Here is a 138,534-nt window from a genome sequence, read left to right on the forward strand (position 1 = left end):
CAAAGACTAAGGAAAATGAAGCAATGGAGGGGGGAGCTGTGCTCTGTAGGTTCCAGTGTTATTAATACTATTTCCTCAGTGAGGCTTTCATTGGAAAAGTAGGTCTCCAGAGTCACTTTCCCACCACCCAGTTTTCTTTTCTTCACAGCACTTATCAGTGTCCGAAATAATCTTGGTTATTCAATGATCTTATTTTATGCAGCCATTATTTATTGTGCGCCTACTGTGTGCCAAGCACGCTTTGTAATTTCCATCCGATTGTACGGCGCGTAAAGGCAAGGTTTCCGCCAGACCCGTTCACCTGTGTTCACCCAGCACCGTGGCCAGCACACAGTAGGCACTTCGCACGTCGGGGAGTGCCCGGCCCGCCCCTCCCCCGCTCCAGGAAGTGCGGGGGCTCCAGTCGCCCGGCCGGCCGCGATGCATTCTGGGGAAGTAGCAGCACCAGATCCAAGATGGCGGCCAGCAGGAGGCTGATGAAGGTAAAAGCCATTCTCCGGCGCCGGCCGGGCAGGGAGGTGCGGCGTCCCTGGCCCGGGGTCCCCGCGGCGGGCTGGGACTCCTTGGGGAGCCGCTGCTCGGTCTCCCGCTTCTACGTGGTCCCACCGCCCCTCCGGACCGCACGCGGGCTGGGGGAGCTAACGGGGCCGCCTAGGCCGCAGCTTGGGCGGGAGCGTCAGGCCGCGCTGGGAGCTGCCGCTGGCCCTGGCCCGGGGCGTCCACACCGTCCTCCGCCCGGAACCGGGCAGGGTCCTCCTAGTGGCGGCGGCCTCCCGGACCCAGAGCGGTGTTGATGTGGGGGCCCGGCCGGGAGGTCCCGAACCGGGCGCCCGCGGGGAAGGCCTGAGCGCCGGAGCTCCGGCCGGGAGCCCGCGCCGCGGAGCCGCCCCGCCCTGGGCCGCAGCGCACTGGGTTTGGTGCCCCTTTCGGCCGGGTCGCAGCTCCGGAGGCCGGGAGGCTCGGGCTGGGGAAGGAAGGAGGAGGTCGGGCGACAAAAGTTAGGTCAGTTTGTTGGTGGGTCGTTTGAAATTGTGCTGGGTCCTAGCAAACTGTCGCCTTGTGACTGCAGAGTCACACAGCGGGTAATTTCCAACTCCAGGAAGGCGTAGGGTCGGCCGCATTTGCAGCGCGGTTCTCCTTCCCCGTCTCCTTTTCAACCTACCACTTCTAGTCATCCGGATCTCCTTTCCTTGCTGAAGCAAAAGTGCCATTTTGGGGGGTGGGGGTTGGCTTCAATCGTTCGAACTCAAACCGGCCAAAGTTTATAAAAATAACTTGGTACTTTGTATCTTGAATGCAGCGGGTGCCTTCTTGTTAAGTGGCTCCTTTGGTGAGGATTACAGATGCTAAACTGGCTTAGTTCTTTCCCGAGTATGTTTGCCGGCGCCCTCCGGAGCCGACCTCGCCAAGATTTGTGAGCTGGCGCCCCGGTAGTGCTGCCGGGTTGCATCGAGCCGGAAATAAAGAGCAGGAGCTGATTTCCTGAGAGGAGATAAAGAGCTAGGATTCCTCTTGGGCAGAGCGGTGCTTGTTGGAACTAGACGTTGAACTTGGAGTCACAGCTTCTGGGCCCTCCCTCCCTGGGAACATTTCTTTTGTTCAGTAAGGGCTGGAGACGACGTTTAACTTCATAAAACTGGGTTAGAAGTGGGCACAAAAGAACAGTCAGCAGATTCCAAACTTCTCATCTCTTTTCTGCGGTGACACCACCATTCACCCAGTCATCCAGATGAGAGGACTGTTATTCACTTATTTCTGTACTCTTCTCCCCAAATGCAGTCACCCATTAAGCCTTGTGGATTTTACTTTAGAGAGAGTTGAGTGTGTGCCTTCCTTCCTAATCTTACCGAAATTACCTGAATCCATACCCTCATCTCTCAGATGCTTTTCCAAGTACATACTGAGTTTTTCTGACTCCCCTTCTTGGACACCAAAGTTCTTTTTCTAAAGCAAGTTTTTAATCCTTTCATTCCTATTGAAAACCTCTCTGATTTTATAGTCCTCAGCAGTTAATCCTAACTTCTTATTTGGCATGCAAGACCCTTCCTAGGCTGGCTGAAAGTAATCTGTTTAGCCTCACCTCCTGCCCCTTGTTTTCCCACTACCCTTGCAAATCATAATAGCTACCTTTTTTTTTAAAGCTTTTACTTTGTGCTGCCCTGTACTTCACATTCATGATCATGTTTAATCCTCCCTGAAAGTAGACATTATTATTCCCATTTTGTAGGTGAAAAAAATGGAATGCTGAGGGATTCGTTGGGTTGCCCCAATTTTCCTAGCTAGGGAGGGTGAGCTGTGACCTCACTCAAGTTCTGACTCCAGAGCCCCCTGCTCTTCTTACTTACTTGCTATGTGGTGTCCTTTGCACATGCTGTTTGATCTACCTGAGAAAGGCTACCTTCCCCTTGCCTCTCCTCCCTTTCATGGAAGTCCTAGGTCCAATTCCAAGGCTAGTTACTCTGTGAGGCCTTCTCCCCCAAACCCCTTCAGAATAAGTTGTTTCCTCCTTTGTGTGACCACAGTGCTTTCTTTTTTTTTTTTTTTCCAACGTTTATTTATTTTTGGGACAGAGAGAGACAGAGCATGAACAGGGGAGGGGCAGAGAGAGAGGGAGACACAGAATCGGAAACAGGCTCCAGGCTCTGAGCCATCAGCCCAGAGCCTGACGCGGGGCTCGAACTCCCGGACCGCGAGATCGTGACCTGGCTGAAGTCAGACGCTTAACCGACTGCGCCACCCAGGCACCCCAACACAGTGCTTTCTTTATGTTTCTCTTTGAGCACTTGTCCCAATCACATTTGTGTTAGACTTGCCTTTCCTACAGAGTTCTGAGTTCCTTAAGGACAGGAATCTTGACCCAGTTCATCTTGGTATCCCCTAGTCTACCCAAGTTGACCTAATTTGGGGTTCCCAGGCTTCCAGAGCTCTGAGAGGGGAGTTCCTATGGTTTTTAAATTATTTTTATGTTTCCAAAAATTGGAGCTTAGAAAGAACATGTATGGAGCACCTGGGGTGGCTCAGTCAGTTAAGCATCCAACTTCAGCTCAGGTCATGATCTCACAGTTTGGGGATTCAAGCCCTGTATTGGGCTCTGTGCTGACAGCTCAGAGCCTGGAGCCTGCTTCAGATTCTGTGTCTCCCTCTCTCTCTGTCCCTCCCCAACTCGTGCTCTGTCTCTCGCTCTCAAAATATAAGCATTTTAAAAAATAAAAAAAAAAAAAAAACATGTAACATTAAGTACTTTATTTTATTTTATTTTTTATTTTATTTTTTATTTTTTTAGTGTTTATTTTTGAGAGGGAGAGTGAGAGAGAGAGAGGCAGAGAGAGGAGAGAGAATCTCAAGCAGGCTCTGCACCGTCAGCACAGAGCTGGATGCTGGGCTTGAACTCACAAACTGCAAGATCATGACCTGAGCAGAAATCAAAGAGTCTGGAAGCTTAGCCCAGGCGCCCCTAAGTACTTTTAAGTGCTAGATCATTTACATAAATTATTTTCCGTTAACACTTTAAGTTAGCATATTATCATCTTTATTTTACAAATGAGAGAATTATGAGGCTTAGATAGGTTGAGTGTTACCTGAGGTGGAGTAGCAAGCAGACCAGTGTGGGGAGAGAAGATGTTAAATCTCCCTAGTTTCAAATCCCAAAGTCCATGCCTCTTTTCTTACTCCAAGGACACATGGAGGACTGTGTAGTTTCTTGAGTTGTGGATGGAAACTCTTTCAATTCAGTAGAGGAATGCTGGTTAAATGACTTAGATCACTGGTTCTGGGAGTCAGTGTTTAAGCTGGTTAAAAACAACAACAAATTATTGGTGCATATTGATCAATACTTGGGGTGGAAATAAAGGGGTTTTTGATGATGAAAGAAACATGCTGAATAATCAAATGAATTACATCTTTTTTTTAAATTTTTTTTTTTCAACATTTATTTATTTTTCGGACAGAGAGAGACAGAGCATGAACGGGGGAGGGGCAGAGAGAGAGGGAGACACAGAATCGGAAACAGGCTCCAGGCTCTGAGCCATCAGCCCAGGGCCCGACGCGGGGCTCGAACTCACGGACCGCGAGATCGTGACCTGGCTGAAGTCGGACGCTCAACCGACTGCGCCACCCAGGCGCCCCTCAAATGAATTACATCTTAAAGAACTTTAAATTTCCTCAAAAACTATTTTCCAGGACACTCAGAGTCTGATTTCTTTGTAACCATGGACTGTATAAGATACATTATTGAAAGTAGAGTATTTGCATATATTGGCTAAGAAGTTATTTTAGGCAAAGTGAGTATGAGAAAGTCTTTATTTTTATTTTTTTAAATATGAAATGTATTGTCAGATTGGGTTCCATACAACACCCAGTGATCATCCCAAAAGGTGCCCTCCTCAATACCCATCACCCACCCTCCCCTCCCTCCCACTCCCCATTAACCCTCAGTTTGTTCTTAGTTTTTAAGAGTCTCTTATGCTTTGGCTCTCTCCCTCTCCAACCTTTTTTTTTTCTTCCCCTCCCCCATAGACTAAAGTCTTTAATTTAAAAAGCATTTGCTAAAAGGATTAGCCTTTTTCAGAACCCTTTTTAGGAAAGAATGTTAATAAAACATTAAATACATTTTAATTTGCAAGCAGCAAATTCAGCATTGATGGTAACAACCAGATTGTAACCATTGCTTCTATCAGGAAGGGAAATAGCTACAAAAGTGAAACCTGTAGGTGTAGCTAAGGAAATTGATTGCAGTCTGATCATTTCTTTTCAGCCTCTCAATTGCACACATCTCCCCTAGGGGCCCTCCAGCTAAGTATCTTCTCAGAAGGGCTTTTCTCAGTGGGGGAAGTTGTGGATTTAAGAAGGGGGTATGTGACATTTTGCCAGTCATTATGCTGTAACTGTTGAGATGAGGAATTGAGATTGTAGCAACCTTTTAATACTACTTAAATGATGTTCAGTTAGAACTCTGTAATGGTGTACTTTCAGTCCATAACTACACGTGAATAAGTAAGAGTCACTAATAATAGTTCTTTCCTTGGAATTCAAAAGCAATAAACCGGTTTGCTTTTGAATACAAGTTTATGTTCTCTGAAGTTGGGTAATTAACACGATAGAGCTGTGAACGTGTGTCTGGTAGGTGTGTGTCAGAGGGTGAGGGGAGTTTTTCAGATGATGTTATGCCGGTATAAATGTCCTGAATCCACTTGGTTTTAGGGAATTGAGAAAAACATTGTATTTTTTTGTTGTTGTTGTTGTTCTAAGTGTAAAATCCCAGTAAGTTCGGACTATTTCAGCTTCCCTTAATGATGCTCATTGTAAATGTTTCCCTATTAAAAGAAAATTGGGACAGGCCCTGCGAAAGAGAATGGACTTGTTTGTTGCAACATTTGGGACCTTTTCTTAGGGTATATACTAGAGCAAAAACATTTGTCTCAGGGTACTTGGTGGACCTATTCTGGCCTTTTTATAATTCTATAAAGAGTTTGTTAAATTAGCAGTATATTGTACCAAATCACTTGGAAAATTCTCATTCCATTGAAAAGTATCACTAAATGTTCAAGAGAGATTTCTATTTTCTTTACTGCAACAGGAAGTTAGGGATTAACGTTTAGAGGACCCCAAGATATCTCTCCTGAGCCCAGACTTTGTATCTAACAGCCTGGAGAAGTTCCCTTTGAATGGCATATAGACCTGTGGTTGTCCAAACTTGTGTCCCCACAGCCCCCACGCTTCTCTTGTCTTGCCTTTCTCAGTTAATGATCCACTTGTCTACTCAGCCACTCAAGGAAGAACCTGGAGAAGCCCACCTTGCCTCCTCATTCCACATCTAGCCACTTGCCAGATTCTGCTGAACTAGGCCTTTATCCTCTCTGGCCTCTGCCTGTCTTTCTCCACCCTCTCTACCACTCCCTTAGTTCAAGCCATCCATTTGTGGTGGGCCACTTGCACTAGACTCCTTGGTAGTTTCCTTTTATTCCTCACCAGTCTATCCTCAATTCGGGAGGTCAGAGATCTGTATTTAAAACCCCACATTCCTTAGCATGTTCTTTCAAAGTCTGATCTCGTGAGTCTTTTCTCTCTGCACTTGCCCGTGGGATCCCCTACACATGCTCTGCACCCCGGGGTCTCTTGATGGGTATCCCTGCCTTGGTATCCCTGCCCTTTCTCTACATCAGGGTAATTTCTTGTCCTTTAGGACTCAACTCACAGGCACCTCCTCTTAGCCCTGCACTTGAGGAGCTCAGTGAGGGAGAAAAATGGCGTACGCCTAGAACAAAGGAATTCTGGTCTGTCCACTGTATGCTGGATGTTTGCCAGCTGAATAATGGAGTATAAGGGGAAAGATCCTCTGACATTGAGAAGAAGGTGGAACTTGGTCTGGCCCTTGAAGCATAGGCAAGGGTTTGGGCTGTTGGAGAAGGGGGGGCCTGGCAGCCAGTAAGGTTTAGTAGCTCTCATCCCTCAAAATGGATGTGGGTGGTGGCTAGGAGAGATGCCCTGGGGAACCGCAGTGACAGTTCACTCCCCCCCCCCCCCCCCCCCCCAAACAGCTGCCTGCTTCTGACCTTGTGCAGTCCCTTCCTTTGGTTTCAGTTAGTCCAGCCCTGAGGCACTTTCCAGAAGCACTGGGTAAGTGGCCTGGTTAGTAAGTGGCCTAGGGTAACTAGGTTGGTATATCCAGTGCACCTGGCCCTCCAGAACTATGAGCTTTCCCTCTTTCCGTCTTCCCTGCAGGGCTACATTCTCTGGCCAGCCGCTGAAGACTTGTCTCTCCATGAAGGGGCATTGCAGAAGGTGATGCTGATGAGTTTAAGGACAGGTGGCATAGAGATGTCTGGGCCTTTCAGTTGAGGGGGTCAGATGTATCCTCAGCTGTAACATCCAGGAGAAGCAGCAGGCTGCTCACATGTGAGAGCCTTTGCCTCTGGGTTTCCTCTAGCCAGTCTCATTCTATCTGTCTGTTCTTGAGGGCATAGGTAAACCTAACCCTCACCCCAATAAAAAGTGGGGAGGAAAGGGTGTTTCATTCAAAGCTATTGGGAGAGAGAATATGGTATCCTGGTTAAGAGCTCAGGTTCTGGAGGTTGTGTACTGGGCCTGCCATATCTTAGTTGTGGGAACTTGGGCAAATTACTTAATCTCTGTGCTTTAGTTACTTCATCTGTGTGCGAAAGTGAAATGAGTTAGTATATGTCACATGCTCCAGAGAGTGCTTAGCATATCCTAAGTGTTAGATACACATAGATTGTTATTATCGGGAGTGAGCAAAACATATCCCAGGGCAATGACAGAGCAGCCTGGCAGGAGGGTAGGGGCTTGGAGATGGTACTGAAAAGGTGGGTTGGACCATGCCTGGACATGACCTCATTACCCAGGCAGAGCCCATTCTCTTTCCCACCCTGCTCTTCTGCCTTTTGAAATAACCTGTTCCTTAGGATTAGCAAGAAGTTTCTTGAGGCAGCTGTGTGAATGTGTCTTTGTTCAAAAAATGTTTACTTTTTCCAACAAAATTAAAAAGCTCTTGAATTCAAAATTTTGTCTTTCCGGTATCTCTGAATCTCACACTTACATTATCTCTTCGTGTCCTTCATGTATGTGCCGTGCAGTGACCGTCACTGTGTCCAAAGATGAGTCCAGGTGCTGTGGAAGGCACGGAAAGATGCTGAGCTGGCAGTAAGGGGTGGGAGTTTGCAAGAAATACTTTGAAGAAGTAGTTGCAGTCCCAGAAATAAAATTGTTGCTTTTTGTCTTCTCTTTCAGCCCTGAAGCAGAAAGTTAAGAAAGGTTGCTTCTGGTGGCTGATCCATTTTTGCTCCTGGCCCTCGCCACAGTCTCTTTAGAATTCCAGAGCTGAGAGGAACACCCTTAACAGACAAGAGGCTGAGGCTTGGGGCGGGGGTACCACCCACAGGCTGGCAGTGGCACTGGGCACACTCATTGCCCAGGCCTCCCTGTTCTCAGGGTTTTGCTCCTGCTCACATGACTGCTTTTGGTTTTTAAGGAGGAACAAGGTGGAGAGGAGGGGAATTCATTTCAGGTCAGGTGGTGGGTTTTTTGTTCAGTTTGCAATAATTCCAGGTCTGTATTGATTATAGTTTTCTTTACTTCATGATCTTATCAGATTTTGTTTCTGCTTTTTTGCCAACATAGTTCAGCAGCAGAGGAAAATGCTGTTTTCACAGTCCCTAGCCCAGCAGGCACATTTGCAAGCAAGTCAGTAACGTCAAATCTAGTGCTCATGGTGGTGGTCTGTCTTTCTGAGCGAGGATGGTGCCTGATTCTATCACAGGATCAGGGAGTGGGTACGACTCAGAAGTTGAACAGCCTCTGAGTGCTTTCTGACATGGTTTGTAAAATATGTCCTTTACACCAATGTACATCTTGTTAAGAAAGCTCAGCTCAGGAAAGCTAACCTTACAGAAGGAGATCTGCCATGTGTTTTACACACGTGGTTCCCATTCCAGTCACTTGTGCTGGGGTGCTGGACTCAAGAATGCCGTGTACAACCATGTTCATATGGAGACAGAAACATATTCCAGGAGCCAGGCTGACATCCGGAAGCTGACTGTGTGGAGCTGGCATCAGAGTCCACTCAGCTGGGCCATGCTTGCCCAGAGGTGTGTGGGCAGTGTATGCCTATAAGCTTGTATTGAGTGTTCTCTTCAGCCATACCCTCTTAGAATGACCTCTTGACAAGTGGCCCACCATCCTGGATCAGTGTGCTGTGGTCAAGTTCAGATCTTAACTTCTATCACGGACTCATTTGTGCCATTACCTTGAGCCTCAGTGTCCTGATTTCTGCAGTAGGATGATAAAACTACTTCATAGAGTTGTGATAGTAGTTAAATATGTTAGTTGTGAAAATAACTAAGTGTAAGATGGTATACTGTCGACCCGTGGAAGGGGTGATGTGTTTCTGTGGGTCCTGCCTCCTTTGCTAACTATTAATTGAAATAAGAGAATCATATTTGCGGGGCTCTGAAACCTATATATATCTAAACCTGTATATATCTAAACATATACAGTATTTTGATATAATTTTTTCTTAACTGTTCATTTTTGAGAGACAGAGCATGCGAGCAGGGGAGGGGCAGGGAGAGAGGGAGACACAGAATCCAAAGCAGGCTCCAGGCTCTGAGCTGTCAGCACAGAGCCTGATGCCAGGCTTAAACCCATGAGCCGCGAGATCATGACCTGAGTGGAAGTTGGACACTCAACCAACTTAGCCACCCAGGCACTCCTACAGTATTTTGAATTAAAGTCATGATTTAGTATCCTTGCCACTGATTGCTTTGTGTGAGCTTGGAAAGCACCTATCTGTCAAAATTAGCTACTTGGCTACCGTCACACAAAAAAGCAGGAAGAGGCTTTTTCAAATAACTAATGTCCTCCCAGTTGTGTAGCTGGTATTTGAGAGCTATACTGTACTTAGATTAAAAAAAAAAAAAGCTTATTTATTTATTTTGAGAGACAATGTGTGTGTGTGAGCAGGGGAAGGGGTAGAGAAAGAGAGAGGGAGGGAGAGAATCCCAAGCAGGCTCCACGCTTAGCACAGAACCTGACTTGGGGCTTGATCTCACGATCAAGCTGATATCAAGAGTTGGGCGCTTAACCAACTGAGCCACCCAGGCATCCCTGTACTTAGATTTAAGGCAGGTTTGTGTAACTTCCCCTTAGACATGCAGCTCCATCTGCCAGGTTTCACTTTGTCTGGACAAGACAAGTCTAGAAATGTTCCTTGCACGGCATAAACACTTAACGACCAGCTGTGAAGGGCTAGGGCAAATGCTATATATGTTCATGCTTTTGTCATTATAAATTTTGGGAAGCTAAGCTCTGCAAGTATCTTGTTGAAGAAATAAGAGCCCCTGCATTGCCTGTTTCTAGTGGAACCCCTTGCCACCCTCACCTATTGCTTTGTGTGGCTGAGAGAGATTCTAGGTTTGCTTCTGGTCCTGGCCCTGGCCCTGGTCCTACCCTATAAAGGGTCTGTGATTTGGGCTTCTCTGAACTTCAGCTTTACCATCTGTAAGAAGCTAATATGCCTGACTTGCCCATCTCTGAGTGTCTGTGAACTTCCAGTCTTATTCTGTGTGCTGTCTTGTTGTAAACACTGCAGAATGTTCTTGTGACCAACCACTTCTCACGCTTCTCTCTCAGAGTCTTGCTCCTGCTTTTCACATGGCTGCTTTTAGTGTATGCCTCCTACACCGAAGGTACGCACTTTCCCTAGCATCTTCATTTCTGGAGGTTGTCCCCAGAAATAACGCTCTTTCCTAGAAGATGACCTCTTCCCTGGCATCTCTCCATTTGTTTATTGTTGGGATTTTGTAAGTGGTGACACTAAGCTATTGCCCGCCTAAGGGGAGTGTGGTGGTGATGTGTTCTTAGCAACTCCTCTGCCTTATGTTTTTCTTTTTCTTTTTTTTTAAATTTATTTTTTATGTTTATTTTTGAGAGAGAAAGAGCATGAGTGGGAAGGGGCAGAGAGAGGGGGAGACACAGAATCGGAAGCAGGCCCCAGGCTCTGAGCTGTCAGCACAGAGTCCGACGTGGGGCTCCAACCCATGAACTGTGAGATCATGACCCAAGCCAAAGTTGGACACTTAACCAACTGAGCCACCCAGGTGCCCAGCATTCACTTTTTTAAAAAAAAGTTCAGGAAGATTTCTGGGTTTCTATTACACAAACTTGTTGCAGCTGGAAGGATTCCTTACGTTGCTTCTGTGTGCCTGGCTTAGTGGGAGGTGTTAGCTCTTTTAAGAGCTTATTTCTAGTCATGGAAATGACACTGAATTAATCAGGGCTTCAGGATCTTCCTTTCTAAAAGACAGCATTGGATGGGCATGGTAGTTCTTAAGCAGGAGTGCAGCTCACAGTCACTGGGGGATCCCCTGGCATAGGTGCCCAGCCTTACTCAGGAGACTGTTTCTGCAAGTCTAGAATGAGGCCTCAGCACAAGTCGGGTTTTCTCCCTCCACACTCCCTCTCTGCCCCATCTCTCTGCATGTGGTTGTTGAACAATTCCCCCTGGGCCTTTGGGTACACTCTTAATTGAGAGTCCCCTAATGTTAGTTAAGACTCCAGCCAAACTTGGCTCCCAGCTGCTTCCCAGACACATGGGGTGATTGCATACGTTTCTTGTTTTCTTATTATTTTTTTTAAAGCTTTTATTTATTTTGTGAGAGACAGAGTGCAAGTGGGGGAGGGGGGGAGAGAGAGAGAGAGTGAGTCTCAGGCTCCATGCTGCCAGCACAGAGCCCAACGTGGGGCTTGAACTCGTGAAACTGTGAGATCATGACCTGAGCCGAAATCAAGAGTGGGAGGGGCCCCTGGGTGGCTCAGTCGGTTGAGTGTCTGACTTCGGCTCAGGTCATGATCTCACACACTCTGTGAGTTCGAGCCCCACATCGGGCTCTGTGCTGACGGCTCGGAGACTGGAGTCTGCTTTAGATTCTGTGTCTCCCTCTCTCTCTGCCCCTAACCCACTCACATTCTGACTCTGTCTCTCAAAAATAAATAAACATTTAAAAAAAAAAGAAGAAATCAAGAGTGGGATACTTAATCTACTGAGCCACCCAGGCGCCCCCATCTGTCTGCTGAATGGATTTCTTAAAGAGGACCATGGCCACAGCTAGCTGAGAATTGCTGGCTCCTGAAGGGTTCTCCGTCAGTGCTGCGTGAGGGTTGCCCCGGGAGATTTTGAATGGTTGCTTTTCCAGGCACCAGCATAGATCTCCAGAGAAGGGGGGAGGGGGGGATTGTTAACTACTTTGCCTGAACTTGGATGCATACATTGGAGTTATGTGACCGAGAGCTCACTGTGTATAGTTGACTCCTGCTGTCTTCTCAGGGATAAGCCGAGGCTTCTGTGCAGGGCCAGGGCTGTCTCCTGTTAGTGCCTGCAGAATTGTTAGGCAGTAGTCTGTTTCTGGACTGTGCCACACTCCTGCCTGGCATGGGCATCAAGCTCTCTGGGCTATAGTCTGGGCAGTGGACTTTTCTCTTTTTGAAGAGCTGGGCAGCATACCCAGGCTCTTTCAAGTTCCCTCAATACACTGAGATCCACCTCTGGGCTCAGAAATGGACCTCATTTTGAGAAGCATTGCTGTCTTTCTCCCTCATCACTTGCTCTGGGTAGGAAGCCTGCTGTCTCCTACTGGGAGAAGGAATGAGCTCACTGGCTGGTTCTGCTTTCCCTCGCACTCTTCTCTTGGTTTGTCAGTACTGGCGCCATCAGCCTGGAGCAGCTGACCCAGGACAGCTTCTTGCTCCTAGTAGAACTGAAACAAACTTTTGTGGCCTTATTTTGTAAGCTCCTGTCTTTTTTGGTTTTGGTCTTCCTGACTCTGTTCTAGAGCCGGGCCACTCACAGTTTTCCTTTGTCAGGTCCCTTTTTTCGCATCATTTGTAATAATATCCTTTTGATTTGAACTTAAAATTTTTTTTTAATTTATTTATTTAGAGAGAGCATGAGCACATGGAGGAGGGGCAGAGAGAGGGAGAGAGAGAGAATCCCAAGCAGGCTCCGCACTGTCAGCATGGATCCTTACGCAGGGCTCAAACTCACAAACTTCAAGATCATGACCTAAGTCGAAATCAACAGTTGGATACTTAGCTGACCAAGCCACCCAGGCACCCCTTGAATTTGAACTTTGAATTTACATTGGTTTCTTTAAATTCCTTCCCCAGTTCTTCCATCTGAGGATTATTCTCAGTTATAGGGGTGCACTTTTGCTTGAGGGTTTGTTAAGCCTCTTGAGTCATCTTGCCTTTTCCAATCTCAGACCTTCAGATGAACCTGTCTTTTCTCTGAATGACTAGAATCCATCCTCTTCAAGTTGTTCCCCTTGGTGGGGTGTGATTGGCATTTTGGGTCAAGCAGTTCTTATCTGGAGGACCTGCTTGTGCAATGCAGGACTTTTAGCATCCTGGCTACCAATGATGCCAGTGGTTCTCAGCAGCTGGGGCTCTAGAGGATATTGGGAAACCAGGGTGGAGTGGTGTCACAATGCTTGGCATGTAATGGGCTGGGCTCAGGATGGTCAAGTGCAGAGTCCTGTCTGGATGCCTGTGCCACCCTGTTGAGAAACGCTGCCTAGCATTCCCTGGAGATTACAGGGCTTGCTTGCTTGCCTGTTTGTTTGTCTTGGTTTCTCTCACTTCTGCCTTACAATCATTTCTTCTTGTTGATTAGAATTATGCAAAGGAGGTTGTCTCTTCTGCTCTTTGGTGAGCTTAACTTGATAGCAAGTTGAGAGTTTATCTGATAACTAGTAATCAATAAACTGAGCTTTGGATTTCTTGAACCTCCCAGTTCAGCTGACATTAGTGTTGCCCATTCTTCTCTAGTAGGGGGTGAGAGGGATGGCATCTTCCCCCAGTTTTTGAAAAAAAAAATTTTTTTTAATGTTTATTTTTGAGAGATTGAGACAGAGCATGAGCAGGGAAGGGGCAGAGAGAGAGGGAGACACAGAATTCGAAGCAGGCTCCAGGCTCCGAGCTGTCAACACAGCCTGACACGGGGCTCGAACTCACGAACCATGAGATCATGACCCGAGCTGAAGTCAGACACTCAATGGACCGAGCCACCCAGGCGCCCCTCCCACAGTTTTTGTTTTATCTTTGTTCATGTATCTCTTGATATCAGAACACCAGTAGGTGCCCTCTCTGCACCCCCGCCCGCAGTTGAGTCTCATCTTGCTTCATTTTTGTAATTCTTTTGAAATTTACCTTCTTGTGTTTATTACTGATGCTTCCTATTGTTATTAGTACGTGAATTTCTGAAGCCATAGAGTAAATTTACAGATTATTTTAAAATTATTTTTCTTCCATGAAAATTGAATATAATCTCATTTGTTGTTTAGTTTCAATGTTCTATCTGAAATTGTTTTCCTACCTGTATGTGGTTTAAAACATTTCTGATAGCTTGGTAAGATTCAGCTCTTAAGTGACATGATATGTTCTGTCTCTAGCCAGGAATCTTACTCTGATATCTTATACCAGGGATCAGAAAATCAAAATACATGGAGAGCATTTCCCATCCCAGAGCCTTTTCTTCCTCAAGCCCCAGCTTCCTGTCCCTTCACTACCCTGATAATTAAGCAAGTGAACATGACCATGAGCTCCTGAGGCTTTTAGATCCGTGTCCTCAAGCTTACCCTCATGGAGCTTATATGCTCTTTGGGGAGTGGGGCAGAGTGTTAGAGTGAGATTTATTTATTCCCCATCCTGAAGGTTTCATTGTCCCCAGGGGAGCATTTCTGATGAGTCTTGGGCATTAGAAGGAAGACCAGATGGCAGTTGGCAAGTGAGTGGTCTCTCAGGTTCCATGCTTTCCTCCCTGCAGGCTCGGGAAGAGGAGCCAGACCACACCTTCCCCATCGCAGTGGCCACAACCATTGCAACCAGCTTCCTGATGGAAGCTGAGCATTGCTTAGAAGTGGAGCTTTCCTGTCACTGTGTGGCTTGTTAAAAATCCCTATTTCAGACTCCACCCCACAGTTTCTGGACCAGAATTTCCAGGGCTGGGGCCTAAGCCAGATGGTGGTAGTGGGCAGCTAGGGTTGACAAGCAGCAGCATCCTGTAGGAAGAAGCGTGGTCGGGTGTGTCGCCTGCCATGAAGCACCAGCACATCCCAACTGCCTGTTCTGTGCCTTCATTTGACACACTGTCCTTCTCTGCCTACTCCATACCACACATCCTCCAACTTAGAACCTGTAACACTGGCTCACTTCCTACTTTCTTTGGAATTGTTTGCTCATGGGGCCTTTTAAACTGTTGCCTATGTGATGGGAATGTAAGGTGCAGAGGATCTTTTGGGCTTATTCAGAGCCTCCGGTGCCATCGTGAGCCATAGCACCACACACAGAGGGGCTTCTAAGTTACAAAAGGGTGCGTGGGCTGGACCAACAAGGAGGAAGCCAGGGCCAGTGAGGAAGCTGTTCTGCCTGCTCAGCAGGAGAGGCAGAACTCAGCTAGGTGGTGCTCTGAGGATGCCGAAAAGAGTGTACCCAAGAGATGTTGAGGAGACTTGTACCAAGGACAAGAGACCAGGTTGAGACATTGGAGGGATTGTGTCACTCCAGGTGTCTGAGAATGGAGGAATATTGGGAATGTGGGCAGGCTAGTGCACAGTGGGTGGCTTGGGTCAAAATGCCTCTTGATGTTGACTTGAGTTGTTGGAGAAGCAGCAGTGCACAGTTGAGAAACAAGTAACAAGACAATTGTAGACTAAAGACTTCTCGGGTAGGGCCCTGAAGTAGTCATGGTGATTGTGCTTTCTGGATCAAATGGCATTTGTGGCATGAACTGTTTAATAATAATCCCTCATTTGCAAAGAGTTCTGTTGCATAGTCATTGCCCCTTTGTTGTGTTTGATTCTGGGTCTGTGTTGAAGCTGAGGAAGTGAAGGCTCAGTGAAAGGCACATGTCCCCCTCTCCACCCCAGAGTGGATAGTTGTTCTCTTCCCTGTGTGTCCGTGCTGAGGCAGAGTTGTGAAATCACACCTACAGCACTGGGTAGAAAACCTGGTAGGTATGTGTTTGGCTCTAGTCCCCAGTTTTGTTTATCTTTATATCCTCAACACCTGACTCATAGCTTAATAAATCTTGGTTGGAAGAAGTCAGGTCTGTAACACCTTTCTTGCGCCCCTGCCACGTGGCTGCCCTGTCTAGGGGTCCGAGGGTGTTTAAACAAAGGTCTGGTGACCAGCCCAAAGAGGAGGCAGTGTGTCTGCAGAAGACAGTTATGTGTCCCACCGAGTTCCATGGGGTCACCAAGGTGGGGGTTTGTCTTGGTCTGGGGCAAGGGTTGAGGGGACCGCTGTGGCTCTGGGCCTCTTAACCAGACTGGGCGCGGTCTAGTCCACACTTTAAAATTTTGTCATTGGTGGTGTTGACACTTGGTTTAATTTGAGGGAGTCAGGAGGGATCTTAATGTGTGGTGCTTTCCCCTGTTTGACACCCCTTTATGCTTTGTTAATCAACAGGAGCTTGAAGAAATCCGCAAATGTGGAATGAAAAACTTCCGTAACATCCAGGTTGATGAAGCTAATTTATTGACTTGGCAAGGGCTTATTGTTCCTGTGAGTATTGAACACTTCCACTTCTTATCAGATTATTCTTCAAGGTGATGTGTGTGCCGGGCTTACCTCCCTGCTCCCAAGTAGGCTCTTAGGTGAAGCAGCCAACAGAGGCACAGAGGCGGGCTGTCACTCTAGGGTATAATAAGGCAGGGACTCTAACTTCGGGTTCCTAAGTAGAATCCTGTCTTTGCAGTGGTTTTGTTAACATTCTGGGGGGCCCGAGTTTTCCACTTCTTTGGTTATCGGCCCAGGAAAGGAGCGTGTGTTTGTGCTCCTGTCTTCCCTGGCTTCTCTGTGTCTGGTCCCATTTGTCCAGACAGTGCTGCCTTCTCTGACCTCTCTTAGGAGATGGCGGACATTCCCATCTAGATCTTTTCTTTGCTTCCCCACCTGGTTTTGCATCTGGATGTCTAACCCTCTGGACCCTTGCGTTCCGGGCTTTATTCCTGGTCCCCTCCAATATGTGCCTGCCATTGGTCTCAAATCCCTTTGTCTAACAAGCCCACCTGGTCCCCTCACCCAGTGTCTTGTCTGGGGCCTCTGCTTCCACTGTCTGAACCCCACAGCTCATGCTCCCCCTGCCTCACGGACTTCTGCCTTCAGATAGGCTCAGGCTTGCTCCTGGCAAGGGCCTTCCTGTGGCCTTACTGTCCTCTCGATTTAGTGTCTGCTCTTTTTCCATCTTTTCATCTCCTCACCCCCCGAGTCTCCTTCTGTACTAACTCCAATTTGTAGTTCCAGTTTCTCCCACCCTCCTGGAACCACCTCACACTGAGCACATGGGCTCCCCTTTGTCCTCATGCCTCGGGCTCTACAGCCCTAGAGCCCACTTGCCTCCCCAGCCTTTGGAGCCCATGCGGTGTCCCAGCTCCTGTTTCTGTGACCTTGCGCCACTCACACCTGTCTTCCTGCTGCTTCCTCTGAGCTCTTAGGGACCTTGTTTAGTCTCTTGCCTATCTCTCATGCTGTTTCTTGGGGTCCCTGCATCTTCCAGCATCATAGCTTACTAGGTTATTACTGTACATGAAGGAGTCCTGTCCTTGCCTCTATTCTTGCCCTGTCTCCAGAGCCACACCATCTGTCTGTGACGTAGCCTACTTGGACACCGTGTGCCTTCTAGTCTCCCTGGCTCCCAACCGGGACTTCTGCATGAGTGCCCCCTTCCTTCCTGTTCTTCTACCTCTACTGCTTCCTCTTTTCATCCCCACTTTCCCTGTGAGCCTCAGGCCCTTCTCCTGTGCCTGTCCCTGCCCTACCCTATTGTATAGACTCTTTCCTTGTGGGCAGAGTGGCTACTTTGCCAAAGCAGAACATGGAACATGCTTACTGTAGATATTTTCTTCTTAATGCTGGTTACAGATCATGCCTTTTTAAAAGAGACACAACAGTAGATATTGGATTTCTGCTTTATTTTCATAACCATTTGGATAAGTAAGGAAAGATATGCTTTTGTAGCATTTCAGTACACACTCAAAAATTTTAAACCTGGGAGTATCCAGTCTGGCTTTGAGGATGAGTCCTTTAGATTTCTCCAGGCTTGGCGATGGTGGGGCTCAGGGCACAGTATATATAGATGGTGGAGGAGCCTCTGGCTGGGAAGGTTCAGCCGGTGACCTCTGGCCTTGTCTGCTGTAGAGAACTGTTAGGTGCTAAGTGGAAGGATGGCCAGGACCATATGACCTGTCTCTGGTGTCATGTTTGGTGGAGCCTGTGGAACGAGCTGTGGTCTCATAAGTCCCAAGGTGGAGAATGGCTGGTGGAATGTAGCGTGCTTGAGTCCAGGCTCTGGGGAGTGTCTAGGCCAAAGCCTTGCCTTTCATTTAGGGGAAGCTAGTGCCAGAGACAGTAGGCCATAGCTACTCTCTCCCCATTCCATTGCCTCTTCCCACCCCTCTCTTGTGTCCTTCAATTACTGCCCAGGGCTCCTGGCTTGGTGTGGGGAGCATTTCAAGGAAGCAGTTACGGTGCTCTTGGCAATTAACCCCTCCATGGCCCCCAGTCATACCCCACACCTGGGCCTCAGGTGTTCCTGCACCACAGGGGCTGGGGAGTCTTATACCTAGACTCACCTGGGGTCCACCCAACTGGGGTGAAAGCAGAGCCAGGCTGATAAAGACATAGTAGTCCAGAAGCATGCTTTGACCACAGGATCTGGTCCTACTTAGTTAAATAGTCCCTAGCTATAGCTCAGAGCAAGGACAGACTTGGACCCCCCAGAGAGGGAAAGTGAGCCGGGTGTGGTGCTACCTCGAGACACTTCATTGTTACCATGGCACTTCAGGCTTATTCCCCTTAAGTGCTTAATTTTATGTAGTTTTTTTTTTTTTTTCATTTGAAATTCAGAGGTAATGTCTAAGGAAGAAAAAAAATCCCATAAGCCTAACATAAAGAAATTCAGTAAGGTTTTGGGCACCTGCCCTTTAGAAACTGGAGGTATGGTGATGAGCCTTCTCGAATTTCTGACCCAATGAACATGTCCACTCTTAACCATTAGCAACTCCTCCCAACCTTTTTACATGCACTTTAAAAAAAAATTTTTTTTTTTTTAATATTTATTTTTGAGACAGAGAGACACAGAGCATGAGCGGGGAAGGGGCAGAGAGAGAGGGAGACACAGAATCCGAAGCAGGCTCCAGGCTTCAAGCTGTCAGCACAGAGCCCGATGCGGGGCTTGAACCCACGAACAGTGAGATCATGACCTGAGCCGAAGTCAGACACTTAACCGACTGAGCCACCCAGGCGCCCCGGCATGCAATTTTTAATGAACCATTTGGTAATTTCATAATTATTACATACTTTCATCATTTAGTCATTGCCTTGAAACTCTGTGAACATAATTTTTGATAACTGTACAAATCCCATAATATATTTATTCAATCATTCCTTTGATTTTGGCCATTTGGATTGTTGTTTTTCCAGTTTTAAAATAATTTATCCTTGAAAGGGGTGCCTGGCTGGCTCAGTCGGTGGAGCGTGTAACTCTTTTCTCAGGGTTGTGAGATTGAGCCCCACATTGGGTGTAGTTTTAAAAAGTTAATGGATTTTAAAAAATGTTTTTTAAGTGAAATAATTTGCCCAAGAACATCTTTATGTGAAAGTCTTAGTGTGCATCTTTATTTTATTTTTTATTTTCATTAATTAAAAAATTGTGTTTAGTGTTTATTTTTGAGAGAGAGAGAGAGAGAGAGAGAAGGAGCAGGGGAGGAGCAGAGAGAGAGAGAGACATAGAATCTGAAGCAGGCTCCAGGCTATGAGCTGTCAGCATAGAGCTGGACGAGGGGCTTGAAGTCATGAACCGTGAGATCATGACCTGAGCTGAAGTCACACGCTTAACCAGCCAAGCCACCCAGGTGCCCCTGTTTATTTTAGATTTGATTTTAAAATACAGCCTGACCAGAAGGAAGATTATATTATATATATCTATAAGCCTGTGTATCGTCAAGTTATCTCCTGGAAAGGTTGTGCCAATTTATATTCTCATGGCCACTGTCTGCAAAGTGCCTGCACATGTCCTTTGTATGTCATGAAGGTTGCTGGGTGTTATTAAAGGGGTTCTGAATGGCAGTACTTCAGCACCAGCCTGTGGGGTCCGATTGCCCCAGGTGAGAACCCCAGCCCTGCCCTAACTGGTTTGGGGATCTTTGGCAAGTTAGTTAATCAGTTTGTCCCAATATCCTTACATCTAAAAGGAGTACTTCATCTCACTGATTGTTGTAAAAGTTCAGTAAGTGCTTGTGCGTGAAGTGCTTAGTCTCTTCTATATTATTAAAGCCTTTGTGGGGTTGCCTGCAAAACTATTTGGCAGTTATGTAGTAAAGAGCCTGTGAAACAAGCATACAGAAAGAAATCATTGTTGCCAATTTGATAGGTGCAAAAGTACTCAATTGGATTTGTGTCTTGGTCCCATTCAGACTGTTACATAACCAGGAGCTGGTTAGTTTAGAACAACAGACAACAGAATTAAATATCTGAAAAAAATTAGTTTTCTGTATCTAGTTTATAACAACAGAAATTTATTTCTCATAGTTCTGAAGGCTGGGAGTTGGAGATCAGAGTGCCTGCCAGTCTGGTGAGAGCCTTGTTCCTGGTCACAGACTTGCCTTGCATCCTCACATGGCAGAAGGAGCAAGCTAGCTTTCTGGAGCCTCTCATAAGGCACTAATCCCATTCATGAGGGCTCTTCCCTAATGATCTAATAATTTCCTAAAGGCCCCACCTCCTAAGACCATCACCTTAGGCACTAGGTTTTCAATATATGAATTTTGGGCCGGCGCCTGGGTGGCTCAGTCGGTTAAGCATCCATTTTGGCTCAGGTCATGATCTCACGGGTCGTGAGTTTGGCCCTGCATCCAGTTGTGTGCTGACAGCTCAGAGCCTGGAGCCTACTTTGGATTCTGTCTCCCGCTCTCTGTGCCCCTCCCCTGCTTGCTCTGACTCTCTCTCAAAAACAAACATTAAAAAATTTTAAAAATATTATACACATGAATTTTGGGGCTATACAAACATTCAGACCATAGTAACATGCATTTATTTTTTTATTTTTTATTTTTTTAACGTTTATTTATTTTTGAGACAGAGAGAGACAGAGCATGAACGGGGGAGGGTCAGAGAGAGGGAGACACAGAATCTGAAACAGGCTCCAGGCTCTGAGCTGTCAGCACAGAGCCCGACGCGGGGCTCGAACTCACGGACTGCGAGATCATGACCTGAGCCGAAGTCGGCTGCTCAACCAACTGAGCCACCCAGGCGCCCCAATGCATTTTTAATTTTGTTATTGTAGTTGAAGGTTTTTCTTATTTATATTTCTGTAATCTGTTATCTTTTGGAGTTTTAGTGTGCTTCTTTGAATTGTACGAATTCTGTATATCAGTCCTTTGTTTCTGGGAAAAATACTGGGTTTTTTTGTTCATTCAAGAATTCTTGAAAGTTTCTTTTAAATTAAAAAAAAATGCTTCATTTTTTTAAATTGTAAAATATACAACATAAAATTTATCTTTTTGTTTGAGAGTGGGGGGAGGGGCAGAGAGAGAGGGAGAGAGAATCTCTAGCAGACTCCTCACTGTCAGTGCCTTAATCTCGGCGCCTGATGTGGGGCTCTGTCCCACAAACCATGAGATCATGACTTGAGAGGAGATCAAGAGTTGGATGCTTAAGTGACTGAGTCACCCAGGCGCCCCTCCATTGTGGTTTTGATTTGCTTTTTCCTCGTGACTATGAATGTTGAACATCTTTTCATGTGCTTATTGGCCATTTGTATATGTTCTTTGGGTAACATATTTATTTCTGTTAATTCAAGCAAGGCCTTTGTCCTCTTTCTTTTTTTAAAGAGCAATTTTAGCTTCACAGCAAAATTAAGAGAAGAGTATAGAGATTTCCTACATATCTCCCTGGCCCCATGCATGCATAGCCTCCCCCATTATGGACATTCCCTACCAGAATGGTACATTTGTTAAAATTGTACAACAGCCTACAACTGACATCGTCATCATCACCTAAAGCTCATAGTTTACATTAGTGTTCACTGTAGGTGCTGTATGTTCTGTGAGTTTGGGAAAATGTATGATGGCATGTATCCATTGTTACAGTATCATACAGAGTATTTTCACTGTCCTGAAATCCTCTGTGTTCTACTTACACATTCTTCCCTGCCCTTCTCCCCTCGCTACCACCCTACCCCAGCAACCACTAATTTTTTTCTTGTCTTCATACTTTTGCCTTTTCCAGAATGGCATTTGTTTGGAATCATACAGCGTGTAGTCTTTTTCAGACTGGCTTCTTTCAGTTATAGTAATATACAGTACATTTAAGTTTCCTCCTTGTCTTTTCATGGCTTGACAGCTCCTTTTTAGCATGGAGTAATATTTTGCTGTCTGGATGGACCACAGTTTGTCTGCTCACCTACTGAAGGGCATCTTGTCTGCTTCTAGGTTTTGGCAATTATGAATAAAGTGGCCATAAACATTTTTAGTTGGGTGTTGGTCTTCTCCTTGTTTTTGAGTTGTAGGAATTCTTTATACATTTTAGATATTAGACTGTTATCAGATACATGATTTACAAATATTTTCTCCCATTTTGTGGACTGTCATTTCACACTTTTAAAAAAATTTATATTTAGTTTTGAGAGAGAGAGACAGAGCACAAGTGGGAGAGGGGCAGAGAGAGAGGGAGACACAGAATCCAAAGCAGGCTCTAGGCTCCAAGCTGTCAGCACAGAGCCAGATGCCAGGCTTGAACTCATGAACCATGGGATCATGACCTGAGCCGAAGTTGGATGCTTAACCCACTGAGCCACCCAAGCGCCCTTCCTTTCACACTCTTGAGAGTGTCTTTCTCTCTCTCTCTCTCTCTCTTTTTTAATTCAACTGCTAGTTGATACACAGTGTTAACATTAGTTTCCGGTTGGATAGTGTCCTTTGAACAAAAGTTTTTAATTTTAATGAAGTCCATTTTATCTCTTTTTTTCTTTTGTTGCCTGTGCTTTGGGGCTCATATTTAAGAAATCCAAGTCATGTAGGTCTTCTTGGTCCCCCCCCCCCCCCAAAGTTTATCTATTTTTGAGAGAGAGAGTGAAAGAGCACCCACACTCGTGATGGGGGAGGGGCAGAGATAGAGGAAGAGAGAATTCCAAACAGGTCCTCAGCTATCAGCATGGAGCACAACGTGGGGCTTGAACCCACAAACCATGAGATCACGACCTGAGCCGAAACCAAGAGTTGGACACTTAACTGATTGAGTCATCCAGGTGCCCCTTTTGTTTGTTTGTTTGTTTGTTTGTTTAAGTAGGCTCTATACCCAATGTGGGGCTTGAACTCACAACCCTGAGATCAAGAGCCTCATGCTCTACCAACTGAACCAGCCAGCCCCCACCCCCTTTTGATCTTGGTTGGCATCTTTGTCAAAAATCAGTTGAACATACATGTGAGGGTTTATTCCTGAGCTCTCAGCTGTGTTCTGTTGGTCTGTATGTCTTTTTGCCAGACACTGTTTTGGTTACTGTAGCTTTGTCGTAAGTTTTGAAATAGGAAGTGTGAGTCCTCCATCCTCCAACTTTGGTCTTTTTTTTCCTTCCTTCCTTCCTTCCTTCCTTCCTTCCTTCCTTCCTTCCTTCCTTCCTTCCTTCCTTCCTCCCTCCCTCCCTCCCTCCCTCCCTCCCTCCCTCCCTCCCTCCCTCAACTCTACCCATAATGTGTAGCTCAAACTCACGACCTCAAGGTCAAGAGTCCCATGCTCTACCAACTGAGCCAGCCAGTCACCCCTTTGGTCTTCAAGATTTTTTTGGCTATTCAAGGTTCCTTGAGATCCCGTATGAATTTTAGGATGGGTTTTTCCATTTCGCAGAAATAAATCTTGGGATTTTGGTAGAGTTCACATTGAATCTTTGGGTGGTATTGTCATCTGAATATTAAGTATTCGAATCCGTAAACCCAGGATGTCTTTTCGTATATTTAGGCCTTTAATTTCTTTCAGCAGTGTTTTGTAATTTTCAGTGTGTAAGTCTTATGCTTCTGTATTAGCACAGACATGATCTTCCTTCCGACATATCTTTAGGTCAACAGTAGCCTAATGTTACATTATAATGCCTGTATCACTTACCTCACTTCATCTCATCATGTAGGTATTTTATTGTCTCACATCATCACCAGAAGAAGAGTACTGTACAGTAAGATATTTTGAGTGAGACCACATTCACATAACTCTTATTATAGTATATATGTAGTGTTATAATTGTTCTACTTTTTTATTGTCAGTCTCTTACTGTGCTTAATTTATAAATTAAACTTTATCATAGGTATGTATGTGTGGGAAAAACATAGTATATATAGGATTTGGTACTATCTGTGGTTTCAGATATCCATTGTGGGTCTTAGAAAGTATACCCTGCGAATAAAGGAGAGCTACTGTACGTTAACTCTATTGGATCAGGACTCCACCTTATGATCTCATGTAACTTTAATTGCTCGCTGACCCCAAATATAGTCACACTGGGGGTTAGGGCTTCAGTATATGAATTTAGAGGGAACACATTCAGTCTGTAACTAAGTCTCCTTGGTTAAATTTGTTTCTAGGTATTTTATTCTTTACAATGTTATTTTTGTTTTTGGTTTTTTTTTTTTGTTTGTTTTTTTTAAATTTTTTTTTCTCAACGTTTTTATTTATTTTTGGGACAGAGAGAGACAGAGCATGAACGGGGGAGGGGCAGAGAGAGAGGGAGACACAGAATCGGAAACAGGCTCCAGGCTCCGAGCCATCAGCCCAGAGCCTGACGCGGGGCTCGAACTCACGGACCGCGGGATCGTGACCTGGCTGAAGTCGGACGCTTAACCGACTGCGCCACCCAGGCGCCCTACAATGTTATTTTGAATGGTTTTGTTAGTTTCTTTTTTGGACTATTCATTGTATATAGAAATACAGCTGATATTTTTGTGTTGCTTTTGTATCTTCCAGTTTTGCTGAATTCATTTGTTAAAAATTTTTATTTATTTATTTTGAGAGAGTATGTGTGCATGTCAGTGAGCAGGGGAGGGGCAGAGAGAGGGAAGAAGGGAGAATTCCAAGCAGGCTCTGCATTAACTTCCAGTGGAAGCAGGGGTTGCTCCCACAAACCACAAGATCATGACCTGAGCTGAAATCAAGAGTCAGATGCTTAACCAACCGAGCCACCTAAGCAACCCTCATTTATTAGTTCTAATAGCTTGTGTGTGTATTTGTGGAATCTTTAGGGTTTTCTATGTATAAAATCAGGTCCTCTCTGAATAAAGGTAGTTTTATATCTTCCATTTCAATTTGGATATCTTTTGCTTCTTGCCTAATTGTCCTGGTTAGAGACCCCAATACTTTGTTGAATAGAAGTGATAAAAGCAAGCATCCATGTCTTATTTCTGATTTTAGGGGAGAAACTTTCAGACTTTCACCAATTGAGTATGATGTTGGCTGTAGCTTTTTTATATGTAGCTTTTGTTGAGTTCAAGACCTAGTTTATAAAGTGTTTTTATTATGAAAGTGTGTTTTGTCAAATGGTTTTTCTGCATCACTTGAGATGATTGTGATTTTTTTTTCCTTTATTCTATTAATGTGGTATATGACACTGATTGATTTTTGTATATTTAGGTATCCTTGCATTCCTAGGATAAATCCCAAATGGTCATGGTGAATAATCGTTTTAATATGCTACTGAATTCAGTTTGCTAGTGTTTTGTTGAGGAGTTTGGCTTAAAATTCGTAAGATTTTGTAAATTTCTTGTAGTGTCTTTGTCTGGCTTCACTGTTAGGCTGATGCTGGCCTTATAGAATGAGTTATGAAGTGTTCACTCCTCTTTGGGAGAGTTATAGAAGGATCTGTGCTAATTCTTTACACATTTGGTACAATTCATCAGTAAAACCATCTGATTCAGCACTCTTGAGGGGAGGTTTTTGGTTACTGATTCAATCTCTTTAGTCATTATAGATCTAGTTAGATTCTTCTTGGTTCAGTTTTAGCAGATTGATTATTTCTAGGAGTTTGTCCATCTCATCTAAGTTATCTAATTTGTTGGTGTACCCAATTGTTTATATTACTCTCATATAATCTTTGTTATTTCTGTAAAATTGGGAGTAATGTCTCCACTTTAATTTCTGATTTTAGTAATAGGAGTCTCCTCTCTTTTTCCTGAGTCTAGGCAAAGGTTTGTCAGTTTTTCATTGATCTTTTCAAAGAACCAACTTTTGCTTTCATTGATTTTTCTCTGTTGTTTTTCTACTTTTTAGAACATTTTTTTAAATGTTTATTTATTTTTGAGAGAGACAAAGAGAGTGTGAATGGCAGAGGGGCAAAGAGAGCCAGAGACACAGAATCCGAGGCAGGCTCCAGGTTCTGAGCTGGCATCACAAAGCCTGACGCAGGGCTCGAACTCAAGAGCTGTGAGATCATGCCCTGAGTCGAAGTCAGACACTTAACCAACTGAGCCTCCCAGGCGCCCCTCTATTCTGTTTTATTTATCTCTTCTATAATTGTTGTTATTAACTTCTTTCTGCTGGCTTTGGGTTTAGTTTGCTCTTCCTTTCTTTTCCTCATGTCTTATGATGTCAAGTTAGATTATTGATTTGAGATCTTTCTCTATTGTTCTTATAGCTGTAAATTTCCTTCTGAGCACTATTTTCACTGCATCCCGTAAGTTTTTACTTGTTGTGCTTTAAATTTCATTCATCTCAAGGTATTTTCTAATTTCCCTTGTGACTTTTTTTCTTTAACCGGGTCAAGAAAATAAACATATTTTTTTAATATGTTTAATTTCTGGGTGGCTCAGTCAGTTGAACGTCTGACTTCACCTCAGGTCATGATCTTGTGGTTCGGGAGTTTGAGCCCTATATCAGGCTTGCTTTTGTCAGTGCAGAGCCAGCTTCGGATCCTCTGTTCCCCTTTCTCTGCCCAACTCTTTCTCTGCCCTTCCCCCTCTTGTGCGCGCGTGCGCGCTCTCTCTCTCTCTCTCTCTCTCTCTCTCTCTCTCTCTCACACACACACACACACTCTCTCTCTCTCCCCCTCTCTCTCTCAATAAAAATTAGGGGCGCCTGGGTGGCGCAGTCGGTTGAGCGTCCGACTTCAGCCAGGTCACGATCTCGTGGTCCGTGAGTTCGAGCCCCGCGTCGGGCTCTGGGCTGATGGCTCAGAGCCTGGAGCCTGTTTCCGATTCTGTGTCTCCCTCTCTCTCTGCCCCTCGCCCGTTCATGCTCTGTCTCTCTCTGTCCCAAAAATAAATAAACGTTGAAAAAAAAAATTAAAAATTAAAAAAAAATTATGTTTAATTTCCAGGACACCTGGGTGGCTCAGTTGGTTGAGCATCTGACTTTGGCTCAGGTCATAATCTGCCGCCTTGTGGGTTTGAGCCTCACGTTGGGGTCTGCATTGATGGCTCTGAGCCTGCTTCAGAGCCTGCTTCAAATCCTCTGCTCCCCTCTCTGCCCCTCCCTCTGCTTGTGCTCTCTCTTCTTTCTCTCAAAAATAAACATTAAACATTTAAAAAAAAAATAACATATACACATATAAAATAATTTATATATACATATAAATATATATATATAAATATATATATATATATATATATATATATATATGTATGTTTAATTTTCTGGGTGTCTGGGTGGCTCAGTCAGTTAAGTGTCCAACTCTTGATTCAGCTTAGCTCATGATCTCACGGTTTGTGAGATCAAGCCCTGCATCCAGGCTCCTTGCTCACAGTGTTGGAGCCTGCTTGGGATTCTCTCTCCCTCCCTCCCTCTCTCTCTCCCTCTGCCCCTTCCCTGCTCATGAGCAGGTATGTGCTCTCTCTCTCTTTCTCAAAATAAATAAACATGTAAAGAAAAGAGTATGGGGGTGCCTGGGTGGCTCAGTTTGGTTAAGTGTCCAATTTTGGCTCAGGTCATGATCTTGTGGTTCATGAGTTCAAGCCCTGCATTGAGGTCTGTGCTGACAGCTCAGAGCCTGGAGCCTGCTTCAGATTCTGTGTGTGTGTGTGTGTGTGTGTCTCTCTCTCTCTCTCTCTCTGCACCTCCCTGCTCATGCTCTGTCTCTGTCTATCTCTGAAAAATAAACAAACATTAAAAAAATAAAGAGTATGTTTAATTTCCACATATTTGTGAGTTTTCTGGTTTTCCTTTCATTTTTGACTTCTAGTTGCATTCCATGCTGGCCAGAAAAGATACTTTGTGTGATTTCAATCTTTCAAAATTTATTTAAAGACTTATTTTGTGACCTAACGTGGATTATTGTGGAAGATGTTTCATAAGCACTTGAAGAATGTGTATTCTGCTATTATTAGATGGAGTGTTCTGTATATGTTAGGTCTAATTGGTTGTTCAAGTATTCCATTTCCTTGTTGATCTTTTCTGTTGTTCTGTTATTGAAAATGGGATACTGAAATCCCCAAATATTATTTAAAACTTGTATTTCTTCCTTCACTCTGTCAATTTTTGCTTCATGTATTTTGGTTTATGTTTGTTGTCTATAGGTTTATAATTTTTGTATCCTCTTGATGGATTGAGCCTTTATCAATATATAATATCCTTCGTTATAATCCTTTTTACTTAAAAAATCTGTCTTGTCTGATAATAATATAGTCATCTTTTGGTTATTAATTGCGTGGAATATCTTTTGCATCTTTTACTTTTAACTTTATGTCTTTGTATAGCAAGTGTCTTGTAGTCAGCATATAGATGAATTGCATTTTCTTATCCATTCTGTCAATCTCTTGTCTTTTATTTATTATTATTACTACTACTACTATTATTATTATTATTATTATTATTATTAAGAGAGTGCACAAACAGGGAAGGGGCAGAGAGCGAGGAAAAAAAGAATCCCAAGCAGGCACTGCACTGTCCACACAGAGCCCAGTGTGCAAGCTCAAACCTGCGGTCCAATTACTCTACTGAAGTTTTCATTTCATTATTGTGCTATTCAGCTTTAAAATTTGTTTTCCTTGAACCCACGAGCTGCAAGATCATGACCTGAGCTGAAATCAAGAGTCATATGCTTAACTGACTGAGCCACCCAGGTGTCCCAATCTCTTTTATTAAGTATTATATATATATATATATATATATATATATATATATATGTGTGTGTGTGTGTATATGGCAATATATATATGGCAATATATATATATGTGTATATATATATAGTTGATCTATAAATGTGTGTATATATATATATATATATATATATATATATATATATATATAGTTGATCTTTCATACTGTTTTGATTCCCTTCTTTCTTTATATATACTTACTATTTTCTTAGAGGTTACCTTGGGGATTGCAATTAACATCTTAATCTTTTAACAACTTAGTTTGAATAATATCAACTTAATTTCAGTAGTATTCAAGCACTTTGCTCCTATACATCTCCATTACCTCCCATTCTTATATTGTTATTGTCAGGAAGAGCAGCTACAAACCTAGAGTGCAATAATCTATAACATTAGCTTTTATATTTTTCTGTGTAGTTACATTTATTATTGTTCTTTATTTCTTCATATGGCTTTAAATTACTGTCCTTTCATTTAGCTTGAAGGGTGGGTTCTTGTTTGTATTTCTTTTAGGGAAAGTGATAATTCAGGGTTTTTTTCTTAAGTTTATTGACTGATTGATTGAAAGAGCACGAGAGAGAAAGAGAGGGAGAGAGACAATGCATGTGCGCGAGCAGGGGAAGAACAGAGAGGGAGAGAGAATCCCAAGCAGGGTCCGCACTGTCAGGGGCTCAGTCTCATAAACTCATGAGATCGTGACCTGAGCTGAAACCAAGAATCAGTTGCTTAATACACTGAGCCACCCAGGTGCCCCTCTCAATTTTTATTTGGGAATATTTTAATTTCTCGTTCATTTTTGGAGGATAGTTTTTGCTGATGGTCTTTTCATCCCCTTGAATATGTTATTCCACTGCCTTCTGGCCTCTGTGGTTTCTGGTGAGAAACCATTTGTTTGTCTTACTGAAGATCCAGACATATCACTTGTCTTTTATGGCTTTCAAGATTATCTCTTTGGTGATTTGACTATGTGTCTTGGTATGGATCTCTCTGAGTTGATTCTGCTTGGAGTTCATTAAGCTTCTTGGATGTGTAGATTAATCTTTCATGGAACTTGGGAAGTTTTTGCTCATTATTTTTTCAAATATTCTTTCTGCCCCTTTTTTCTTTCCTAGCCTGCTGGGGCTCCCATAATGTATATGTTAGTCTTCTTGATGGTGTCCCATATATCCCTAAGCTTTGTTCACTCTTCCTTATTCCTTTTTCTTTCTGGTCCACAGACTGGATAATTTCAGTTTTTCTAACTTTAGGTGATTCTTTCTTAGTCTTCCTTCTGCTTACTCAAACCTACTGTCCAATTACTCTACTGAAGTTTTCATTTCACTTATTGTGCTATTTAGCTTTAAAATTTGTTTCCCGGGGCGCCTGGGTGGCGCAGTCGGTTAAGCGTCCGACTTCACCCAGGTCACGATCTTGCGGTCCGTGAGTTCGAGCCCCGCGTCGGGCTCTGGGCTGATGGCTCAGAGCCTGGAGCCTGTTTCCGATTCTGTGTCTCCCTCTCTCTCTGCCCCTCCCCCGTTCATGCTCTGTCTCTCTCTGTCCCAAAAATAAATAAACGTTGAAAAAAAAAAATTAAAAAAAAAAATAAATAAAATTTGTTTCCCTTTTACAATTTCTGTCTATTGGCGTTCTCATTTTGTTCAGACATCATTTTCCTGGTTTTATTTAGCTCTTTGTCCGCTATTTCCTTTGCTTCTTTGAGCATGTTTTAGACTGTTGATTTTAATTCTTTGTCTAGTAAGCCCAGTGTTTAGACTTCCTCAGGAGTGGTTTCTGTTGATTTATTTTATTCCTTTAAATGGGTTATAATTGGGGCTCCTGGCTGGCTCAGTTGGTAGAGCATGCGACTCTTGATCTTGGGGTTGTAAGCTCAAGTTCCATGTTGAATATAAAGATTACTTAAAAATCTTAGGGTCGCCTGGGTGGCTTACCTCGCATCTGACTTCAGCTCAGGTCATGATCTCATGATTTGTGAGTTTGAGCCCCGCATTGGGCTATCTGCTCTCGGCACAGAGCCTGCTTCAGGTCCTCTGACCCTCTCTCTCTCTGCTCCTCCCCCACTTGCACGTGCTGTCTCTTTCAAAATAAATAAATGTTAAGGTTTTTTAAAGTTTATTTATTTTGTGAGAGAGGGCGTATGTGTGCGTGAAGGAGGGGGAGAGAGAATCCCAAACAGGCTCCGTGCTGTCAGCGCAGAGCCCACCGCGGTGCTCCATCCCACAAACTGAGAGATAATGACCTGAGCTGAAATGAGGATTTGGACACTTTACTGACTGAGCCACCCAGGAGTCCCTTTATTTATTTATGTTTAGAGTTTATTTATTTTGAGAGAGAGTGTGTGCGAGCATCCACAAGCAAGGGAGGGGCAGAGCGATAGGGAGAGAAAATCCCAGGCAGGCTCCATATTCGGCACAGAGCCCACCGTGGGTCTTCATCTCCTGATCATGAGGTCACAACCTGAGCAGATAACAAGAGTCAGACACTTAACCAACTGAGCCACCCTGGCGTGCCCCTAAAGATTTTATTTTTAAGTTATCTCTACACCCAACATGGGGCTTGAATTTACAACCCCAAGATCATGTGCTCTACTGACAGAGCCAGCCAGGCGCCCGTCTTTTTCTTTGTATACTTTGTGGTTGTTGTTGTTGTTATTGAAAACTGGACATTTGAATATTGTAATCTGGAATCAGATTCTCCCTCTTGCCCAAGGTTTGCTGGTTTGTTTGTTTGAAAAAAAGTTTTTATTTTTTTTTTTATTTTTTTTTTTTAATTTTTTTTTTCAACGTTTATTTATTTTTGGGACAGAGAGAGACAGAGCATGAACGGGCGAGGGGCAGAGAGAGGGAGACACAGAATCGGAAACAGGCTCCAGGCTCTGAGCCATCAGCCCAGAGCCCGACGCGGGGCTCGAACTCACGGACCATGAGATCGTGACCTGGTTGAAGTCGGACGCTTAACCGACTGCGCCACCCAGGCGCCCCGAAAAAAAAGTTTTTTTAATGTTTATTTTTGAGAGAGAGACAGAGAATGAACAGGGGAGGAGCAGAGAGAGAGGGAGACACAGAATCTGAAGCAGGCTCCAGGCTCTGAGCTGTCAGTACGGAGCCTGATGCAGGGCTCAAATCATGAACTGTGAGATCATGACCTGAGCTGAAGTCGGATGCTTAACTGACTGAGCCACCCAGGCACCCCTGTTTGTTTAATCTCTACACCCACCATGGGGATTGGACTCCTGACACCAGGATCAAGAGATGCGTGTTCTACTGACTGAGCGAGGCGCCCTGGGGTTTGCTATTCTTGATTGTTAAAGGTTTCACTTGTGTTCTACCAGTGTTTGAGCTGAAATTTCCTTGATGCCAGAAGCCTTAAAAAAAGAGTCTCGGTCTGTGCAGATTGGCTCTGTCTAGGGTAGTACTTCAACACAGAGCCAAGCCTTTACTTGTTGCTTGTGTTGAGGCTGTAGTTAGACAGTGGGTGAAAATTTCAGATCTTCTCAGGACTTTTCTGAGCATGTAGCCTGTTCGAGGCATGTGCATGGCTTTCTCAATTCCCCAGTATAGTTGAGCACTTTTGAATGTCCTAATTTCCCTAGATTTCTTCTTGGCTTTTCCTCCATTGCTTTAGGAAGTCTTAATCATTATCTTTTGCTCCAGGTGGCTTGTGTCTTACAATGTTTTTGAGCAGTGCCTATGATTTTTCACCCTGTGTGGATTCTGAGTTAGGCAAAACAGAGATGAGCACTGTGTGTCAGCGCCTCAGGTAGCCCCTGGACACGTTAGAACAGACAGACACAATAATTTGCAAGTAAGTTCTGCTCTGCTCCCTCTGGAGCCGGGGACCAGGGTCCCACACTGGAAACAGAGGCTGCCATCTGCAAGACTGTCTGTTGCCCAGCCTGGGAGGAGGTGGAGTAAGGGCAGGTAAAATTGCCACAAAAGCTTTCCCACCATTTTTCAGTTGCTTTTTTTCTTGATTCTTGGTTTATTTAGCTGCTGTAAACCTTGGACTGTTTTCCCAAGTTTTTACAAAATTGGTTCTGACAGTTTCTTGCATGCATTTTTTGTTTGGTTTTGTTTTGTTTTATGTTTCTGTGGAGGAATAGGAGTTTGGAGCTGCTTGCTTTGCCATTTTGTTGATGTTGCTCTCAAATCTTTTAATTTTAATCAGGAATGAGTGGATTTCATTAAAGGCCATATTACTTGTCAATTAAATTTTATGATATGGGTTTTCAAAGTGACCTGTTAATTAAATCTCTCTTCCCTTTCTGAATTAACCCCTCTTTCACTGTGGACTATTTTTTAAAATAATTCCATTGTATTAAGTTTACTAGTCTTTAGTGTTTTTTTTTATATGTGTTCATATGTGAGATTGGAATGTATTTTTTGTGTTCTAGTGGATTTGGGTAAGATGGTCATACTAGTTTTAGTATTATGAAGTAGACATTTCATTCTTTTTCTGTGTTGTGAATAGCTAATTTTTGCTTTCATGTTAATTTCTGTTTTTATGTTATGATGTCTTCTCTTTCCTTGGTGTTTGCTCTTTGTCCTTTTCTAATTTTGTGATTTGAGTGCTTAGTTCTTTAAGGCAGGAATTTATTCCATCTTGAGTTCCTTTCTTGCCTGGGCTACTCCTGTGCCATGTCATTGTCACCCTGAACTTATGGTGGTACTGCTGCTAGTTTTACCTTTTATTTAGAAGGTAAGATGTTCACAGGTGGAGACATTCCAGCAGTGACAGTAGTCTTCCTTCTAAGGGTCTGTGCCTCAGTTCCTCATCTGTAAAACTCATAAGTCCCTGCCTCTCACAGTGGGCAGGGGACTAAATAGGTTGATGGTGCTCCTGCAGGGCAGGCGCAGAACAAGTGTTTACTTCAGCCAATGTTGTGGTCAGTGCTCCAGTCAGCTGCCCTGAATGTCTTTGCCTCTGGGCTTCAGAACTGCAGACTTGTGAGTCATCTTTGTATCCCTGAGGCCTTGTATATCAAAGGCTGCCCCAAGAATTGTTTTTAAAATGAAATGAAGGCTCTCTGGAGAAGCCTTGTACTTCCTTGCTGTGCCCCCCCGCCAGCTGGTGGGAGAGGAAGTAGAGTCTCTCTGACATTGCAGTTTGTCCGGTCTCCGTGCTGGCTCCTGGGGCTCACTGCTGTCTCCTTTCAGTGCCCACACATACCAGGTTGTGGTGAACCCCTCCAGAATATTTTTGAGGATGGGCATCAGTTGCACTGATTAATGTCGTCTTTTGAAAACTGGAAGTACCTTTGTCTCTGTGCAAGCTTTTCCATTTCAGGAGTTCTTTGCAGAGCCTCACAGGCTTATCGTCAAATCTCCCTGACGTGTGCTGGATACCAGCCTCTTTTTTTTTTTTTTTTTAATGTTTATTTATTTTTGAGACAGTGAGAGACACGGCATGAGCAGGGAAGGGGCAGAGAGAGAGGGAGACACAGAATGTGAAGCAGGCTCCAGGCTCTGAGCTGTCAGCACAGAGCCCAACGCGGGGCTCGAACTCACGAACTGTGAGATCATGACCTGAGCCGAAGTCGGACGCTTAACTGACTGAGCCACCCAGGCGCCCCATATACCAGCCTCTTTTAAACAGCTTTGCTTCCTTGTTGTGTGGGCTACAGGTCAGTGCCCTCCACCAGTTGACCCTAAGTTGGGCTGTGGCTAGGGTACTCAAAACTAATTGTTGCATCAAATTCCTGTTAACTTTGAGAGAGAGACATCGCATTTTCTCAGGAACATGACCTCTATTCCTGCTTAGGAGGCTGCCCCTTCTGCTTAGGGTACTCATCTTCCTCCTCCTGAGTCTTCTCTGAAACTCCCCATCCCCTGGTCTTGGTGAATCTTACCCTTCTGTGTTCTCTTCAGTCACCATTTGTACTGGTGAGGTCACTTTTGACTCCCAAGTGAAGCCCCCAACTCAATTTAGCTTTGCAAAGGGAAAGTTACTGCACCTGACAAAATCTGATGGTGCATGCTCTGTGCTCTTAGCCGGTTAATCCAGCAACTCAGTGATGTGAGCAAGGACCTGAATTCTGCCTGTCCCTCTTCTCCTGACCTTGGTTCAATTCAGTCCAGCTTTTACCCAGCTGTCAGAAACTGCTGCAATACTGCAGACTCCTGCAGGGCCCCAGGGTCCAGGGTCGGAAGAGGACCTTCTCTTCCCTTCACTTCTCTGTCTCTTTGAACTGTTTATTTTGAGGTAATCATCGATTCTCATGTAATTATAATATAGAGAGATCGGCAGTACCCTTCACCTATTGCATAACCATAGCATCATATCATAACCAGAAAATTAAGTAATACAGTCCACTGACTTTATTCAGATTTCTCCAGTGTTAATATGTGTGTGTTTATGTCTGTGAAGTTTTATACCTGTAGTGTGATGTGACCAAGAGCAAAGACACCTATCCCAGAAGCTGCCCACAGGCCCCTCACATGTTATCCAGAACCAGGACACATGGCTTACCCCCACCCCACCCCATAGCAATCACTGGCTGAAGTAGGATAGTGCTGTCCAGTGGGGACATACTGTGAGCCACAGCTGTACTTTAAAATTTTCTAGTAGTCCCATTAAAATTTTTTAAAAATTCATTTGGGAGTTCATTTTGTAAATAGTTCATGTAATGCAATATATTTAAAATATCGTTCAACATATAATCAGCATCAATAATTATTACTGAAATATTTTGCATTCTTTTTTTTTTTTTTTTTTTTTTTAATACAAGATCTCAAGGGGGCACCTGGGTGGCTCAGTCGGTTGAGCATCCAACTTTGGCTGAGGTCATGATCTCGCGGTCTGTGAGTTTGAGCCCCGCGTCGGGCTCTGTGCTGACAGCTCAGAGCCTGGAGCCTGTTTCAGATTCTGTATCTCCCTCTTTCTCTCTCCTCCTCCGCTCATGCTCTGTCTCTCTCGTCTCAAAAATAAATAAACGTTAAAAAAAATTTTTTTTTAATAAAATAAACTAAATACAAGATCTCAGAAATCCAGGTGGTGTTTTGTACTCAGCACTTCTCAGCTCAGAAGAGTCACATTTCAAGTGCACAATAGCCACTAGCAGCTGGTGGCTACCTGTCGCACAGGTTTAGACCAGTCAGGATTTACCCCTGGGTCACAATGAGGGAGCAGTGTGACTGCATACAAAACCAGAAGTTTGCCAGCAAAGAAATGGGGGAATGCCTGTTGGCTGGACAGCCTGTTGGGGCCTGGTGTGACCCACCCATCATTGTGCCCCCTTCTATTTGGGCACTGCTCACAGTGTGACTTTTGCTGTATTGTGATATTGATATCTATCTCAGTGAGTTCTGATTCAGGTGGGAGCCTGAAATCTGTTTCCCTTCTACTTCCTGTGCCTAGCACCATGTGACACACATAGTAGGCACCTCACACACGGTTTGTAAATTCAATCTGTAATTATCCTAAAGCAGTATTTCTCAATGAGGTTGTGTTGTACGCTGCATTTTGGTATGTGTGTGTGGATTATCTGTGTCATATTGTCCCTGTTTCTTGTCCACTAGATGCCAGTGGCCAACTTTGTCATTGGGACGATGTAAGGACACCCTTAGGCATTTCTAAACCTGTCTGAGAGGGACAACATCGCCCTTAGTTGAGAACCACTGTTTCTGTGTTTGCTTTGATTTTGTTTTTTTTAAGTTTATTTATTTACTTTGAGAGAGAAAATTCCAAGCAGGCTCTGTGCTGTCAGTGCAGAGCCTAATGCAGGGCTTGAACTCAAGAACCGTGAGATCATGACCTGAGCTAAAATCAAGAGTTAGACACTTAACTGATTGAGCTACTCAGGTGCCCCTGATTTTTTTTTTTAAACAGTTTTATTGAGATTCATAAACCATACATGCCATCCTTTTAAAGTGTATGATTCAATGGATTTTAGCCTATTCACAGTTAGGCAACTATCACTACAATTTTAGAATATTTTTCATTACTCCCAAAAGAATCACCCCCACCCATAGTTCATCCCCCCAGGCTGAGGCAACCAAAAATCTACTTTGTCCCTGTAGATTTAGCTATTTTGTATATTTCATATAAATGGAATCATACCACATATGACCTTTTGTGTCTGGCTTCTTTCTTAGCATAATACTTTCATGTTCATCCCTGTTGTAGCATGTATCAGTACTTCATTCCTTTTATTGCCAAATATTCATTATAACGGATATAGCATGGTTTATTTACCCATTCATCAGGTGATGGACATTTGGATTGTTTCCACTTTTTGGCTGTTATGAATAATGCTGCTGTGAACATTCATGTACAGGTTTTTAGGTGGATGTGTGTTTTCATTTCTTTTGAGTATTTACATAGGAGTGGAATTGCTGGGTCATATGGTAACTTTATGTTTAACCATTTGAGGAATTGCCAGACTGTTAACGCAGTGGCTGTATCATTTACATTCCTACCAGCAATGTGTAAGGGTTCTAATTCCTCCATATCCTTGCCAACGTTTGATATTGTCTGTCCTTTCAATTACAGCCATCCTAGTGGGTACAGAGTGGTATCCCATTATGGTTTTGATTTGCATTTCCCTGTTGGCTAATAATTTGAAACATCTTTTCCTGTGCTTGTTGGCCATTTATATGTATTTTTTGGAGAAATGTCTGTTCATGTTACCTTGCTCATTTTTTTTTAATGTTTATTTATTTTTGAGAGAGACAGAGACAGAGCGTGAGTGGGGGAGGGGCAGAGAGGGAGATACAGAATCCAAAGCAGGCTCCAGGCTCTGAGCTGTCAGCACAGAGCCCGACGTGGGGCTTGAATTAATGAACGGTGAGATCGTGACCTGAGCTGAGGTCAGACACTTAACCAACTGAGCCCCTACCTTGCCCATTCTTAGAATTGGGTTATTTGGGTCTGTTTGGTTTTTGTTTTTAATTCAGTTGTAATTAGCTTTTTTTTTTAAATGTTTATTTTTGAGAGAGAATGTAAGCGTGTGAGTGGGGGAGGGGCAGAGAGTAGGGGACAGAGGATCCAACGTGGGCCCCACGTTAACAGCAGCAAGCCTGATGCAGGGCTCAAACTCACGAACCGTGAGATTATGACCTTAGCCAATGTCAGACACTCAGCTAGACTGAGCCACCCAGGCACCCCTAGCTTTGGTTTTTAAAAAAAAGCAGCAATAATCAGATTTTCTTTCCTAATAAGAGCTTGTGTTATTTCCATGTGAATGACCTAGAATTGACTCCCTACCACCTAGATTGACTGTGAGATTCTCATACTTCCTACTTTATTAGCAACTCTAAGCTGTGACTGGTGCCTAGGATATCCAGAGTTGTAGAAATGTTGTCTCTTCTGTGTACAAGCTCCAGGCTGGTTCTGACTTCTGGGGTCATTGTGTTTCAGGTATGTTAAACCATTATTCTGAGAGCTGACCCATTCCTGGCCATATTCAAAAGAATAACGTAAACACTGGCATTGATGATTTTATAATCGAGAAGAGAATCTGAGTTTAGCAAACATTTGAGGCGTGGTTCTAAGGCTGCCTTGGGTCCCTGCTGTCAGGCATCTCCTGGACTAATGGAAAAGACAGATGATCAAAATGCAGCAGCTATCAGAGTGCTGCGAGGAGCCCACCAGAACAGCAAGGCTTCCTTGCTACCACTTCCCTCTGTTTTAGATAAACCCAGGCTTCTTATATGAGAACATCACTGATCTTGTGGCTTCCCAGAGTGAGTGCTGCTACCATATCCTCATGGCTCCCTACAACCTTGCCTCCCGTGCTTTTCCTGTGGTGAAGAAGGGGCACTGGCCAATGATGCCTTGGGAATACATGGTAGCTTTGTTTTTTAATTAAAAAAAAAATGTAGGGTCTTTAATGCTTGCTCCCACAGGTACTCGTGATACTATTGATATCGTCTTTACAAATGAAACGGAGTTCAAACCCTGCAGTGGGGGTAGCAGTAAAGAAATTGTGGTATATCCAGACAGCAGAATATGCTGCAGCCATTAGGAAGATCAAGGAGATAAGTGTACATGGGTGATGAGGGTAATGTTGGTGGCAGCCTGTAAAGTAAATAAAGGTGTTATGGCACTGTGCGCACAGTTCCCCAGCATGTGAGAGAGAGCCTCATGTGCCTTCACCTAAAAGAAAAGGGGCAGGAATGCCATCTACTAGGGTTCTGGCCCCAGTCCTCTGTCAGGGAGGCTAGACTAGAGGAGCTTATTTTCTTCTCTGCCTGCCCACATCCCACATTTTCTACAACAAACGCGGATTTCTGTCTCTGTGTTAGTATTGAACGTTATTTTAACAACTTTAGGGCCAGATTGTAGAAAGCAGTGTGTGTTCTTGGCTTGCCTGCCTCCGCCTGAGGGTCCCTCCTTCAACCTTGAGCTTGTCTCCTCTCCCTCCTGGGAGAAGTTAGCCACCTCTGGCCAAGCCCCCTCAGCCTCTACTGAAGCAAAAATTTAATAAATTGAACAAAGTTTTATTGCCTCGATTTTCCATTTGTTAACGGATACAGAGTGTTTGAGGGCAAAGAAAGTCTTAAAATTAGAGGTGGTTGCACAACATTATGAATTCACTAAATACTACTGAATTGTGTGTGCCAAAATAGTTAATTGTGTGTTACGTGAATTTTACTTCAATTAAAAAACGTTTTTTCCCCACTTGTAACAAAACCTACTTTCTGAAGCTAGTAGGGTGTTCGGATGTCTGTGACATAAGCACCCTTTCCTTCCTTTTTTTCCTGTTGCCCTCTGGTGATTGGTGTGGTGTTCTTGATTAAAAGTATTTGGCACTCTCCCAGGCACAATATAAAAGCTCCTTTAGTGTTAGGTTATTTTTTGTCAAGGAAGAAGGAAGATTTCCCTCAGCTCCACCCTGGCCTCCAGGAGCGTGTGTGAAGCTTTGGTTTCCTTCTTTTACCTTTTTGTTGCTACATTTGTAGTTGTAATCTCTCACCTTCCTTTCTGGATCCTTATTCACTTTATAGCCCATTTCACCGGAAATCCTCACCCTCCAGATACCTTCCTTTTTTCTACATTGCCCTTTGGGACTGAGGAGGAGCCAAGTCCTGCCTGTCTCAGGGCCCAGCCTTGGTTTGTGTTTTCTGCTCTTCTCTGCTTTCCTGTTGATTGTCCTGGAGCTTCTTCCTTCTGCTTTTCTGTAGCTGTAATGGTTGAAACCAAATGAGGGGAGCCCTGGTTTCTGACCCAGAGCCATACATAAAAAATAATTTTGCCACCAACCTCAGATTGCACTGGGGATGTTCTTAGGGAGAAGAGCATCCCTCCATGTTGGTGGGAACTGTTGAGCTCCTGTCCAAACCAAGCACAGGCTTTGTGGACCGAAGCCACCAGGGGCACTGCCCTCCATGGTCTCTGTAACATTGAGTGTGGCTCCACCCGCAAGGTGTTGTGGCCTGACAGAAATGGGAAACATCTGGATTGCAGAGTGGAAGACAATGTATAGATAGCAACATGAACAGAAGTTATGAAAGATTATATAGACAGTATGACTTCAGTTTTATAACTACTTATAAGAAATATGTATAGATGGGATGCCTGGGTGGCACAGTCAGTTAAGTGTCTGGCTCTTGCTTTCAGCCGAGGTCATGATATCACGGTTTGTGAGATCGATCCCCACATCGGGCTCCATGCTGACAATGCAGAGCCTGCTTGGGAATCTTTCTCTCCCTCCCTCTCTGCCCCTCCCCTGCTCGCTAGCCCTCTCTCTCAAAAATAAACATTAAAAAAATTAAAAAATATATATGTATAGATGTCCAGAATAAAATGTCTTTGTTTATGCTACATATGCATAGAGAACATAGCAGGGCCATGCAGCAGGGACTAACAGCTATTACCTGGGGGATGGAATGTTTAATACTTTGTTGTTGTTGCTTTTGTTATATTTCTATGAAGAATAATAATAAGGCTACTTCATTCCTGGGGTAGTGGATTGTGTTGTGAGAAGTACATAGGAGTTCGGAGGAGAGAATATTCCTTATTGAATTCAGTTCATGGATATTGTGATTTTTAAAACATTAAAAAAATTTTTTTAATGTTTATTTATTTTTGAGAGAGGGAGAGAGACAGAGTGAGAGTGGGGGAGGGGCAGAGAGAGAAGGAGACACAGAATCTGAAGCAGGCTCCAGGCTCCGAGCTCTCAGCACAGATCCCGACGCAGGGCTCGAACTCACGGATGGCGATACCATGACCTGAGCCAAAGTTGGATGCTTAACTGACTGAGCCACCCAGGTGCCCCACTGAGCATGATTTTTAAATTTAGTTATAATTCATAGGGTAGTTTGGTCATGAGAGATTGGAAAACCAGTTCTAAGATTACTTCCACTATACTTTCAGTATGATGGAATTCTGTAGTGTGGGGTCTTCATTGACAACTATAGTGTGAAAAACCCTGTGAACCAAATTGTTGGAAATGGTACAAATAACTCATTCAGAAAGCAACATTGGTGCAAAATCAGCCTACTAATTGAGCAGATTTTGTGATTCAGGCAATCAGGAAGCTTATTTTCAGAATAGCTACAAAAGAATAAATACTTGACAGTTTACAAAGGGTAAAAAGACATCGTCTGTGTTCAGAAGACCCATGAGCTTATCTCAGCTTTTGAGAGGACTCTAAACATTTTTTTTAATTATTTATTCTTGAGAGAGAGAGAGAGGATGAGCAGGGGAGGGACAGAGAGAGTGGGTGGGCTGGGGGTGGACACAGAATCCAAACCAAGCTCCAGGCTCTGAGCTGTCAGCATAGAGCCCAATGCAGGGCTCCAACCCATGAACCATGAGATCATGACCTGAGCCAAAGATGGACGCTTAACTGAGCCACCCAGGAGCCCCAACTGACAAGATTCTAGAGTAGACCCTGAAGGCATGAGAGCATAGAAAGCTCCCCTTTAACAGCACAGCTCAGCTCAACTCTGGGGGGCGGGTAGCCAGCAGGTCAGGTCTGGGCTTGGCATCATTGTGAATCTCGGGCTTTGTTAGCTTGCTGGGTGAGGCATGGGGAAAGGATGGGATGCGACTGAGGGGTCGTCACCAAAATGGACAGAAGTGGATGCGATACACAGAGCCTTTAGTTCATCCTGGAGTGAAGAAGGGACAGCATGTTCGTTAGCTCTAAACCAGGATCCACCTGTGCGCATCAAGTCAGCCATGAGTCCTGCATGTGGTGTCAGACAGTTAGCTGTGTACATGCTGTGGGGACACACCATGTGGCAGCAGTCCACGTACGTCAGGGAGTGGGAGGATTGGACTGACTTCCTCTGTGGCTGCGAGAGAGCTGTGTGGTGTCCTTATTGCATCACAGAGAACGCAGTCACAGCAGCGACACAAACTGTGACTTCTGTGGGGAAACTGAAGGAATCAGGGTCAACATTCAAGAAAGGGAAGACGTGCAATGGGGTCTTGAGATTCTTGAAGGGTTGCCCTGGAAAGGAAAGATTAGGTTTGGCCACAGGGTTAGGAGTAGGACACATGGGTAAACGGCCCCAGATGGTCTGATGCCATGTGTGGAGGAGCTTCCTCTTGGTCTTAGTTGCCACAGAATGACTTTGTGCCTTACAAAGTTGATGTCGAGAACTGTGAAGGATCTGAAGTTTTTACCCTACTTGCAAGCTAACAAGGTAGCCTGCCACGGCTTATTGGACGCTGGCAGGAGACAAAAGACTTCTTGTACAGGGACAGAGGACAATTTGTGACTCATGATACAGCAAGCCACATGAGCATCAGCACATTCTCATCAGTGCCTCTTGCCCGCAGGCCCCACAGAGGTGACGAGGATGGGCCCAGAGGTATGCCTGCACATGCAGCAAGTTGTGTTGCAGGAGAGGAAGGGTGAGTTTAGGGTCTTAGGCTGATTACTCAACTTCCACCTCACTTGTTAAGTTTCCAGATGTGGGTGATGACAGCGTCTGCCTGAGGGTGCTGTTGGGGGAAGTGAATTGGAGATAAGACAGAAAAACAGCTAGCATGTAGTAAGTCTTTGGTAAAGAGTGGTCGAATCTTATTTACATGCATGTGTGTAATGACTAGAAGCAAATGCAGAAAAGGTTTTTTTTTTTAAAGTTTATTTCGAGACAGACAGGGAGCATGAGTGGGGGAGGGGTAGAGAGAAGAGAGACAGAGAGGGGGAGAGAAAAAATGAATGAATGAATGAATTCCTAAGCAGGCTCTGCACTGTCAGCGCAGAGCCCCCAAGATCATGACCTCAGCTAAAGTTGAACGCTCAACTGACTGAGCCATCCAGATGACCCAGAAAAGGGGATTCTTAGCACGAAAGCGATACCAAAGTTATTTTTCTTTTTCCTTTTTTCTCAACCATACTGTTGATAAAATATACTTATGTAAAGGGAGAGTGGATACATGTTTGGCTTATCACCTATAGCATCTTCAGGAGAGAGAGTAAAATTTAAAATCTGTGCAGTGGGGCGCCTGGGTGGCGCAGTCGGTTAAGCGTCCGACTTCAGCCAGGTCACGATCTCGCTGTCCATGAGTTCGAGCCCCGCGTCAGGCTCTGGGCTGATGGCTCGGAGCCTGGAGCCTGCTTCCGATTCTGTGTCTCCCTCTCTCTGACCCTCCCCCGTTCATGCTCTGTCTCTCTCTGTCCCAAAAATAAATTAAAAAACGTTGAAAAAAAAAAAAAATCTGTGCAGTAATTTATGACATGTTAAAATTGTCAGAAGAAAAAAATTATCGGAAGAAATTAATTTTACATCTAAAAACTTTCCTTGACACAGCAATGTGAGCTGAAGGGAGTGCAAGGCATGCATAAAGGTGGGAATGACAGAAAAACATTAGGGTCATGCATAATAAGTTTAGGTCTGAAATGTCAAAAGTTGTGGGGCTTTAGGCCTTTATCTGGAAGGTATATGCTTCTTCTGTGTTTTAATTTTTGCACACCTTCAGCGAAAGTCCCTGGGACCAGTGGACAGTCTGTGTGTCAGCACACATTCGAGCCACTCCTTTGGTCCTCCCCAGAGCTCCAGACAAGGACAGAGTCTCAGAGAAGTTAAGGTGAGCTTAGCCACACTCCCTGGGTTGTGGTGAGAGGCTCAGCCTGTCCTGCTTCTGGTAGCAAGAGAGCTGCTTTTCTTGAGCTTTTTCCCAGGTGCCAGACTCATTGGACTGTATGTGCTCATACTTCATCATCAGTGCAGACTGCTGTTACACTCCCATTTTACAGATGTTCAAGAATGTCCCAGGCTTATCCAGCAAGGAGGAGGTAGAACCGAGGTTAATACTGCTAACTGGGACCAGCTATCTCTTGCCTCTCAGCTCCTAGCACGGCGCCCAGCACAAGGCAAGGCACAAGGCTGGTGACTAGTCTGGGGCAGTGAATGAATAAATCTGGCAGAAATCACAGGCCAAACAAAAGTTATAAAGGAAAGCTCTTTTCACTTTGCTCAAGCAGTATAAGCGAACATGATTTTTACTTAGAAAATTTAAATCTCTCCTAAAAAACAAAAGCAGTATTCTCTGAGTTCCTTCCATTTGTAATTTGTACAAATGTGTATATTTGTAACAGTGAGTTGAGCTCTCTGTCCTAGGTAGTGACTCAGGGTGGGCAGACAGGGCAAGGTCTGGGAGGGGTCTGCTACCACTTTAACTTCTGGACAGTGTTCTAGAAAAATCTGTGTTCATGAAGAAGGGATTAGGGAAGGATTTGTTAGGATAAAAATGATTTCCCAATCGTGTCTTCTCCTAACATCCTTTCCCAGGTGTGTGCAGGTCAGTCTCCTCACACAGGCATACAACCCAGACTGTTAGTTAGCATCTCCACTTTCTTCCTGACCCTGAGTCTCCAACTTCCTTACAAGCTTCCCCACAGGTTAATCTGAGAGTATATCCCGCTGTTCAGGGGGAGTTCGGAGCCCTAAACGTGGCCCCAGGCTTTCCTTAGGAAGACCCTGTGTAACCCCTTGGCCACACTGTCTGCTCCCAGCCTCTTGTCTTCCCCAGACTGCCCCTTCCAGGCCCCACCATCATAGTCTTTAGTCATATCTGTCTGGAAGTCTTCTCTCGCCCCTCAGCCTTCCCCAACTTTACCTGTCCTCCAAAGCCCCTGCCCCATGCCTCCCTTCCTTGGGCAGGATTAGAACACAGGGCAGTATAGAGACCTGGTGCAAGCCAGCCTTGCTTCCCAGCAGAGGAGCCATGTTTTGCTGGAGGATGCCCAGATGGTTTGGGGCTTGGGGGGGGGGGGCGCTGCCAATAGCATTCCTGGGCGCTCTGTGAAGCTTAGCTTTCTTTGGGTTGGGTGTGACATGGCACACCTGGATGGCACGCAGGAGAGCCAGAGTATTGGGAAAAGGCAGTAGATGAAGGGTTTGCTCAACCCTGGAGGTAGAGGGAGGGTGGGAAGAGTCTGGGGCTCTTTTTCTTGGGGCATCTCTCAGAGGCTCCTGGGCCCATCAGGGCATCCAGGCCCTGAAGTCTAGATCTTTGAGGTGTCCTGAAGTCTAGATCTTTGAGCTGTCCTAGGGACAAGGATGTGGGGCATGGTTCTGGCCATGTGTGGATAGCAACTAGGGGCAAGCTCTGTTCCCCAGAGTTCAGCTGGAGTTCCGCCACCTCTTTGAACCGTTAGCACTCAGTGTGGTCTTGGTTGGGTTGTTATATGTTCATATTGTGTGTGACTTCATATTTTCAAAAAAGATATTTGCAAAAGACATATCTGATAAAGGGCTGCTATCCGAAAATATACAAAAAATTGTTAAAACTCTATAATAAGAGTCTGATTTTCAAATGGGCAAAAAGATACCTCACCAAAGAAGATATATAGATAACAATAAGCATATGAAAAGATAGTCAACATCATATTGTCATTAGGGAATTGCAAACTAAAGTAACATGATACCATACACACCTATTAGAATGGCAAAAGTCTAAAACACTAACACTAACAAATGCTGGGGAGGATGTCTTGGTGGCTTTCATTTGTTGCTGGTGGGAATATAAAATAGTGCAGCCGCTTTGGAAGACAGTTGGAGATTGTTTTTTTAATGTTTATTATTATTTTTTTTTATGAAAGAGAAAGTGTGAGTAGGAGAGAGGCTGAGAGAGAGGGAGACACAGAATCTGAAGCAGGCTCCAGGCTCTGAGCTATCAGCACAGAGCCTGATACATGGCTCAAACCCACAAACCTCAGGATCATGACCTAAGCCAAAGTTGGACGCTTAACTGACTGAGCCACTCAGGCACCCCAGTTGGTGATTTTTTTTTAAATGTTTAGTTTGGAGACACCTGGGTGGTTAAGTCAGTTAAGTGTCCAACTTCGGCTCAGGTCATGATCTCACTCAAGGTTCGTGGGTTCAAGCCCGGTGTCAGGCTCTGTGCAGAAAGCTCAGAGCCTGGAACCTGCTTCAGATTCTGTGTCTCCCTCTCTCTCTGCCCCTCCCCCGCTCATGCTTTGTCTGTCTGTCTGTCTGTCTCTCTCTCTCAAAAATAAATAACTATTAAAAAATGTAAATGTTTAGTTTATGAGAGAGAATGAGAGCACAAGTGGGCAGAGGGGGAGGGAGGGAGGGAGGGAGAGAGAATGAGAGAATGAGAGTATATCTCAAGCAGGCTCCATGCCCAGCACGGAGCCTGCTGGAAGACTCCATCCCATGACCTGAGCCAAAATCAAGAGTTGGTTGCTTAACCGACTGAGCCACCCAGGCACCCTGACTGGTGCTTTTTAACAAAACTAAACATAGTCTTAACCTACAATCTAGGAATCATGCTGCTCAGTGTTTACCCAAAGGAGTTAGGAATGCATATCCACACAAAAACTGACACACAGGTGTGTATAGCACCTTTATTCATAATTGCTAAACTTGGAAGCAACCAAGATGTCCCTCAGTGGATGAATGGAGTAAGTGGTGATAAATCCAGAAAACAAAATATTTAGTGCTAAGAAGAATGAGCTATCGTGCCATGAAAAAACATGGCAAAACCTTAAATGAATATAACTAAATGAAATATGCTAACCTGAATGATTCCATCTATAATGTATGATACCATACCAAACCAACAAAATGCATACCAAGATTAACCTTAGTATAACTGGACTATGGATAACAATGAGCTGTCAGTGTAGGTTCATCGATTGTAACCACTCTATGGGGGATGTTGATAGTGGAGGAGGGGACATATAGGAATTCAGTACAGCTTTCCCCTGCTATCGGGAGCATTCTGGGGCACCCAGCTGGCTCATTTGGTGGAGCATGCAACCCTTGACCTCAAGGTTGTGAGTTCAAGCCCCATGTTGGGTGTAGAGATTACTTAAAAATAAGTCTTAAAACACACACACTCACAAACACACACAACTGGAGCATTCCTAGGAGACCTTTTATAAGCCAAAATGGTGTAAAGCAAAGAAGCATTTAGTTACTATTAATTTATATGGAAAAAATTGTTAGTGTTTCCAGACCCCAAAATTAACCTCTCAGGCTTGTCTGATACCTTAGGGACACGTCTTGCTAACAGATAGACAAAAGAAGTCAAGGTAAAGCACAGATGTTTACAGATACAGTTCAAAGCTCTGACGGCTTGACTCTGAGATGCTGAGTGCAGTTCCTGAAGAAGGCACTTGTCGGCGCCACCACTCTGGCTGCTCCAGGTGCAGTGCTCTCTATAAATGATTGCTGCAAAACAGATGCTGAATGCTATTTTCATTTTTTGCCTTTTTTGGTAAAAGTGAAAATCCTCTTCAGATTTCTGTCTGTTGGCTAGCAAAACAGGTACTAACATAGGTCTTTCAAGAAAGCAAAGAGGCGTCACTCAAACTTCTGGAAAGTGGGGGATACCTGTACTTCCCTCTCAGTTTTGCTGTAAACCTAAACCTACTCAAACAAACAAAGTCTATTAAGGATACAAAGAGAAAGAGACCACACGGCCAGTTGCAGACCTTTATGCAGCTTTGCGGACATCCGCTCCGGAAACACTGATTGATGGTTGCCCTGAAGGTGACAAGGCTTCAGTTGGCATACTATTTGAAATAAGTTAATTTTTCAAGTAAACAGGACAGTCCTGTCTCAGCTACAGGGGTTTGAACTGTAGCGTGTTCATTTTGATTTTTTCTCATTCCCTGCAGGACAACCCTCCATATGATAAGGGGGCCTTCAGAATCGAAATCAACTTCCCAGCAGAGTACCCATTCAAACCACCGAAGATCACATTTAAAACAAAGATCTATCACCCGAACATCGATGAAAAGGGGCAGGTCTGTCTGCCGGTAATTAGTGCTGAAAACTGGAAGCCAGCAACCAAAACCGACCAAGGTAAGGCATGCTTCTTGTGTCTTTCTCAGGTGGTGCTCTTCTGGGGATGCTGTTGTGGGGCAGGGGCCCCTCAGTCCTTTCTAATGCCATGTTTCACAGATTCCAGAGAAATCTTACCTGACCCAACTCCAGTGCATGCACAAGTGCTGCTGAGGTTCCCGCCATTCCTCATGGGCAGGGCACATCTCAGTCAAACCATTGACCTGCACAGGTATTTGAGGAGGCCCTCCTGTGCTCGCAGACCAGTGGGGACACATGTAAATAGACCAGCCCAGCATTTGCTGCCTGTGCAGTTAGGGGGTGTAGGTACTGTCTCTGGAAGTTTTCATGAAGGATTGTGGGGCTGCTTTGAGTGGGAAAGGGCGAATGGTGTTTAAGGTAACCTCATACAGCAGTTAGCACATGAACTCAGACTTGAAGGAGGGAGGGAGGTTGAAGAGGCCCTGCCAGGCTAAAAGAAGGGTGCAAATCAAAGCTACCTGGCAGACAGCACAATGCCAATGGCTCAGAGTGGGTGGTGCTGGGGGGAAGGGGCATGGTCAAGGGCTGTGTGCCCAGATAAAAGCACAAAGTTGGCTTTAGTGGACCTGGAATTCCTTGCAATTGAATGTGGCCATGTGTCCAGGTACTTCTGTATGAACATACATGTGCTAATTTTTCTGGGAAAGGTACTTGATTCATTATTATGGTTGGCCTTCCTCTTGTCCCTTGGAAGTATCTAGATTTTGTTATGGACTGTGTCTAGTTTTTATTTCTTAACTTCAGAACTTTCTTTTGAACTTTCTTCAGAACTTTCTCATATTGTTGGTACGTAGCCACCTGAACCACTATACGGTCTTTTCAGCTTAAAGGGAGTGAATGAGGGTGGAAGGCCTCAGATGGTTTTTCAGACTGTTATAGTAATTTTTCATTGGAACCCCTGGAAGATGGAGTTGAAATCCTTTTGCATGGGAAGTTGAGCCTCTCTTGTTTGAAATAATCATCATGAAAGGTGTCCATCAGGCTTTCACAGCTCAGTAGTAGAAAGGAATGGGTCTAAATGTTGAGTCTGGGTAGAGAGATCTCCAGTGGACGTGACTTTCGATCATGGATGACGTGATGTTTATAAAAGCTGATGAAGTTGTTCTTAAGTGCACATACTTGGTTTTTGTTTTTGTTTTTCTATACAAATTCCTAGCTCTGTGTTGGAAGGCTGTAGCTGCATTTGTTCTGGAATGCCTTGTCAGCCTCTCACACAACTTCAGGAGCCCAAGTTGTGTGTATCTAACACCATGCCCTGGGAGGGAAAGCCCTTCCAGGCCTGGTTGCGCCACAGCTAAAACTGCCAGGCCTCAAAGTTATAAGATCTCCTCCCTTACCTGAGAAATGGAGTGGGACCAGGGGCATTGAGGCTTGTAGGAGATACAAACACAAGTAAAAGTGCTCCACACCTCTTCAGGGACTAGCTGCTCAGGATGGGCAGATGTAGGCGCATAGCCAAAATGCTGGGCTCCCCTCCACCCCTAAATTAGATACCTGTCAGATACCTGAGATAGGCTTTTCGTTCTTTTGGTACTTGCCGGTGGGCTTTTTTAAAAATTTTTTTTTTTTTTTTTTTAACATTTGTTTATTTTTGAGAGACAGACACAGCATGAGTGGGGGAGGGGCAGAGAGAGAGAAGGAGACACAGAATCTGAAGCAGGCTGCAGGCTCTGAGCAAGCTTTCAGTACAGAGCCTGATGCGGGGCTCGAACCCACAAACTGTGAGATCAGGACCTGAGCCGAAGTCGGATGCTCAGCTGACTGAGCCACCCAGGCGCCCTTGCCGGCAGGCTTTTTAAGATAAAAATTTTGGTACAGGGTACTATTGTGTGTGAAGTGATGGGCAGACTTGCTATTTTGTTATTTGGGACAGTTAGGGTTTCTTTCTGGAAAATCGTTCTGTAGCTTGTCCTCACATACATCAGGCATGTTGTCCCTGGCACTTGCTGATATGCTTCCTTGTTTCTGCTATCTATTATTATGTTACAAACCACCTTAAAACTTCATGACTTAAAATAACAGCAATTTGGTATTTCTCATTCTGTAGATTGGCTGGGCTCAGCTGGATGGTTCTGTAGCTGGTCATCCCTGAGGTAACTCATGGCTGAGTATCTCTGTAATTCAGCATTCACAGCAACTTTACAGTACATAACTACTGCAAAAAAAAAAAAACAAAAAAAAAAAAACCCAAAACACCCAAAAAAACAAAAAAACTAGAATCAGCTGTACCTGGAATGTCCAGAATAGGCAAATCTAGAGATAGAACATAGATTAGTGTTTGTCAGGGGTGGGATGAGGGGATTAGGAAGTGACTCTTTATAAGAGTGGGTGTTTTTGGAATGATGAATATGTTCTGGAATGAAATAGTAGTGGTATTACACGGTTTTGTGTTATCTGCTGAAAACAACTTAATTTGTATACTTTTAAGATTTTTTTTTAATGTTTGTATATTTTTGAGAGAGAGAGCATGAGCAGGGGAGGGGCAGAGAGAGAGAGAGGGAGACAGAAAATCGTGGGCCTTGAACTCACGAACCTTGAGATCATAACCTGAGCCGAAATTGGATGCTCAAACAGCTGAGCCACCCAGGTGCCCCTTGATTTTTAATTAGAAAGTAGAGAAGCATTAAAAATTGAGCAAAAGTATGAGGTGCCTGAGTGGTTCAGTTGGTTAAGTGTCTGACTTCAGCTCAGGTCATGAACTCGCAGTTTCATGAGTTCCAGCTCCGTGTCGGGCTCTGTGCTGACAGCTCGGAGCCTGGAGCCTGCTTTGGATTGTGTTTCTCTCTCTCTGCCCCTTCCCCACTTCCACCCTGTCTCTTCTAAAAATAAATAAACATTTTTAAAAATTGAGCAAAAGTAGCAGGAGAAAAGTCAAGAAACAAAGCAAAACTGTATCAAACAGAGAGGTAGTAGATGTTGACAATAAAAATACCAGAAAAAAGGAATGTGAAAACAAAGTTTTGCATAGCAGTGTATCTGGTTCTAGTAGATATCTTAGCAGTAGAGCAAGGGCTTAATGTGGTAGTTGAATAAGATTTGCCATATAAATTGGAGTCTGTAACAAAGCCAGCATAATATGGATTCTGTGTGTACCAAACAATAGTGACAGAAATATATAAAGAGAAAAATAATTCCTTAATTGAATGTTTCAGTTCCCCCTGCATTATTATCTTAAATCAAGTGGATAAAATTTAGAAAGAGGACTCAGTAAATATAATAAACAGTGTAAGATTAATTAGATTTTGTAGTACATTTTGTGGAAGGCATCAGACAGCCTTTAGGGATGGGGGAATGTACCATTCACATTTTACTCTGAGAATGGAGCCCCCGGATCTCCATGAAAAGGGGGGGGGGGGAAATGTCATGGATATTGTTTACATTCCCCATTACAAAGAAACTAAGAACAAAAACAAGGAAATTTTATAGCCTTTATTCTCTGACTGTATACATTGAGAGTGGGAGGTAAAATTTGATTTTGTTCTTTAGCCCCTACATTTTGGAGGAGAAAAAAATACTCCTGAGGAGCATTTGGGTCAAAGAAGAGATTTAAAAAAAAAAAAAAAAAATAGGGCTAGACCACTTGTAAAATACAATGAATGTGCTGTTTTATGTATGAAAAATGCTGGGATGGGGCCACAGTTGTAGTTTGAAAATCTGTTGTAGCTGTCAGTTTCCTTACTATCAAAGCAAGCTAAGCTCAGCTAGACTTTATTACAGTTTAGCCAAGGAGCCAGAAATGCACCCAGAGAAACAGAGAAAGAATGAAATACTCATCAGAACAAGTAAAAAAAATTGGAAAATATTTTGACTTGATCAAATAAGCAAAAGCAAGTTCCCAGACAAGAATTAAATAGATACAGAAATCTTACAAATTAGTCATCTTTTGAAAAAACAGTCTTGGGGTGCCTGGGTGGCACAGTTGGTTAAGCATCCGACTCTTGATCTTGGCTCAGGTCATGATCCCACAGTCTGTGGGTTTAAGCCCTGCATCAAGTCCTGCGCTGATGGTGTGGAGTCTGCTTGGGATTCTGCCCCTCCCCTGCTTCTGCTCGCTTGCTCTCTCAAAATAAATAAATAAACTTAAAAAAAAAAAAAAAGAAAGAAAAAGAAAAAATAGCCTTAATAGTTAACAAAATGGTTTTTATACCAATAGATTAGGTATTAAGATGGGCTAGTTGGGGTGCCTGGGTGGCTCAGTCAGTTAAGCGTCCGACTTCGGCTCAGGTCATGATCTCACAATTCGTGAGTTCGAGCCCTGCATCGGTCTTTGTGCTGACGGCTCAGAGCCTGGAGCCTGCTTCACATTCTGTGTCTCCCTCTCTCTCTGCCCCTTCCCTGCTCATGCTGTGTCTCTCTCTGTCTCAAAAATAAATAAACATTAAAAAAAAAAAAAAAAAGATGGGCTAGTGAACAGCAGAGAGCCTGAGTATCCATCACAGAGGGTGAACAGGAAAACTTGAAAACTCATCAGTACCTCCCACAAAGTACTTATCCAGGCAAGAACCCTCTGAGGTTCCTGAAATGCTAATGAAGCATCAGTTCTGCTACAGAACTGTTTCTGATCATGGAAGAAGACGGGAAGCCACCTTGTTGACACAGTGAGTCAGATGTGGTTCAGGTTTCTAGCCTGAAGTCAAGAGCAGCAAAAGAGTATGGGGAAGTCTATGGAGCAGTCTCACAGCTGAGCATGGGGTGGAGAAATCTGGGAGCTTGCTAAATTAGGGCCTGGCCTGCAAGCTGGGGTAGCATCTGGGAGAAGCTGTGAAAGATGTCCTCAGGAAGAGGGTTTGTCCATGTGCTTGCTTCCCCTGGCTGGACAGGAGGGAGCCTTAGGTGCTTATTTTAATGTTTGTTGATGCATGCCTTCTGTTTATGGTGAGTGAAAGTGATTTTCCATTGGAGTTACTAACATTTACTTTTCCTTTATAAAATATAAATATTTTTATTTTTAAATGTGATTTAGAGAAATATATTAGATAAGTAGTCACTTAGGTTATATGTGGAAACACGGCAAATAGTGGAATACCAATGGTTGAAGTTGGGGAAATAGGAACAAAATACCTTTATCATTGTTTCTGCTGTTACACAAGAATAAAATATAGAAAGGGTAAATCTTAAATACACAGATAGAAATATACTTCCAGAGCCTGCTTTCTCTTAAGAGATATTTACAGGTGGGAGGTGATAATGCCTGCCCCTGAAGGTGGTGTGGAGATAGGGAGAAACTGCCCTAACCTACAGAGCTGTTTCCAGGCCTTTCATTCCTGCTTGATCTCCCCAGTCCACCCTTTCTGCCCACCTCCTCCATACTCAGCCTGGACCCTGTCGGCCTCGCCTGTGCCCACCATGGTCACAGGAACCCTCAATTGCCCTGTCTCACTTGGTAACACTAATAGACAGAGGTGAGGGCAGGTGGTATTTGGATGCCTGGCCAGGAGTACTTTGTGCTGTTCCCCCCACTCAGAGTGGACCTATTGGCTGGTTATGTCTTTGTACCTGACCCAGCCAGTGGTAGCAGGTAATCCATAACTTGTAATGCTAGGGTGAAGAACATGGCTCCCAGGAAAGGAATCCATGGCTTCGGTAATCCAGAGAAGAGATGCCTTTTTTGCTAGGAACATGACAGTGGGAAGAAACGTGGAACTCTGGGGGTGCCAGTCCTAATCAGGGCGGGGTGAGGAGAAGCATGTGGGAGAAGGCAAAGTGGCTGCATGCACCCCACTTCTGAGGTGAGGAGGCTTGGGGTTCCTGAGCCTTCCGTGCTTCCCCCTTGATGTCTCTTTCCCATCTTCTGTTCCCTGGTGGCCCTTCCATCCCAGGGCTAGCCTTCCAGTACATCTAGGATTTACTGTACTTTGGGAAAGCATGTGGAACCCACCCTGAGCTGTGGGATTGAGAGCATAACAGTGCTGAAGGTTACCTGCCTTCCAGCAGTTCGGGTGTCAAGTGAACCTTTCTCAGCTGCTTCAGAAGCTCCTAGTGGTCTTCCAGGATGGGCTCATTATGTATTTACATTGTGCAGACCTGTCATGCACCCTTCATTGCCATGCTTTCTCAGTACACTTTTATGGAAACTCCCCTGAACCGATTGTAGTGAGGGACACGTCACCCAATCCCTACCCTGGAGAAACTCCACTCGTGCGTGCGAGTATGTGTATGTGCATGTGAGGAGGTGTTCTTGCTAGGCCTGAGAGCTCCGCAGTTTGGGAGAAGCAGGGAGAGGGTGACTGGCTCCCCAGGGTGTCAGTTCAGGAAGGTTCCTGGAGAGGTGGAGGTGTCATCTGACCAGTTAACTGCTGTTGTATTAGCTGCTTGTGGCTCAACACCTTCTCCCAGCTACAGAGAAAAGATGGGTTGCGCCCTGGTGGTTAGAATTTTGGATAAACGGGAGGCTGCTTTCTCGTAAAAGCACATCGATGTAAATCAGTGTTGCAGTCAAAGTTTTGCCCTTTCTGAGACTGTTCTAACCAGCGGTGCCTGGTCCTTTTCTTGGCAGTAATCCAGTCCCTCATAGCACTGGTGAACGACCCCCAGCCCGAGCACCCACTTCGGGCTGACCTAGCTGAAGAATACTCTAAGGACCGTAAAAAATTCTGTAAGAACGCTGAAGAGTTTACAAAGAAATATGGGGAGAAACGACCTGTGGACTAAACTCTGCCGCGACTGATTCCAGCGAGTGTGAGCGGAGATCCCGAGCAGCGCATTCAGACACCCCGCAAAGCAGGACTCTGTGGAAAATTGACACGTTCCGCCGCCTGGCGTTTGCTTGTGGCAGTTACTAACTTTCTACAGTTTTCTTAATCAAAAGTGGTCTAGGTAACCTGTAAAGAAAGGATTAAAAATTTAAGATGTTCTAGTTCTGCTTTCTTTGTTTTAAAAATCACTGCTTCAATCTACTTTAAAAGAATGGTATTTCTTTTCTTGTCCAAATTGATCCAAAATTTTCAATTTACATTTAGCCCTTAAGGTTAAGGAAAAAAAAAAGGAAAAAAAAAAAAAAAAGGTTGCAGTTCCCTTTCTTCCCCTGCCCCTGCAACTCCCACCTTCTTGCATTCGGTTTATTTTTCACTCATTCATTTCCCCAGACTCAGGCCCATCTCCTCTGCAAAGAGAAGAGACCACTCCTGATGATTCTGGTGGCTTCTCTACTCCCACGTTGCACTGCCCTGTGTGGGAGTTGGTTCAAATTCTCCTGGCCCCAATTTATAACATCCTTTAAAAAAATTTTTAAAACAAGCAAATTACCACTCACCACCCCACCACCTCCCCCTCATCACCCCCCAAAAAAAAAAATTCCGTGAAAAGGGAGGCCCAGTTCTTATGTAAAAATCCGGCTGGTGTTACCACAATAACGTTGATTAAATGGGCAAACCCTGATGTCTGTGTGCGTGATTGAACTTTGGCCTGGCCTGATTGGGGTAACCCATGTCTGTGGTGACCCCAGGGGAGGGCCTGCCCACCAGAAGATGCTGGCACTTGTGTGAGCTGGCACTTGTGTGAGGAATTTCTCGCCAGAGAGGCTCCTGAAGCCAAAGGTTGACACTCCTCCCTGCAGCCATTGTAGAAGATGTGTCAGTGCAGGCAACAACGCCAAAGCCAGAATGTCCATGTGAAATTCCACGCTCACCTGTCACCGAGCTCCATCTGAATGTGCCACGGAGCTCCCTCTCCCAGCTCCTCAGTGCAGCGCAGCCCCACTGCGACCCTCCCTTGGCACAGTTTGACCCTTTGCGGGGTTGGAATTGGCTGGAGTTGGCGGGACTCGGCTGTAGCCAGCACCAGTGTGGGGTTGCTGGCACCCTGCTGGCCCCTTTCTTCGGAGCAGCCGGCCAGCCCAGGAACAAGACGGCCTTCCCCCTCCCTCTGGACTCACAGCCTTTGCAGAGTCAAGCTCCACTTGAAGCTCACTCAATAATATCCTTTACATGTGTTTTATATTGTTTTGACTGCCTTTTTTTGTAGAAATAAAAATTGACCTTAGAATTTATCATCAGATGAACTTGTAAGGATTTGAATGTTAATGTCTTTTCAAAGCAAGTGGGACTGCCCCTGAAATAGAGAATACCTGTCACTGACACCCAGAGGAAGCTGATGGTCTAAACACCGTGTGTCACCAACTCCTCTTTTGCCACTGGTGGCTGCCCTTCTTGGCTCTTGGGTGGCGGGGGGCGGGGGGGGGAGGGACTAGATCCTGTGGGGAAGATAAAGAAACCTGGCTTTCTGTTTTTAGCTCTCTTACTTGAGATCTTTCTGGGCCTTACAGACCTGTAAGATGGTTTTACCTGTGCAGAGGTGGGTGTGATGGGTAGGTTAGGCAGCAGAACGTTGTTTAGTTGTCCAGGTGCATGGCCCCTGCAGTGTGGCAATGAACTTGGCTTCTTCAGTCCTAGGTACGCCAGGGCAGGTTCTGGAGACTCCTGTGGGCCCAGGAAGGCAGGAGCACCGGGCCAGTGTTTCCACATCTGTCTCTTCATTAGCAGAAAGGTGATAATGGACTTTATTTCACTCACACACAGATTTGTTAATAAAATGCCAAATTCTGTCAGAAGCTATCCAAATAAGCCACCATTTGTTCTCGTTGCTTCTCTGAATCCAGAAATATTGCCATTCTTGGAAACTGTCCCATTGCTTCATATCTCTACCAGCGTAGCTTTGCCTGCCTGTCGCCCTCTCACGTCTGTGCTCAGGAGGATACCTTTGTCAAAGCTGGCAGCCCCTCAGGGACTCTCAGCCCTGGCATGGCACCCCATGGTTTGCCCTGTCAGAGGCCTGGCCTTCAGAGAGCAAGGCAGGGGATGGTCCCTCCTTCAGGCCTGGGCAGCTTGCCCCCCTCCAGACTGGCAGTCCCCAGGGCAGGCTTTGAGCATGCTGGCGGACAGCCCTGGCTGCTCCACAACCAAACAGCTGGGTCCTCTGGAGAAGGGGAGAGCTGTCGAGCAGCCACCACTGACCCGAGCCTACTCAGGAATTCACAAGCACTGGGTTCCTCCAAGTGCGCCGGGTTCCCTCCCGCTCCCTGCCAACGGCAGAGAATAGGCTTTCTAAGATGCTGCGATCCCGTTCTGCTGCCCTTAATAAAAATGCTCTCTGACACTGGTTTGGTTTTGTGGGTTTCTTCCTTACTGGGGGTGGGCAGAGCCAGGGGCCTGTGTTCTTGGAGATGGGGAAGGGGTGGCCAGGACCTAGGCTCTTCTGCCTGCTCCTCTCTCCCCATGCCCAGCTTTTCCAGAAGAGGCACACACAGGTGTGTGGTCTTTCCACGAGGGAAGCAGAAAAGGCTGAAATCCAGGCCATCGGGGCCTGTGGAAGGACCCATTGGGTGTCAGGGGAAGGGACAGTGGCCTCTGTATATGCATCACTTCAGTTCATCTGTCAGTCCCAAGAGAGTGGTATTATGTACATTTAGCAGAGGAGCAGACTGAGGCCCCTAGAGGGTGGCTGTCTTGTTCAACCTCACTGAACTAAATGAGGGTGTACCTGAGGGTGAGGCTAGGCCATTTCCTTGAATGATTCCAGCCAGAAACTTGCCTCCAAGGCCTCCTAAGTCCCCTTGGGAATTTGACACAAGCTGATACCAGACCTGCCCTGTCAGCTACATCTGCAGGTGTCCAGGAGGAACCTTCCTGGAGTGTCATTTTACCTGCAAGCAAGGAGCTAGTCCTTTCCCTTGATCATCAACAGGGTGATCAACTCTGCTGCCTCTTAAGACTTTATCCTCTGTGACTCTTAAGACAACCCCATGGACACCATTATCCCTATTTTTACAGAGGAAGAAACCGAAGTTCAGTGACGGGCAAGGACACGTGGCCTGTGTTTTTACAGTTTGGCTCCAGAGCCTGTTACATTCCATCACTCAGGTTCTTGGACCCCAGACACAGCCACAGTCCTCACCCCTTTCCCAAAACCAGAGCTCTACAGGACCTTCTCTCAACTTCCTCAACTCTGGAGCCACCATTTTCTTGCCTTCCTCACTCCTGTATTAATTGTTCAGCTCAAAATATGCATCTACTTCATCACTCCTGTGCCCACTGCAGCCTGGCTTCTGTCAGCCCCTGGCCAGCCTCCTGAGGCTTCCCTGGCAAGAGCCCCAGGACTTCCTCATTGCACAATCCACAGGCTGTCAGCCTCTCAGCCTACTCTCTTCATTTGGTAGCATCTCTGTGCCCCACTCTGCAGGGCAGCCACCTGACCCCATCAAAGGCAAAGCCAGACTGGTCTTAGTTCTTCCTGCCCCATTTGCACTGGCTCTTCCTCTTCTCCCTGCCTCCCTCACGCAGTGTGGGGCAGTGGCACCAACCAGAGGAGCAGAGCTGAAGGTGGCCTGGCTCAGGTGGTACTTGCTAAATGGCTGTTTCCTGGGTGATTGGGACATGTTTTTGCAGGAGGGCTCCTGGGGACACCATACACGCCTCAGAGGATCAGAGTGGAAAGGACTGCCCAATGGTGGATGGAGGCCCATAACCAAGGCCCAAAGAAGAAAGTCACTTCCTCCAGAGAGCGTTTTCTGAGCAGGCCTGGCTGGGTTAGGAGCCCCCCTTTGGCCCCACACTCTACTTTGTGTTCCTCCCCCCTCTCTCCCACTGCAGTCCAGCCAGCTAAGCCCATGTATGTGCCAGACTGTGAGCTCCACACAGGCTAGGCAATCTGAGCACCAGTCCTGCCTGGCCCAGAGCAGACCTTCCATACATGACTGATGGGTAGAGAACAGTAAACCCCTTGTCCAAGCCACCCAGTGCACAGCAGGTTTGACATAAGGAATACCCCATCTCCCCAGTGGGGTGCTAGTGACCAGCCCCACAGTGGGCCTGATCTGCCTGCAGCCTTCTGCCTTATCACTTTCCCACCCCTTGTGAAGTAGACCTCTGTCTCCTGGCCACAGCCTCTCTCCTCTCCACTGTTAAACCCTCATGGCCCCTAGGGCTGATCTGGGCCCTCATCTCTGATCACCCCTCTCTCCCTCTCTGGGTGACTCCACAGCTTTAGCTGTGCAGATCCCAACTCTCTCTCCTGTCCACCCATACCTCTGTCCTCAGCCTCAGAGCCACACAGCTAACTGCCTCCTCTTCTCAAAATAGCAGAACCTCCCTCAAGGGAGCTTCTGTGCCAATAGGTTGCCTTCAGGCCACCCCTACCAGCTCTGGCCAGCAGCCTGCAGGAATGTGGCCAGACCCCAGTACACTGAGGCAAGGCAATTGGAGGGGCTAAGGGATTCCACTTCACAGCTACGGAGGAAAGGGCCTGTTGCTGGAAGAATCATGGTCAAGGGAAGGTTAGAGTAGAAGATGAAGCCAGGAAAGAAAAGCGTGAAGCCACAGTCAAGGGTTAGAGATGTAGGATCCGGACAGCAGAAAGGAGGAGCAAGATCCCACCCTCACCTCTCAAAGAAAGCTGTACATCCCTCAAGGCAGCCCAGGCCAAGAGAGAGCTCTTTAGGCACCTGATTGCTTGCCTGACACTGCATGGTGAAAAAATGTACAGGCAGCTTCAAAGCCCTGCCACTCCTAGGTCTGTAAAATGAGGACATTGGTCCTTGCACATAAGCACTATTACCTGAGATTAAATGAAACAGGATCATCGTTCCATCTGCCTTTCAACACTCTAGAGCCGGGCAGGGCAGGACTGTGCTCCCAAGAACTCCCTACCACCTTCCCCATCTGCTCCCTGCATCTCCTTGATCCGAGACACATGAACCCCAGTGACAGGGCATGCACACATCACCAGGTCCAGTGAAGAGTCCAGGATCCCATTTCCACAGACTGTTCCTCTTGGAGAATATTAAACAGGCTTGCAGGACCTCCTTTTATTTGCCCCTAGGATGGCAAAGGACTGCTTGTTGAGAACAAGTGACTTTTTAAGAGAGAGCACGCGTGCACACACTTGAGAGCAGGAGAGGGGCAGAGAGAGAGAGAGAGAGAATCTTAAGCAGGCTCCCACGCTAGGTGTTAACTTGGAGCTCAATCTTACAACCCTGAGATCATGACCTTAGCTGAAATGAAGAGTCAGATGCTTAACTGAGCCATCCAGGTGCCTGGAACAGGTGACTTTTTAAATAAAATTTGAGATTATAGTATCTCCCAAAAAGTAGGCAAGGAGTGAGACATTCTTCTCCCAAACCCCTTCCTCCCAAAATGTGGAGTATGTTTTGCATATCTACTCTGGAATAATGACCTGGTTTGGGCCCTGAGTTGCTTTTGCCTTAAGTGTCTGCAAACGTTTTCTGGGCACAGTTTATAAACCATCCAAGTTTACAAGACAAATATTTTATTAATACAGCGATCTCTACTACATCTGGACAAGGAAGATGCTAACTTACATGACAACTTGAAGGGCACCAAATGCTTGGCAGGCCCCAGGCCCAGATGTCATCTGTAGCCAAGATGGGTTGCCAAAGCTCTGGCCACCATTCTGAGCCATGAGGACATGGACACAGATGTGACAGGGTCCTGCCCAGGGAAGTATGTTACTGGACCCCGGCTCTCAGCCTGGTTCCAGGATGTCCCGGGGCTTGACACTGGCCCCCTTTTTGTGTACTAATGGGTGTTTATGTTTGGCTGGCTATCAGGGTCATGGCCGGGAGCGCTCCAGGAAGGTTTTCAGAGTGGCTTCCCCAGGCCTCTTGGAACCTAGGTCGTGGAGAGCGCAGAGCTGTACTCCGTCCTGTGCAAGCTGGGCCCGCAGTGTGGGTGCGGTGAGGACACGCAGCTCATGCAGCCGCTCCCATGAGCAGGAAAAGGCATCGGGACCCTTACCACAGCCGCCGGCAGGAGGCACACTGGGGTAGCCAGGGTGTGCCATCAGCTCAGCTGTCAGGGTATGGCCCGTGGGTATGCCTTCCAGGGCCCGTGCTAGTGCTCCTGATACGCGATGAACAGACATGTGCCGGCCGCAGGTGCTCAGGCCCACGAAGGCATCCGTCCACCTGTGGATGTCGGGGCATCAGGGGCAGGCAGGGTGCAGCAGGACTGTGTGATGGGCAGGGCTAGGCCTGTGACTGGACAGATCTGGGACGGGGGCAACGTAAGTCGACGCCTGACCGCCTTTAACGATGAGGAACGGACATAGCTGTCAGGTGAACTGCCGGCCGGGCTCACTAGGATACGGGATAGGGGGCTCACCATAGGCCGTAGCGGGAGAAGGGGGCCACGGCGGCCAGGGCGTCGCGCTCCACCGAGCAGGCGAAGGCACGCGCGGGGGCCTCGAGCCACGCGCGGTCGCCCACCCCACGTTCCACCGGCAGCCTTGTGAAGCGCACCCCATTGGCCTGCAGCACCTCTGCGAACACCTGGCACACGCCTGCGGGCGGGGTGGAGTCAGGAAGTAGCACCTCCTACTACCTGGGACCACCTCTCACCCGCAGCCCCCTTCCAAGGAACAATGCCCTCCACCTGGGAGCACGTGCACGTGCTGGTGCCCGTCCACGTGAGTGGGGTCCCCGCCCAGTAATTCTCGGAAGCGTATCAGCTGGGCCTCCAGCTCTTCCCGCACCTGGAGAGAGAGGATGACAGGCACCTTGAACGTCCCGGAGCAGCTACCAAGGAGGGTTCCCTCCAGGTGCCTCCGTGTGACTGCTCGTTTGAACTAGGGAAACATCCATCGCCAGCTCCTGCCACTAATGGCTTCACGGTACCCTCAGGGCGGAGCCTTGGGGATCCTTTCGAGCATCTTCCTGCAGCCGCACCTCCGCACCTGGGGCAAAGCTACGCCTCCGGTCGCCACCGCCTCCCGGAATCCCATCTTGCCGAGGAAGAAGCCTTCGGGGCTGAGCAGCGACGAGTCGCCTAGGCGGGCCGGGCCCACGGGGCGGCCCTCGGACAGGTTGGCGTGAAGGCCCGTAGGGATTTTGTGCCTGCAGGCGGAGCGCGAGCGGGAGAACTGGCTGCCGCGGGGCGGCGGCTTCCGAAGCCAGCCCCGACCCTGGAGGGGTCCGCCACTCACCTGCGGGACAGATCCGCCGCGCTCTCCGCAGCTGCGCCGTTGACCAGCAGGGACACGCTGGTCACAGCCCCCGCCAGGAAGGCCTCTACGATGCCCTCATCGCGCCGCGGGCAGTAACCAAAGTCGTCTGCGGTGACCACGAGGCGCACGCGCGGTCCAGCCATAGACACTTTCGCGGACTGCCCTGGACCCTAGAGGACTGGATCCAGGCCCCACCCCTAGACGCAGTCGCAGGCTCCGCCCTGAAGCGCACGCCCTCACGCAGCTGCACTTCGCCTTTGTTCTCGCCACCTACCGGTCTCAATGAGGCCCTGCAACGATCTTCTGGACCACACAGCGCGCTCCGCCGGATTTATTGCAACGCGGAACTTTCGGTAACTGCAAAAATTATATTTAATGTGAAAAATACAGGAAAAAAAACCCTATTAAAAAAAAAACCTCTTACTCTTCCCTAAAGTCACTAATGTTAACTTTCTAGATAGTGTCCCTCCAGCATTTTTCTAAGCAAATAAACCCAATTCCTTTTCTCCCCCACCCTAAAGTTTTTGTTTGTTTTGAGAAGATAATGATCACATCAGTGTCATCCCATTCTTGTAGTGTTTCATTTTTTTGATAGTGACTATGAACTTTTTCAAACTGCCTATTTGTCTTTGGTGATTTTTTTTTCTAAGAGGAGGTTTAAAAAAACATTCTAGAAAGAACGTTCTAAGTAAGAAAATGAAACAAAACGTGTATAACAATGGCTTCATTTGAGGAAGCATTAGTCCTTGATTGCCCCAATTGAGCTCTGTGCCAGGATACAACTTTTACATTCATAATCTCATTTTTTTCCTCAATGGTGCAGACAAGCTTTCTTTACTGATGACTATATAGTCACCATGGTTGACAGTGAGAGTTTTCATTGTGATGTGGCTGTTTCTTTTCCCAATGGAAAGTGCAACATTTGTCTCCAGCCCATGAGATTGGTAATGTTATTCCTGTTTTGCAGATGAGGAAGCTGAGGCTCAGAGGGGAAAAGTGGCTTGCCCAAAGTGACCCTGCCAGTAGTGGAGCTGCGACTTGACCTCCAAAGCTCTGGGTCTACCCTGGTCCTCTAGACCCTAGCAGCCCCCTGGGTCAGGGGCAGAGAAGGCAGAGCTGAATTTGAGAATAACAAATAATATGTTCCTTGTGGGACATTGTATGGATCAGAGGCCTCATAGAGCCCTTATCAACCTCTTGGCATAAGGGTTATTGTGTTCAGTTGTGATTATTGAATTGTTGGACTTAAACTATCTTTCTCCACTGGGAAGCTGATCCTGAAAAGACCACAGCCCTTGAGGGTAAGCAGATTGGAAAGAGGAAATTGACATTTATTGAGCACTTACTGGTATTAGAAATATTAGAGATTAGGGGTGTGTGCCTCTGTTCCTACCCCCAAGGAGCACCATATGGTAAATGAGTAACAATACCTTGTGGCAGAGCCTAGAATGGGTTTTTTGGTAATTCTGTTGAGGGTGGCAGGCCTTCTTGGAAGGTGACACCTGGGAGGGACATTAGGAGGAGTTTACTGGGCAGAGGGGGAAAGGAGGTAAAGATACACAGAGCTCTTATTGGGGTGTCAGGTGTGTTGTATGCAGATTTGATTTAATCTCTATATTCTCATATGGAAGAACATTCAACTGTTTACAGAGGAGGAGCAGATGACAAGAGGTTGAGTCACACTGGGAGGAAACAGTAGAGCTAGGAATTGAAGCTAGGTCTGTGACTTAGAGCCGGGACTCTTACCATTGTGCTCAGGGACACTGCAGAGGGAGAGGGCTGAAGACTCTCCTGGGGTCCCCCACACTGGGCAAGGAGAGGACCCTAGAAAGGATCAGGAGGCCCAGGAGGAAAGTGCTTGTGTCACCAGAGGAGACTGTGGCTTTGACCCTTAGGGCTTCCCTCAGGTGCCCAGTCTCCTACGTGGAACAGTCGGAAGCCACCCCTGAATCTCCCACAGTGAATGTGGGCAAGGCAAATTCAGACGAAGTGGGGGAGGGGCCAGCCTGGGTCCCGCCCTCAACCATTGTGGCAGAATTAGAAAGCATTGCGAGCCAATCAGGACGTAGCATGTAAATGAGCAAGCCGTGCTGACGTGGGCCAACTCCAGAGCTCCCTGGAGTGGGAGGCTATATTGCCTGGCACTGAGCGAGGCACGGACTCTGGTGAGCGGGTCGGCTCTGAGCCAGGGACAGACAACAGGGCTTCCGGGGTCTAGGAGGAGGGAGGGTCGGAAACATCCAGGCCCAGAGATGGTCAGAGACAGTATGCGGACATCCTTGGGGACCTCAGCCCCGACGACTCTGGACACGGACCGTGCGCAGACACCCAGGGAATTCCGAGCAGAGGAAGGGCCCGACATGTGAAGGACGTGGGGTGAGGGGAGCGAGGAACCTGCGGATCCCGGGATTGCTGACACAGGAGCTGACAGACGAAGGGAGAGTCGGACTCATGGAGGCCTAGGGAGACCCTCACACCATCTCCCCGCCCAGCGCAGAGAGGAATCCGTGGCTGTGCTGCGGAACCAGAGAGAGAGGAGGCCGACAGCGATTCACCCTCACCATGACCAGTTGCCGCCATCACTCAGGATACTTGGCAGACGATGAGGCCGGCCACACCACTTACGTGGCCCGGGTAAGTGTGTCTGGCAGGACCCTGACTTTAAGACCCCCAAAATGTTCCCCGCCAGCTCCAGCACCCCAGACCACAGCCCCCCTTTCTCCGTGCCTGTTGACCTCCTCTCTGGGCCTCTTAGTGACATCCTTATCACCTTGACCACTCCTCGCACCCCCTGCTGGGCCCTAGTCACCCTCAAACTTCATTCACTGTGTCCCCTGACCTCCAGCAGCTGGGGAGGAGCTTGGTAGACTGGTACTCCAGAGTGGAAGCATGGAGTCTACTCAGGGCCCAAGGCTCAAAGTTTCAGAAACAGCCATGGGGAGCCAAGGGTTCAGGACTACAGGTGGTCTGTGCAGTGGAGACAGGACTGGTCTGCTCTAAGGACAGGTGAGGAACCCAAGTAGGGTTCAAAGGGGTTTGTGATTGCCCATTTCTGTCCTGCCCTGTGTGAGGGCAGAAGTGGGCTTTCTGACTCCCTAGCCACATATTATATATGTGAAATGTATGTGTCAGGGAAGCGTTAGGATGACCTGAAATCAAGCCTCACTTTGCAGAAGAGGAAATTGGACCTCAAGAGGGGCCATCATGCCTATGGTGTCACAACCTGCAGTGGCAGAGCCAGGGTCCAGACCCAGAAACTTTCTGACTCTAAAACATAGTTCCTGACAATAAATTTTATAAAAAACAAAACACACACACACACAGTGCCTTCCACTGCCCACTCCCACCCAGCTCCTGGTGCCCTAGGAGGACCTCCAGGAAACCCCCTACTCCTTGTGGAGCATCCATGCCCTATATGACATGATGCCTGTCTGCTCTGGTGCAGCTGCCTAAGAAGCCACTGTTCCTGGAAATGGGACAAGTCTCCAAGCTGGGCCACATGCCACACCTACCATCGAGGTACACTCTCACAGACAGTTCAGGGCTCCATGGCCACCAACAAAACCCAAGGGACCCTCGGCCCTTTGGTAGCTTCCTGGATTTCCTTGTCAAAGGCCAGGTGCTGGACAGCCTACAGACGGTGGTGGAGGAGGCCACTGAGCGCATGACCACCATGAAGACAGAGGCTGGAGTGCCACTGGTGGAGGTGCAGGACCCAATAGAGGTACCAAGGGGTAGGCGGCGGGTACGTGCCCAGCCTAGCCTCAGTACCATGCACCGGCACCGTGTCCGGCCCAGCCTCTGCACTGGATGTCCCAACAACTACCCATCCTGCTCCAGCTCCATGTCTGACTCCCATAGCAGCCTCACAGCTGGCTGGCTGGGATCCCACAGCCAGGACAGTGACCTGGGCACCCGTGGCATGGGCTCACTGCCACCCATGAGGGACAAACTTTTGCTGGAGAAGAACCTCAAACGGCTGCTGAAGCTGGAGAACAGAGGGGTGAGATCCAGGGCCATGGCACAGGGTAGGCAGGATGGACCCCAGTCCAGAACCCAGGGCTAGGGTTAGGCCTGGCTTGGCTGCCCCTGAAAGTCCCCCTCTCTTTGCAGAAAGGCCTGGATCAGTCCTTCTTCCAGAGGGACTCCCTGCTGTGGGATTCACTGGACAGCCATGCCAGCAGCCAGTGGACCCGGGAGCCGCCTCTGTCCTCGTTCTCAGGCCAGCTGGGCTCAAGCTCAGGCACACCTCAAACATCAGAGCTGGGCCCTGGAGAACAGGAACTGATCTGCCTCAAGCAAGAGTTTAATAAGGAGATCAAGTCATTGTTGAGCCAGCCAGCATCCTTTGACCTGCCTGGCTACTGTTCATTCCGTGAGCCCCATCGGACTCTGGACTTTCTGGCTGAGCACCAGCTCTTCCCTGCCCTGCAGAGTGTGGTCAGCCAGGCTGTGGACAAGCTCCGTGGTGCCCGCCGCCATGATGGCTGCCCTCTCTTCCCATCAGAATGGGAGCCCGCAACAGAGTCCAACTCTGACTCCATGCCAGGCTCCAAGCTAGCCACACCCACTGATGAGGAGGAGCCCTATGATATGCTACCCACCAGAACCTCCAGCCCCAAGATGGCTTGCAGAAAGAGCACCAAGGGCAGAGGACAGGCCAAGCCCAAGGAAGGTGGTTCCCCCATGTCCAGTGCCCAAGTGGCCACCAGACTCAGGCTCAAGGTAACACCCACAGAAGAACCCAAGGTCCCCTCACCCCACCGCAGACAGGAGGTGCCTGGCCAGGACCCTGAAATACAGACACCATCCATACCTACTTCGGGGCCCCTGAGCTTCAGCCAGAAGGCCCAGCCCTGGCGGAGCCTGCACCTCACCCTGCCTGCCCCTGGGATCGTGGTTGAAGGGCCCTCCAGCCAGACCCAGCCCACCACCCAGGGCACAGTTCCTCTCATCTCCCTCTCCCCTCACATCTCCCACCACCTCCCCGTGTTCTCACCACTTGCCTCCTCAGTAAGAAGCTTCTCCCCATCTGCTTCACTGTATCCAGAGGTGACCTCAAGGGTGGGACAAGGGGGTTTAGGGAAGGGTTCCTTCAGCAACCACCCTTAGCCACCATCACAGGTATCTTGCCCTGCACTGTGGAAACCACCTGAGCTGGGGACGAACTGATGGGGGGCAGAAATCCTGGCCTGGTTACTGTCAGGTGTTGTTGAAGATGAATAAAGCCAAGATTTTATTCTGGGTCTTTTTGTAACGTTTGCCTGTGAATCTGAGGGGCCCTTCTTTGTGGGGAGGGTCCTGTCCCTTGTAGACAGCAGCTTAAACCCAGAGTGGGGCCCCACATCCTAGGCCCAGCTACCTGTGCTCCCACTAACCTAGGATCCTCCAGTGTGTCTGCTGAGAGGGAGTTGCTCAGAAAGAGTATAGAGAAGACATAGGTGGCTTCACCCTGGTAGACCCCCAGCACAGCCCCTGACCTTCATCTCACCCATCAAGGCCGAGGCAGGCTTCCTTCCTCTGAACCTTGGTCTGGGGGACAATCTACCAGAGCCCAGGTTATCCATGCTCCAGTTTGGGTGGCACTGTGACTGACATCACCAGCCTGGCCCCAGGCCTGACCGGTTTGGTCAAGTGTGGGAACAGTGTGGTAAGTGTGAGGGTGGGGCCCACATGCAGGACCAGGGCTCAGCTGCTGATTGAGACAGGATAGCAGATGTGGCAAGGCCATAACACTAGTGCAACAAGCGTGGCATCTGTGTGGGTGATGTGGATGAGGGTGCTCGGGTGTGAGGGGCATCCTGAGGCATCAGGAATGGCATGACGTGTCTCCTTTTCCCTCTCCGGCTATTGCACTAGAGCCCCAGTTACAAGTTCATGAAGAAGAAGCCACTGCCCTCCATCTCATCCAAGTCTACCATATCCCACCTCTCCAACCCCTTGTACCAGGAGCTCATCAACTACTTGGTGGAGCAGGCTGTGTCCTTGCTCATCTGCAAGTACAAATTCGAGAAGAACCTTTCCAAGCAGCTAGGCTTCATCTCATTCCCTGTCACCGAGACGCTCGTGGACCTCCTCCTGGGCTTCAAGAAAGTGAAGGGCTCCCACATCTGCCTGTCCTCAAAGATCAGCTGGAGCTGCCTGTTGCGCAAGCTGGAGGAGGCAGAGTGGGCCCGACAGCTGTCTAGACAAGGGTCCCAGCACGACTCCCACCGCGGCACCGCCCACCGCAGCACTGCCCACCAGGGGGCGCCCCGGAGCAACACGGAGTCCCCCTCCAAGCTGCCTGAGCCGTCCACCCAAAAGAATCAGGAGGAGGACACAGAGCCCACTCTCCACAGTGAGTTGCTGGACCCTCAGCTCCTCCCAGCTCAGGAGGATACTACACTCGAGGAGAAGGAGCCCAAGAGCCAGGAGGAGCCCAGGCCCTTCATGTTCACTGGCACAGACAGGGGCTCCGATCTGTGTCAGGAAGTTGTAGACATGGACAGTCAAGGTGACGAGGAGGAAGAGGACGAGGACAAGAATGATGACTTCTTTGGGGACAAGGGCAAACCCCAGAGCTCTCCCGAGTCTCAAGTGGAGGCCGATGTCAGCAGTGACTCCAGAGATGTGGGCCACAGTCACGCTCCGTGAGGCCTATGAGTTGCACCCAGTGCTTGATTCCCTGCTGCTCCTCTTGCTCCAATGGAGTGCTGCCACCCCCCCCCCCCCCCCGGCCCTTGCCCTGAGCAGAGGTCAGGGTGGTCTGAATGCCCACGAGGAGCTCTGCTGGCCTATCAGGAAAGCCAGAGGAGAAATAAAGTCTGTGTTGATGGAGCACAGTTTTCTTGTCTGGAGATTTCAGCCCCGCTTCCGTATGACTGAGCACCTGCACCTGAAGTAACACCTCCCGCAGGCCTGGACACAGCCAGCCATCATGACAGCTGGCCATGCCCTGACCCCCCCCCCTCCCCTTCACCTCACATGCATGCTTGAACACAAGTGTCTGCTTATGGTTCTTCTCTGCCCCAGTGTGCACCTTCCTGACTCTTCAAGCCTCTTAGGATTCATGGTGCATTTTCCTAATGGCTCCTGAGCATTGTGGTTCCTGCTTCCAGAGAGCTCCTCCTCTGCCAGGGCAGCAACCTGCTACCTTTGCTATGCCACACCCTCATGTTCCTATTGGGGAACCACGCATCCTCCCTTTCCTGATATTCCCATGCCTACCTGTCTTCCTAATTTGTATTTCCCAGCTCCCAGCTCCTGAATCTGGAGGATCCAAACTAGGTCCCATGGGGGCTCACGGTCTGTCAAGCTGTGGATTGGCTGCTCCAGGCTGGCCATGTGACTACCCTTTCAGTAGTGCCCCTGGCCAGACAGCTTTCTCTGGAAGGGTCTGTGGGCATGGCTGGTGCTGTGATTGGCAGGTCTCATCTCCAAGGTTCTTCTGGGGCTTCTGGCCATCCTGTGCTACCAGCTCAGAACCTGCCTTCTCTCTGCCTTCCCAGGGCAGCCATTTTGTTCCGCTGTTCAGGCATCTTCACCTAGGGAACCGCTCAACCTCTCTCCCCTCCACCCTGTCAAAAGAACATGTGAAGATGCTCCACTCTCACTTGCTGTGTGGGCTGCTGTTTCAGGGATATGGGGGAGGTGTGAGCCACCTGCTCACACAGATCACACAGGTCCCACCTGGGCGTATAGAGCCCAAGTCTGCTCAACCAAGCCTGACCACGCTCAGCGCTCCATGTGTGAAGACACAGTGACTGCAGAGCTTCTCTGGAGCCAGTCAGGGAGGAGCTTCCATACCACACCCATGCCCTGTGGTTCAAGGAGAAAGACCTGCTCTGCTGCCAGTCAGAGCAACCGGGGTCCTAAGTTGGTGGATCAGGGACCCATTTTTCCAGAGATCTCTTGTGGCAAGGATCTTTTAGGGCATATACTCAACTCATAAGGCCCATTCCCTGAGGCCACCCACGGTGTCGGGCCATAACATTTTTGTACCTTTTTGCCATATCACTTGGCCACAGTTGACTAGCCCTCTTGACACATCCCTATTCTAAGCTAGGCCAGTCAGGTGTTTGCCCCTAGGAGCCTGCAATTGGGGTGGACCGAGAGATTTTTATTTTTTAAGTTTATTGATTTTTAGTAAGCTCTACACCTAACCTGGGGCTCGAACTCACAACCCTGAGATCAAGAGTCACATGCTCTTCCAATTGAGCCTGCCAGGCATGCTGGCATAGACTGGGAAATTCTGGTGCAGTTTGCACTGAGTGCTAAAAACAAGGGTGGACAGTGTGGAGCATCTCCCCCCCCACCCACCCCCCTCTGGAGAGGCAAGAAATCCTGTCTGTAGGACAGAACCAGGAGGGGAGCCCTAGGGCTCTCAGAGACAGCAGCTGGCATGAAACCTGCCAGCTTTCCAGGTCTCTCTGCCAAGTCCTCAAGGGAAAAAGAACATACACCCACCCTGGCCTCAGAGGCACATGTCTAGGGAATGTCCCTGGAGTGGGAGCAGCCCCTTTGGGAACCACTGGTACACTGTGCTAAAGACATCTGACTTTAGCTCCTGTATCTGTATCAGGTATCTGTTGCTATGTAACCACTCCAAGGCTTAAGTGGCTTCAAACAAAGTCATCATTTTTCCTGATGCTGGTGGTTGGCAGGCTCAGCTGGCAGTGGTGGAGATAGTTTCTTGTGTGGCTGCTTTTAGCTGGGGACATGGCTGAGACCAGAACATCCCACATGGCCTCTCCCCCTCTAGGATCTCCCCAAGGCCCCTACCCATTCATTCAGTCCTCTGGCCTGCACTTCCTTACAGCACGGTGCAGCAGCTGGCTTCCTAGAGAGACAAATCGAGAACCACTGGTCCTCTTGCAGCTTTGCTCAGAAGCCCCAAAACAGCATTTCTGTGCCATTCTCTTGGTCAAAGCGAATGGCAATGCCTGCCCAGATTCAAGGGGAGGGAAAATGGAGTCCATGTGTTAATGAGAGAAGCAGCTTACACTTACAGGGATGGAAGGAACTGTTAGTAGCCATATTTGGAGACCAGCTACTACCCCTCCTCCCCATCCATAGCTGATTTCACCTTGAGCAGTCCCTGGAACCAAGTGGAGCAGATCAGATTCTTTTCTGAACCTGAAGACAAACTGTGGCTGGAAAGCAGAAGTCTGTGGAGACACCATAGTCAGCCCTGAGCATCTGCCAGCTGCGGAAGCCGGTATGCAGCGGGGAGCAGGGAAAGAGAACAGCTCCAGCCATGAAGCTCTGAGAAAGTTGATGGAGAGCCATGTTGGTTTCTCCTATTCCAGTTCTTGGGTCTCTGCTGTACTTGGAATTCTGCCTTTGCCTGTCGGGGAGATTGCTTGCTGTGTCCTCACCACCCTCTGGTCTTACATGCAGTGGGAAGCTGTTGGCAGCTTCAGCAGGTGCCTGGCATGATCTGATATATGCTTTTTTTTTTTTTTTTTTTTTTTTTCAGATTTTATTTTTAAGTAATCTCTACACCCAACCTGGGGCTCAAACTCACAACCCTGAGATCAAGTGTCACACACTCCACCTACTGAGCCAGCCAGGCGCCCCTGATTTTTTATTTTTATTATTTTTAAGTAGGCTCCATGTCCAACTGGGGCTTGAACTCATGACCCTGAGATCAAGAGTCATATGCTCTACTGCTGAGCCAGCCAGGTGCCCTATGATATATGCTTTTTAAGGTATAAAAAGGTATATATTCTCCCTGTTGGAGAATGACTTGGAGGGGCTGGAGCGATGGAAATACAGAAATCTGTTAAGAGGCAGTGGTCAATATCTGGAGGGGGGATGGGGTGGCTTGGATTAGGGTGGTGATAAGGAATGCAGGAGAGATGCTTCACAATCTGTTTTAGAGTTAGAGCCACCAATATGTGTTGGATGAGATGCTAGGTATGCGGTAAAGAGAGCAACTGAAGATAAGTCCCAAACGGTGGGGGGGGGGGGGGGGGGGGGCGGAGGTACCATTACTGAGACTCCCTCTAGGGAGAGGGAGCAGTTTGAGGGAAGAGACCAAGAATTCTGCTTTGGACATAATAAGTCTGAGATGCTTGTTGGTATCCAAGAGGATATTTTCATTGCTTCCCAGATTACACTCTAGCCCCTCCACCCTGGAGTGGAGGCCCCTCAAGGGCAGGGTCTGCCAATGCCAGGGCATACCTTTAGCAACTTAGACACCCTAAACCCTGAAAGAATCAAGTGTCTTATACCATATGTAATTCAAAATAGAAACAATATTAAACATGAAAACCCCAAAATAACATGTTTCTATAATTAAAATGGCTCTATTCTGGACTTTCTGAACGCAAAATTCTGAATGATTTAATTAAATATAAACTTTTATCCCTGCTTTGTTGCACCCCAAGTGCATGGGTAGTCAGCCCATTGAGCAATGCAGCCCAGAGCCAGTTCCCCAGTGGCCCCTAGCACAGGGAGTTAAGTCAAGATAAGAATGTTCCACGAATGAATAAATAAACAGTCATATAAGTTTTCCCCCTTGAAGACAGCTGACAGCCCTCTGAGAAGGCAGTGAGACTGGGACCCACTCGTGTCAGAAACCTGGGACACATGGTTATCTACACTTATTTCCCAAAGTCACTTGGTTGGCCAGGGCTCTGATTTCCTAAGAAACCTTGGGGTCTCCTGGTGAGAGAACCTATCATCTTCAACACCACAGATCTCTGCTGCCCTCTGCTGCCCGATAGTCGAATGACCATGTGATTCTGCCCTGGAAAAAGTGAGTGGTCAGAGGAATTAAAAACCCACAAAGTCCAGAGACTGAGGTGACCCATTGTCAGGAAGGCAATGACCGAGTAACTGGGGGATTAACTAATCCCGGGATCCAGGGACTGAAGAGCCAAGTGATCCAATATCTGAGATACATCGACCTTGTAACTACAAAATCTAGTAGTCCGGCAACCTCAAGACCCTGAAGCTGAGGACCAAGAGTCCGAGAGGAAAGATCGTGATTGAAGCCCCGAAGATCCAAGATCAAAGGGCTTTGTGAACACGTACCCGCAGGGTCTTGGATTCCCAGCCTGGTGTCCAGGGTCTCAGCGGCTGCTGGGTGGGGCGCCCTCACCTACAGCGCGACTCCGCAGCTTCTCTCCTACCACTTGGCGCCGCACCAGCCTTCCTTAGGCATCATTCATTGGTGGGTCCTCGGAAGCGTGGACCAATCAAAACCCTCCTCGTGTCTCCAGCCCCCTCCCCAGTTGCCTCTCTGGAAAGCTAGGGGCGAGTCCCTTCCATGCCGACCCAATGGCAGTGCAGGCGGAGAGCCGTGCTGGCTGGCGATTGGCTGCCTCCAGTGCCTCTCTCATTGGCCGATGGCGGAGACGGAAGCGGCCCCTGGGCCCGAGCTGCCGGAGCTCGGCCGGGGCGATGTGGAGCGCGGGCCGCGGCCGAGCTGCCGGACCGGCGTTTGTAGGGCTGCTGCTGACTCTCTTGGTGCCAGGCAGCGGTGCCGCCAAGACCGGCGCGGGACTCGTGACCTGCGGGTCGGTGCTGAAGCTGTTCAACACGCAGCACAGGGTGCGGCTGCACTCGCACGATATCAAATACGGATCCGGTGCGCAGAGGCCCGTGAATGGGGCATCGTCAGGGGGCGGAGCCCGGGGCTGGGAGTCTGAAGGCTGGGTGGTCGTGGGGAGTCTGCAGAGCCACGGGTCTGGGGGGTCACCAGGGAGCCTCACTGGCCACCTGGAGTTGTTGGGGGGCCCAGGGGGACAAGGACCGGCGGTTTTAAGGGGGTCGTTGGGATATTGGGAGCGAGGAGGGTCGTCCAGGAGCTGCAGGCTAAGGGACTTGAGAGTTCAGCCAGAGACCAAGGGCCAGGGATTGGGGCTGGGAGTGAGCCCTTGGGGTCCCAGGGTTGAGGTTGTCGGGAAAGTTTATGGTGTCCGAGTCAAGTATAGGGAGTTCAGAGGTTGACCGCGACCTCGCGGTGGGGTGGGGTGTCGCCCCACAGGCAGCGGCCAACAGTCGGTGACTGGCGTGGAGGCGTCTGACGACGCCAATAGCTACTGGCGGATCCGTGGCGGCTCGGAGGGCGGGTGTCCGCGTGGGTCCCCGGTGCGCTGCGGGCAGGCGGTTCGGCTCACGCACGTGCTCACCGGTAAGAACCTACACACGCACCACTTTCCGTCGCCGCTGTCCAATAACCAGGTGAGTGGCCGGCCGGGAGAGATTACTTGTGTTGGGGGCGGGGGGGGGGGGTGCAGGGACAGAATCTAGACTCCTCTCAGTGACTCTGAGCCTGAGCACTACCTCTGCCGGCGACTGACAGGAAGAGAGATCAGGCTGGATAACTTATTCTCCTGGGGGTGAGTTGGACCCAGGAAGAGGATCCATAAGGCCTTTGGGGTGGGGAACATGAAACCCAGCAGGGGATGAGGAACTCAGGCTGGGTCAGGAAGGATGAGTAGGAGTCCTCTAGGCCACAGAGGGGAGACTAGCGGCTTTGCAGGCCTGGGGAAGAGCTTGTGCTCCAATGGAGTTCACTGGAACTTGGGGAGGGAGAGGTAGAGGGGTGGAGTTGGGGTGGGAGGGGTTTGTGGGGTTAGGGCCTGAGTGCTTAGGGGACTTGTCAGAAGAAAAAGTATGAAATTAAGTGAGGGGTTGTTGGGCATCATGTTGAGTGAGTCTCAGAGAGGTTAGGAAGGAGAATATGGAGAGAGGAGGAGGCTTTAGCTATGTGGGGGTCTTTGATCACTGCGCAGACAGATGGGGTAGGGTGGACGTGTATTTGAAGAGCCCTTGCTGGGGAGAGCCTACTGGGTGCTGGGAGTGGCGGTTGTAGTGTCCCATTTTGCAGCTATGGAAGCTAAGGCTCAGAAAGGTACAGGGAAGGACCCAAGGCCCAGTGTTCTGGGTGTGAGTGTTGGTGCCAGACAAGTGACCACAGGGGACTCTGTGCCTTCTGTGGTGAACACTGTCCATCTACCCCCTGCACCCATAGGAGGTGAGCGCCTTTGGGGAAGACGGTGAGGGTGACGACCTGGACCTGTGGACCGTGCGCTGCTCAGGGCAGCACTGGGAGCGAGAGGCTGCCGTGCGCTTCCAGCACGTGGGCACCTCCGTGTTCCTGTCGGTTACCGGGGAGCAGTATGGGAGCCCCATCCGTGGGCAGCACGAAGTGCATGGTATGTCCAGTGCCAATACACACAATACGTGGAAGGCCATGGAAGGCATCTTCATCAAACCCAGTGTGGATCCCTCTGCAGGTCACGATGAACTCTGAGTGCCATGGATGGGTGGATGGAGGGCAGAAGGGTGGGGCATCTACAGGACCACTCTTGGTGGAGACTTTGGGTTTGTAGGGGTTTTCAAGTGCCTTTGTGATTAAAGAATGTTAGTCTGTGATTGTGTTTTGCTGTGAGCCTTGGGGTGGCCAGGAGGTACCCAGCTTCCCTGACTGGTTCACTATCTCTTCCTTAGTGCAAAACCCCTTGTCTCCAGCACAGAATGACAGCTAAACCTGTCCAAACCTTGATGCTCTTTCATGTATTCCAGCACGGAATGACAGCTAAACCTGTCCAAACCTTGATGCTCTTTCATGTACTCCAGCACTGCCCTGGGCCATCACAACACCCTTCTCTATCCTTAGATGCTCTAATAGCAAGTGACTCCAGTTTCCTAGCCCCTGAGCTTCATCAATCTTCTGTTAAGGGCTATGACCAGGGCCAGGGCCTCAGCAGGATGAACAGTAGGCCCACTGCCTGCCAGCTAGAATGAAGCACAAGTTCTCTAGTGCCCTCATCCCTTGAGGTGGGTCCCTGTTGTCCTGCCTGGCACGTCTCCTCTAGCATTTGTGGCAGTCTTGACATTTGTCTTCGATTCAGCACCAAACCAAGACTGCCCATCTGTTGGAAATTAACATCACAAGTTCCCTCACTCTTGGTGCAAATGGCACCCCTCACACCCTAGCCTGCCTGGGTATGTGGGCATCTCTAGCCCCCATTACAACCTTCCAGGGTCCCAAGGAGATTACAGAACTTCAAAAGATATTGCAAGGGAAAGTAACCACAAAGAACTGCTACCTGCAGATATCTGAGAAGGCTTCCTGGAAGGACAGTCACAATTTGGGCAAGCAAAACATTGCAACTTAAAGGCAGGAACAATAAATAGGAGGGCCCTAATGAAGGGAACAGTTAGTTTTGCTGGTGTGTAGGTGACCTCTAGAGGTTATGGTGGAGACTACAGGCTTCCTGGATTTGCTAAACTTGGCCCAGGTGTGGCTGTTTATATAGGAGGGGAGGGGTTTAAGGGAGCTGCTGGGGGTAGAGAGTGACACTTTTCCTGAATGAAAATACAAGAGCCCAAGGAGATGCTGGGGGTGGCAACTGGTTGGAAGAGGCTTGGAGGAATGTGGGCAGAGCACACTGCAGGTGAGAAATCTGTTGGCGTTATGTGGGTGGGAGAATAGCTCTAGCCAATTGTGAGACTTGAGGGGAGGTGGGTCACATGTAGGTGCTGAACCATTACTTCCCCACTCTCCCAACCCATGAGCTCCTGCTCTAGTCAAACACAGAGCTCCTGACCCCTCCACTGCCAAACCTCTCAGACACTGTCTACAAGTTTAACCTCCTCTCCCATCACTCACCTGACCTGTGACAGGATTGGAGTACAACTAGATTAATAGCAGAATCAAAAAGTGCACAGCACATAGGAATCCTTGGGGAACCAAGGCTGAAGCTGTGGGAGCATATAAGATAGCTGCAGACAGAATGCAGGACAAGACCAAAAATTAAATTGCGGTAGCAGTAGAGCACTCATTTATTGAACACTGTCAGGTGCTGGGCCAAGGATTTACACAGCATCTCATTTGCTCCTGGCAACAACCCTGAAGCAGGCTCAATTATCATCTTAATTTTGCAGAGGAGGCAGCAAGTTGGTAAAGATTCAAACCCAGCTCTGCCTGCCTCAAAAACATTTACTCTCAGCCATTGGACTGAGAATAAAATGGGGGGCAGGGGCGGTATGAGAAGGGACAGAAGCAATGTAGCCTAAGCATCGCCCCGCCTACACACACACACACACACACACACACTGCAGCTGTGTGAGGGCCAATGTATATCCTTTTGGGTCATCAGCCTCGGTTAGGCACTTAATGAATGCTTATCTACAAAATGGACCCAAGTCGACCCCCACTTCCCCATACCTCCCACAGATCCACAAGGCTCCCTGGGCTCCAGGACCGGATCTCTGAAGTTCAGACCTAACCGGCTTGCTTCAGGCAAACCCGTTCTGGTCAAGCAGGACGATTAGGTGGGGTTTGGTGGAGAGGGGAGCTACCCAGCCGGGAAACCCAATGCAGCTGAATATCAAATCCGGGAGACACAGGGAGGGATGTGAGCACGCAAAACGAAGCAGCCCTGCTCCACAGCAGGCTAGACACAGGTTTCAGGGTTTCAGAATTCTTAGGATCGCAGCCCTCTTCCCAGCGAGCTCAGCTGCGCGGACGCCACCCCTTCCCCCCCCCCCCCCCCCCCACCCGCCCCGGGCTTCTAAGCGCTCTCGCGGGCGCTGCTTCTAAACTCGCGGAGACTGGAGCCGAGAAAAGGCGGGTAAAATTCCTTTTGATAAGTTATGAATGAGGAGAAAGTGTTTGTAGTACTCATTGTTAAAACCACGGAGCCTGGGACTTGGCCCGCGCCCGGCCAATGCAGGCCCGGAGGCTATTTTGAAATCGCTCCGGTTTTAGCCAATAGGCGTGCGGGAAGAGAAGCCCCGCGTTGGCTCCGGCCAATGAGCGCGGCGTTATGCTAAGAAGCCGGGGGCCGGGCCCCGCCGACTGTCAGCGGGTTAAAGATGGAGCCGGTGAGCAAGAGGGCGCCACGAGGTGCGGGGTCGTTCTGATGGGTACGAGGGGAGCGAACAACCGCTAAGACCTTTCTCCTGCTAACCTTCCGCGTCCTGGCCTGGCCTGGTTCGAAAGGTGTGTCCCGCCGCGTGAGTAGCAGGGTCCGAGGTGGAGAGCACAGGCAGGGCGGCCCTACCCGGTGGGACTGTGCGGAGGGGCGCAGCCCGGATCCCTGGCGCCTTCTCCGCAGGGGACTCCAGCAGGGCGGGAAGCCCCCCCCCCCCCCGTTCTTTTGCTTCGCTCTGGGCCTCCAGGCAGAGAATCTTTAGGACTGAACACGGAGCGGAGTTGGGGACTAGGGGCCAGGGATGGGGGCGTAAGCCGACAGGGGCGCGTGGATCGGAATGGGGCCACCCTCCTTCTCTTGCAGCCCTGGGTCGAGTGAGGGAGTAGGGTCATCGGGGTGTACCCACCCTCGCTCCGTGCACGAGTGGGCTTCGGACTGCGGTGGAGCACGGGCCCCTCTCCTTTGTGTGTTTACCCCCTCCCCCGTCCTCTCCCGCTCCTGGGTTGGAGCTACCCCTCAGTCTGGGGTTTCTCCCGCACCGCAGTGTGGAGAGTGCCTGGAGAAAGTCCCAGACCTTCTGACTATCTCCAGGACAGCAGCCCTGTTGAAATCCTCTTCCCCTCCCTGTGGTCTTGAACAGGGATTCTAGCCCCACCCACCCACGGTTGAGCTTCCCGCTCTGCACTTACTGGGGACCATGCGGGTCTCCCCTGCTGGCCCCAGCTGCTCTGACGAGGTTGCACTACTGTGCTTTGAGAAGCAGTGCAATGATATTGTCAAAGCATCTGGGACCAGCCTTGGGGACCCCCCCTTCCCCACACCACAACCCTCCTCAGGCCGGGCCCCTTGGGCCTGCAGGCCCTCCCCTCCCCCCACCTCCCTCCCCAGCTCACTCCCTTCTCCATGGAAACTTGAGATCCTGGCCAGGCCTGGGCCTCTAGGGTCAGAGGGCACCCTTCCCCCAGGCCTCGGGGCCCCACCCCAGTGGGCCTGCATTCCAGATCTCAGATCCTCACTGACCACCACCAGGAGAGGCGCTGGCAGGCCTGCCTGACACTCTTTCCCTGTTGCACTACTGTGGGCCGCTGGGAAGCAGTGCAATGATGAAAGGGCATCGGTCAGGCCCAGCCCACCACCCACAGTGCCTGAGGGGAGGGAGTTTTGCTGCCTCGCTCCACTTCCTAGCAGGAGCAGGTGTAGAACTGGGCTGGACCCTCCATCAGAGGATTAGGTGAGTGCAGAACTGGGGGATCATCCCACAAATTCTCCTTCTGGGATACTGCTGGACAGGAGCACGGGCAGAGGCCCTGGGATCAGAAAAACTCTGGTTTGAAGAGGATCTTTCCACACCAACTCCCTGGGTAAGACTGGGGACTCCAGGTTTGGTCAGGGCTTTGTGGAGAAATGAAGATTCACTGTATTGCATGAAGGGTATGCCAGGGTCTGGCTCAGACCCAGCTCAACCTTGACCATGTGCAGATGAACTGCACCCAGGCCTCCCTGAGGGCTTGGGGAGGGTCAGGCTCTGGAGAGAACATTGTCCTGGGATCTTAGGAGCAGCACTATCTGGGCTGGGTAGGTGGACTTGGGATATGCAGACCACAGGTGATGCCCATCAACCATGTCAGCTTGTTTTCTTACAGGGACGTGTGCTGCCCTGAGACTGCAGAAGGGACCAAGAGATGCCTGGCATGCCCATCCTAACAGCTACAATTAAAGGGACTGCCAAAGAGCCAGGCCCCAGGCATGCTTGCAGGGCCGGCTCCACCATCAGGACCTGACACAATGCAAAAGGCTTTTCTGTGCCCAGCGACAGTTATTCAAGCCTGTCTCCTTTAAGAGGAGGCCCAGGTTTCCAGATGGGCCTTTGGGAATACCCCTCACTCCTGGCTGAGCACATCAAGATGCCAGCTTCACCCCACCCTGAGGGTAGAAGCCCGGGCATGCATGCTTGGAGGTGGCCATCCTTCTGTGTAGATTCTGTGCCCACTGCCTGGAGACTCTCATACATCTGTCTCTCGCCCTTGCTGGGGGATGTTTTTTGAACTCAGGGTTCTGCTCAAATGTTCCGTCCTAGGGGAAGCCTTTCCTGGGCTCCACAACATCCAATATTCCTCCAGCAGAGCATGTTAGATTGAAATTTCTCCTTGTGGCTGAAGTCCTCATTAGACCCTGAGGGCAGGGACAATATCCCTTTTTATATCTCTCTTGGCAGTGCCTGGCACAGAGGAGGGGACTGATACAACTAAAAAAAATACAAATAAGTACATAAAGTGTAAAGTATTATTAGCAGAACATGGGGGAAGATTAATTAGGGGTCTACTCTACCCCTCAGAGGATGCTTCTGCTGTTTATAAAAAGGCACATACTACATATTTCAAAGTAAAGTCTCATTTTAAGTTACACAGGGTCAGGAAGCAGGATGAAGATTTGAACCCAGGTGTATCTAAGTCTATTTGTCCTCCTAGGCTAGAACATTTTTCCTCCTTGGTTGTTTCCATCTTGCTCTCTGACCTCAAAGCAGGAGGAAGTGAGGGCCCGATGTTGGGGACAGCAGAGCCTAGAGGGTTGGTGGCTTGGTGGTGGGAGGTGAAAATTGTCTAGACTTATCAGGTACACTCCATGGATTGTTGGGGGTGAAGGGCGGTGGAGGTGATAGGAAGGAAGCAATCCAGGGTGCACCCCCCTGTTAGTGGTTGGGGTGGATGGTGGTGTCATCGCTGACCAAGTAGGAGAGGAGAAAAGAAGCAGGTTTGGGGTTGGGAGAGAAGAACCTATATGCCAATCTTATGTGTGCAGCATGAGATGCCCCCAAAACTTCCCCATCGGACACTTGGATGTGGTTCTGGAACTCAAGGAAGGTCAGCCTGAGATATAAGGGTTAGTTAAGTCAGCCCTGAGTTGGAACCTCAGAGTGGGCTAAATTGTCCAAGATGGTACCATGAAGATAGGACCTTCTTAAACCCATAAGGAGCAGCTAGATGCTGAAGAGGCAACATAAAGTATTGAGCAAAGTAACACAAAGTATTGAGTTATACAGGGGAAGAGAGAAGATAGAAGCTGGGGAGGGGTGGGTGGATTTGATGCTGGAGAGTAAATCAGGAGTGGAAGAGTGAAGTCTGGGGCAGATAAGTCAGGGGCTGAGTGAAGTCCTTAGGGTGTTGTCTACAGACCGCAAGGAGAGATGGTGAGCTGTCGGAGCAAGGAGGAGTGAGGGCCTAAAAAAGAGTTTGGGTGCGGACCATGTTCTCTGCGTGCCATGCCCGCTCCCTCATCAAGTCTTGCGGGACCCCATCAGGACCAGGGTTCCACCGCGCGCGCGCGCGCGTGTGAGTATTCGCCCCGTCGAAGGCGCCAGAGCGCATGCCCAGAGCAGCGGGCATTGTCACGTGCGTCCCCCTCGCGCGGATTGGCCCCCTGCTAGAGAGCTCCAGGGGGATTGGCTAGAACGGTCGGGACGGTGGCTGCGGCTCGCGGAGAGAGGCTGCGTAGGCTCGGCGGCTGTGGGAAAGAGAGCAGGTGGGTCCCGGCGGCCCCCGCCCCTACTGGCCCCGGCCCGCCCTCGGCGACCGATCCCGGGCCCTCGGGAGCTGCCCCTCTCTCCTGGCCCGAGGCGGGTGGGAGTCGGCGCGCCTGGAGCCTCGGTGGCCCCGCCCCGACGACCGCTCCGCCCCCAGGCCACCCGAGCCAGCCCGCAGCGCCTCTCGGATGGAGGTCCTTGACGAGTTCGACAGCGAGTTCTCCCAGAGCGTGACCTTCTGCCAGCTCATCTCCGAGGAGGACTTCGAGAGGCAGGCGGCCACCTACACGGAGCGCGCGCTGCGCCGCCTCTTTCGCAGCATCGACCGCAACCCCGCGCTGGCCGAGAGGGTGGTGCGCAAGGGCAAGCTGGCCGAGTACGAGGGGCGCGGGCTCCTCTCTTTCCTCTGGGTGCGAGTCCGCCGGCGGGGCTTCGGGGGATGGGGCGGAGCTCTGAAGACTGGAGGTTTGGAGCGGGTGTGGGGAGGGCCGTCGGGCGTAGGTGGAGCTACAGGGTAGGGTCTTCCAGGAGGCCCAGGAGGCCCAGCGTGGGGAGTACTGTAGGCAGCTGTGTCACCTCTCCCGCTTCTTCCTGCCCTGCCTCTCCCCTTGTTGTAGGCGAAGTTTTTCTGTGCAGTCCAGGGGGAGCTGAATTGTTGCAACAGCATGGGTGCCCTGGAAATGCACCAGCGCCTGGAACAGCTGAAGAGGAGCATCCACCGCGTGCACCTCTACTCCCAGGGTGAGGGTCAATCTCTGCCAGCACACCTGACTTAGGATCCCTGATCCCTGATCCTGTGCTTGGTACGTTTTCAATTGTTTGGTGTTTATTTTTTGAGTCTTTTTTATGAAAACGAACATAAACAAAACTGGAGACTGCAGTGAACACTCAGATACTGGTCTCCCTTCAGCTTCTGCAATTCTCCCCATCTTGCCATGCTTGCTTCATCCCCCCTTTTCTTTTTCTGGAGCATTTTAGGGGAAATCTCAGACATCATTGTATTCTTCAATACTTTAGAATGCTTTTTTAGATATTAAAGACATTTTGTGGGGCGCCTGGGTGGCTCAGTTGAGTGTGTCTTCCGCCCAGGTCATGATGTCATAGCTCGTGCGGTTGAGCCCCAAGTCAGGCTCTGTGCTGACAGCTCAGAGCCTGGAGCCTGCTCTGGATTGCGTGTCTCCCTCTCTCTCTGCCCCTCCCTGCTCATGCTTTGTCTCTCAAAAATGAGTAAACATTTAAAAAAAAAAAATTTTTTTATAAAAAATTTTTTTTCAACGTTTTTTATTTATTTTTGGGACAGAGAGAGACAGAGCATGAACGGGGGAGGGGCAGAGAGAGAGGGAGACACAGAATCGGAAACAGGCTCCAGGCTCCGAGCCATCAGCCCAGAGCCTGACGCGGGGCTCGAACTCACGGACCGCGAGATCGTGACCTGGCTGAAGTCGGACGCTCAACCGACTGCGCCACCCAGGCGCCCCCAAATTTTTTTTTAAAAAGATATTTTGTAATCACAGTGTTACCCCGGACATAATTGACAACAGTTCCATAATATTAGCTGATAATTAGGTTGGTGTTCAGCCTCTGATTTTCCATTACTAGGATGGCTATATACTTTGTGTCCACATTAGGACATTTGTAAGAGTGAAATGGAAGGGGCCACTTTAATGACCACACAGGGATGGCAAATGAGTATAGTGGCCACATCTGTTGAAACCTCTTGAGATGGGATGCCCTCACTTTTGTCCCCCCTGCCATCAACTTGAAGAACTGCATTGTCCTTTGGGGTAATCCACTTAATGGGTTTATATCTGTTGTTATGGCTCATTGGTGTTGTTTGTTTTATTCTCCTCTGCCTGTGTGTGTGTGTGTGTCTGTGTGTCTGTGTGTCTGTGTGTTTAAGTTTATTTATTTTGAGACAGAAACAGTGCACACAAGCAGGGAAGGGGCAGAGAGAAGGAGAGACAGACTCCTAAGCAGGCTCCCTGCTGTCAGCACAGAGCCCAATGCGGGGCTTGAACTCACAAACTGTGAGATATGACCTGAGCTGAGATCAAGAGTCTGACTCTTAACCGACTGTGCCACCCAGGCGGCCCATTCTGCCTGTATGTCTTGGACAGTCGTTCTAAAGCCTTGATTAGATTTGGGTTCAGTTCTTTCAGTGCATTTGTCTTCAGTGATAGACTACCTAGCGGTGGAGCTGCTTGCTTCATTATGTTAGGAAGCCTGGCTCACCTGGGGGTCCTACTTTCCATGATGGTAAGTGTGAGTGCTCCACGTCACCATTTCATCCCAACCCATGGCATATGTAGCTCCTACCATAGTCTCCCAAGGTAGTGTTGATCCTATTTATCCTCATTTTATGAAAGAGAGCATAGAAGCCCAGGGAGGGTAGCCAACTATGTGACAACAATGTCACATAGTAAGTAGAATCTGGAATTGAACTCAGGCTTGGGTTGCTCTGAGGCTCAGGCTCTTAGCTCTGGGTCAGTGCTCTTTGGTGGTGGTGATCATCATTCTAGATGAGCCGTTCTAATGGGTTGTATGAGGCACTTGTTCACACCCACTTTGCTGGTTTCCTATAACTCTGAACAGTAGAAATAGCCAGACTTGTTGAATATAGGAGGAAAACCTAATACAGAAAGAGGAGAGGGGGTAGGCCTGAGGGTCCTGCTTCTCAAAGATTCCCTCCCTGAGCCCACCTCTGTAAGACCTTGTACATATGGGTTTCCTTACAGAAAAAGGAGCCTTTGCACACCCTTAGGATGGCCCTGGGGCTGGGTGTAGTTGGTGAGCTTACTGTCCAGAGCCTGGATACCTCATGAAGGTGCTGGCAGACTCAGGAGCTTTCCACAGTGCTTGGGCATAGGTGGCAGACTGACTTGCTAGGGCAAGCCAAGCCCTCGTTGGTGGTGATACTCTGTCACTTCCCCTGAAATTCTGGCCTTGGAGTCAGACAGTTGGGGTATGGATCCTGCCTGTGCCTTGTACACTTGGAGCTTACAGTTGTATCTGTAAGAGAGACAAAAATACCTTTTCCCCATGGGATAGTTATGGGCTGATGAGATGGTACATGTTGGTGCCTGTCAACAGTGGCTCTAGGCATTATCATGTGGTCCCTTTTGGGGGAGGAACCTTGTGAAGACCCTATACTACTGTTGGGCTCCCACTCTATCCTGTTCTGGCTGTGGGGTAGGCACTCACTGGTCCCTTTTGTCACAGATGCCAAGAAGAAGAGAAGAAAGCCAAAACTGAAGAAACCAGAACCCATCCTTTTGCAAGACCGGTCCACCTCCCCATGCCTGCCACCAACCGTGCTGCCACCTCCACCACTGCCATCCACTGCTACTACCGTGGCCTCCATGGTGGCCTCATCACCCTCTGTCTACACTATGCCTAGGGTCTTTGGCCCCTTCCCTCCTCTGCCCAGCAAGTCGGTCAGTGAGCGCATCCCCCACTCATGTGGTCCCAGGAAGGGCAGCCTCTGCCCCTCGCTCAGAACCGCCCCAGTGGTTCTCCTGGGCCCACAGCAGTGGCTCTCAGAACTTTGTTTTTAAGTGGCAGAACTCTATCTGCAGGCACTATCTTGGGTGGAATGGTGACGGATAAAGCAGATGAAAAGGGGTCTGCTCTTGTTGAAGGGTTGGAGGCACAGAGTTTTACCTGCTGTGCTTCAGCTGAGTGAGGCAGTCCCCAAAACACTGGGCAGAATTCTGGGGTGCCCAAAGGACAGGTGGAGAACCATGGCTGCCCCCCAATGTCTCCAGCCCCACACCTGCCTCGCCTCATGGGTGGTATTCTTGCTACTCTCTAGGTGCCTCTGCAGTGTGCCTTCCTATCTGCCTGTTCCTGCTAATCTCCCCTTATCCCGCACTCTCACTCCAGGCAGACCCCCATCCTCTGTCAGTTCCCAGCCCCCATCACATTCTCTGTTACCCTAACACCAAGCTCGAGGTGGGCACTGAGGATGACCCTGACGTATTTGTCAAATGAAGGACAGTCATGTACTTCCCCTGGTTCCTGTATAAGGTGTTTTTTTTTCTCAGCGAGGCCCCCAAACTTGTCCTAAGATTTTGTTTCTATACCGCAGATAGAGAAGTTGGAAGTTACAAGGTCTGAAGTGAAATTAAACTGGGCTGGCCTGTCATCGAACCCAAAGAGGTGGAATTTAAACTTGGGACAAATGAAAAAGGAGTGTTTTGGGTAGCTTGTGTGCCAACACTCGGTTGCCATTTCTTCCCTACCTTGTTAATCCTCACAATAATCCTGAGGGGTTGTTATTCCCATTTAATAGGGAAGGAATCGAGGCTCGGGTCTGCTCTGTGTGCAATGAGGCTGGGAAGGGCCTGCCTGGGAGGAGCCCAGAGCTGATGTTACCCTCTCCGCTCTGTCTTGCAGCCACATGGTTGATCTGACCCCCTTGGTCCTCAACCCCAGAGGCTTCCATTTCTCGTACTTGGCTGGAAACAGTGCACGTCAGCTTCATTGCCCTGGCTACCCCTGGTAAGCATGCCTCTGACACCATCCTGGCTTGCCTGGCTTGATGGCATCATGGCAGTGTGCATGAGGGCCAGAAAAACGTTCTGTATGATAGTCCTTTGCGTTTCATGAAAAGACCCTAACGTAATAGGGTGCTGGAAAAGTCACTCCCCCTTCCTAGTGTTTGTAATGGCAAGAATCAGAAACAAGCAGCTCAGAGACCCACTAGAAACAATTCTGTCGACTGTGGGCAGCCCTAAGGTTTATAGACATGTGTCTTGCAAAGCAGGGATTTACTGAATATGGTTGTTGGTTAGTTTTTTAGTCGCCTGTTTTTTCCACTTAGGGTGTTGTTAAGTATTTCCCATGTCATTCCATGGAGTGTTATTTCAAAGTATATATTTAAACTGACCACTTCATTGCTTCAGATGACATAAAAAAAAAAAAAAATACTGTTTTTTAGAGGAGTTTTAGATTCACAGCAAACTGACAAAGTACTGAGAGCTCCCCTCTACCCCCTGTCCCTACACAGGCACCCCCACTATCAACATTCCCCACCTTAAATTGATGAACCTACCATGCCACATCATTATCACCCAGAAGTCATATGTTTGAGCTCACTCTTGGTGTTGTACATTCTGTGGGTTTGGACGAATGTATAATGACATGTGTCCACCATTATAGTATCATACAGAATAGTTTCATTGTCCTCAAAATGCTCTGTGCCCCTCCCTCTCCTGTAACCCCTGACAACCACTGATCTTTTTTTTTTTTTTTTTTTTAATTTTTTTTTTCAACGTTTATTTATTTTTGGGACAGAGAGAGACAGAGCATGAACGGGGGAGGGGCAGAGAGAGAGGGAGACACAGAATCGGAAACAGGCTCCAGGTTCTGAGCCATCAGCCCAGAGCCCGACGCGGGGCTCGAACTCACGGACCGCGAGATCGTGACCTGGCTGAAGTCGGACACCCAACCGACTGCGCCACCCAGGCGCCCCAACCACTGATCTTTTTATTGTCTCCACAGTTTTGCCTTTTCCAGAATGTCATATACTTGGAATCCTACAGTATGTGGCCTTTCCAGATTGGCTTCTTTCACTTAGTAATACTCACTTTTAAATTTCCTCCATGTCTTTTCATGGCTTGATAGCTCCTTTCTTTTTAGCACTGAATAACATTCTATTGTCTGGATGTACTGTGGTTTATTTATCCATTCATCTACTGAAAGACTGATTCCAAATTCTGGTAATTATGAGTAAAGCTGCTATACACATAGATGTGCAGGTTTTTTACAGACATAAGTTTTCAACTCTTTCACCAAGGAGCATGATTGCTGATCACATGGTGATAATATGTTCAGTTTTGAAGAAACTACCAGTGTAGCTATAGCATTGTGTATTCCCACTAGCAATGAGTGAGAATTCAGATGGCTTCTTTTGTAAGAAACCTACGCAGTTCTATAAAGCTGATTCTAAATTTAGTTGATGGAAAGTTTATCCAAGATGACACCCAAAGAGTAAGCAAACCTTTAAAAATATTTTTGGCATACTTAGTAATGAAAGATGTACACATTAAGGTTGCTAGCATGTATGTTATATACCTGTCAAAAAGCCCAAAGTAGAGAATCCTGTGCTATCGAGGCTGTAGGCAGAGACTCATTTTTGCTGTGAAAATAATATAAAATGGCTTTATTCTTTTTTTTTTAATTTTTTAAAATCTTTATTTATTTTTGAGAGAGAGAGAGAGACAGAGCAAGAGCGGGGGAGGGGCAGAGAGAGAGGGAGACACAGAATCTGAAGCAGGCTCCAGGCTCTGAGCTGTCAGCACAGAGCCCAATGCGGGGCTCGAACTCACGGACCATGAGATCATGACCTGAGACGAAGTCAGACGTTTAACCGACTAAGCCACCCAGGCGCCCCTATTCTTTTTTTTTTTTTTAAAGATTTTATTTTTAAATAATCTCTACACCTAATGTGGGGCTCGAGCTCACAACCCGGAGATCAAGAGTTGCATTCTCCACCGACAGAGCCAGCCAGGCACCCCTGTTTTAATTCTTTTAAAAATTATTTTTTTTGGGGGGGGGGGTGCCTGGGTGGCTCGGTTGAGCATCTGACTCTGGCTCAGGTCATGACCTCATGGTTCATGGACTCAAGCCCCACATTGGGCTCTCCACTGTCAGCATGGAGCCCACTTTGGATCCTCTGACCCCCTCTCTGTGCCTCCCTTGCTTACATTCTCTCTCACAAATAAATACTTAAATAAATTAAAAAAAATTTTTTTAAGTTTTTTTATTTTGAGGGAGAGAGTGTGGAGGAGGGGCAGAGAGAGAGAGAGAGGGAGTGAGAAAGAGAATCCCAAGCAGGTTCTGCACTATCAACCTAGAGCCCAATGTGGGGCTCGAACCCACAAACTCTGAGATCACGACCTTAGCCTAAATCAACGTTCGGATGCTTAACTGACAGCACCCAGGTGCTCCTAAAAATTCTTTTATTGAGATAACTTACATAGTATCATATAAATTCACCCAGTTACAGTGTCAACTTAAGTGGCTTTTTGTATGTTCACATTTGTGAAGCCATCACCATAATCCAATTTTAGAACATTTCCATCATGCCAAATAGGAGAGAGTGAAAAAACAACCCATAGGAGAAAATATTTGTAAATCATCAAAATCCCATTCTAAAAATTGGGCAGAGGACTTGAATAGACATTTCTTCTAAGAAGACCTACAACATGGCCAATAAACACAGGAAAAGATGCTCCACATCATTAGACATCAGGGAAATGCAAGTGAAAACCACAGTGAACTACTACTTCCCACCTACTTCCATCAAAAAGACAGACAAAAGGGGCACCTGGATGACTCAGTTGGTTAAGCTTCCAACTCTTGATTCGGCTCAGGTGATGATCCCACAGTTCTTGGGTTTGAACCCTGAGCTGGGCTCCGTGCTGACAGTGTGGAGCCTGCTTGGGATTCATCCTCTCTCTCTCCCTCCCTCCCTCTCTCTCTCTCTCTCTGCCCCTCCACCCCCTCAAAATAAATAAATAAATAAACTTTAAAAAATAAAATAAATTTAAAAAGACAATGACAAGTGTTGATGAGGATGTGGAGAGATTGGAATCTCTAGTGTGTGGCTGGTGGGAATGTAAAAGGGTGTAGCCACCATGGAAAAAGGGTATGGTGGTTCCTCAAAACACTAAACAGAATTACCATATGACCCAGTAATTCCACTTGTAGGTATATGCCTGAAAGAATTGCAGTGGAGACTCAAACAGATACTTGTATATGAGTGTTCATAGCTCCAGTATTGACAGTGGCTAAAAGGAGAAAATAAGCCAGGTGTACCCAAGATGAACAAAATGTGATCTATCCATATAATAGAATGTTGAAATAAGTGAGATAAGCCAGAACAAAAGGACAGGTTATTGTCTGGTTCCCATTACATGAAGTATCTAGAGTAGGCAGAATTCTAAAGACAAAGTAGGTGAGAAGTTACCAGGGCCTGGGAGAAGGAGATGAGTTGTTGCTTAATTGGTACAGTTTCTGTTTGGGATGATGAAAAAGTCCTGGAGATAGATAATGATGATGGTCACCACAACACTGTGAATGTGTATAATGCCACTGAATGGTACACATAGAAATGGTTAAAATGGTAAATTTTGTGCATATTTTACTACAATAAAAAAAAAGGAAAAACTCTAGCACCACTAAGCTGTCACCCCCAGTTCTTCTCTCCCCCATCCCGAGGCAACCACTAACATTTCACTGTGGATTTGCCTATTCTGGACATTTCATATAAATGAAACCATACAATAACATGGTCTCTGGTGACTGGCTGCTTTCACTTAGGATAACGTTTACAAGGTTCATCCATGTTCTAGCATGTGTCAGTTCTGAATTTCCTGCTTTTTAAATTTCTTTTTTAAGACTTAATTTTTTTAGAGCAGTTTTAGGTTTACAACAAAATTGAGAGGAAGGTACAGAAGTTTCCTCCATGTCCCCTGCCCCCACACATGAATACCCTCCCTTATTGTCAATATCCCCCACCAGAGTGGTGCGTTTATTAACAACTGATGAACCTATATTGACACTTCAGCGTCACCCAAAAGTCCATAGTTTATACTGGGGTTCCTTTTTGGTGGTGTACATTCTATGGGTTGACTTTTTTTTATGGTTGAACAATATTCTTCCACTGTGTAGATACGCCACATTTTATCTGTCAGTTCATCAGTTGATGGGCATTTGGGTTGTTTCCATTTTTGGCTCTTATGAATAATACTGTTATGAACATTTCTGTGCAAGTTTCTGTGAGGACATAGTTTTCAGTTTTCTTGGGCACACTCTTTATAAATATTTTTTTTATTTTTGAGAAAGATAAGAGTGTGAGCAGTGGAGGCACAGAGAGAGAGGGAGAGTCTCACGCAGGCTCCATGTAGAGTCCAAAGTGGGGCTTGAACTCACAAAACTGTGAGGTCATGACCTGAGCCGAAATCAAGAGTTAGACGTTTAACTGGCTGAGCCACCCAGGCACCCCTTCTTTGGTATAGTCTTAAAAGTGGAATTGCTGGGTCATATGGTAAATATATTTTGAAGGACTGCCAAAGACACAAGTCTGTTATCAGACGTAGGATCTGCAAAATATTTCCTCATATTATGTGGGTTATCTTCTCTCTTTCTCTGGTCTTTTTGGATCACCAAAGTTTAAGGTTAGTCTTTTGAGAGGCAGTTTATCAAAATATCAGGAGCCATAGACGTTCTCATATTCTTTGCTCTGGTATTTTCAATTCTGGGAGAGTTTCAATTCAAGGAGATGATTAAGGGAAAGAAAAAAGCGACTGTGTACAAAAGTGTTTATGGCAGTGTAAAAAGAGAAAAAATGGAAACAGCTTAAATGTGCATTCACAGAATTATGGAATGTTATGCAGACATAAAATTATGAACATGGTTAAACCTGATTATGTAGATTCATGAATTATGTGTAAGTGGAAACAATAAGCTATCCAATCAGATCATCCTACCTCCTGGTAGGATGGAAGAGTAGGAAGGTGACTGACTGCCGAGTGATGGAGAAGGGGTTGCCGGCAATCACTTGTGCAGTGTTGTTATGATGCAAAATGTAGAAGCAAGGCATTGTTGGCATCATCAGATCCTCACAGAATTGTGGGGCCATGCACCAGGGCTGGGCCATCATCAGAACTTAAACAGCTGCAGAATGGTCTGCTGCATGGTGTCCATGGTTCCTTTAGCCATTCTTTGATGGATGTTTGATTGTTTCCAGGCTTTCATAATCACCAACATTGCTGTGATGAACAGCTTGGAACAAAACATCCATGGGAGAGCATTATGGAAGTAGAAATGTATTGAAGGCCATCCCACAGCCTTAAGTTTTGTCATGCGTACTTCTGATGGCTCTGTGTGCCGGTATCCCACCTCATGGACATGTGTTGGCTGTCTCCTGCACAGGACCTTGGCCTGTAGTGGCTCCCCCAACACCAAGGAGACACCATCCCCTCCTGTGAAGACTTCCATCTTCACCCCGCCTGTCTTGCTCAAGTTCCAGCCTGTGCCAAGACCCAAAGATGACTCTGAGAATGACCCTAGCAGCACGGAGTCTGTGCCCCACAAGAGGGGTCCGTAACCTCTTTCCTACAGACCACGGCTAGATCAATGAATAAAGTTCCCATGGAGGTGCTTTACTTGTGCTGGGCTCCCTAAAGGCTGTGCAGTCCCTTGGGCTTCGTCCTGCTGGAAGAGTTTGTCAGAATAGTGCAAGCCAGAGGCCCTTTAGTCTGAGCCTGCATACAGTAATTGTTCAGGTCAGTGCTACTGTGAAGTCCCCTTGCTTGTTCTCTAACTTGGGAATTTAGCCATGGCACTTTGAAAGAGAAATGAGTGAGGAGACAGCACTGCCCTTCTCTACAGTGACTCTGTGGCCCCTTTGAGCTTCACTTGACCTCACTGAATTGCAGTTCCATCATTTTTTCCTACACCTGGGCTCTAAACTCAAGCCTTATCTGGGTGCAGGTTTAGAAACAGTGATCTGTTCCCTCCCTGGAGGAAAATAAGCTGGCATGTTAGTTTCCAACTTGGCACCTCCCTAAGGAATTTCAGAGATGTGACTCTTGTTGCTTCACACACCAGCCTTAGAGTCAAACCTGCATGTGAGACATGAGCCCTCACAAAATGCTTAATGACTGCTGGACATTAGCAGATACTTGTTGAACCCTTGTGTATGCTCCACACCTTGCTTGGGACTGGAGATAATAAACCAAGCAGTTGGTGTCCCTGCTCTTAAGGAGCTTACATCCTATCCTCCTGTGCGTGTGTGTGTGTGTGTGTGTGTGTGTGTGTGTGTGTGTGTGTGTGTGTGACTGTATGTGTAACTAGTGCATCCAATTAATAACAGGGTTATAAATTGTGATAAGCCCTAAGGAAGCTGAGTTGGACATGTATGCAGTGGGTGGTCAGGGAAGATCTCTCTGAGGAGGTGACATTTATGTTGAAACTTAGAAAAAGGGGCGCCTGGGTGGCGCAGTCGGTTAAGCGTCCGACTTCAGCCAGGTCACGATCTCGCGGTCCGTGAGTTCGAGCCCCGCGTCAGGCTCTAGGCTGATGGCTCAGAGCCTGGAGGCTGTTTCTGATTCTGTGTCTCCCTCTCTCTCTGCCCCTCCCCCATTCATGCTCTGTCTCTCTCTGTCCCAAAAATAAATAAACGTTGAAAAAAAAAATTAAAAAAAAAAAAAAAGAAACTTAGAAAAACATAAGGAGGCAGCCATGAAATGAGAAAGGGCAAGGACCACTGGCTCTGGGTGACTAGATAGCGGTACAGTTGTGGCAAGGGGAGCCTATGCGGAGGGGGAGGGAGGGTGGGGGGGGTGGAGAATTCTGTTTTGACCACACATGTTAAATTTGAGATCAATATAAAATATTGGTCAGATTCCTGACCTAAAATAGAGGTCAGGAATCTGGAGTGCTGGCCATTTAATGATGTGAGTCAAGAGATATGAGTGGTATTTAAAGCCACAAGCCTGGGAAAGATCACCAGGTGCTTGTGTGTAGACGGAGGCCCGGGGCTTAGGCTGGGGCACACAAACAGTGATCTGGCCGCGGGAAGGGTCCGTAAGAGAGATGAGTGAGGGCTTTGGACTCTCGGGCTTAATGGCTACTTGCCCCTAAGCCTCCCAGGAGAGGGCTGGAGGTGGTGGGGACTGAATGGGAGAACCGGTAGACAGCGAATGTGGACGTAGGTTTGGAGACGTCTGCCGTGGAAGGAAGCAGAGATGAGACAGAGGCTGGTGAGACTTAAGGTGGACTTTTAAAAAAATCTGAGAAACCAGGTCAAACCAGGGCAGGCTTGAGCGGGGGGATGGAAAGGAGAAAAGGTCTAGAGAGAGCCTTCTCTGTTCGCCCGAGGAAGTGGGGCTTCGAGGCCCCCCCGGCCCCCAGCAGGCGGCAAGCCCTACCACAGACTGTCCAGGTGCCCAAGGACTGGGGTGCACCGACTGGGCATGCGCACTTGGCACCTGGTGCCACTGTTCGCGCATGCCCTGCGCCCACTTCCGGGGCGGGTCTGCGGGACCCGGAAGTCGTTAGGGAACTCGGTCGAGAAGTCGGCTTCTAAATCGTTTGCTGTCGTTTTTCCTCACTCGCTGGTCCTGGCACTGCTACCGCTCCCGCCGCCATGGGGAAACGGCAGCATCAGAAGGACAAGATGTAAGTTGAACCGCAGCCGGAAGCGCGGCCCCGCTCGGCCTCAGTGCCCACCTGTCCCGCAGTCCGCGCCGCCCTTCTTCCCTCTCTCAGAGCTGGTTCCCAGAGCCACTCTTAAATGCCGTTTCGTCTCGGAAGCCTTTGTCTCCTCCAAGGCAGGGGAATTACCCCGACCGCCGAGGTCTCCCGGGTTTCTTGGTACTAACACCGTCAGTGCTTCTGAGCGCGGCCTTCCTACCGCGTCGGCGCCGTGCGAGCCCCGGCCCCTCGGCTCCTCGGCTCCTCGGCTTTTGCCCTGGAACGCCCCATCTCCACTCTCGAATTCTGCCCCTAATCAGCCCCTCTTTCTCCTCCACCTCCACCTGTGTGCCGTTCATTGGCTTACACACATCCGGAATCTTCCATTTTAAAACAAACCAGCCTTGCCCCGTGCTCCTCTCCTGCCACCGTGGTTTTTTTTTCTTTCTTCCGAACAAGGCGTCAAAGACCTGTGTCTACTTGCTGTTTTCTGCTGTTTCTTGAAACCGCTCCAGTCAGGCTTTTCTCCCCAGCACTATTCCTGTCAGGATCCTAGTAACTTCTCTGTTGCTAAATCTAGTGGTCAATTCCCAGTTCTCGTTTTGTTGGGCTTGTCAATAGCGTGTGACACGGTTGACCACCTTTCTCCCTCTGAGGCCCTTCTTTGATATCTGAGACCCCATATGCCCTTTTCCATTTGTTTTCCATCTGTCTCAATGGCCTCTCTCAGTCTCCTTTGCTGGGTGTTTCTCCCACTCTCTCAGACTTCATACGTCCATGTCCCCCACGTTTCTTCTCCCTTTACATTCTCCCTGGTCATCTCTCATCTTGCAGTGGTCAACTGCTTACTTGATATCTCCAGTTGGAGGTTTGATAGACATCTCACATTTACTTACAAAAAATTTTTTTAATGTTTTTATTTATTTTTAAGACAGTGAGAGAGAGAGAGACAGAGCACCAGTGGGAGAGGGGCAGAGAGAGAGGGAGTCACAGACTCTGAAGCAGGCTCCAGGCTCAGAGCTGTCAGCACAGAGCCCGATGTGGGGCTCCAACTCACAAACCGGGAGAGATCGTGACCTGAGCTGAAGTCAGAGACTCAAACGACTGAGCCACCTAGGTGTCCCTACATCTCACATTTAATATGTTCCCCCCTCATTTTCCCTATCTCAGTGGTCATACTGCTTGCTACTTAGTTTACACAGGTCAGAAGTCTGGGAGTTAGCCTTGGTGCCTCTTTCCTGAGGCTCTCTCCTCCCCCTGTTCATCAGTAAATCCTGTGGCTCATCCAGGAAGTAAATGTGGAATAGGAAGGCACTCACTAATCCACCAAACCCCTCAGTAGGTGGAGTGTATTTCATTTCCTTTGACATTTTTATTTTTTTATTTATTTTTTATTAAAAAAAATTTTTTTTAATGTTTATTTATTTTTGAGACAGAGAGAGACAGAGCATGAACAGGGGAGGAGCAAAGAGCGAGGGAGACACAGAATCGGAAGCAGGCTCCAGGCTCTGAGCCATCAGCCCAGAGCCCGACGTGGGGCTCGAACTCATGGGCTGCGAGATCGTGACCTGAGCTGAAGTCGGACGCTTAACCGACTGAGCCACCCAGGCGCCCCTATTTTTTTATTTTTTATTTTTATTAAAAAAAGTTTTTTTTTAACGTTTATTTATTTTTGATACAGAGACAGAGCATGAACGTGGGGGGGGGGGCGTGTTGGTCAGAGAGAGAGGGAGACAGAGAATCTGAAACAGGCTTCAGGCTCTGAGCAGTCAGCACAGAGCCCGACACGGGGCTCAAACTCACGGACAGTGAGATTGTGACCTGAGCCGAAGTCGGACACTTAACCTACTGAGCCACCCAGGCACCCCTCCTTTGACATTTTTAGATGCCTCCTGATTGGTTTTCTGTTGCCTCTCTTGCTTGTCCCTCTATACACAGCTGCCGGAGTGATGCTTTGAGGACTTATGTTAGAGCATGTCAGGGCCCTACTCAGAACCCTCCAGCCGCTTTCCATACCGCTTAAAGTAGATCCACAGCCATCACACAGCTTGTGGGGCCCCTCGTGATCCAACTGCTAGCCTTCTTCACCTGCTGCCACATACCCCCGTGCACACTCTTCTTCAGTGACTTCACCCTTTTCTGAAGACACACCAGCTTTTTCTGTGTCAGGACGTTTATATGGGATAAGCTTGCTTGGTCCCTCTGCCTAGAAAGCTCTTCCTGCACATCTTCACATGGCTTGCTCCTTTGCATCATCAAGCCTTCTGTTAAATTCTGTTCATTTCCTTCAGAGCAGAGCAGGAATGTTTGTATTTGCTTACTAGTTTGTGTATGTCTGTGTTGCATCTCACACATTATAGGTGTTTAATAAGCATTTGCTGAATGAGTGAAATGATTTAATCATCAGTTACTTCTAGAGACTGTCCTCTTTATAAAGGGGGGTGGTAATAAGATTCTCTGTCTCTTCTTCAGGTACATTACCTGTGCTGAATACACTCACTTCTATGGTGGCAAGAAACCAGGTAAGGCATGAAATCTTTCTGTTTTCCTTGATGTGTGTGTGTGTGTGTGTGTGTGTGTGTGTGTGTGTGTGGCGGGGCGGGGGGTGGGTGTTGTAATTAAGGGATGATGTTTTTACTACACAATGAGACTATAAAAATTAACAATGAACAAGAACACAAAGTGTAGCAGACAAATGGGTTGAGAACACAGATGATTCACAAAACAAGATGAAATAAAAAGAGCACATTCTCATAATTGTTGACCGGGGTAAAACCAGCACAGGATTCTTGGAAAGCAAAGCCAGGCCCCACAGCAAGGGTATTAGGATTATGGGAGAAACCCAACCCCAGCGGCTTACGCAAGTATGTCATTTTTTCTCTAAGTTCTTTCTTGATGTAATCCATGTGTCCTACCTATTGAAAGGTTTTTAATCCACAGCAGTTTTTGCACTAGGTAATTCACATGAACTTTTCCTTATTTATTTATTTAATTTATTATTATTATTTTTTTCAACGTTTATTTATTTTTGGGACAGAGAGAGACAGAGCATGAACGGGCGAGGGGCAGAGAGAGAGGGAGACACAGAATCGGAAACAGGCTCCAGGCTCTGAGCCATCAGCCCAGAGCCCGACGCGGGGCTCGAACTCACGGACCGCGAGATTGTGACCTGGCTGAAGTCGGACGCTCAACCGACTGCGCCACCCAGGCGCCCCTAATTTATTTTTTAAATATTTGTTTATTTTTGAGAAAGAGAGAACACTAGTGGGGGAGGGGCAGAGAGAGAGGGAGACATGGAATTCGAAGCAGGTTCCAGGCTCCAAGCTGTCAGCACAGAGCCCGATGTGGGGCTCGAACCCACGAACTTCGAGATTATGACCTGAGTTGAAGTCAGATGCTTAACTGACTGAGTCACCCAGGTGCCCCCACATGAACTTTTTCTTAACATGGAATTGAATTGTTGGTAGGAACACATACATGAAGTGTTTTACAGAATAAACTTTCCATCTTTTATTTTCATCTTAAACAGATATCCCACAAGCAAATTTTCGTCGCTTACCTTTTGATCACTGCAGGTAAGAGTTTTGAGTGTTTATCTTTCCCTCCTAGTTGTTTTCTGTTACTTAATGACATATTTTGACAGTGAATATGATTTTTGGGGATGCAGATGTGGGTTCTGTCTGTGTTCTCCTGTCTAGATCTTCCTTGAACTGAGAGAAGATGACCTAACAATGATAAGAACTAATATTTCTGCTCATTCGGTGTCTATGTATTTGCATTTTTTTTTCCAGCCTCTTTCTTGCCTTCCAAGGTAGGTAGACTCTGTTGTTTAGCCTACTTTACAGGTGAGAGGATTAATGTTTAGAAGTGGGAAGTCCCTCACCCATGTGTCACATCCAGGAAGTGATGCCATTGAGGCTTGGACCTGGTGGCCTGACTCCGGGCCCATGTCTTTCATGCTTTACTTTTGGTCCACAGTCTAAGCAGTAACAGCAGCAGCAACAGTCATGATACTGTGAACCCCTTCCCCCTTCCCTGCGAGCACAGGTTATTGGTGAGGATGAGGAGGGACCCAGCTGCAGAGCCACTCAGATGCTTCTTCCCACTGTGGTTGGTATGTGTATGAACAGGTGTGTCTGCTGGAGAAGTGGGGCTAAGGTTAATGAACCCTGAGACATTGGGGCTTTGGGGATTGGGCAGGTCCAATGGTCCATTTGGGCCTGAGTTTCTCCAAGCTCAAGCTGTGATCATCCTTGCCCTGGACACATGCTGTGTGTGTGTGTGTGTGTGTGTGTGTGTGTGTGTGTGTGTGTGTGTCCCATTGGGCATGATGAGCTTAAGAACTGACAAAGCTCTACTAGTGATCCCAGCACCCTGATTGGGGCAGGTCAGCCAGACACCATAGGGCGAGAAGGGTGCAGGGAAGGCCAGGGATGCAGCCACTGGGTCGGCTCCGAGAGGCTCCCATGTAGCGCTGAGTGAGGGCTTTTCCCTTCTCATAGCACTTGCTCAGGGAGGGTCAGCAAGTGAGACCCAGGCTTCATTGGTTGGATTTCTCCCCACCCCCACCAAGTTTTTGTCATCACCTTCATGGGAATGTGGTATCCTTCAGAGTGGGTATGAATGGATTTTATGGAAATATTTTGGTCCTTGGTTTCCAGTTCCTCCAAGAGGTCTCTCTAAGCTGTGTTTCATCTACTTTTTAACTACCTTGGGTTCTGGGTAAAAATGTACTTTGAGAATATGCCCTTCAAGGCCCATTTGGGAGAAGATGAATGTGCAGTGTCTTGCCGTTTGGAGCTTGCTTTGGTGCTGGGTCGTGTTCTCATCAGTCCCCTGCAGCACCAGCATCACCACTGGGTTAGAGCAGTGGTTGGACCAGAGGGGGAGGTGGTGAGGTTGCCCCATGGGAGCTTTCTGGAGCAGCATCTGGGGAGGTGATGCCATTGCCACCAGGCGGTCCAGGTCCAGAGGACTGGCCTGTGCCATCTGGGTGACCGAGGTGCAAACAAGCCAGGTCAACCAGGGCTCTTGATGGCTAGTGATGGAAACCTCATGCAAGAAAAAAGGGTATTGATATAAAGAAGCTCACCAGGTACTGTCTCCCCTCATCTGTGGGCTCTCCTTTTCCAAAGCCAACCCTCCTGAGGTGGCAAATGGCTTGTGGCAGTCTGGATCTCTGCACACCCCTCTACCCCCATATCCATGTATTAGAACTTACCCAGGGCTCCTAGGGCATCGGCTGTTGCCTGAGTCACGTGCCTGTCCCTTGGAAATGTTGGGCAACTGTGTGTACACTCTGGTCAGGAGCAGGCAGGGCACCCCCAGATCACAATAGCTCCACAGAGTCTCTTGGGATGCGAGAGGGTAGTTTTCAGTAGAAAAGTATGGCCTGCCTGCTATGTGAGGTTTTGGGGAGTCCCAAACCCAAACCCCCAACCTCTTTGGGGCTTGAATGTGATCACGTGTGTGTTATATGACACAGTAGAGAGTGTGGGGAGAACCAGGCTTTTGTCATTCCAGGGACCCTTGCCTTGTATTTATTGGTTTGTGTGGGGAGCTTCTGAGGGTCAGGGCTGTGGGGTCACCTCTGTACTGGCACCCAGCCCCGGCTGGGCAGAGGAGCACTGGTATTGTTGCAGGAATGAGGGAAGGAGGGAGGAGCAAAGGGAGAAGTCACGGGAATCACTGTATGACTTGGAGTGACTCTGTCCTTTCTTAGTCTCTCTCTGCAGCCCTTCGTCTACCCAGTCTGCACCCCCGAAGGAGTCGTCTTTGACTTGCTGTGAGTTTGCCCTCGACTTTTGAGCTAACAAAAGGGGTGAGGTTGTTGACACCCACTCAGCAAGGGGTTATGGGACCAGCTGGAGGGTTTGTGTCTTCAGGCCGTGCCACGCCAGGCCATACTGAAGTCTTGGCAACCTCGGGACCTGAGTGGGCCTCTTGGGGACCCAGGAGGGACTTCCAGGGCCTTAGGGATGAGATAGCAGTGCTGCTGTGACCCCTGGGCAGGCAACCTTGCTGGCAGATACTGCTGTCCCTGCCTGGGGTGGCATTGACCTCTCTACACACATGGGGGGTGGGGGGCTAGTGTTCTAATTGGCCTACCTATCCTGCTTTGGAATGTTAACAAACTGAGTACTTTCCACTTTATGAAAGTAGAGCCATAATTTAGGTACATACTTTCCCAGTGCTGTATTTTGAAGCATGTTGCTTAGTCTTTTTTTTTTTTTTTTAATGTTTATTTATTTTTTGAGAGAGAGAGAGACAGAGATTGAGAGCACGCCAGCAGGAGAGGGGCAGAGAGAGAGAGGGACACTCAGAATCTGAAGCAGGCTCCAGGCTCTGAGCTTTCGGCACAGAGCCTGATGTGGGGCTTGAACCCACCAACCCTGAGAACATGACCTGAGCCAAAGTTGGACACTTAGCTGACTGAGCCACTCAGGCACCCCAATGTTTAATTTTTCAGAGACAGGGACAGAGACAGACAGAGGGCGAGCAGGGGAGGAGCAGAGAGAGAGGGAGACACAGAATCTGAAACAGGCTCCAGGCTCTGAGCTGTCAGCAGAGACCCAGATGTGGGGCTCAAACTCATGAACCATGAGAACATGATGCTTAAGGTCTTATGTTCCAACATAAACCAGCTTCTAAAACTTTCCTGTGTTTTAGTCTCCTTTTAGAAAATGTGGAAAATACTTGACGGTAAAAGGAAAAACTTACCATAATCACACTGTCAAGGATAACCATTGTCAGTACTTATATTCCTCTTTTTCTGTGAAGTTATTTATGGCAACATGGTTGAGGTAATACTGCAAGGATAGTTCTGAATCCATTTTTCACTCAGTTGTGTCATTCAGAGTTCTCTGGAAGTACACTTTTGTGTTGTTGTTATTTTTATTTTTAAGAAAGAGACAGAGGACAAGCGGGGGAGGGGCAGAGAGTGAGGGAGACACAGAATTGAAGCAGGCTCGAACTCACAAGCTGTGATATCATGACCTGAGCCCAAGTCAGAAGCTTAACCAACTGAGCCACCCAGGTGCCCCTGGAAGTATAATTTTTGATGCTGGCTCAGCACCTCATTGCACAGACGTATCAGCATTTATATATGTCTTTTTTTTTTGCTTGTTTATGTTGTTTATATGTAACCACAATAAAAACCCTGGACGTGTGTTGAAACCAGAAACACTCCCTTGCTTCCTTGGTCAAGGCTGGATGCTCCTCTTCTTGGCTTCTGCTAGCAGAAGTGAAGTAGAGCAAAGCCTGTTCGTAGCCCTCACCTGGACGCAGCCCTCCTAAGCTGTGGCCTCCTCACCAGCCTGCACCTGACTGCCTTACTGACACTGTCTCTTCTCTTCCCTTCAGTAACATCGTCCCTTGGCTTAAGAAGTATGGGACCAACCCCAGCAATGGAGAGGTAGGTGGCCGGGCAGGAGTTTAAGTGATGCCAGTGAATGCTATCCTCTTGTCTGACCTTTTGTTTTGTGGTTTTCATGTACATGCAAGCGCGGTAGAGGACTGTTCACGAGGCATGGTGAGCGGGACTGTCCTCCTCCCCCTTCCCCACATTGTTTCTTTCCAGAAATGTTCCCTACGTGCACACGCATGTGCATAAACGTACATCTTCTTTCCTTGGGCCATGGTTGTAATCACAGGCACGAACTCCTCTGTACTTGCTCTCCCCCCTCCCCCACCCCCGCAGTGTGTTGAAGACCTGAACATGGGTGCATAGAGCCCTGCTGCGTTCTGTGGTGGCTGCATGCGTCCTCCTGTAGGGAGGACATGTGCTGCTGAAGCACATCTGAAGTCCCCTGCTGTTACTAACAGCAGATAGGGACTACCCTTGTGCACGTTTCTTTGGGCACACATGGGAGTGTCCTTCCAGGACGGCTGGGTCACAGGGTGGGAGTATTTTCAGTTTGGGTAGCTACTGGCAAATTGTCCTCCAGAGAAGTTGCAAACGCCTGTTTCTTCATACCCTCAACAACCATGGATATCATCAATTTTTTAAAAAATTTTTGTTGCCTCAGAGTGAAAACACTTTTTAACTTTTTTTTTTTTAAGATTTTATTTTTATGTAATCTCTACACCCAGCGTGGGCTTCGAACCCACAACCCTAAGATCACGGGTTTCAGACTCTACTGACAGAGCCAGCCAGGTGCCCCTTAATTTGTATTTTTATCATGAGTTAGGTTAAGCAGGTATTTATATGTCGTGTATACAGGTCCAATGACACGAATTCTGTGTTGCTCAGGAAGAGGTTCCCAGAGCCAAGTTCCACCTTATTCTCCTCTTTTGCCCCCCACTGCACACCTCCATCACAAACCTGTGGTGTTCCTGTATTTTACACATTCTGTTGGTCCCTTTTCTTCTGAGAGGTCTCTCTCCTTCCCTCACACTGCAGCCCAGGCCCATTTCTTCATTTCTTCATTTGCGTCGTTGCATCCATTTATTCAGCGTGGTGGTAGCCTGTGCTGTGTGCAGGGCCAGTGAGACGTGAGCTGTGGAGGCAGAGGTATTCACCGACAGGCAGGCTGGGGGTGGGGGGCTTGGGGAATGTCTGGAGCAGCGCAGCGCCATTGAAGCTGAGACCTGGAGACGGAGGGGGATGGGGAAATGGTGGCAGATAGAGGCACATGGGCGGTCGGGGGAGGCTTGGAGGCCGTGGGAGGAGCGTGAGTTTGTTCTGGGGGGTGGTGCTGGAAGCTGGGCAGGGTTTCAAGCCCAAGCATGTTGTGATCCTGCCTGTGTTCTAAAGGCCCACTTTGGCTGCCCTGTGGGAAACAGGACTATGTGGAGTCAAGGGTGGAAGGTGGGAAAGCAGCCAGGGAGGGGGCTGTGCACTTGTCTGTGTAAGAGGTGGTGTGTGAGTTTGGACCAGGGTGAGGCGGGGGAGGTGGCACAAAGAGGCTGGACCCAAGATGGCTGTGAAGGGTGGGCCTGTGGGACTTGCTGGGCCATCACATCAGGGTCTGTGTGTCCCCAGGGCGGGGGGAGAGCTCAGTAGAAATCTTCAAGTGCAGCCACGTTTTGAGAGGACTGGGTCAGTTAGCACGTTCTGTGCCATGGACAACAGGTGGAACCGGGTGATCCAGCCTGTGCTTGGCGCTCCGGGCCAGTGCAGCTTCGGCAGGAAGGTGGATCCCTCAGAAGCAGAGCCATGGGCAGGGCAGCAGGAGGGAGCTGGGAGCATGGAGTGAGGGTGGGCAGTTGGAGTGGAGGGGGAATGAGGGGGGCCAGCAGGGAGGGTGGGGACTTCTGTGGGACTTTAGAGGACAAGTCAACTCCAGGGTGTCCAAGGGAGGTGTTTGAGGCTAAGAGGTCAACCTGATGAAATATGGACTGTTCAAGGAGGAGGAGTGTGAGGACGAGGTGGGCAGGGTGGGTTCTGGCACGGTGGAGTGGAGAGCTGGCCCAGGGGGCTGGGGTTGGAACCCTGTCTGCTGGGATGAGGTCCCGACCTGACTGAGAAGATAGTAAGCTGGGTGTGGCCCAACTAGTTCTGTGACAGAGACCCTTGAGAACATGCAGAGTGGAGGCCATCGTCAGGGAGGCCCAGGAGGACCTGGCTGCTGTGAGGCTTGAGGGCGAGGTAGTGAGAGGGTGAGTGATGTGAACAGTGTCCTGGTTGGCAGCCTGGGACAAGTGAAATGTCACTGGTTCTTAGCCGAGGTCTTATTACCTGTTTTCTGGAGGCCCTTCTGTGCTATCTGGGCTCCTCTGGCACTTGTGACAGGGTGTAGGGTGCTTTGGGCCCCTTGGATCAAGTGAGTGGCTCCCCTGCCCTTGGATGAGACAGGGCTAGACCAATGGTGCATGTTCTGGGCCCGGCTGCCCAGAGCCTGTGGACTTTTCTCTCAGGTGGTTGAGGTGCTGCTGGTGGTCTGGCCTCCCTAAGGAGAGTGCTCTCTTTCAGGTGTCTGCTGTGTCCTTCCTCATTTGTTGTCATTTGAAAGTGTGACTGGCAGTGTTTTTCTGTGAGGCTGTCTGCTGGAAGCCACTGTGGGCTTCCAGGGGCTTCCTATGGGGTCTGTGCTGCCTGCCTGTGCCCCGTGAGATTGGCTTGTGTTTGGGGTACATTGCCTTCCCTGACATGAAGGTCACTTCTGCCTCAGTGGAGCATCTGATGTTGGGGCTCCTCTGCTGCTGAGGGTCTGCTTTGTGGTGTCAATGGTGTCTTTTAGGCCCCACTCTGCCCCTGACCCCTCTTGTGTTTTCTTGTCCATATGTCCTCTGTCTCCTTCCCAGTGGATATTGTTACTGTGGACATTTTGCTTCTCGGGTGCTTGTCAGGGCCCCCAAAACATGTAGATGTCCTGGGCTTGGCCTCCCACCAGGAGTTGTATATGGGGTCTCTCTGGGTTGGATCATGTGCCTGGGCCTGAAGGAGGAGGGCTTTCTGATGGGAGCAACCTCAGAGCAGGGACCCTGTTGTCTGTCGTAGAGTCTAATGCTCACCTGCACTGGTGAGAAGGGCCATTGAGTGGCAAAGGAAGGAATGAAACCAGCCGTGGAGGAACAAGGGTGGGCTGGCCAGCAGGCAGTGGCCTCACAAGGCTTCGCATGTGGCCTGGCCACTCAGGAGGGTGAGGACATGGGGGCCTGGCCCAGGGATGCCCACCCAGCGTTTTCTCTGTGCGTTAGGTAGTCAGGGTTGGGCCCGCACCAGAGTGGTCAGAGGCTGCCAGGTTGTGGGCCCTCAGGTGCTCCTAGGTGCACAGCCTTGCCTCCCCTTCTGGGGTCTCCACAGCCCCCTTCACTGCCTCCATCCTAGCCCTCCCACACTGGGGCAGCATTTTTCCTCTGGCTGCCTGGACTTTGTTTTATTGTAAAGTTTCCCACAGAAGAGGTAAACTGCAGACAGTGCAGGAACTTTGGAAAATAGAGGATCCCATCACAATCACTCAGCATTTGGGTATATTGATTCCTTTCCCCCCACTTTTTAATATTCTGTTTTAAATAGTCATACAGCAGAATTGTAGGTGCCCATCTCTGTATCCACCACCCAAAAGAAGAAATATACACATTTTTTTAGCTTTAGAAGTAATCAGTGCTCACAATAAAAATGTCTGAACATTTGAGAAGTATAAAACAAATCTCCACACTCAGCCTCCACCTCTAGCTGGGGGTCTGCCCCTGTGAGCAGTTCAGTTTGCCCACTTAGAGCCTGGGTTGTACAGCCCATCTTCTCCAGGTTACTTCTGTGTCCTGGGGGCCTTGGGTCAGCACCTGTGTGGCTTTTCCTCTTGCCTGTAGCTGTAAAGGCTTGCTTGGTCAGAGACCTCCAGTCTCTGCTTCACCTAGCCTCATAGCCTCAGCATTTCTTCACATCAGCCACTTATTCATTATTACTAATTATTAATTATTTTCCTTCCAGAAGCTGGATGGGAGGTCCCTGATCAAGCTGAACTTTGCAAAGAACAATGAAGGTGAGTGATCCCTTTGACACCCAATTCAAAAATTGGCCCACAGACCCCATAGCCCCTGTCTCTCACCAAGATCTCTGCAGAATCCATCATTCCTTTCTGATCAAGCCAGACATGGTTTTTTTTCTTTTTTATGTTTATTTATTTTTGAGAGAGAGACAGAGAGAGCATGTGCGAGTGAGGGAGAGGCAGAGAGAGGGAGAGAGGGAGAGAGAAAATCCTAAGCAGACCCCATCATATTGGCACAGAGCCCGACCCGAGGCTCAGTCTCCTGAATCATGAGATCATGACTTGAGCTGAAATCAAGAGTCAGGTGCTTAACTGACTGAGCCACCCAGGCACCCCATCCCAGGCACTTAATTTTTCAAAGATGTAGGGGCATCTGGCTGGCTCAGTCAATGGACAACATGACTTTTGAGTTTAAGCCCCATGTTGGCAGTAGAGGTTACTTAAAATTATAAAATGATTAAAGTAGCAAAGGTTTATATGTACTTTACCCCAATTAAAAAAAAAAAAAGATGTATAATTTTTCCTTAAAGATCCAAGTTGTTTAAAGCTGGGGGTGGGTGGGATATTTCTTCCCGCAAGGGCAGTGGGGCTGTGAGGGTTGTTGGTGGCCTTTGTGTGTATAGTTGGGTCCTGTGGGCATGGACCCTGTCTGGATGAGGCGCTGGTCTGCTCATCACTGGAACCAGAAGCTGCTCAGACTGAGGCCCAGGGCAGTAGGTATGGGCAGTGTGATGGATTCGCCAGGCAGCTCTTAGTCTGGGCTTCTCCTCACCACTGGTTGTAAAGCCCACCCCAGCCCTGGGGTCCTCCTGCTTTATATCTCTCTGCACCCTCAGCCATTCTTGTTTTTTTTTTTTTTTTTTTTTAATGTTTGTTTATTTTTGAGAGAAAGTGCAAGTGGAGGAAGGGCAGAAAGAGAGGGACAGAGGATCTGAAGCAGGCTCTGTACTGATAGCAGTGAGCCCGATGCTGGGCTTGATTTCATGAACCGTGAGATCGTGACCTGAGCCAAAGTTAAATACTCAACGACTGATCCACCCAGGTGCCCCTCCCTCCACCATTCTTATTCATCAGATACCAGAGTTGAGGTGACCCCCACAGGCACCAACCTTGCTCTTGGTTCTTTGTGGGCCTGGCACAGTTCTCTTGGCCCATATAGATGCCATGGTGGGGGTTGTCTCTGCTAACCAGGAACGTACATTTTGGGGAGATGCTGAAACACGTGAAGCTGGGACCGGGCAGTCCTATCTCACCCCAGAGCCTGGCTCACAATAGGTGCTAGTTCGCTGTAAATGAGTGAGTGTGCACAGTGCTTTGTGGACAGTCCCTGGAGGTCAGGGACCGGTAGCCAAGTGGTGTAGATCTTCCTCTCTGAGATCAGCTGAGTTAGAGAGGCCCACAGTGTGTCTCTCATTCAGCAAATATTTACTGAGCACCTACCACGTGCAGAGAGCAGAATAGGCTACATCCCTTCTGGAATAAAAGCTTCTGGAATGCAAGGGAGGAAACTGGAAAACAGATCACCTTAGTGTGTCAGATGCTGCTTCTACCACCAACCAAAGTTAAAGATGAGGGAAGAGACTCCTAGGAAAACACACTGATAGGATTTGAGTGGGAATCTGATGAAAGAGGAGGCCTGTGGAGATGTGGGGGAAAGCATTCCAGGCAGGGGGCACAGCCAGTGCAAAGGCCCTGAGCAGTCCATTATTGCTGGAATAGTACAAGGGGTGGAAGCAGGGGCTTCAGTCAGAGGGGTCAGGGTTGGGGATGGTGCTGGGCAGTCATGCAGGGTCCAGGCAGCCACAGGACTCTCAGATACCAGCCAGAGAGGAAAAGACAAGTTTGACCTTTCACCTGTTTGTTTTTTTTAAACAGTTTTGACCAGTAAGCACCTTTCTTTGCTTTCTTTCTTTATGTTTATTTATTTTGAGAGAGAGAACCAGAGTGTGGGCGAGTGAGCGAGGGAAGGACAGAGAGAAATTGAGAGAGAATCCCAAGTAGGCTCCACGCTGACACAGGGCTCAAACCCATGAACTGTGATATCATGACCCAAGCTGAAATCAAGAGTTGGATGTTCAAATGACTGAGTGCCCTTTTTGCTTTGTTTTTAAATTTTTTTTTTTTCAACGTTTATTTATTTTTGGGACAGAGAGAGACAGAGCATGAACGGGCGAAGGGCAGAGAGAGAGGGAGACACAGAATCGGAAACAGGCTCCAGGCTCTGAGCCATCAGCCCAGAGCCCGACGCGGGGCTCGAACTCACGAACCGTGAGATCGTGACCTGGTTGAAGTCGGACGCTCAACCGACTGCACCACCCAGGCGCCCCTTTTTGCTTTGTTTTTAATTGAAAACTTCAGACACATTAAAGTAGAATCAGTATGGTGATCCCCTGCCCCACATCCATCACCCAGCTTCAGTCCCATCCACTCAGGGCTGTCTGATTTTATCTGTGCTGCCATGTGCATAGGTGATATTGAAGCAAATATCAGGTACTGTATCATTTCATGCTTAAGTACGTTAGTGTGTATCTCTAAAAGATAAGGACTCCAAAACTAGTCATACTACCATCATCCCACCTAAAAAATTAACAGGAATTCCTTAGTATTGTCAAATATCCAGCCAGTGGTCAAATTTCTGGAATGCATTCCTTTTTTTTTTTTTTTTTTTTAAGTTTTCAAATCAAGATTTTTTTTTTTTAAGTCCACACAAATCCGTGTCTTTGATATCTAAGTCTCTTAATCTGCAAATATTCTCCTGCCCTTTTTTCTCAGTTTATTTGTTGAGACTTACTTGAACAGGCTTCCTGGCTGCCTGGTGCGGAGTTGGCAGGGCAGGGGCAGGGAGGGCAATGGGAGTTTGTTGCAGTAACATAGGTGATGGAATGTGGCAAGGTCTGAGATGGAGGATGGGGCCAGGGTGGTGAGTTAGCAGTGGGTTGGGGGCTGATGGAGCAGACTCTTCAAGGAAGGCCAAGTAGGGGTTGGGTTTTGCAGAATGACTAGGAGTTTCCCAGTGGAGTGGGAGGAGGGGGCTTGAGTATCTGACTGTCCTTCTGGGTCTCCACTCTGGGCATGCTGACACAGAGTTTTGCCTCCTCCTTTTCTCTGACCTTGGGCCTTTCTCTGATCTCTGCGTGTCCTCCCTCCCTCCCTCCCTCCTGTCTTTCCTTCCGTCCGTCCATCCGTCCTTCCTCCCTCCCTCCCTCCCTTCCTCCCTCTTTCCCTTTCCTTCCTTCCTTCCTTCCTTCCTTCCTTCCTTCCTTCCTTCCTTCCTTCCTTCCTCTTTCTTTCTCCCATTTATTCATTCATTTATTATTTATTTATGTATTTATAATTTACATCCAAGTTAGTTAGCATATAGTGCAATAATGATTTCAGGGAGTAGAGTCCAGTGACTCATCCCCTACATATAACACCCAGTGCTCATCCCAACAAGTGTTCTCCTTAATGCCCCTTGCCCATTTAGCACATGCCTCCATCCACAAGCCCTCCAGCAACCCTCAGTTTGTTTTCTATATTTAAGAGTGTCTTATGTTAGGGGCGCCTGGGTGGCTCAGTTGCTTGAGCATCTGACTTCAGCTCAGGTCATAATCTCGTGGTTTGTGAGTTCGAGCCCCGCGTCAGGCTCTGTGCTGACAGCTCAGAGCCTGGAGCCTGCTTTGGATTCTGTGTCTCCCTCTCTTTCTGTCCCTCCCCTGCTCATGCTGTATCTTTTTCACTCTCTCAAAAATAAGTAAACATTAAAAAACAAAAACAAAATAAGAGTCTCTTATGTTTTGTTCCCTTTCCCTGTTTTTATATTATTTTTGCTTCCCTTATGTTCATCTGTTTTGTATCTTAAATTCCACATATGAGTGAAGTCATATGATATTTGTCTTTCTCTAATTTCATTTAGCATAATACCCTCCAGTTCCACCCATGTAGTTGCAAATGGCAAGATTTCATTCTTTTTGATTGCCGAGTAATACTCCATTTTGTGTGTGTGTGTGTGTGTGTGTGTGTGTGTGTGTGTGTGTGTGTGTGTGTACACATATATATACACCACATTTTCTTTATCCATTCATCCATCGATGGACATTTTGGGCTCTTTCCATACTTTGGCTATTGTCAGCAGCACTACTATAAACATGGGGGTGCATGTGTCCCCTCGAAACAGCATACCTGTATCCCTTGGATAAATACCTAGTAGTGCAATTGCTGGGTTGTAGGGTAGTTCTATTTTTAATTTTTTGAGGAACCTCCACGCTGTTTTCCAGAGTGGCTGCACCGGTTTGCATTCCCACCAGCAATTCAAAAGGGTTCTTCTTTCTCCGCATCCTCACCAATATCTGTTGTTGCCTGAGTTGTTAATGTTAGCCATTCTGACAGGTGTGAGGTGTATCTCATTGTGGTTTTGATTTGTATTTCCCTGATGATGAGCCTTCTTTCTAGGAAAGTACCACTGCCCAGTGCTATTCACCGTGTTCACCAACAACACCCACATCGTAGCTGTCAAGACCACGGGCAATGTCTATACCTATGAGGTGGGTTCTTGGGAACTGTGTCCCATGCAGGCTCTTTGGGTATATGCTCCAGGGAAACCCTGGGCTGGCGTTAAGGTTGCACTGGGTGCAGTGGGCACAGCCTGTCCCCGTGGAGCCTACATTCTGAGAGCTGTCAGCGCAGACAGGAAGAGGTGTGCCCTTCCTGCAGCCTCCAGACCTGAAACCTGGCCAGTTCTTTTGTACCCCAGGGGTCCTTCCCACCATCTTCATCTTCACTGACCGGGCCCTGGAAGGGAACCTGTGCTCTGAGGGCAGGCCTGGGGCTGAGGGGAGCACGGAGCCCCCCTCCACCGCGTCCTGGTGGAGTCCCCAGGAGGAGCAGATGCAGGCTGGTGGGCAAGTGTGAGGGTGAGGAGGCCCTGATTTCCATACCTGTCCTCCTGCTCTGGGTATGCCAGCACAGGGTACAGAGCAGGGTGTGGGCCCCATGTTGCAGGGAAACCCTCCCTGAGATGTTATCAGACCTGTCACCAGCTGTTGGCAGGGTCCTGGTGGCCAGTGCCACCCTAGGGGCTCCAGGGGTCACTTTTGCCCAAAGAGTGCACAGATTTGGTGGAAGGGCTTTGATAGAGATGCATGGCTGGCCTTGTTGAGCCTGCTTATTGACATAAGATGTGTATCATGAGAGTGTCCTTTGGTGAGCTTTGCTCAAATGGCTGAATTTGAATCTTTCAGGCTCATCAAGCTCCGCCCTCAGTGGTGGGGCCACTGCTGTGAGCCCTTGGTGGGTCCCGTCTTTTTCCTCACCTCTGAGATGGCGCTGTCATCTGGGTAGGCTCCAGGCTCCTGGTGCCAGCATTGGGGCCAGCACTGTAACAGTGGGCTCTCTCTTGGCTGTAGGCAGTGGAGCAACTAAATATCAAGGCCAAGAACTTCCGAGACCTGCTGACAGACGAGCCCTTCTCTCGGCAGGACATCATCACCCTCCAGGTGGGTGTCCCCTTCCCACTGCTGTTCCCAGGAGGGACCATGGCACCCCTCTGCCAACCCCACCTCTCCACCCAGGCTCTGTGACCTGCCTGCTGTTTCCCAGCTGCCCTCAGCTCCTGGCAGCACCCCTGCTCTCTGTCAGCCTGGGCCTTCACGAGGCCGCTTCACATCTCTTCTTCCAGTGCCTGCCCTTGCTACGTCAAGGCCGCTCCTCTCTGCCCCAGAGCCATCTCCGTATCCAAGTGGGAGAGGATGGGCTGGTGTGTGCTCTACCCCAGTGGTGAGCGTAGGGCTAGGGTGTGCCTCTGAGTGTCAGAGAATGGGTTCCTGAAAGACCTGGACTTAGAAACCAGGGGTGGCCTTTGTGGACCCCTCCCATCCAGGGCTTGTCCTGTCCTCATCGGAGGTCCGTGCACATTCCCTCCCACAGTGTGGGCTTGCTGTCACCAGGACCTGAGGCACCAAGGGGTCTGTGGCAGCCGGCCGAAGGGAGCGTGGGGTGTGGCATGTGGGAGGCTAAGATGGGTGCCCCATTCTGCCTGCATCCCCTCCACGAAACTCCATCCGTCCCATGGCTGCCTGATGCGAGACATGCTCATCTTCCGTGTGCTAGGGAGAAGGGGACACAGTTTGGAGAGCAGCTAGCTATTTATATCACTATCCCCACCCACCCCTGCTCCTGGCCGTGCTCAGGCAGAGCCCTCCCCTGACCCCTGATGCCCACCCTCCATTCCCTGCTCGACACCCCAGATCTCTGTGCTGCCACTGGCCTCTCCTTCCCAACCCCAGCACTCAGGCCACCTGCCTGCCTCACTGCCTGGCTCACTGTGCTGTGTGTGTTCTTTTTGCTGCAGGACCCCACCAATTTGGACAAATTCAATGTCTCCAACTTCTTTCATGTGAAGAATAACATAAAAATAACAGATCCTGGTAGGTGCAACGGCAGCTGGTCTGGGTGCCAGGGGTTTGGGTGCCAGTGCTTTCTGGGTAAAGCCCTTGCCTTCCTGGGGCTGGAGCATCCAGGAGTCTTGCTCAAGCCTAGACTGGCTACACTTAGCTTCTGTGCTGAAGTTGGCAGGACCTTGTTGGCCCATGCCTGCCCACAGGGGGCCTGTTGTGGGTGTCCCAGCTGGGGCCAGTATCCTTGGTGCCCACCGCCTCATGCCATGGAGGCCTGGCTGCCGCCTCTTCCCCACTCAACACCCAGCTCCAAGGCCCTTCTAGGCCGCTTCCTCTCCCAGGTCCTCCACTCGCTTCTTAGAAATTGGCTCTGTTCTCATTGTGGGAATAGGTAGTCAGTGAGGAGTGGTGACTGTGGCCTCTGCTCAGCTAGTTGGTTGCTGCTCCCAGTGTCATTTGGTGCAGGGCTGTGTATGAGCCACTGGGGCCAGGTCACGGCTGGGGACAGACCAGAGCCGACTGTGGAGAACACTGTGGGCGGGTTGACTTGTACCCTTGTGAGCCGTTTCCTCGCTCTCTCTCCCTCTGCACACCCTTTTCTTCATCATAGCTACCAGGAAAGCGTCACTGTGATGGAGGTTCAGGTTACCCAGCCTAAGTCCTAGCCTGGGCTTCCACTATTACAGCAGGCTCTGGCCTCCTGTCCCTGTCGTGCACATTTGGGGACATTGCTGGGGGCTCGGCTGATCAGGGCCACTGTGCTGTTTTATAGATGAAGAAAAGGCCAAACAGGACCCATCTTATTATTTGAAAAATACAAACGCCGAGACCCGAGAGACGCTGCAGGAGCTCTACAAAGAGTTCAAAGGGGACGAGGTTCTGGCTGCCACCATGAAAGTCCCAGAGAAGAAGAAAGTGGACAAGCTGAATGCTGTGAGTAGGCAGAGGGCCACACAGCTGCCAGCTCAGCCAGCCTGCCCAGCTCAGCCCCTCAGAGGTCTTGGTGAAGGGACTCATGGAGGCCTTGGGATACACTTGGAGGGGGGTGGCCAGGACCCCTCAGAGCCCACGTGCCCCTTGGAGGCCCATAGGAGGGCTGCATTGAAAATGGGCCTCAAGGGGCGCCTGGGTGGCGCAGTCGGTTAAGCGTCCGACTTCAGCCAGGTCACGATCTCGCGCTCCGTGAGTTCGAGCCCCGCGTCGGGCTCTGGGCTGATGGCTCAGAGCCTGGAGCCTGTTTCCAATTCTGTGTCTCCCTCTCTCTCTGCCCCTCCCCCATTCATGCTCTGTCTCTCTCTGTCCCCAAAATAAATAAAAACGTTGAAAAAAAATTTTTTTAAAAAGAAAATGGGCCTCAGGAGGCTGGGGATGGCAGGTGGGGTGCTGGAGGCCACACATGGCCTGTTCAGGCAGGGCTATGGGGGATGAGGGGGACAGAGGGGGCTCTGAGGCTCCATCCTTAAAGACTTACCCAGAAAAATTTGCAAAAGTAAGAAAAGAAAGGTTGTGGTTAATAATCCCATTCCTCTAAAACAACAGTGCTTAGTATTTTGATGTATTTCCTTCTAACGGGGAGAAATCTTTTTTTTCCCACTGTCTTAGATAAAAATAAAACCTATTGGGGTTTATTTTTTCCTGATTAAAAAGGCAGTGTGTTTACTGTAAAAAGTTGAAACGTTTGCAAAAGAACTAGAGTTCCTGGTACTGTGAATACCAGAGGTGACCAGTTTCTACTTACTTCCAGGGTTTCAGTTTACATGAGAGCCTTGGCCAGCTCAGCCTCAGCCTCCTGCACAGGCGGGGCCCTGTGTTGCGAGCACCCTGGCTGGGTCCCCTCAGTCCGTGAGCTCTTAGAGGGCCCGGCCCCCAGGAGGTCCCTGCTGGGCTCTGTGGGCGGCGGCCATGGACAGTTTCTTGGAGGAAGGGTACCAAGCAGGGCCTGAGCAGTGGGGCCCCAGCCTCTCAGGGCACCACTAATGCACCCATGTGGTTTCCTCTCCAGGCGCACTATTCCACCGGCAAGGTCAGCGCCTCCTTCACCTCCACTGCCATGGTTCCAGAGACTACGCACGAAGCAGGTAGCTGCCTTTGCACCTTCATCTCCAGCAATGCTGCTTAACAGCGTCCAAGGGCAGGGCGCCCCCTTGAGCATCACTTTATCATGCCTGGCCTTCATGGGTGCTTAGGCAACTCAGGCATGGTCAGGCAGCCATAGGCCCTTTTGGAAAGTATGTTTGTCCGGGATGGCAGAGGCTGCAGGGGGGCCAGGCCGGGAGTAGAAGGTCCTCCCTCTACCTGCCGGGGCTGCCCTGCCTTGGGCTCCAGCCCACGTCCCACCTTGGCACTGTCCCCATGCCCCTTCCTCTTGTGTTCTCAGCCTGCCAAGTCCCCACCATCCCCTTTGCCCCTCCTAGCCTGCTGTGTCCAGGCTTTTCTAGTACCTCCTTAACCTCTGAGCCCTTCCTCATCCCTCTACCTGTACACTCACCCTGTCCTGCCACTGTGGCCCCTGTGAGCCTATGCTCAGACCAGGAAGACTCTTGGGCTCTCCCCAAAGCTGGGGCTGCGTCCCCGGCCCTAGAACCTGGTGTGGGGTGGGCTTGCCCGAGATGGAGGGCAGCACAGAGCTCTGGCCTGGGTTTGCAGCTGCCATCGATGAGGATGTGCTGCGCTACCAGTTTGTGAAGAAGAAGGGCTATGTGCGGCTGCACACCAACAAGGGCGACCTCAACCTGGAGTTGCACTGCGACATGGTAGGTGGCTGCCATCCCCTCCACCTAAGTCCAGGCCCTTGCCAGGGTCTTAAATACATAGCTGCACTTGGCACATGCTCGTGGTACAAAATTCCACTTGGTCTCCAGAAAGTATGGTACCCCCACCTCCCTTTCTGTTAGGGACCCTGTTAGCGGTGCACTGCATTTCCTTGGTCCGTGCTCTGAGCAGTTGCGTGCACAACCTTCACACGAAAGAGGTCAGGCTCCACACACACACCCCTGCCCCCCACTTGTTCAAGTGTCTCTCCACGGCCCTGGCTTAGGGTCACGGCAGATACAAGTGTCTTGTCATTTAGCTTCACAGGTCCTTCTTTACCATGTCTGGGCTGGGCAGCAGACCATTGCCCCTGCACGGTAAGGGCCCTGGGTGGCAGTTGTGATCCTTGCATCAGTTGCTCCTTGCCTCACAGAAGTATCTGGGCTATTTTGTAGACACCAAAAACCTGTGAAAACTTCATCAAACTCTGCAAGAAGCAGTATTACGATGGCACCATCTTCCACAGATCCATCAGGAACTTTGTGGTGAGTGACAAGAGTCAGCACTGGCCAAAGACTTGCTTCTCTGTAGGGGCCCTGTGACTCCTGGCCAGCGTGAGTCCTGCAGGTGACTCCTGGGAGTCATTCCTATGAGCCCCTTTTTTTCAGGGCAGGGAGCCTGCAGGCTGACCCCTAAGAGTCCCCAGCCTGGCCACACTAGGCTTGTGCAGAGAAGTGGCCTGGGAGGGCCTTGTCCTCACCCAGAACTCCCTTGAGCCCCCCTGGCAGGTGGGGAGTTCATTCAGCCAGTGGTGGTGGGCGGTGGCAGGAGGGTCAGGCAGGGCCTCGGGCTCAAGGGGTACAGCTTGCTGACTGGCTTCTTGTCTTCTCACAGATCCAGGGGGGAGACCCCACTGGCACAGGCACAGGTAGGTACTAGTATGGGGGCCACCCTGGCAGCTTTGGCTGCTTCATAGGCCGCGAGGGGGTAGGTGGGTGCAGGCTGTGCTGAGAGCTCCAGATGTGGAATCTGACAGACCAGCCACCAGCCTGCTGTGTGACCTCAGGCACATCCCTCATTTTTCTCATTTTGAGATGGTTGTAAGGCCTGGTTAGAGGATGAAAAGCAACATGTTGCCTTCTTGCTGCCTCTTGAACCCTTCAGCCTGTTGGCTCCTTGGGCCCGGGCCACTCCCTCACCCCACGTGGTGTGAGCAGTAATAACCTGTGGTTTTCACCTTCTACTCCTTGTACTAGGGGCCTGGCCCCATGTAGGGGCTCTGAAGGACCTGGGGGCTGGGAGGAGTCCATGGGGAGATAGTGATGAGGGTCCCTCGGGGCCAGGGCTGCCTTCTGAGGTACTTGGCAGCAGTGCCCCTTGGGACTCAACACACATTTCCAGAGCTGGGCTTCGTCCTTCGGGCTGCACTTGGCCTGGGACCCAGTCATTCTTACTGCCAGTCATGCTGCTTTCTCTTCCAGGTGGGGAGTCGTACTGGGGAAAGCCTTTCAAAGATGAATTCCGGCCCAACCTCTCGCACACGGGCCGGGGTATCCTCAGCATGGCCAACTCGGGGCCCAACACCAACAAGTCTCAATTGTGAGTCAGCCGGCAGCTGTGGGTGGGTCCTCCCTCTCAGCTTTGCCCTAGAGAGCATACACTACCTGAATCCCACCCAGAAAGTGGGCAGCACTCCGGGGGGAGACTCACCACTCCCCCACCCCCCAAGTGTGTGTGCTTTGTATGTGCCCATGAAAGAATAGACATGGGTGGTTACACAGAGACCCAGAGCGGCTGTAGGAGGCAGATGCGGGTGTGGGTGTGGCTGGCCCGGGCTGTGGGGAGAGTGCATGATGGGGGGCAGGGGCGGCTAGAACTTGTAGTGCATTTCTGGAAATGGGGAGACCCAGTGAGGGTGTGAGAATTCTGCTTGCAGCATTGAGGTGTGAGATGCTTGGGACACTCAGCCTGGTCCTAGTGGGTCAGCCAAGGGGGTGAGAATGAGCTGGAAGTAAAGACCTGGCCACCCTGGTCTAGATGAAAAGGCGAGGGGTGAGGGCCCACCGGAAGTGAGTGTGGGAAGGGGAACAGCCAGACTCAACCTGGGAGGGACGGGGGTGGGGGATGTCTGTGGGGCAGCGGCAAGACAGTTTTCCAGAGGAGCCTTGCACAATGGGGCTGGTAGGGCAGGGGAGATCGGTCTGTGCAATGTGGGGGCCGATGATGGTGGCATCGAGCGGGGCAGGAATGGTGGCTTTCCTGGACGTTTGATGGGATTCCCCTGCAGAGCCGTGCAGCTGGGTAGAATGGGGGTGCCCAGCCAGGCAGGGTTTCGCTTGGCCTCAATCATTCCCTCTCTTGGGAGCTGGAGGAGTTCACTGAGTTTCATTATTTCTGATTTTTAAAAGTCTTTAGTTTCTGCTTGTTCTTTGTCAACTCTTTCCTCTTTGCTCACTTTTTATGAGGAAGTTTGTGTGTGCATATGTATATATAATCTGGAATTAGGCCCTGATTTACACAAGGATGTAACACATGCCTGGGAGGAGGTGGGGAAAGGAGCCGGGCCTCTCCCAGAACACCTGCTGGAGGAGCACCTTCTCTGTAGGAAGCACTCAGCAGGAGGGCCCTGGCTTAGGATGTAAAGGATTTATGGAAAATCACCTGGAACGAGTCACCTAAGCTAGGGGACCATCAGGATACAAAAGGGGCCTCCCTTGAGAGAGGACACCCTGGGGCCCAGGCAGTCCCAGCACCCCCTTCTCCACTGTGCCCGTGGTGTCTGGGGCCAACCAGGCACACTTGACAGGGGCTCTGATGGGCACCCTCATATTAGAGGTGAGTCAACGGCAGGGGTGCCTGGGTGGCTCAGTCCGTTGAGTGTCTAACTTCGGCTCAGGTCATGATCTCGAACTTACAGTTCGAGCCCGGCCTCAGGCTCTCTGCTCTCAGAACAGAGCCTGCTTCAGATGCTCTGCCCCACTTTGTCTCTGCCCCGCTTTCTCTCTGCCCCTCCCCTGTTCTCTCAAAAAGTAACATTGAAACAAAATATCTGGGATCTTGTCAAATGGAAAATACCTGGGAAAAACATCTAGAATATCAATGACTAAAAAGCTCTTAAAAATACAGGGGCACGCGGGTGGCTCAGTTGGTTGAGCATCTGACTCTTTTTTTTTTTCAACATTTATTTATTTTTTGGGACAGAGAGAGAGCATGAACGGGGGAGGGGCAGAGAGAGAGGGAGACACAGAATCGGAAACAGGCTCCAGGCTCTGAGCCATCAGCCCAGAGCCCGACGCGGGGCTCGAACTCACGGACCGCAAGATCGTGACCTGGCTGAAGTCGGACGCTCAACCGACTGCGCCACCCAGGCGCCCCTGAGCATCTGACTCTTGATTTCTGTTCAGGTCTTGAGCCTCAGGGTCATGGGACCAAGAGCCCCGAGTTGGGCTCTGTACTGACAGTGTGGAGCCTGCTTGGGATTCTCTGTCTCCCTCTCTCTGCCTCTTCCCAACTTGTGTGCGTGTGCATGCGCGTGATCTTTTTCGCAAAAATAATCATTAAAAAAAAAGACTTTTTGAGAGAGAGCGTGCATAAGCAGGGGAGGAGGGGCAGAGAGGGAGAGAGACAGAGTACCCAAAGTGGGCTCTGTGCTGACAGCAGACAGCCCAATGTGGGGCTCGAACTCACAAACCACGAGATCATGACCGGAGCCAAAGTTGGACGCTTAACCAATGGAGCCACCAGGTGCCCTGATTTTATTTTTTTCTCAAGCTGTACACCCAGTGTGGGGCTTGAACTTAAAACCCCAAGATCAAGAGTGCATGCTCCACCGATTGAGCCTGCCACACACCCCAGATTTTAAGATCATTTTATCTACAGCAGACTATGGGGGTTCTAATTGGAGTGATGTGATGTTGATAGTTTGGAAGGATAGATGTATGACCTCTTCCATTTATGAATGTGTCTTGACATTCTGTGAGGCTGTGTTTTATATCTTTTAATGTGGCTTTATAGTTTTCTTCACCTGGGCTCCCTGCCTTCCTGGATAAGCCTGTTCATTAAGGATTTTATGACTTGTGATATTTTTGTAATAAGAATTCTTTTCCAATTCTGTTGCGCATGTGGAGAAAGCCTATTTTATTTATTTATTTATTTATTTATTTACATTTATTTATTTATTTTTGAGAGAGAGAGACAGAGCACAAGCAGGGGATGGGCAGAGAGAGAAGGAGACACAGAATCCCAGGCTCCAGGCTCCAGGCTCCGAGCTGTTAGCACAGAGCCCGATGCGGGGCTCGAACTCACAAACCATGAGATCATGACCTGAGCTGAAGTCGGATGCTCAACCGACTGAGCCACCCAGGCGCCCCGAGAAAGTCTATTTTATATCTAGCTACTTTATCAAATTCTCTTATAACTCAGATAGTTTTTGTTAAGAGTGTCTTGGGTTTTCTAGATACTCACGTTTATCAGCACAAGGTGGTGTTCTGTCTTCTCTTCTAGTGTGAACACCAGTCACTTCATAGGCCTGTAAGGAGAGGAGTGGGCGTAATATGCTGTTTTGCCATCTGATCAAATTTGTTTTGGGGCCTACTTTTTTGGAGAGACTGTGGCATTTCCAGATGTTTTTCTCTTAGCATCTGTTACTATGGTCCTATGGTTTTCCTTTCCTCCTGGAATTTGTGGATGTATCCTCTGGGCTGACCAGCCTTGCTGTCTGTCAATCCTTTGTTCTGGAGTAAACCCGGTCTGGTCCTTGCTGTGCAATGATGGTCCGACGACCACTGTTTTAGACCATGTGCCACTATCTATCTTCTGTAGCCAGGTGTGGCTTGTCAGAACTGGTTTGGTGGGACCAGAGTCTGAGAGGGTGCAGCCTGCACAGTGAGCCTGCCCTCACTTTATAGCCTGGGGTGGTTAAACTTAGATTGGAGTCAGCTGCTTGTTCAGTTAGCTTGTCAAGGACAGCTTTTGCAGATCATTCACTCTAATTCCTTAGTCAGATTCCACTCCGTGGGCCAACTGGCCCACGTTTCTGTTTTGCCAGAATGTAACTGGTCCATGTCTAGATTTCCAAACTTGCTTCCATGGCATCTCTTTTCCTGTTGCTCACCGTATCTCCTTTCCCACTCTCCTTAATGGCTCACGAAAGGCTTCTCTGTTTTTACTTCATGTAAGTTCCCTCAGTTTCCATCTTTAATGGCTTCTTCCTGTTTCTCTTCTCTTTCTCTCCTTTCTTAGCCTCGCGTCTTGCTCTCCACCCTGAAGACATTTGAGTCTGTATATGTTGACGGCACTTTCTTCTTAGGTCAAAGAACTAATTTGAGACTTCCTTTCTATTATGTCTTTGCCCTTTCATTGTTTTTCTGTTTCCTTTTTTTTCTTTGGGACTATTTCATTCCCTTTTAAGGTTCCCCATGTGTGTTAGAAATGAGTGGTAGTGAGTGACCCACTCGGTGGCCACAGTTAAGGTCTGCACAGTTGTGGGTTTTGACGTCTGTGGACACCTGCCCGCTGGCCTTGTCATCGGGTCAGACCTGGTGGGCCCCAAGGGAGTGCTGTCCCTGGAGGAATGTGCTTCTTCAGCCTTCCGTCCCTGCCAGGTGTGTGTGCGTGTGTGCATGCTGTGGGTTGTCGGGGATGTGGGTGGCATCGCACCGTGTCCCAGCAGGCTGCCCGGCCTGCACCACTTCCAGGGGTGTGGCCTCATGCCCTTATGCACCGGGATCCGCCCCAGAATGCTTTTGCCTCCATCTCTTGTTAAACATCTCCTTCCATCCTTTAACTTGGAGCTTTCTAGATCCTTGAAGTCTTGGGGCTGTCTTTCTAACAGCACATGCTGGAGTGGGGACTATTTTACCTCAGCCTGACAGTCATAAGTGCATACCTAACTTTCCAGACGGTATCTGGATTGCTTTCTGTTACCTTCATTTGTGCTTTCTAGTCACCCTTTTAAAAAATATTTTTCGGAGCACCTGGGTGGCGGCCAGCCGGTTAAGCGGCCGACTTTGGCTCAGGTCATGATTTCGCGGTCCGTGAGTTCGAGCCCCGCGTCGGGCTCTGTGCTGACAGCTCAGAGCCTGGAACCTGTTTCAGATTCTGTGTCTCCCTCTCTCTGACCCTCGCCCATTCATGCTCTGTCTCTCTCTGTCTCAAAAATAAATGTTAAAAAAAATAAAATAAAAAATATTTTTCATTTCTTTCTCCTGATTTGGAAGTTAGATGTGTCACTTAAGTAGATTTATTTAAAGTCTGTAGTTACTAGTTAGTTATCTCTCTCCCTCCCAGACAGATCCTTCCAGTCCTGGCCCCCCAGCTCTACCATCTCACATTAGTATAGTTAGGCATTTAAATTTCACTCATTTTTATACCAAACTAGATGTAAAAATTTACTTGGTCAGTGTTTATGGGTATTTACCCATGTTCCTCAGTGTCTTTGCTCCCTTTCCTGCTCGTGTCCTTTCTTCCAGTTCAGAGTCCCTGCTCCTTGAGCTGCTGTCACACTGGTGTGGGCTCTGGTGTCCAGTTTCCCCAGCCACTCACTCCCCTAGCAGCCTCTCCCTGCAGGCTTTGGCATTGTCTGCCCGACAGGAGGTGGCATTAGCCGGGTCTGGAGGCACAGCCTCTCCTGCTCTTTCCCAGGCAGCTGTGCCCTGGGCCTCTTCCTGGGGAGCCAGGGGTCCTGGTCCCCTGGACGGGCAGGGCATGAAGGCCACACACGCGAGTGAGCTCCAGCTTCCCAGAATAGCTCTTGAGGGACGAGGACGCCTGGTTTGTGCCCAGAAGCCATGACCCAAGTCAAGCTGGGGGGGGGGAGCTTGCACGCTCGTCCTGATGCCCTCTCTTCCTTGCCCAGCTTTATCACCTTCCGCTCCTGCGCATACCTTGACAAGAAGCACACTATCTTCGGGCGGTAAGAGAAGCTGCTGCTGAGGTCTGGGGTGCGGGTGGGCTTCTTCCCCAGTGGGACCCTCTCACTGCCTTTCCCCCTCGCCTGGCTCCATGCTCATTTGCCCTCATCACCATCACTGCCACGGTCATGGCCATGCAGACCTGCTGGCTGAGAGGAGCTCTAGCCCCCTCTGGCCGGCTGCCCTCCCTGAACTCACCCCCCTCAGGCTCTCCTCTGGATGGTTCCAATTCTCAAGTCTGGTCCATGTTTGTTCTCTGTCCTCTTGTTTTGTGAAGGCCCGGATGGTATTTCCAGTTTCCTGGCTTCATGGTCTGTCACAACCCTCAGCTCAGCTGTCTGTAGCGCCAAAGGCACTAGCATAGAAGCAATGGGTGTGGCTACGTCCCAATAAAACTTTGAACAAGCCAGGTGGCCCACTGGCCCTGCTCTTACCTCTCTCCTCAGCCCCTCCTCCCCGGGCCATGGCCCTCACCCCTATGGGACCTTCTCAGGCCCATCCTCTGCCCTTCTTCCTGGCATGCCACAGGGACTTGGCTTTTGGGGGTTCACTGCCTGCAGCACAGAGTACCCCTTTCCCCCTGCTGCAGGGTTGTTGGGGGCTTTGACACACTGACAGCCATGGAGAACGTGGAGAGTGATCCCAAAACTGACCGCCCTAAGGTATGTACTCAGGGAGAGTAGAGGGACCGCTGCTCAGGCCTGGCATCAGGCAGGTGGCTTAGGAGGGGCCTGCTGCCTTCTGCCGGCCCCTCATTTGCCTCCCTCCGCTGCTAGGAGGAGATCCGCATTGACTCCACCACGGTGTTTGTGGACCCCTACGAGGAGGCTGACGCTCAGGTGAGGGGGCCTCAGCCACCAGGTGGGCAGGGCTTCTGGGGAACTTGCCCAGCCTGAGGAGCTCCGGGCCAGCTGTTGTCCTGTTCCCTCACAGATTGCTGAGGAGCGGAAGAAGACGCAGCTCGAGGAGGTGGCCCCAGAAAGCACAGTGAAAACAAGCCAGCCCAAGCCGGGGAGCCAGGGCCCCCAGACGTACCGCCAGGGGGTGGGCAAGTACATCAACCCGGCAGCCACGTGAGTGGAGCGAGGGCTGTTGTCCCGTTTTGCATGGTGCTCTCCAAGCTTACCAGTGCCCACGAGTCAGAACCCACCAGTGGTGAGGACAAGCAGGGGCCATGGGGGCCACTGCGCAGGCTGGGGATTGAGGACTTGGGGCTGGGGGTACGTGGCCGTGTGACATCACGCTGAGGGGAGCCGTGGGAGGGTGTGGGCCCCCAGCTCCAGGAATTGGTACACAGCAGCTAGAGTGGTTCTTCTCTTTCTAGGAAACGTGTAGCAGAGGAAGAGCCCTCAACCAGTGCAGTTGTCCCTGTAGCCAAGAAAAAACCCAGCCGAGGTTTTGGGGACTTCAGCTCATGGTAGCAGCAGGTCTGTCACTCTGGATCCCTGTAGGGACTCAGGGCTGGGGACCTGTATCCACACCACAGAGTTTTCTGTCCTCCTGACTACAGCTCACTAGAGCTCTTGCTTGTTCCCCTTTCCTGGCCCCTGGGCCTTCCCAACCTTCACTTGGTACAGTGGCCTGGCCCTGTTTCCAGGCCTGAGCCTACCTAGAACCCTCGACCTGGACCACCAGGCGTGGGCTGTGGCCCTTAGACCAGCCTGCAGCACGGGTCTGGGACAGGGAGGAAGGCTGTGTCCTGACTCTGGCCTTCCTCCCTTCCCCACCCCACTTCGGTCATTTTGTCTGAGACTGTTTACTCAGTGTATCACCTGGGACCTGGTTAGAAACAGAGTCTCAGACTTCGGATCTTCTGATCGGGAGACTCTGGGGGCAGGGTTCGGCATCCAAACCTTGGGGGGCCCCTGCTGCCGGTGGCTTGAGGATGCTAGACTAGAGCCTTGACATCAGTTTCTAAAACCTCTTCTGCTGCCTTATACCTGGGCTTACTGAGGCCCACCCAACAAGGACCATGGGTGGTCACAGCTATGTTCTCCCGAGGGCCACACCCAGGACTGCCCACCTCTCCGGCTCAGGACAGGACCAGGACCACACATGGGAGAAGCCAGCCAGCGCCTGCTGTTACCAATGGATGTGCCAAAGGCCGCAGAGAGCTGGTGTGCCCCCTGGCCCCCTGCCTCCCCACATGCTCACTTGACCCCCAGCCCTAGCACCAGAGCTTCTAGGCCAGCCTCACCAGCGTTTCCAGACTTAAAAACCCCTTAACTCTATTTTTCTATAAATGTCTTTTAAAAAACATACTTGCTTGCCTGCCCACCCTTTTTTTTTCATTCCATAGCCTGTGCCAGCCTGGTTTCCATGCTTCTGACCTTGACACGGCTACCTCGGCCTTCCCAAAGTGCCTCTGCAGAAGGGTGGGGACAGCTGCCACCTCCCACTGTCTGTCTCCTTTGGCCCCAAGGCTGTCCACTCCTCACACCCACTCCTAAGGCCTATGGTCTAAAGGTCAGCACAGGCCACCACTCTTTCCAGCTTGTCCTTGGTTCTTCCCCTCACCCAAACTTCAAATTCCAGAACATGCTGGGGGGCTCTTCTTTTTCCATCTCTGATGCTGAACCCCAGGTCTAAGCCCCTTATCTCTCACCTGCATCTGTTCAAGCCCCTTGTGCATATCCACACAGGTCATATCTGTGTCACCCGCCTAAAGCTCATCAGCCTGTGGTCATCCTACTTCAGGCCTGCCACCAGCTTTCCTCTGTGCTGAGAACAAGGCTGAGCCCCACAGGCACCCTGTGCCTCTGCAATCCTTTGCCTGTGACCATAGCTGGAACCAGGGACCTGGGCTCTAGGGAGTGACCTCTCAGCCTCTGCCTTTGGCCCTCATCCCTCTTCATGACCTCCTCACCACTACCCTCCCAATTAGTGAAGGGCTTACACTCCAGTGTTTGTGCCTGAAATGTATTCCAAGAGTCTGGTTCACCCAGGAGGAGAGGGCTGGATGCAGTGACAGCCATGTAAACGCACTTGCAGGCCACTGACTAGTCGCTTGTGGACTCCGGGTACGTGGGGGTGAAGAGGGAGTCCCAGAGGGCTCCTAACCCCTCAGCGTTCAGGAGGGGTGAGCTCAAGTTAGGCGTTCTCGGGCTACGTGCACAAGCCCAACTGGTAGGAGCCCGGTGACACAGAGCTCTAGGAGACAGTGAGCCGCATGGCCCCATATGGGACCGGAGCCGCAGCAGGGAAAGCTCTGTTGCCTTATGCCTGGACTCACTGAGGCCCACCCAGCAAGGACCATGGGTAGTCACAGCCACATTCCCCTGTGGCCCACACCCAGGACTACCTGCCTCTCCACCTCAAGGAACAGGAGGACCCCACATGGGAGAAGCCATGGACAATGAGAACTGTGTGAATCCAGGGCCCCCAGTGCCCACAACAGGAGGTGCTACTGGGAAGGACACATCTGACATTGGAAGCTTTATTTTTGAACCTCACACGGACACAGAGGACAGAGGGCTGGACGCAGAGGCTGAAGGAGGCTTGTGCACGTGAGCTTGACAGTCCTGCTCCAAGGGGCAAACCTTCGGGCTGTTGTCCATTGGTCCGTCCCTCCAGCTGCACCCAGTGACCACATGCACCTGGCCCAAGGCATGGCCAGGCCACTCTGGGCTGCAGATCCACCCAAGAGCCTTTGACAAATGAGGGTTTACATTTCTGTAGGTCATTTTGGAACTTAGTTTTCTAGGTATTAAAACCACTTGGATTTTTTAAGTACCTGGTGAAGTCATCAGGTAAATTAAAGGACTTTTGAAAAAAGATTCCCATTTCTGATTTCGCGTAATATCTGACAGATGCCATCAAGAATAAGCGTTAAGGTATAAAAATACTATATATATATGTATATATAAAACAGCAACAAAACTAAACCACACTTTTAGAGTAGATGTGCTGTGCCAGAGAACACCACATAGTTTAAATGCATTTATGATCCTGGCATCACTTCCCAAACTTCAAGGAAAAAAATATTTTAAATAATTTAAATAAAAGTCACAGGATATTTACTGTTTAGGAATTTAAAAGGGTGGAACAGGGGCGCCTGGGTGGCGCAGTCAGTTAAGCGTCCGACTTCAGCCAGGTCACGATCTCGCGGTCTGTGAGTTCGAGCCCCACGTCAGGCTCTGGGCTGATGGCTCGGAGCCTGGAGCCTGCTTCCGATTCTGTGTCTCCCTCTCTCTGCCCCTCCCCCGTTCATGCTCTGTCTCTCTCTGTCCCAAAAATAAATAAAAAAACGTTGAAAAAAGAAAAAATTAAAAAAAAAAAAAGGGTGGAACATTCCAACACTTTACCAGCACATCTGGTTGTGGTCTTGTGTGTGAATGTCCTTCCCTGAAGTCAGCTCACGGTCTGTTCTTTTGGTTTCAAGAGGAGCTTGGGTTTTTCAGAAGACCAACAAAAAAAGTGGTAAGGGTTTTTGTTGGTATCAATTACCAACAAAATAAAACAAGGCCTCCTAAGACCACTAGTAAAAATGTTTCAATGCCATCACAAAAGACAATACAAAAACCAAAGTGCTCAAATCGAAGGAGCAGTAAACTTGCCCAGAACATATAAAAGCTTTAAATATAAGTTTAGTATATACAAAAATCGGTCAGAAGAACTTGAGAAGATTCTTCAGTTTACGTGGAGATCTTGCGGAGAAGTGCTCGGGAGCCCTGCCCTCAGCACCCCCAGGACCCCCATTTCCCTCATCCTCTTGGAGCCTCAGACACAGCACTGAGGCTCATGGAGGCACCAAGGCAAGAAGGGAGGTGTCCGTTTAGGTGAAGTTTTCAAAGAGGAGTACTCCTCAACGAAGGCGTCTTTCTGTCCTTTCAAAGTTGCCACTAAGGACCAAAGCTGCAGGTGACCATGCTTCACATGCCAGCTCAAGTGCGGCGTCTTCAGGTTTCTGACCGTGGCAATGAGTGTGCCATGCGTGCAGGACTGTGCCCTGGGAGCCTGAAGGCTGTATAGCTGCACATGAACTCAAACACGGGGCTGCTCTGGGACAACCTACATCGGGGGGGGGGGGGGGAGGGCGGGGGGGGCACGCCAGCTCAGGAAGCAGCAGCCTGCTGGAGCACCTGTACACGCAGAGGCCTACGCGGCTGTACAGAGATCTGCCTCCGATACTTGGAGACATGCGTATACACTAGCTCGCACTCCAGTGCCCTCACCCACAGCAAGGCAGCGCCATTTCCCCATGTTCCAAGGCTTAACCCGAGAGATGGTGCCAAAAGGGAAACTAGGTGAGCAGCTGTGCCAAAACCACCCAGGGGGGCCATGGGCTCTGGGGCTCAGGAGGGCTGGAAGGAGGAAAGGGACCTCCCACTGGACTGGAAGCCGTTCTCAGCCTTCCCAGCCAGCTCACATTTGCCACGGGGCTGACCTTGTCTTTCAGACATGGGCCCGGCAGAGAAATCTCTGGGCATGCTGCCCTTCTCTCTCCCTGCCTCCCTGAGCCCTCTCTTCCTGCCCCCACCCCCAGCAATGGGGGCTCAGGGGTCTCCAGCTACACTGGAGGCCCCACCAGACCCCTGGAGCAGCTGGCCAGGCCTAGCAGCTGGAGTCAGGCTCAAACACTGAAAAACAGAACTTATTTGGGAATGATTTTTGACCTCCATGCTCTGAACATTGGCCAAAATTCTGCACAGTGCCCTCTCCCTGCAGAGGCACAGGTGGATGGTTGAGACACAGGACTTAGAAGACTGCCCAGATCCCTTCTGTATCAGTTCAAGGGACAGAACCAGTGGGGCACAGGAGACCCATATTCATTTACAAAGTTTAAATAGGTCTTAGAACTTTAACCTTTCCTGAAAAAAATGTTAAAACAATCTCCCAAATCTCAAGTTTGGAAGTTTATCCTGATCGTTCTGGCCTCTTTCATATGCAAAAGTAATTATTTTTCTTCAAGTACATCAGAGTAGAAAAGGAAATCCGATTTTACTCCGTCCAGTGTGTTAAACTCTAACTCTGTGGACCACCCACCCTCAGCAACTGATGCAGAAGCCCCACTGCCAGGGCCCTGCCGGACTGCAGCCTAAATAGCGTGCCCCTGCAGACCCCTGGAATAGTCTTTGCTAATGCTTGCTTTCTAGATAGGGAAGCTGTTGGCTTAAATAAACAAGATGTTCCATTAGGCATATTTCTCTATTTATAGCTTATCTAAAATGTAATCAGTGGTGTCTTCTGTTTTTGAGCAAAGCTTAAAAAAGAAAAAGGTCCCTTGGCATATAGATTCATTGGCTGCTTCTGGAAGATTCTTAAATGAGCACTATGCCTTAACAGTTCATCTGCAAGAGGAACAGTCCATTTGTAGTTTCACGAATTAGGGGAAAAAAGTGGGCTATAGTAGTACCCTCATTCCAAAAGAGAGGAATGAACTTATTCTCTAAAAAGACCCTAACCCTGTAGTCCACAGAAATTCAGTTTGGTTTTCTATCAAACGTGAAAGAGCACAACCAAACTCTATTGTAAAGGCATAGGTTAAAAGAAGGTATTAACTAGACGGGTAAGTCATCAGTTGGTTAATTCTCTGGAACTTGAGAAGAAAAGGTCATTGAAACATTTCGGAAACAGCCATGTACATGAACAGGACAGAGGCTGAGGGGACACCTTACCACCAGAACAGCTGGGAGAGGCCAGCCTACAAAGTTCAAAGTTCAAGAAATACTGTCATCCAGGATGCTCCTAGGTTTCCGTTACATTTACAGTTTCTTTCACAAAATAGGATTCAGAAGAGAACAAAGTTTTCACTTTACTCCCAACCATTGTCTTTGATCATGTGGGCAAGCTCAATAATAAATTTTCCTTCCTTATATTTCTGACTGCTCTCAAAGGCATGTTCCTTGAAAAAGAAAAAAAAAGTAGAAAGGTCTCAGGGCAGAATCGATTTCACTTTGGCTTCACTGCACGCTTGGTAAAGAAAATAAGTGGATGGTATTAAATCTCCCCAGGTGATCTGTGTGCAGTACTGACCAGGGCTGGGGCGGGGGGGCAGGGTCTGTCTCGGTGACAAGCACACCTAGACCAGGACAGGCCACTCCTACTCGTTGTGAAGTTGCCGATAAACTCACAGGGAAAGGCTAATTCAAATTTGCTATCTGGGAGGCCGAGGAGCCAGAGCCTCCTTGCAGGGACTTTGGGTAAGGGGCAAGTGAAGGCAACTATGCCAAGTGCCCTGGAGGTCATTCAAGACGTCGGAAGAAGAGAAGGCCCTTGGGGGGGCAGTGAGAGTGGAGCGGAACGGGCTGGGGGTGTGTGCAGGCCTCACCAAGCCCATCTCCATGTGTGATTGGGGAATGCAGAGAATAGGAACAATCGGGAATTACAGAAAGAGGGAGAGCAGCTGGCCCTGACCAAGATGACCAGAATCGCTGCAGAAGAGCACATCATGAAGGCAGGTGCCAGCCACACCCAGACACGCCTCTCAGATGCCAGAGCCCAGGGTGGACGTGCACTCAATGGCCACGGGGCACCAGGTGTGCGGGCCAGAGGGACAAATCTGGAAGTTGAAAGGAGGGGTGGGGAAAACGGGAGCAGGGAGTGTGGGGGAGCAGAAGCTGCCCATAGGCCAAACCTCTGATGGGCAGGGGGAGGCCAGGCCTCAGTGGGCACGGCGGAAACTTCTGAGCACCACAGACGGTTCTGCTTGACATCGCTACTGCTAAGTAATGTCAGCAGCCACCGCAGGCCTGGCCAGTCGGCGAGCATCCCCCAGACAGGTGGGACCCTCCCCTCATTCCAGGGGCCCCTCAGGGGCCTAGGTCTGCAGGGTGGGACTGTGAGGCATGGCTGTCACCCCTGCCCTGGGAGCGCAGGTGTGGGCAGGTGTGCCTATGTGATTACGTCTATCTTTAGTTGGCTCAGAATTTCTATTTTAAAACATGGATTGACACTTCCAGGGGGAGGGCTTACTCCTTCGCGAATTTTGTGTCTGTTAGTAATGTGTTTTATCTGGTAATCTGTGCAGTGTCCAAGAGGTTGGAATAGACAGTTACTTACATATTTCCACCCGAGCGTGGTTTTGCAGTTTTCACAGTAGATGTCTGCGACCGCGTGCAGGCCAGTAAGAAGGACCCTCTCCTCAGCGGGGCCACAGCCCACATTCACCCTACAGGGGAGGAGGCAGGAAATCGCTGGAGACCAGAGCATTTCCCCTGGCTCCCGCCTCAGGTGGTTATTTCTCCAGCTAGCTGGTTACCAAAGGCACCAGTGTTTCTTCTTAATGCCCCACCTTCCCGCCCCCTGCCCACCACCACCTTGTATGAGAAGGAACAACTGTTCATTTCCCCAGGAGAATTCCAAGATGGGCCAGGTTCCTAGGGAGGTGACAGTTCTGTGGTGCATAGCGCAGTAAAATTCAAACCCACCACAAATGGGGCACAGACCACACCACATGTGGGAGCTAGTTCCTCAGGTAAGAGCACACTCTTCCCTGAAACTCTGACTGGAGGGTACAATTCTTTAAGATCACTTAAAAACACTTGACCTGGGGTGCTTGAGTGGCTCAGTTGGTTAAGCGTCCAACTTTCGGTTTTGGCTCAGGTCATGATCCCAAGGTTGTGGGATCAAGCCCCATGACAGGCTCCGTGCCGAGTGTAGGGCCTGCTTAAGATTCTCTCTTCTCTCCCTCTCCCTGGCTCTTACGCACCCTCTCGCTCTCAAAATAAAAAAAAATAAAAAGGGGAGCCTGGGTGGCTCAGTTGGTTAAGCATCCGACTTCGGCTCAGGTCATGATCTCCCAGTTCGTGAGTTCAAGCCCTGCGTTAGGCTCTGTGCTGACAGCTCAGAGCCTGGAGCCTGCCTCAGATTCTGTGTTTCCCTCTCTTTCCACCCCTCCCTCACTTGCACTCTCTTTCAAAATTAACATTAAAAAAATTTTTTTAATGAAAATAAAAATAATTTTTAAAAAACCCTCTGGTCATTCTAGCCTTTGAGTAATTGTTTGCACGGATGTACAGAAGCAATAAATGTAATGTGACCATGAACACAGCAGGTCCACAGGCCAACGGCAGTGGTACTCACACAGAATTGAAGAGGTAGGCTCGTCCCTGACTTCCCTGAAAAGACTGCAAAGAAGAAAAAGCTGTCACATAGCTGTTGTGGTAAGATGAAAAGGGATAGTGAGTTTTGCATTTTGGAATAAAGGTGGAGATACTTTTTCAGGTCATGGCCTCAACGTGAGTGGAGGGCCAAGCTGAGGAACGGCTACCACAGGCCTCTGGGGCTCTGGACCCCACACAGGACCCGGGAGTCACAGTGCTCCCAGACCCTGGACAGACATTTCACCGGAGCAAGACCTGTGTGGTAAGCCACTGTGACTTGGGGGCTTTTTGTTACTGTGGTATAACCTAGCTTGAGGCTACCAGTGTTTTGACTGAGTTACATAGCTTTTAGGGGTGCCTGGGTGGCTGAGTCCGTTGGGCAACTGACTCTTGGTTTTGACACAGGTCATGATCTCACAGTTTGTGAGTTTGAGCTCTGCATGGGGGACGGGGAGAGGGGGTGGTGCTGTGCGTTGATAGCACGAAGCCTATTTGGGATTCTCTCTCTCCCTTTCTCTGTCCCTCCCCTACTTGCTCACATGTGTGTTCTCTCTCCCAAAATAAATAAACTTAAAAAAAAAAAAAAAAGAAAGAAATATACAGCTTTCAGATTAAGAAGAGTTTTCAAGTGGTTTTCTAGAATAAGGAATATTACATCATGGCCAATTTAACAAATAATCATCTCATAGGCTTTCCTGCACATCCTTATCAGCCTTCAATTCGGTAGACCAATTTTCCTAATTCTCGCACCTACTCTGCAAATCCTTACTTGTTTAAACAGGGTTTGGATCAGTGATATGGTCAGATCTGAGGTTCGGGTTTAGATAGAAGTCAGACTAGAGTGCGGGCCTACAAACTTCCGTAAACGAGGCCAGCTGATAAATATTTTAGGCTTTGGGGGCCACGCAGCCTCTGTTGCAACTACTCTGGCATGATACATAAATAGACGAACATGGCTGTGATCCAATAATACTTCACAGAAAACAGGTGGTGTGCCAGATGTGGGCCACAGATAAAATCAGAGCCTTCTAACAACTAGACCTGCCTGTACCAGGAATAGCTCCCCTGGACCAAGGCATTGCTTACTAGTGACAAAGATGGCCCCAGAGGCTCGTGAACACCTGTCAAGACAATAATTCTGTCCTCATATGAACTGGATTCTGCTCTACATGGTAACTTACGGACTAACAATGTATGGAAGGAAAAGCAGCAGTTTCCTGTATCACCAGCTGAAATGCAAGGTCTGATGCAGACTGTGTGCTTGGTGCATTTAGGTTCTCAGCATGACTTTCATCCTGAGATACTCAGTTAAGGTCACGGCTGTTTCCACCTAGCAGGTCTCTACTTTCAATGTAATTTAAAAAACAGTCTTTCGGGCTTGTTGAAAGAAGCATCCCAAATTCCTTTTGGCCCACCCCATGATGGAGCCTCCAGCATGCTTCAGAACCAACACCGTGATGATGCCAACAAACACCTATGCCTTCTGAGATGGCATGGCTCAGGGAGGTCACCAAGCCACACAGCCCCATCTGACGGTCACAGAGTGGCTCTGCCTTCCACAAACTCAGACACTGTGACACACACGGAGCCTGCCTTGGAAGGCACCCAAGAAACCAGGAACCGAGGCCCTCGCATTTCTGACTTGAATCTTCTGAATGGACAAAGGAGCCACAGCAGCAAGAGCACAGGAACTCTCTGCCTCGTTTCACGGTGTTTATTTTAGATGATAAACAGAAATGAGACAACCATTCATTATCACCTAGCTAAAACACAAGTAGGCAAGCGATCTTCCTACTGACTAAAGTGTGAAGCTTAAGCAGGGATTCCTGAAAGGCCCAACTTCCTGACTTTGTTTTTGAAGGAGCATGAGGTTCACGTAGCCCAAGAAGGCAAACCTGTGAGGATGGGGGGATGTGGTGGTGACCCGCAAGGATGGGCAGGAGAGAACGGTCACAACTTCCCACCTACTACATTTGAATCGTTTTACGTGTTCACAAGTGGTTGATTATAGACCTCAGATGCTGCTAAAAAAGGGTCCAACTTAATAATAAGGAATTGGGCTGTTCTTTTCTCATCTACCAGGCTGCTCCCGGTCCTACACAGAGTGCCCAGGGCAGCTGCTGTGGCCCTGTTCAGAGTGTCCGTCCTGACGATTTTTCTAAAAGATCCTCTCTTCGGGGCGCCCGGTTGGCTCAGTTGGTTAAACGTCCAACTCTTGATTTCGGCTTAGGTCATGATCTCACAGTTTTGCGTAATCTGTGCTTATAGCACGATAGCACTTACAGCATGATCTGCACTTACATCACAGAACCTGCTTGGCATTCTCGCTCTCAAAATAAATAAAACATAAAAAAAAAAATCCTCTTTCCCCCATTCCTCTATGATAGGCTGTTTTCTCCTTAAGCATTCTGAGTTTTTAAAATTTCTTAATTCCCTTATTATTAAACTCTTCCCACAGATTTGCTAGACTTCCTTTGTTCCTTTGATGTGTTTTGGTTTTACATTAACTTTACTGCTCTGACAAACTAACCTACTCCTCTTGCTTTTTGTGATTTTCTGTCCCTCCAAAACCCACCCACTGCACAAACACCACGACCAACACACTAAGCACACCAACATCACAGTGCAGTCACACTCCACCATGCATGAAACTTTCATCAATGCCGCCCAGGAGTCTCTACACTTCCAGGACACAACAGACCCACAAAGTCACACGATGGTTAAATGTTTGTCTATGAATTAGACATCTGATCATCCTCAGGGGGATCTCATCATTTTCTGGGCACAAACAACTTGCCTTAGAGATCAGCTCATCATGATTGGCCAGGTGGGCTCTGCAGTGGACACAGCTGTACGTTCGGTGACAGTTTGGCAGATAAGCTTGGAAAGTTTTGGATTTTGTCATCTTCACCATCTCGGCAGGGCACTCCTCGCTCAGCTCAGGGCTGGCACCGGAAGAACCGCGGCTCTGCTGGGCTCTCTGACAAAAGAGACACTGAAATATGCATGCAAGAGCCGTTGTTGTTCGGAGGGCGTGTGGCACTGTCCACACAGCTGGGACGAGAGAAAAATGTCACAACCTGTCAATGAATCAAGACAAAGTAGTGGGTTATGGAGGGAACAAAATACGTCAAGGAGGCACGTTCAGGAGGTATGTGTTTTGAGGAATAGGGTGGGGGGGCCAGAACTGGAAGATCTAATTCTTTAATATTATACATAAAGAATACTAATACCTCGGGGCACCTAGGTGGCTCGGTCAGTTAAGCTTCTGACTTCGGCTTAGGTCATGATCTCATGGTTTGTGGGTTCAAGTCCCATGTCAGGCTCTATGCTAACAGCTCAGAGCCTGGAGCCTGCTTTAGATTCTATATCTCCCTCTCTCTGCCCTTCCTCTGCTCATGCTCTGTCTCAAAATGAATAAAAATTAAAAAAAAAAATTACATGAGTCCAGAAATAAACCCTTGTGTAGGGTCAAATGATTTTAAACAAGGGTGCTATGATTCATTAGGGAAAGGGCAGTTTTTTCAGCAAGTGGTTCTGGGAAAACTAGATACTCACATGCAAAAGAATGAAGTTAGACCCTTATTTAACACCGCATACAAAAACTGACTCAAAAAATGGATGCCTGGGTGGCATAGTCGGTTAAGTGTCTTTGGTTTGGGTCATGATCTTATGGTTCTCGAGTTTAAGGCCTGCATTGGGCTCCCTGCTGTCAGCATGGGGCCCACTTCAAATCCTCTGTCACCACCCCCCCACACACACATCTCCCCTACTTGCTGCTTCTCAAAACAACAGTGAAAAAAATTAACTCAGGATGGATCAAAGACCTAAATGTATGAATGGAAACTATAAAACTCCTAGAAGAAAATATAGGGGAAAACGCTTACAATATTGATGTGGCTTGATTTCTTGAAAAGGACAGTAAAAGCTCAGAAAAATATTTAGATTTATAGAAGGTAAAGTGGGAGAAAAATGGGGCAGAGCACCTGTAGAACACCAAGAAAAGGAAATAAAGGTCTTAGAAGTATCCAGAAGGAGAGGGAAAACTACCTTTCAACAGAACAACTTCCCAAGTAAAATAACAGAATCCAGAGGGTAGTCAGGAAAGGTAACTTTAAGGTCCTGAAAGATAATATCTGGCTATTCCAGAGTTCTATATCCAGTGAAAATATCTTTCAAGAATTCCAGAATGACATTTTCAGAAAACTATAAAGGTTGACTTCAGCAAAATACCACTAAAGGAAGTACAAGGATGTGTGTGCTTCAGACAGAAGAAAAACAATACTACCTAAACGTCAGAGTCTAAAAAAAGGAATGGTGAATAAAGAAGATGGTAAATAGGTGAGTAAAAGAACAGCAGTGTTGTTTTGTACAGCTTTAAAAAGATAGGACGGTAGGTGCGCCTGGGTGGCTCAGTCGGCTGAGCATCCAACTCTTGATTTCAGCTTAAGTCATAATCTCAGTTGTAGGATCAAGCCCCAAATCAAGCTAAATGGTAGTTTAAGGTTTCAGACTGGATAGAAGACAAAATTCATCTAAGATGCAATTTACAAGAGACATATATTTTTTTAAGTTATTTATTTTGAAAGAGAGTGCAAGTGGGGGAGGGGCAGAGAAAGAGACACAGAGAGAGACTCAGAATCCGAAGCAGGCTCCAGGCTCAGAGCTGTCAGCACAGAGCCTGACGTGGGGCTCGAACTCACAAACTGTGAGATCATGACCCGAGCTGAAGTCAGACACTTAACTGACTGAGCCACCCTGGCGCCCCTACAAGAGACATATCTTAAAATAAGGACACAGAATGGTTGAAAGATGAAGCTAGAACCTGGGTGATGGCAACACAGACATACAGTTTATAATTATTTGCTAACAATATATTTGTTTTATGTATTAAAAAAAATTTTTTTTAATGTTTAGAGAGAGAGAGGGAGACAGAGAGACAGAGCATGAGTGGGTGAGGGGCAGAGAAAGGAAGACACAGAATCCAAAGCAGGCTCAAGGCTCTGAACTGCCAGCACAAAGCCTGACACGGGGCTCGAACCCATGAACTGTGAGATAATGACCTGAGCGAAGTCAGGTCCTTAAGCCACTCATGTGCCCCTGTTTTGTGTATTTATTATATGCATGTGATTCACAATAAAGTAGCTAAAACAGCAAAAGGACAGGGCACCTGGCTGACTCAGTCTGTAGAGCATGCAACTCTTGATCTTAGGGTTGTGGGATCCAGCCCTGTGTTGGGTGTAGAGATTACTTAAAAAAAAAATAAAGCAGTAAAACCTGAAATCATTGTTGCACTATATGCCAACTAACTTGGAAGTAAATTAAAAAAATAAAAATTAAAAAAAAGTGTAAATCTGACTACTTAATAACATAGCCTCAAAATATATAAATCAAACATTTATAGAACCGTAAGGAGAAACAGATAAATCTTTAATCACAGTAGGATTACTGATTATAGTATATAAAGCATAAACATGGTATACTTATTACATATGTATAGTACACTTAATATACAGCATATATAGTATAAATATACTATTTTATTCTTTTCAGTGACTGGCAGAGCAAACACAAATGAATACAGACACAGAAGATGTGCATGATGTGAGGGACCAACTAGACATAAAAGACATGGAGAAAACTGTATCTAAGAACTTCAGAATCCACATTCATTTAAAGCACACAAACATTCAGAAAAGTCAAACACACAAGTCTCAACCAACTTCCAAGGATTGAAAACACAATATATTCTCTGACCACAAAACACTAAATTTAGATATCAATAAGAAAATACCACAAGAGAAAATTTTCATATGCTTAGAAATTCAGAAATGTACTACTTTCTACACAAATAAATGGAAAGATATTCTGTGCTCATGGACTGGAAGAATATTGTTAAAATGCTCATACTACCCAAAGCAATCCATAGATTCAATGCAATCCCAAACAAAATACCAATGGCATTTTTCAGAGAACTAGAACAAAGAATCCTAAAATTTGTATAAAACCACAAAAGATCCCGAACAGCCAAAGCAATCTTGAAAAAGAAGAACAAAGTTGGAGGATCACAGTCCTTAATTTCAAACTATACTACAAATGAACAGTAATCAAAACAGTATGGTACTGGCACAAAAACAGACACATAGGGGTGCCTGGGTGGCTCAGTCGGTTTAGCTTCCCACTTCAGTTCAGGTGTGATATCGCAGTTCATGAGTTCGAGCCCCACGTTGGGCTCTGTGCTGACAGCTCAGAGCCTGGAGCCTGCTTCAGATTCTGTATCTCCCTCTCTCCCTGCCCCTCCCCTGCTCACATTCTCTCTCTCAAAAATGAACATTAAAAAGATTAAATTTAAAAATATAGATTAAAAAATACAAAAAATAAATAAATAAAAACAGACACACAGATCAATGGAATGAATCAAGAGCCCAGAAAAAAACCTCACACACACAGTCAATTAATTTATGACAAGGGAGGCAAGAATATACAATAAATGGTCTTTGGGAAAACTGTAGGCAGCTACATGCAAAAAAATGAAACTGGATCACTGTCTTACATCATACACAAAAATAAATTCAAAATGGATTAAAGACTTGAATGTAAGACCAGAAAACAACAGACTCTTCGAAGAAACCAGGGACAGTAAGCTTTTTAACATCATTCTTAGCAAAATGTATTTTGGACCAGTCTCCTTAGGCAAGGGCAATAAAAGTTAAAATAAACAAATAGGATTACATCAAACTGGAAAGCTTTTCCACAGCAAAGGAAACCATCAACAAAAGGCCACCCAGGCAATGGGAGAAGATATCTACAAATCATACATCTGATAAAGGGTTAATAACCAAAATATATAAAGGACTTACACAACTTAAAAATAAACAACCTGATTAAAAATGGGCAGGAGAGGGGGGCGCCTTGGTGGCTCAGTCAGTTAAACATCCGACTTCGGCTCAGGTCATGATCTCATTGTAAGTTTGAGCCCTGCATCAGGCTCTGTGCTGACAGCTCAGAGCCTGGCCTGCTTCAGGTTCTGTGTCTCTCTCTCTGTACCTCCCCTGCTCATGCTCTGTCACTCTGTCTCTCTCTCAAAAAAGAAATAAACATTTAAAACATTAAAAAAACATGGGCAAAGAGGGCACTTGGCTGGCTCAGTCGGTGGAGCATGCAACTCTTCATCTCAGGGTCATGAGTTTGAGTCCCATGCTGATTATGGAGCCTACTTAAAAAAATGGGCAGAGGACGTTAATAGACATTCTTCAAAAGAAGACATACAAATGGCCACCAGACACGTGAAAAGCTACTCAACATCACTCACTCATCATCAGGGAAATACAAATCAAAACTATAAGAAGCTATCACCTCACCCCTGTCAGACTGGCTATTATCAACAAGACAAAAAATTAACAAGTGTTGGTGAGGATGTGGAGAAAAGGGAAGCAATGGAAGCAGCCCAATTGTCCATCGACAGATGAATGGATAAAGAAGATGTGGTGTATATACACAATGGAATACTACACAGCCATAAAAAGAATAAAATCTTACCATCTCACCATGAAATCTTACATGGATCAACATCAACAGTACTACACTAGGTGAAATAAGTCAGACAGAGAAAGACCAATACCATACAATCTCACTTATATCTAAACAAAAAAACAAAAGAAGAAACAAAAACAGACTCACAGATCCAGAAAACAAATGGTTGGTTACCAGAGGGGGCAGGCATTGGGGGAATGGGCAAAACAGGTCAAGGGGATTAAGAGGTAGGAACCTCCACTTAGAAAATAAAGATGTCATGGGGATGTAATGTACAGATAGAGAATATAGTCAGTAATTCTGTAATAACTTTGAATGGGGACAGAGGATAGCTAGATTTATGGTGGGGATCATTTCATAATATATAAAATTATCCAGTCCATATGATTTACACCTGAAGCCACTAAGATATTTATTGTATGTCAATTATACTGATTTTTTTTTAAAAGTATAATCCAAAGAGAAAAAAAAGGAACATATTTCTTTACACCCATGGGTCTAAGGACAATGAAAATTAGAAGATATTTTGAATTAAACAATAAGTACTTCCTAGTATTTACAAGGAAACATAAAATTTTCTAGAAGGTAGATTAGAAAATAAGACAGGTGGAATTAATGAGCTACACACCCATCTTTCAGATGTTAGAAAAGTGACAGAGAAACCTAAAGAAAATATATGGAAATAGTAAAAAATTCAATGCAACAGACAAGAAAAACATGGATATACAAGGATCAATGAAGCCAAAAGTTTGTTGTCAGAAAGACTAATAAAACTGATAAAGCTTTGTTCCAATGATTGGAGGGAAGGTGGGGAGTGGGGGAGAGATCAGATCAAAGCAATAACCTGGCAGAAATAGAAATGGAATATCACTTTCTTTGAGATTTATGGATGTTGTGATCAATTTAATATATTTGAAAATGCAAACCACACACATAAATTCCTGGAAGAAATACAACTGAAAAATAGGACTCAGGAAGAAAAGAGCAAACCTGAATTCAGATCTGATTAACATTAGTGAAATCAAAGTGAACACAGCT

The 138,534-nt window shown here is 48.3% G+C and overlaps 7 protein-coding genes across 23 annotated transcripts in view; 5 read left to right on the top strand and 2 right to left on the bottom strand.

Annotated features, from left to right (window-relative positions):
- Positions 1-376: 376 nt before the first annotated feature.
- UBE2L3 (ubiquitin conjugating enzyme E2 L3) lies at positions 377-55,886 on the top strand. 4 transcript variants are annotated; one of them, XM_025933669.2, is made up of 4 exons: positions 377-482; positions 15,979-16,074; positions 47,686-47,872; positions 54,390-55,886. In XM_025933669.2, exons 1-4 carry the CDS (start codon positions 456-458, stop codon positions 54,542-54,544), a joined length of 465 nt encoding a protein of 154 aa, XP_025789454.1. In that variant the 5' UTR covers positions 377-455; the 3' UTR covers positions 54,545-55,886. The 4 variants fall into 4 exon arrangements, with proteins under 4 accessions (XP_025789454.1, XP_086538478.1, XP_086538477.1 ...); XM_086682351.1 differs by having other exon boundaries at positions 441-518; XM_086682352.1 differs by lacking the exon at positions 15,979-16,074 and having other exon boundaries at positions 415-482.
- A 4,251-nt stretch (positions 55,887-60,137) lies between these two features.
- Positions 60,138-61,992, bottom strand: YDJC (YdjC chitooligosaccharide deacetylase homolog). 3 transcript variants are annotated; one of them, XM_025933501.2, is made up of 5 exons: positions 61,829-61,992; positions 61,580-61,739; positions 61,279-61,378; positions 61,009-61,186; positions 60,138-60,812 (listed from the first exon to the last, which is right to left on the bottom strand). In XM_025933501.2, exons 1-5 carry the CDS (start codon positions 61,990-61,992, stop codon positions 60,458-60,460), a joined length of 957 nt encoding a protein of 318 aa, XP_025789286.1. In that variant the 3' UTR covers positions 60,138-60,457. The 3 variants fall into 3 exon arrangements, with proteins under 3 accessions (XP_025789286.1, XP_086538471.1, XP_086538472.1); XM_086682345.1 differs by lacking the exon at positions 61,009-61,186 and having other exon boundaries at positions 61,245-61,378; XM_086682346.1 differs by lacking the exon at positions 61,009-61,186 and having other exon boundaries at positions 60,674-60,812.
- A 96-nt stretch (positions 61,993-62,088) lies between these two features.
- On the top strand, positions 62,089-68,668 carry CCDC116 (coiled-coil domain containing 116). Of its 5 annotated transcripts, none has more exons than XM_086682319.1 (5): positions 62,089-62,202; positions 64,347-64,483; positions 65,295-65,852; positions 65,963-66,574; positions 67,709-68,668. In XM_086682319.1, exons 2-5 carry the CDS (start codon positions 64,412-64,414, stop codon positions 68,483-68,485), a joined length of 2,019 nt encoding a protein of 672 aa, XP_086538445.1. In that variant the 5' UTR covers positions 62,089-62,202; positions 64,347-64,411; the 3' UTR covers positions 68,486-68,668. The 5 variants fall into 5 exon arrangements, with proteins under 5 accessions (XP_086538445.1, XP_086538447.1, XP_086538446.1 ...); XM_086682321.1 differs by lacking the exon at positions 62,089-62,202 and adding an exon at positions 62,653-63,150; XM_086682320.1 differs by lacking the exon at positions 62,089-62,202 and adding an exon at positions 63,931-64,014.
- A 4,505-nt stretch (positions 68,669-73,173) lies between these two features.
- Positions 73,174-75,220, top strand: SDF2L1 (stromal cell derived factor 2 like 1). The gene is made up of 3 exons (XM_086682350.1): positions 73,174-73,427; positions 73,827-74,023; positions 74,817-75,220. The coding sequence occupies exons 1-3, from the start codon at positions 73,241-73,243 to the stop codon at positions 75,096-75,098; spliced, it is 666 nt and encodes a 221-aa protein (XP_086538476.1). The 5' UTR covers positions 73,174-73,240; the 3' UTR covers positions 75,099-75,220.
- A 5,939-nt stretch (positions 75,221-81,159) lies between these two features.
- LOC147575460 (uncharacterized) lies at positions 81,160-91,419 on the top strand. Of its 2 annotated transcripts, none has more exons than XM_086682358.1 (7): positions 81,160-81,246; positions 81,405-81,600; positions 81,865-81,988; positions 84,467-84,681; positions 85,335-85,405; positions 85,643-85,747; positions 91,187-91,419. In XM_086682358.1, exons 2-7 carry the CDS (start codon positions 81,436-81,438, stop codon positions 91,359-91,361), a joined length of 855 nt encoding a protein of 284 aa, XP_086538484.1. In that variant the 5' UTR covers positions 81,160-81,246; positions 81,405-81,435; the 3' UTR covers positions 91,362-91,419. The 2 variants fall into 2 exon arrangements, with proteins under 2 accessions (XP_086538484.1, XP_086538485.1); XM_086682359.1 differs by having other exon boundaries at positions 81,163-81,246; positions 81,405-81,657.
- Positions 91,420-93,282: 1,863 nt separating this feature from the next.
- PPIL2 (peptidylprolyl isomerase like 2) lies at positions 93,283-124,695 on the top strand. Of its 4 annotated transcripts, none has more exons than XM_086682360.1 (21): positions 93,283-93,436; positions 95,924-95,973; positions 96,981-97,026; positions 99,174-99,236; positions 100,814-100,865; positions 104,826-104,877; positions 109,315-109,406; positions 110,268-110,357; positions 111,212-111,287; positions 112,030-112,190; positions 113,260-113,335; positions 113,904-114,010; positions 114,464-114,553; positions 114,903-114,936; positions 115,490-115,607; positions 120,865-120,921; positions 121,509-121,581; positions 121,696-121,758; positions 121,853-121,992; positions 122,244-122,346; positions 122,921-124,695. In XM_086682360.1, exons 1-20 carry the CDS (start codon positions 93,405-93,407, stop codon positions 122,338-122,340), a joined length of 1,569 nt encoding a protein of 522 aa, XP_086538486.1. In that variant the 5' UTR covers positions 93,283-93,404; the 3' UTR covers positions 122,341-122,346; positions 122,921-124,695. The 4 variants fall into 4 exon arrangements, with proteins under 4 accessions (XP_086538486.1, XP_086538487.1, XP_086538488.1 ...); XM_086682361.1 differs by having other exon boundaries at positions 123,219-124,695; XM_086682362.1 differs by having other exon boundaries at positions 123,562-124,695.
- YPEL1 (yippee like 1) overlaps positions 124,342-138,534 on the bottom strand; it is a 24,631-nt gene continuing 10,438 nt past the window's right edge. For 3 of the 4 annotated variants that reach the window (XM_086682363.1, XM_086682364.1, XM_086682365.1), the window contains 4 exons: positions 132,761-133,043; positions 129,944-129,987; positions 128,921-129,029; positions 124,342-124,566 (listed from right to left, as the gene is read on the bottom strand). In XM_086682363.1, coding sequence (XP_086538489.1) covers positions 124,369-124,566; positions 128,921-129,029; positions 129,944-129,987; positions 132,761-132,877 — 468 coding nt within the window. In that variant the 5' untranslated portion in view covers positions 132,878-133,043 and the 3' untranslated portion in view covers positions 124,342-124,368. Of the gene's footprint in view, positions 124,974-125,216; positions 127,764-128,920; positions 129,030-129,943; positions 129,988-132,760; positions 133,044-138,534 lie in introns of those variants that run through there. The other variant, XM_025933422.2, reaches the window with a different exon arrangement.

This window comes from Puma concolor, chromosome D3 (assembly GCF_028749965.1).
Source record: "Puma concolor isolate L17-30 chromosome D3, mPumCon1.1.hap2, whole genome shotgun sequence".
Taxonomy (NCBI): Eukaryota; Metazoa; Chordata; class Mammalia; order Carnivora; family Felidae; genus Puma; species Puma concolor.

Bases quoted from the DNA above. Each gene is read 5' to 3' on its own strand.
- UBE2L3 (XM_086682351.1), top strand. From the start codon at position 456: ATGGCGGCCAGCAGGAGGCTGATGAAGGTAAAAGCCATTCTCCGGCGC. The intron at 519-15,978 runs GTGCGGCGTCCC...GTTAATCAACAG, and splicing joins GGCGCCGGCCGGGCAGGGAG to GAGCTTGAAGAAATCCGCAA. The intron at 47,873-54,389 runs GTAAGGCATGCT...TTTTCTTGGCAG, and splicing joins AGCAACCAAAACCGACCAAG to TAATCCAGTCCCTCATAGCA.
- YDJC (XM_025933501.2), bottom strand. From the start codon at position 61,992: ATGGCTGGACCGCGCGTGCGCCTCGTGGTCACCGCAGACGACTTTGGT. The intron at 61,740-61,828 runs GTGAGTGGCGGA...CTCCGCCTGCAG, and splicing joins GCGGCGGATCTGTCCCGCAG to GCACAAAATCCCTACGGGCC. The intron at 60,813-61,008 runs GTGAGCCCCCTA...CGACATCCACAG, and splicing joins TTCTCCCGCTACGGCCTATG to GTGGACGGATGCCTTCGTGG.
- CCDC116 (XM_086682319.1), top strand. From the start codon at position 64,412: ATGACCAGTTGCCGCCATCACTCAGGATACTTGGCAGACGATGAGGCC. The intron at 65,853-65,962 runs GTGAGATCCAGG...CTCTCTTTGCAG, and splicing joins TGAAGCTGGAGAACAGAGGG to AAAGGCCTGGATCAGTCCTT. The intron at 66,575-67,708 runs GTAACACCCACA...CTATTGCACTAG, and splicing joins CCACCAGACTCAGGCTCAAG to AGCCCCAGTTACAAGTTCAT.
- SDF2L1 (XM_086682350.1), top strand. From the start codon at position 73,241: ATGTGGAGCGCGGGCCGCGGCCGAGCTGCCGGACCGGCGTTTGTAGGG. The intron at 73,428-73,826 runs GTGCGCAGAGGC...GTCGCCCCACAG, and splicing joins CGATATCAAATACGGATCCG to GCAGCGGCCAACAGTCGGTG. The intron at 74,024-74,816 runs GTGAGTGGCCGG...CTGCACCCATAG, and splicing joins CGCCGCTGTCCAATAACCAG to GAGGTGAGCGCCTTTGGGGA.
- LOC147575460 (XM_086682359.1), top strand. From the start codon at position 81,436: ATGGAGGTCCTTGACGAGTTCGACAGCGAGTTCTCCCAGAGCGTGACC. The intron at 81,658-81,864 runs GTGCGAGTCCGC...CCCTTGTTGTAG, and splicing joins GGCTCCTCTCTTTCCTCTGG to GCGAAGTTTTTCTGTGCAGT. The intron at 81,989-84,466 runs GTGAGGGTCAAT...CTTTTGTCACAG, and splicing joins CGTGCACCTCTACTCCCAGG to ATGCCAAGAAGAAGAGAAGA.
- PPIL2 (XM_025933265.2), top strand. From the start codon at position 93,405: ATGGGGAAACGGCAGCATCAGAAGGACAAGAT. The intron at 104,878-109,314 runs GTGAGTGATCCC...CCTTCTTTCTAG, and splicing joins CTTTGCAAAGAACAATGAAG to GAAAGTACCACTGCCCAGTG. The intron at 114,011-114,463 runs GTAGGTGGCTGC...GCTATTTTGTAG, and splicing joins TGGAGTTGCACTGCGACATG to ACACCAAAAACCTGTGAAAA.